We start from the raw sequence: 117547 nt of genomic DNA, 5'->3' as shown, positions 1-117547 counted from the left end.
CACCATATACTGCCCCAGCACCGGCCTCACCGCCATATACTGCCCCAGCACCGGCCACACCACCATATACTGCCCCAGCACCGGCCACACCACCATATACTGCCCCAGCACCGGCTACATTTTTTGCTTTTACGCAGGTACCTTTACGGGGTGGCTGTGATTTGGGGGGCTGCGTGCCTCCTTTTTCGGGTTTGGGTTCCTTTGGCTGCGGCTGGGTCCTGACTCCGGTCCTGTAGCCCTACCGGAGACGTTGGCGTCAGCGAGAAGCGCAGCTGGTAACGTAAAAGCACAAGGGGTTTTTGTAACGAGTCCATATGAGCACCGGCCGCCCCACTCCTCCTTCCTACCTGTGGCTTTGGGTCTGGTCTCTGTGGTTCTTTTCCACCTACGGTGACGTCTGCAGTTCTGGAAGCAGGGAAACCGGGTCAGCTTCTGGGAGGAGGCGACGCTGCCGGCCATCTCTGTGCATCGCTGCCTCCTGCTGGAATCCTGCCCAACAAGCAGTCACACCAGGAAGGGGTAAAAATGAGTGAAGCGGGGCTTTCGGGGCTTCTGACACAGAACTATACAGGAAAGGGGTGAATGTCTCTCATACAAACGGGGCTGTAAAACCAAGGGTGGCGCCATATCTGGGGCGGACAGAAATAAGAGGAACTGTGAGACAGCTGCCCCACCGGCCGTTAGCTCGGGGCGTCTGTTGGGCGGGGTAGGGTGCCATATTGGACACGTGTAGATTTCACGGGGTTGCACATGTAACGTTGTGCCCCTGGAGTGGAGTCACTTTACATGCCCCGCTCAGTGACATGACACGTATGTGTAGCCTGGAAAATGTTGGCCGATATGACTGTCCTGCCCCCGTCAGTCAGGAGGTGCCCAGCCCTGCGTGGTTTAGCCGTCACACCCATCGTGGGTAGGTAGTGATAAATTGTTGGGTATGCGGTGCTCTGACGGGTCCGTGTGCCGGGAGGGACACTGTGCAGCACCCAGGCTGTGGTGTCTTACCATTGGCCAAGGTCCTCCGCCGCGTCACAGGGCTGCGCTCGACTGTCTGCCCATCTCCTTGGTATCTGTCATTTCTTAGTGTATCTCTGGGGGGTATCTGGGTGTCGATGTCCCTTGGGGGTAGCTCTCTGTCTCCAGTGTCTTGGGTCTCTCTGGTTAAAGCTCTCAGTGACAGTATGTCTCCATTCAGTGTTGCTTGGTCACCATGGCAACACATGTCCTGTTCCTCTTCCTCCTGCTTGTGGGTGTACAAATATGGCCACTTCACTTCCCATCATCCCCTGGGTGTGTGAGACTTGAAATGCCAGAGATGCCCCACAGGGGGCGAACACATTTGAGAAAGGACAGGCTCTGGCTGGCTGGCTGCTATTGAACTACAACTCCCATCACCCTCGCGGAGTTCGTAGAGATGCTTAGTAATAACGTGATGCTGCTGTAAATGTTACCTGCGTTTGGGACACTTAACGGAAAGTGTAACTTTATTCTCAGAACACACGTTTTATGGAAGTGATTTATTATTTGTTTTATAAAGTGCCATCATATTCTGTAGCGCTGTACAATGGGCAAATAAACAGGACACAACAGGTAGTATATAACATTACAATTCAGCTTATAGAAGCAGGTGAGGAGGGTCCGGGGCACAGGAGCTTACAAGTCGGTTCGAATGACACACGGGGCAGCCTGGATGTGTGACACAGGAGAGACACTCTGTGTTACACGGGGGCCCTGGTTGTGTGACACGGCACGGGGGCCCTGGTTGTGTGACACGGCGAGGGGGGGGCACTGATTGTGTTACACGGGGGCCCTGATTGTGTGACACGTTGAGAGGGGACACTGATTGTGTTGCATTGTGAGGGGGGGACACTGATTGTGTTACACGGTGAAGGGGCACTGTGTTACATGGCGGTGCTCTTCTCTTCCGGTCGAGCTTCGCGCTGGAGTTGAATTCCCGCCACGAGCTCGGTAACGATGTCCTGCAGCACCCGGGAGCTCCTCTCACTCACTTCCAGGACGCTGCCGTGAGTGACCGCCTGCTGATCCCCGTACTCCCGGGTCACGTGGTTGGTGATCAGCGACACACCAAACACTCGCATCCCACAATGCTTTGCAACCACCACCTCTGGCGCTGTGCTCATCCCTGAGGACAGAGGGGGCAGAGATGGTGACATGTGGAATGACGTATACAAATATACATATAGAACAGAAATCCCGCCCATGACCTGTCCGTTCACAGCCCGCGTGTGTGCTGGGTGGTGGAGAGCAGTTATGCATTTCTGCCCCCTCCATCCCAGTAATACCCCGGGGAGCACCGTCATTCGGGGGACTTGTTACCTACTCACCCGCTGCGTCCGCCCCCAGGCCCTGCAGCACCTTGGCCTCCACCACTGACTCAAAGTTGGGTCCCCCCACCATGCAGTAAACCCCTTCGTGGATTAGGTCGCTGTGTCCCAGCCGGCGGGCGATATCCAGGGCTGTGGCACGCAGGGTCCAGTCATAAGTGTCCTTCAGAGACGGGAACCGGGGGCCAAACCTACCGGAGCAAACAGGGGTAAGTGCAGAGCATCGCACCCAAATCTACCTGTCACGCCACAGAGCATCGCACCCAAATCTACCTGTCACGCTGCAGAGCATCGCAACCAAATCTACCTGTCACTCCGCAGAGCATCACACCCAAATCTACCTGTCACACAGCAGAGCATCACCCCCAAATCTACCTGTCACGCTGCAGAGCATCGCACCCAATCTACCTGTCACTCCGCAGAGCATCGCACCCAAATCTACCTGTCACATGGCAGAGCATCTCACCCAAATCTACCTGTAACATGGCAGAGCATCGCACCCAAATCTACCTGTAACATGGCAGAGCATCGCACCCAAATCTACCTGTCACATGGCAGAGCATCGCACCCAAATCTACCTGTCACGCCGCAGAGCGTTGCACCCAAATCTACCTGTCACGCCGCAGAGCGTCGCACCCAAATCTATCTGTCACACTGCAGAGCATCGCACTCACCTGTCGTCGTTGGGCCCTGTCAGAGGGTTAAGGGCCGCTAGCCCTGGCATGTTGATGTGATCCCGGATTATCATGATGTCCCCTGGCTTGTGATTCTCACAGACGGAGCAGGCAGCGTTCGTCACCAGAAGGACCGTTACCCCAAGCAACTTAAAAACCCTGAAGGGGAGAGTGACCTGGGGGGAGACGGGGCAACTAGAGACTGTCACGATACAGACAGGACTATCAGAAGAGACAGGCGGAATTACACCAGGTAGGGAGAGAGATACTGGAGGGCGTAATGTATGGACAGATGGGGTATCTGGATGGGGTATTTCCTAAACTTACCTTCCAGAGCGAGTATCCTTCATAGACGTGGAACCGACCCTTCATGCACACGCATGATTTGCCCCGCAGAGTGCCAAACACGAGCTGCCCCTCGTGTCCGGACACTGTAAGGACATATGTGCATGTATAATGGATGTCACCAACCTCGTCGTCACCATGACAACCAAACTGCACCCACCCCCTAAGACTCTGTGATCTCCTTCTCACCCACCCTGGGGTAAAATAACCTGATGGGGCATAAAACTTGTGGTACCCCCTCCCAGGTACCGGCAGCCAAGGCTGTGATTTAAGGTGACCTCCTCGGCCATTCTTTTCCAGGAAATTTATAACATTGTCACATGTAGCTGACGGACATGGACAGCGCTGCCCCCTGTCACCATTATACACCCCGTGTACACGCGTATATGTCAGTGACGTGAAATATATCCGTGTCATGTATATGAGGGGTCTCAATAAACCCCTGCGTGGAGGTCTCTACGTACCGGTGCTCGTCGGGAAGTTTGGGATCTGGCTGTAGGGAAAGGTTTGTGGGTCGCTCAGTGTATCCGCCAGATGCCCCAGGCCAGAGCCGCAGATAACGGCGATCTCAGGGGGGGAGCGCACATGCTCCAGGAGCCACCGGGCCGTGTGCTCACAGCTTTCATATCTGTGGAGGCAGGAGTCATGAGAGTCGGAGCCACAGAGGAGAAAACGGGTTCAAAGACACTGAGAAGGGCAGAATGCGAGGATAAAGGGCAGCCAGCGGCAGAACCCACTAACCTGAAGTCTTCTTTGCCGTACATGTTCACCCTGCCAGTGTGCGATGGTGGTGACACGGGACCAGCAGTGAGCGTGTGACACAGGACCGGCAGTGAGCGTGTGACATGGGACCAGCAGATTAAACATGGTGAGTTGCCACAAGGTCTCCGGTTAATGATTTGCACGGGCTGGGGGAGCAGACAACCCTCGCTCACAAGGCGTGAGCCGCTGTCAGCTGGATTCATGCGCTGCCTGTTATAACAGGAGAGAGGCAACTACACGGGGCAAGACCACCTCCCAATCACTCTTAATTCACGTTATCACAGCCATGTGTCCGGAGAGGAGGCACCTCTAATTAGGGAGTGTGGTTGGGGCGGGCCCATTGGGGTAACTGGGTGGGGCATTTAGAAGAAGAATAATGGGCTTTATTTACCCTGTTTAATGTATAAAGCCGTTTCCTGCTGTTTCTATACACATTATCAGGCCTTTTAGGGCTGTAGAACCCTGGGATACCCTCATACCCAGCAAACATTCTGACCTCCTAGACAAGAGGGGCATCAGGGGGAGGAGACAGGGGCATTGAGAGAGGTCATCAGGGATTTGGGGGACAAAAAAGTACTGGACAGAACAGAACATGCCCCAAAACTTATTGGGGTGATTCAATATCTCTGTCTGTTGCCCCAGGATCAGGGCCAGTAACCCGATATCCACACAGATGCTTTTTACCCAGGCTGAGGGCATCTGACTCCCCAATGCTCAGAACACCTTTGAGAGCAGTGCATTGTGGGAGTAACTGTGCTGTCTGGCAGAAGGGATGGGATGCGGGGTCAGCAAGGGGAGGGTTATAAATAAAGCCTATGGAGAGGGAGAGCATGCATTAACCCTGTGTTACACCCCCCACACACTAATGGCTTTTTAATTCAGCCCCTGGGGTAATGCGTGAGTCATGCAGCGTCACATGACCCTAAGCTCTGCGCTGCATCCTTGGCTAGCAGCAGGGTCATGTCAGTCCACAGTGGCAGATAATGGGTTAATCTGCAGGGCTGGATAATATATATTCCCAGGGCGAGTACCGACTGCTCGCTGTCTCCCCCGCCTTCTGGAATACAAAGCCTATCGTGCACAGCCAGCTTCAGCGAGTCGCTTTGTTTTGTGCTGTCGCATCCCTCTGCATTTGGCCGGTTGATTCTCGTGTTTCCGTTTAGTTCACGCGCGCCTGTGTGCTGCTTGCACGATTTGTGCTGTGCGTGCCCCTTGGCCCAGTGCCACGTTGATGGGACCCCCTGCAGGTGTCTGTGTGCCGGTGTCGGTCACATACGGTTGCACGCTGTCACACACACTCATTGTCACACACGGTCCCGGGTTCGTGCTGTCTGAGAAGCTGCAGCTCTGCCCAGTCAGGGAGCCGGTGCAGCCTCAGACCCGCCCAGCAACCAATAGCAGCAGAGAACGCGTGTGCTGGGGGGGCTGCAAGCAGACTGTGTTTACACCGACCCCCCCAGACTGAAGTGGGGAGACAGGCAGTGAGGCAGCGTCTGGGACACAGAGAGGAGAGGCAGAGCAGACAAAGGGAGCAGAAGCGAGAGCACCGGGAGGACATTACCAGCTCCTGGGCACCGACTGGCACAGAGCCTCACACACCTGCACACGTACTCCTGACACTCATCCTGCTACCCTGTCTGTCCCTTCCCCTCCTTCATTGCCTGGGGTTTTCTACCATCCTCTTTCTACCCTGCTGCCCCCACTGTATCTTGCCCAGGCTGGTATCATTTTTCCCCTACTGGCACCTCCTGCCCATCAGAAACATACTGAAATTGTCTGTCCAGTTGCCCCATCTGTGCTCTGCTCCCTTGGTGCCCTGATTTGCCCTTTGAGCCCACCACCTACCCCCCGGTGCTCGCTAACCTGTGTCTGGAGCTGGTGAGAACAGCATGTTCCGAGTGTAGCTCGTCTTTCTCACAAGCTACACGATGGTGCAACAGAAGACGGTGGTTGGCGCTCCACAGTCATCCGATGCTGTCCCAGGGGGGCCAAGTTGGTGTAAGACCCCCAGCGGTCACATAAAACGTCCGATGAACGCCTTCATGGTGTGGTCTCAGATCGAACGGCGAAAACTGATGTCTCTGTGTCCCAACATGCACAACGCTGAGATCTCTCGCAGTCTTGGCCAACGCTGGAAGTTACTGGAGGACACCGATAAAATTCCATACGTGCGCGAGGCAGAGCGGCTTCGGCTCAAACACATGGCTGACTACCCTAACTACAAATACCGGCCCCGCAGACGCACCCGGGACCCAACGGCCAGGACCCGTGCCAGACTGCCTCGCGCCACCTCCAGATGCCAGCCTGCTACTTCGCCATGCCAGTCGGAAGTGAATTTGGGAGCCAGCATGCACTGGGGGGAGGCAAACCCCGGGTGGGGGGGGCACAGAGTTGGCCAATCAGAAGAGACGCCGAATCGGGAGTCATCAGAACGCAGCCCCGAGGTGCCCCCCTACTCCCCTGCCCAGCCTGCCCAAGCCCACTCCTTGCCATCGTCCCCAGAGCCATTGGAGGAAGAAGAAGGTGTGGAAGAGAGTCTCCCTGGACTCTGCTCTGGGTCCCTGTGCGTCCCCTTGGACAGGGAGCTGCTCCCCCGCACTGGGTCCCATTTCGAATTTCCCGATCACTGCACCCCAGAGGTGGTGGAAATGATCTCAGGGAATGGTCTTCTCGGCAGTGTGTCTGACCTTGTTTTCACCTACTGACCAAGACGAGACCCCCGCATGTCACGGAACAGCTCTGGCAGCAGGTAACACGGCGTGGAACTGTCTGCAGTCCCCTCAGACTAATAAGACGGGGTCACAGTGAAGCACTCTCTCTGCAGTCACTCCGAGGCAACTTTGCTGTTTGTTTGAGCTTCAGACTGTCTCTCAGAAGTCAGCACTCCTCAGGTGCTCCTCCACTGCTGTCTCTCCAGGCACTTTCACTGCTGTAATCTCTCAGCGCACTCTCTGGCTGTCAGTCGGAGCTCTGTTACTCTTATGCTAATGGGAGCGCTCTCTCTCTGTCTTGTGCTCTCTCTCTGTGGCAGACACATAACTACACACGCGGTGCATGTCTCTGTGTCTGTTCACCCAAACCCAGAATTTCTTGGGTCCGATTGTGATTCTTGGGTCCAGTCGGACGCAGAAACCTCCGAGCCAGGATCACATGCAGCAGGTAAGATCCGTACATACGGTCCCAATGCATGCGCATGTCTTACTGCACGGCTTGCTGTCTGCCTCTCCTACAATATACCAAACTGCACCTTATGTAACTCCGACCCCGACCCAGAAATCCTCAGGACATGCTGCAGTCTCTGTATGCATCGCACACCTCAGGACTAAACCTCAGGACACCTCCCAGCAAATATTTCAGGGGCAACAACATGTTCAATAAAACCTCAGGACTAGACACTCGCTCCCCCACTTCACTCAAACCTCAGGAGCTCTCAGGAAGTCAGTGTGACCTCAGATCCCTCCATACACCAGCGGCTGACCTCAGATCCCCCGTATACCAGCGGCTGACCTCAGATCCCCGCAACATACCAGCGGCTGACCTCAGATCCCCCCATATACCAGCGGCTGACCTCAGATCCCCCTGTATACCAGAGGCTGACCTCAGATCCCCCCGTATACTAGCGGCTGACCTCAGATCCCACCCGTATACTAGTGGCTGACCTCAGATCCCCCTGTATACCAACGGCTGACCTCCGATCCCCCTGTATACCAACGGCTGACCTCCGATCACCCCGTATACCAGCGGCTGACCTCCGATAACCCCGTATACCAGCGGCTGACCTCAGATCCCCCGTATACCAGTGGCTGAGCTCAGATCCCCCCCCCCGTATACCAACGGCTGACCTCCGATCCCCTGTATACCAGCCGCTGACCTCAGATCCCCCCAACATACCAGCAGGTGACCTCGGATACCCCCCAAATACCAGCAGTTGACCTCAGATCCTCATATACAAGGGTGAGATACCCAAGTTGGACCTCATATTTGCTGTATACTGTCGGCTGACCTCAGATCCCCCTGTATACTAGCGGCTGATCTCAGCCTCCCATATAGCACATTTCTGCTCCAGTATAGCGCAGTCTGCATGCTCAGGGCATCGTCTGCTTTGTGTCTCGTAGCCCCCCCACACGCGTCTGTCTATATGTCTGCACACATTCGCCTGTCTCTATGCCTGTGTCTGCACTCACATGCTCTACGCATGTATCAGCCGTTGCCACACGCTAAACATGTAAATGCATCTGTGTACGTGTGTCTGTACAGAGGGAGACAGGTCTGACAGACAGACAGCAGTAGAGAGCGCCCCTGTGTATTAACTGGGGTGGGATTGGGGGGTATATTCCTCAGGGTTGGCGTGTATGCCCTGGGTGGTATTTATTTCTGCTGGGTGTAAGGCATATATTGCTCCGGTTTGGGGTATATCTCTTGGGATGGGGTGCGTGGGGCTGGGGCATTTGTCTCTTTTCTCTTCTTCCAGAACATTTCCGATCTGATACGCTCAGGAACTGAAGATCACTGCAGGGATCTCATATTTGATTGTACGGACATAGAATGTGGGCAGCTGGTGGGACACTGACCAAAATTACTGAGGATACCGAACTGATGAGTTGGGTTGCCCTTGGGGCGGAAGCACTGAGTGTCTGGGTTACTGGTGGGTCAGGGATACTACTGAATCGATAAATGGAGGCACTCAATGTTTGGGGTACAACTGAGTCGGGTTGTTGACGGTTGGAAGCACTTAATGGTTGGATCACCAGTTGGGTGAAAGCACTAATTGGTAGGGTTACTAATACGGTGGAGGCACTAAGTGAGTGGGTTACTAGTAGGGTGGAGGCACTGAGTGAGTGGGCTACTAGTAGGGTGGAAGCACTGAGTGAGTGGGTTACTAGTAGGGTTGAGGCACTTACTCGGTGAGTTACTAGTAGGGTTGAGGCACTAAGTGAATAGGTTACTAGTAGGTTGGAGGCACTGAGTGAGTGGGTTACTAGTAGGGTGGAGGCACTGAGTGAGTGGGCTACTAGTAGGGTGGAGGCACTTACTGGGTGGGTTAGTAGTAGGGTGGAGGCACTGAGTGAGTGGGTTACAGGAATTGCTTCATTTGCACAGAATTTGTAGAATCTCTTTAGACTGGAGCCAAGCTCAGACTTTTTACAGATAACGGTTAAATTTACCCCAGACCTTGACCTTGGCTTCTTGCCATGTGGGATGGGGACAGTGGGAACGGGGCAGAGGGAAGGGTAAATAGGGAAGGGTAAATGGGTGAGGGGAGGGATTCTGTGGGGTGGGGTTGGAGTGCAATATAATGGTGGGGGGTCATGATTTCTGGAGAACATTAAAGTGCAGAATATGAATAATTCTAATGTTTGCGTCTGTGGTTATTGTTAGGGAACAGAGTCCCAGCACATGCTGGGGCTTCTCTAAAATGTGATTTTGGTTCAAACTTTGAATAGTTGTCTTATCTCCATAGCAACAGTTTCTGTCGGTTGGGTCGTTCCTTCTACTGCTGTGGGGATAAGACACTTTTTCAAACTTTGCACCAGAATGACTTTTTTACGCCCATTGTATCTCGGGGGATGCGGTGCCAGAGTAAGAATGTATGAGAACGCGGGGTGAGAAGAGCCCGTGGGCTGCGGTGCCCGAGTAACACTCTGCAAAGACATAGCGATAATCTGGAGCCAGGCACCTGGAGGACTGGGGATACACCCCCCCCCCCCAGGCTGCTGATCCTCTCCTCACTAACTACCCCAGACCGAGGTACATTTACCACCGGGATGGCATCACATCCCAACAATGCCGTTGGGAGGACACTTAGAGGATCGAATAATCTTTTGGGGCAAATGAGGGTGGGTAGAACCCTGCAAGATGGGACAAATAGCTAAAGAAAAAGAGGGCACAGAAAGCCACCCAGCCCTAAAACCTGTTTAGGAGAACTGGTCCATTCCCTGAACATCAGTGAGCCCCACCCAGCGCAGGGCATCAGAGCTGCGTAAACCTGCCCTGGTTCTGGGATCAGTCGTAGTAGGTAGTGTTCCGCTGCACTGAATCTACCCCAACTACCCCTTTAATTCCATCTTCACCATCCTCATTTCACAACCTGTGAGCACGGACCACTAAATATGTAAAGGAAGAGGTTCATGTGAAGGGTCACCATCCCTCTACCTTCCGCCTGATGCATTCAGGGACTTCTGCCTCTAGGCATGCAAGATAAATGCATCCAGTCGCGCATGCAGCAGAGAAAAAACAGCCAGAAAAAAGGAAACGTGTTAGAGGTTTATGTCACAGGGAGCGATATATATATCTGTACAGAGTTATATACATGTTAATAATGTGTGTGGTGTGTAGATGCACATGACCGCTGCACGGACATCCAGTCGAGGCAGTCCATCATCCCCAAGGTGCAGAAGAGGAAACGGGATCCTGTGAAAGACGCAAAAAGTGCAGCGCGCTTGTGTTACAGAGGCAGACGTGATGCTCAGGGGCGTGCGGGTGTGTGTGTGTGTGTTTATGCCCACGAAGCATCCAGAGGTCCCACATCCTACACGGGGGCTCCTAGGAGCCGGCTCTGCCGCCTGCTAACATCTGCCTTCACTGCTGGTCCTCTTATGGGAAAATTTGCAGCTCAAACTTAGGTGCCCACTCCAGGGCGCTCTTCACTACGGCCAGAGCCGCAGCCCCCAGGGCCACAGTCAGACCCATAACAGCGAGCTTCACCAGTCTGTTCGTGCGAGGCTTGGTGAGGACGGCTCCGTGGTCCGCGTGGACAGGCTGGCGGAAGCGCCGCCGCAGCACAGTGTCAGGATGCTGCTGGGTTGATGCCAACTCAAAGTCCTTGAAGGTGGAAGCTGCAGTCCTGGAAAGGCAAAGAGATGAGGTAAGCGCGGACGTCAGTGATGTCATCAAGTTACATCATTCTGCTGGCTACTGTAAGCTCACCTCTCCGCCTGCTGCTGCAGCGCCGCTTCGCGGGAAAGCTCAGACGGAGGAAACTGAACAAAAAGATCCCCGGCCCGACTGATGAGCAACTCATATGGCAGATCCTGAGGGATCCGTGACAGCAGGTGGTGTACAGACGCCATGTCACACTCACACTCCAGCACCTCCTCCTCCCGGTGCAGAACGATCTGCAGTAAGAGTGGGACGTGTGTTACGCAACATGGGCGCCACACATACAGAAAACACACAGACGTTCTCCTCCCCCTCCAATGACAATGCTGGGGCAAATAATCCCCCTCAGTCACAGTATGGGGTCCATCCCACATGCTAAATTCTCTCCCAATAGGCTCCTGGCCATCTGTGCTCCTCCAAACTCTAGGAAATTACATCATACGCTGCAGTCTGATGTCATTGCACCTGCTGGCTTAGGCAGGATTAGGAATAAGATTCTTACCACTGCTGCAAAGTAGATGGGCATCAGGGGGTGACACGCCAGGAAGAAGTCATACAACCTCACCACGTGTCTGAAGTCTGACAGGACGTGTCCGAACCACGTAATGAGCCAACTCAGTGCGAATATTGTGCCGACCTCAGCCCTGCGAGGAACACAAAACCGCCAATCACACAGAGCAGAGGCTTGGCTATTATCCTGCCCCACACCACAAACCAAGGGCAGATACCCACACAGGGAGGCAGCCAGGGTATAAAGAGGAGCGGAGCGGCTGGACGTGGGGCCACTCACCTCTGCATGAAGTTGTGGAGTGCAGGGTTCACCAACTCTATGATGGGCATCAGGTAGTTCAGAATGTGTTTGGTGTTATCCATGGTGGGGTCCATGAAATCCCTGCATAGGGGGAGAGCGACATCAGACGCATAGTACTGCGGGGCAGGGAGCGAGGGCATTACACGGTTTGGGGAGGACGCTTGGCTCCGTGCGGCACATACAGACCAGGCTAAGGCCAGGCAGTCAGTGGAATTGTGGGGTATGAAGCTGGGCACGGGGGGCTCCCTCACCTGAGGTGGTGCGTGGACAGCTTCTCTACCAGCACAGTGGCCAGCGGCCCCCCCACCACCAGCAGAAATGTGACGACGATATCGTGGTAGCCCTGGTAATAGTGCAGCTGTGGGTTTCGGACCAGAACCTGCAGAATGATGTCGATCAGCTGCTCCTGGAGATCCTCGCGCTCCTGAAGAGGCATCCCTGAGAACATAAGAGGAACGTGAGAGACCCAAACTCCTGCTGGTCTCAGACTCTCCCACAGAAGGGCATAAAGCAGGGGCACGAAGGAAACCTCACCGGGGGGGAAACGTCTCAACGAGCGCCTGACATCAAGCAGAACCTGCTGGTAATCCTTGTTATCCACGCGAAGCTCCGGCCCTGGAAAGAGAAAGATGGAGGTGAGGAGGAGAGCTGCTTGCAGCCAGAATCCTGATGCCTTGCAGAACAGATACGGGGGTTACTGGAAACATTTATGGAACCCCCCATTTCTAGAATTTCTTTCCCCCCCTTGCTTACCCCCAACAGACCACAGCCCATGTACCTGGGGGTGGGGGCAGGTTCTCAATACTGACGTTGAGAAGCCTGGGCCACACCTGGCAGCGGATTTCATCGCTCAGTAGCCCCCCCTCACTGATCGCCATCCGTCGGAGCACGGCCACATCCGGCGGGTCGGTGCTCAGCGCTTTCTGAATGTCGTTTAATTTCCGGCGCCTGCGAAACTCGCTGCCTGAAAAAGAGAATCGGGGGGTGAGGGGCAGATCAGCCAAAAACCCACCACATGGAAACCCACCTTGTATACCCCTAAAAACCCCATCACAGGGATACCCTGCCATTTGCCCCTAAAAAACCCATCACAGAGATACCCTGCAATTTACCCCTAAAACCCCCATCACAGGGATACCCTGCTATTTACCCCTAAAAACCCCATCTCATGAATATCCTTGTATTTGCCCTTTCTATACACCTAGTAGCCCATATGGACACCCGGTTACAACTTACTCCCGATACGGATATCCTGGATACCGGGACACAGACCCCCTAAACATTCCCCCGTACTAACAGCCTGATACCCCCTCCATACCGTGTCTCCCCGGCGCCGCCCTCCCGGACATGCTTCCGGAAGGGGTGGTATAACCGGCTCCGTTACCGGCTTCACTCCTCGTTTCTGCTTCCGCCCCAAGACACCATGACGTGAGCACAGCCGGATCCTGCGCGCAACTGTGACATCACATGACAGGAGGGGCGGTGGCCTGGCTCCGCCTCGTGTATGGGTGTAATCAACATAACCCCGCCCCCTCTGTCAGTATTCGTAAATGTATAAAGTGCAGGAACGTGTGTCAGTGTATCAGTGTGTGTATTAGGATGTGTGTGTATCAGAATGTGTGTGTATCGGGGTCTGCGTGTGTCAGTGTCTGTGTGTGTCAGTGTGGGTGTATCGGTGTGTGTGTGTGTGTGTGAAAAAGTGTCTGGTTGTCACTGTATCAGTGTGTGTGTGTATCATTGTGTGTGTGTGTGTCAGGGTGTGTGTGAAAAAGTGTCTGGTTGTCAGTGTATCGGTGTGTGTGTATGAGGGTGTGTGTGTGAAAAAGTGTCTGGTTGTCAGTGTATCAGTATGTGTATCAGGGTGTGTGTGTGAAAGAGTGTCTGGTTGTCAGTGTATCAGTGTGTGTGTATGAGGGTGTATGTGTGTATCAGGGTGTGTGTGTGTATCTGTGTGTCAGTGTATCAGGGGGTGTGTGTATCAGGGTATGTGTGTGTATTAGGGTGTGTGTATCAGTGTCTATGTGTGTGTACCAGGGTGTATGTGTGTATCAGTGTGTGTGTGTCAGTGTGTGCATGTGCATCAGGGTGTGTGTATCTATCAGGGTGTGTGTATCAGTATCTGTGTCTGTGTATATCAGGGTGTGTGTGTGTCAGTGAATCTGTGTGTCAGTGTGTATGTGTGTATCTATCAGGGTGGGTGTATCAGGGTGTATCTAAAGACTAAACATTTGTGCTTTTTATAAAAATAAAACAAACAAAAAAGAACCCAAATGAATTCTGCGAGTCCTGGATCAGCCAATCATAGCTTTCGGTTTAAAGGTTTTTTTTTGGAAATTGACCCATATAATATGCATTTGCCCCCCACCCAGCTCCCCCAGGAAATGCTTTAGAAAGAAGACACTTCCTGCCCCCATAATTAGGGGGTTATAGGCGGTAATAAGTGGGGTTATATGAAATATAGGAGGGTTATTCTTCAGTACAATGGGTTATATGGAGTAATAGGAGGGGTTATATGGAGGGGTATTTGGGTAATAGGAGGGGTTATAGCGAGGGTTAGTAATAGGAGGGGTTATAGCGAGGGTTAGTAATAGGAGGGGTTATAGTGAGGGGTATTTGGGTATAGCAGGGGTTATAGCAAGGGGTATTTTGGTAATAGTAAGGGTTATAGCGAGGGTTAGTAATAGGAGGGGTTATAGCAAGGGGTATTTGGGTAATAGGAGGGGTTATAGCGAGGGGTATTTGGGTAATAGGAGGGGTTACAGCGAGGGTTAGTAATAGGAAGGGTTACCCACTCGTTGCTTCCTGTAGATACTCGCTCTGTCCAGTTCCTCTTTTTCGCACGCAGAGCTGACTTCGCACCCCGGCTACTGGCGCCCGAGGTTTGTGGATCTCTCCCTCCTGGCCTCAGACCTGCGGACCTTTGGGGTTGTTTGCACAGTAAGAGTGCCCCCGCTGCCCACGGACGGTGAGTGTGACACCCTGCCAGCTCGGCAAACACAGACAGTGAGTGTATCACTTATACATGGGGGGGGGTCATTAAAGGGCCTGGGACTACTAACTGTATGTCTTTGGATCCATCTGTCCCACGTCTGTGGTCACGGCCTCCGTCTAGTTCTTTAGGGAAGCTCTGTGCCATTTCATGTAACTGGCCGAGATACCCCACACTGCTGCCGGGACCAGGTCTAACTCCACCAATGTGCCCCCAGCACAGCCTGTGTCTCCTGGCCCTGCAGGGTGGTCTCACCTGTGTTAACTGAGTGGATTTTACTTGACAGATTCCACGCATGATTCCACGGGGGACACTCCACAGACACGTGAGACGTCCACAACATCTGTCCCCGTGAGCCCCACCGTGCCAGTTCATGCCCACCCGATATTCAGCTCTTTGCTCCCTTACTATACGCCCTGCCTCTCTCTCTTTCACCCCTCCATCTCTGGCCTCCTAACTACCCCCAGGACCCCTGTGTTACACCCTATTTCGGCATGGGGTGTATAAAGTCAAAAAATTCTGTTGAGGTGCCAGGAAAGACGTGGCCCCCGATGCCCGGCCCAGACACTCACACGCTGTATGTCAGAGACCCAACGTCAACCAACCCAACGGTGAGTACAGAGAGCCAGTGAATAATCATACATGTGTAATGCGTCAGGGGGTTATATAGAGTAATAGGAGGGGTTATACTGACACCTACTCAGACACTCACAGACAGACACTCACAGACACTTACACTATTATACACCTAGACACTCATTAATACACACACCTTACTTTGGTGTTTGTTTTCAAGGCAGCTTTTCAGAACATAAAAAGGTTAACCTGTGTCTGTGTGAGCGTATCAGCGTGTGAGCGTGCGAGCGTATCAGCGTGCGAGCGTATCAGCGTGTGAGCATGAGCGTATCAATGTGTGAGCGTATCAGTGTGTCAGCGTATCAGCACGTGTGAGAATATCAGCGCAAGTGTGTAAGTGGGTGTGAGAGTGTCTGTGCTTGTATGAGTGCCTGGGTGTGTGTATGTGTGACAGTTAGTGTGTGTGTGTTGGTGTCTGAGTATGAGTATCTGTATGTAAGTGTGTCTCACTCATCTCTCCTTGCAACTTTGTCTATTCTGTCTGTCTCATTTCCTTTGTTCTTTTTGTTTATCCCACCCTCTCCTCTCACTAGTATTTCAATTCTGTAAATGGATTAATACAAGAGGTTATAATGATGGGTACAGGGAGTAATAGGAGGGGATAGGTAGGGGTATATGGAGTAATAGAAAGGGTGAAAGGTAGGGGTATATGGAGTAATAGAAAGGGTGATAGGTAGGGGTATATGGAGTAATAGAAGGGGTGATAGGGAGTACTCTTATTGCAATCATTAAGGCAGATGTCATGTTAGTGGAGCGTCTTCCGGATGTTTCCTTCATAGTCCGTATTACAGTCTGACTTCCTCTTCTTTCATAATAACTCGTTTCACTGACAGCGAATTGGCGCACCGCAGATTATCGCAACCGCATTGGGGAACTTAAAACCCCCACATTTGCAGAATGTTTTCCAAATTATTTCGAGAATTGCATTTTTGATTCCGTCTTCCTCTCGAACTTCTCGCAAACATTTATCACGTTTATCGCTCCAATTATCGGTAAGAATAAACGCCAAATCGTATTCCGCAGCGCTGTACAATAGATAGAACACGTAATAATAACATAACAATCCCACTTACAGAAAGGAGGTTAGAAGAAAACTGATCTTTTGCATTTTTTTCAGGGTAAACCCGAAGGTTTATTGAGCGGTCCCGGTAAAGAAGGTGGGTGATAGTTTAATTTTGTACTTAAAGGAGACGGATCACTGATATCTGAGGCAATTCAGCTTCGATAGGACAATCTAATGGTGCCTTTAACTAGGGATAATAAATACATTATAGAACCCGCCGGAAGATCGGCCCCATCCGGCCCGTCTAGTCTGTAACTACTCAAACCTTAATTGTCTTAGATTCAGGAGCCATATGTATATCCCATGCATGTTTAATATCCTCAATGGATCAGCCTCTAACACTTCTGCTGGGAGGCTGTTTCACTTAACTACCACCCTCTCAGTAAAAGCTCCTTAAATTATGCACAGCACTGAAGATTTTTATCTGGTCACAATTATTTGAAACTCAAGAGAAACTAAAAACCGGCAACACAACCGATGAAATAGACAGTCTGCGGAAACAGAGCGGGGAGAGTCCAGAAATCGACTCCCAGTTGGCTGCTGGGGCTGATTCCAGTGTTCACTGAGGGATCGCGGGGAATGGAAGAAGATCTGCACGAGACGGAGGATTATAACGTCTGGAAAATATAAACCCAGAACATCGAATAAAAATGAGAACGTCCGGAGATCCGATTCCCGTTGTTCTCCTTCAGAAGCAGAAATCACTAAGTTTGCGCAGAATCCAGAACTGACTCCAAAAATAAATTGTGCCGTAAGCCGCCTGCTGTGTTCCTGGAGACTCCGCTTCCTTATTCCTGAAGAGACGATCAGGTTCAGTAGAAGGTTATTTCCCCAGAAACCGGTTTCACATCACTTTTAACTGCAGACGCTGATGTCTCATGAGTCTGAGCAGGGAGCGGCTCCCCATCATCTCGCTTAAAGACTGTTCCATCATGGACTTATCCCCATCGCTTGCTCTCCTGGCCCCCCTGAGCCCTTGGTCATTTGTCGTAGCCATCCTTCCCCTCGCCTCATGTTCCACATGCCCTTTATCCCCAGGCGTCGCTTCTGCCGCAGGTCCACTTTTGGGGGTTCTGGGACTGCATTTGTGATTACTTTCACGTGTTTGTATCATGTCTCCCGTCAGCTTGTAGGCGCTGCGCAGCGACACGTACTTGTCTCAGGTGAAACGTTTACATTTTTACTGCTGTCGATCACGTCACGCGCTGCCTTGTACACGATACGTATGGGATTTGGGTCCGCTGTGAAGATGCTGCTTGCCCAACAGTGGCTGTTAATAAACGTCAAGGGGACATTAACGCGCGGGTATTGACCATGTTGTCCTTCCACAGGAGAAGATACAGTGACGCTGGTGGCCTTGTATGACTACGACGGGGTACACCCAGGGGATCTCATATTTAGCAAAGGAGATGAATTTCAGCTATTAGAAGAGTGAGTGTCCATCCTACCCCATAGTATTTGGGGTATCCCTCACTGGTATCCACACACCTTTGAGGATCTTGCCAGTCGTGTCGAGTTTACACGCCATTAAGTGCCTGAATCGGCACTGTTCTCATTGATTCTCTCTATAGGTCTGTGATAATTAGAGACAATGATCTCATATTCTGTATGTTGTAATTTCAATGAAAAGGCGCTCATTGCGTGTTCTTCGCTGCACAAGTGAAATTCTGTGGTTTCCAAATACTTATTGTCCCAAGTAAGCTTGCATCTAATTTTCTTATTTGCCTAGGTCGGGGGAGTGGTGGAGAGCACGCTTGATACGCACTGGAGAAGAAGGTTTTATTCCGAGTAATTATGTAGGACGTGTGAATTCTCTGGAGTCAGAGGAGTACGAGTCAATTCTATTAAGCCTTTTGCACTTTTCCAGCTTCCCTTTTCCACCAAATAGACAAGTTGTGGCCATCTGGTGTAGGACCCCAACCACACCTGGAAGACCACATAGTACTGGTCTGCCCCACCGTTCTGGGCTGAATAACACCTGAGATTTTTTTACTTGATTGATCATAATTCATAAAACATGTAGTCGCTTCCCATCCTAGCTAATTTGGGGGGGGGGGCTAGGATACTTAATCTCATTGCTCACTATCCCAATCCTCTTCTACAGATGGTACTTCAGAGGTGTCGGTCGGAAGGAAGCTGAGAGGCAACTTATGTCTCCTGAGAATAAGAGCGGTGCTTTCATGATTCGAGACAGCGAGACAATGAAAGGTAAACGCATCCTATGCCGAAAAATCAGGAATTCATGGAGGGAGCGAACATCTGTGAAGTGGGGCCACACAGTTTTGCTGCTTTTAACTTTACTTCCCATTAAATTAATCCTGGGCTTCATGGATGCCGCTAGCTTTCAGCTACTTGGTCCTTCCTCACAGCCGGGTATTTGGCTTTGTGTGGACTTCTCTCAGCTGTTTACGTTGCAGCAGTAAGGATACACTAAAACGATTAGGTGCATTAAAAACCTTGTAGACTCAAGGCGTTCAGCAAGTTGGTCGAAGAGACATGTTCTCCAGTCAACGGGCAGACATCTGGCCGTATCTATTGTACAGTAAAGCCTGAAGAGGGCCCTTTCATGCCTCATTGGGTTGTGCTGATCACAATGTGCCAACAAGCAGCCAGCGCCAAAAAACAGCTATGCGCCACACAATGTGATAGTTCTCAAACTCTTCTTTACGTTCAATGCCCCCTCTCCTTTAGGCTGTTATTCCCTCTCCGTTAAAGACTCTTCTCCTGCGTCGGGGAACAGTGTGAAACACTATAAGATTCGAACCCTGGATGATGGCGGCTTCTACATCAGCACGCGCATCACATTCCATTCCCTGAAGGAGCTGGTCAGCCACTATGAGAGTAAGTGCCACAATATCGTCTTGGTGGGTTTGGCGATATCCGAATCTGCATACTGACCATTCTAGCTTTCAAACCAAGAGCAGACGGATGGACTGTGCCACTGCCTGACGGTGCCCTGCCAGACCCTACGACCAGAGAAACCATGGGAGAAGGATGCCTGGGAGATCCCTCGTGTCTCGCTAACCTTGGAAAAGAAGCTCGGAGCTGGGCAGTTTGGGGACGTTTGGCTGGGTAAGTGGGCACTCACTAAACACCTTGATTTCTTGTCCCGCCCCAAGTATACTTCAGTCTAGAACTAGCTGTCTCTCTCCTCAGCCACATACAACGGTCACACAAAAGTAGCTGTGAAAACGATGAAGCCGGGCACCATGTCCCCTGCTGCCTTCCTCGAAGAGGCCAATCTGATGAAGACATTGCTGCACGAGCGTCTGGTGCGACTGCATGCCGTGGTGACGCAGGGAGAACCGATATACATCATTACCGAGTATATGCAGAAGGGCAGCTTGCTGGATTTCCTAAAGAGTCAAGAGGGCAACCAGCAGCCCCTGCCCCAGCTCATAGATTTCTCTGCGCAGGTGGGGCATTGATTATTTAGAAATCATTATGTTTTGCTTGGTCCTGTTTCTGGTCCAGATCTGGTTAAGCCGTGTGCTGTTTGTCCTTTCCGTTGTTGCGTGTATAAAGTCCGCTTTCACTGGTATCTGGCACATCGACTGCTCTGATGTCCAGACTCTGCCGGTATTCTGTTTTCACTGGTTACGAGTTGACCGTGTTGTGCTACAGCTGATTATTCTCTGTCCTCTGTAGATCGCCGAAGGAATGTGGTACATTGAGCAGAAGAATTATATTCACCGTGACCTGCGGGCGGCAAATTGTCTCGTGTCCGCATCTCTCAGCTGCAAAATCGCTGATTTCGGTTTAGCAAGGGTTATAGAAGACAGTGAATATACTGCCAGAGAGGGTAAGTATGGGGCAAACCTTCACCCCATTGAGTGACTCTGAGAACAAGGTGCAGGTTGACAGTCCATTAGGGTCAGATGAACGTTATCGGGAACCAATATCAAAGCTGCCGTATTGCGGTTGGGCTTCGTATAAGTGGGGTCCGGGTAATTGCTGAACTGGGTCCATGTTATCGCCGTTCCTGGTGAACACACATCGAAACCATTTTGAGCCCTTGCAGCCCAGAGCGAGTGCAACAGAGTGGGTTGTTAGATAAAACGTTCATAGTGGTAGAAAGACACCCATGATAGACTAGCCAGCGGGATAAATGAATGGCGGCGCGGTAATGTTCACAGCGAGGTGGGCTCAAGGGGGAGATGGTGGTAAAGCACGTAGCGCTGACCCCCGTATGTGTTTTAGGTGCCAAGTTTCCCATTAAGTGGACGGCCCCTGAGGCTGCCAGTTACGGTTCCTTCACCATAAAATCCGATGTTTGGTCGTTTGGTATACTTATGATGGAAATCATCACCTACGGGAGGACCCCATACCCAGGTGAGACGCGCAGGTTCTCAGTGAGCCGCAACGATTTGTAGAAATCGCCTACTGCCAGAATTATTCATATTCGTGCCGAACCGTTTATGTTGAATGATGCAACATGGCCTCCATTAGATCTGAAGACCGCTATGACGCGCATGTTTAACTGTACACTTGCCCTGTGGATACGTTCTCATTCTGTTTCCAGGCATGTCGAATGTGGAGGTGATCACCGCGCTGGAGCGAGGCTACCGCATGCCGTGTCCTCCGAATTGTCCGCGCGAGTTCTACAACGTCATGCAGCAGTGCTGGCAGCAGAACCCGGAGCAGAGGCCAACGTTCGAGTATCTACAGAGCGTCTTCGAGGATTTCTTCACCGCTACTGAAAGCCAGTACCAACAACAGCCTTGACCCATGGGCATTATCGGTTGCAGCTGTTGTGAGGTGCAGAGGCTCGGAGTTAACCGTGTTCTGGGCGGCTGTGAGCTCCGGTGCCGTAATTTCTTATCATAACTAGTTTCAGCCCCGCCAGTCACCGGAAGCTCTGAAGCATTGATGGCTCCGACACTCTGAAGACATCCACCACGGACAAAATGTTCTTTTCAGATGGTTTCATGGGGCCCTTAGTCTCAAAACCCCCCGTGACATGACGCTGCTGAGTATCTATTATAATGCAGGGGTCAGCAGGGCTGTGACGATGGATCCAGCGCAGTCTTACGGGAGACAAAGGCTGCCCAACTTATTCACGCGGTCAAATATAAATTCTTCAATCGGCTACAAATGGCCGTGGCTGAGATGTTTGGTGCCCCAGCAGCGGGTGTAAAAGCTCAGCCATGACGGACCCCCGAGAGTCGAGACACACAGAGCCAGGCTTGTGCCCCGGGGGTGGGGGGTGTAAAAGCCCCGTCCAGCAGAACGATGCACTTTGTAGCCTCCGACCATTTGAGCCGCCGGGCGCAGCGTGATACGTAGCTTTTTATGAGCTTTGTAATATTTCTCATTATTAGCTTTTTGTATCATTTTTTTCTGCTGCAAAAAAATAAACTATTAATGAAAATTAGTTTTTTTCATGTTCCTCACGATTCGATAACCCCCCCTTCAATCTTCTACCAGAATCTGATGGTGGTGCCAGGGTTCCACCAATGGTGCTTCTTTATTGGCTGCCCATTATAATCACATCTCCGATAAGCCAATGAGCATACCTGGGAACTCTCTGGGTTTGAGCCGGAGATTGCCGGGTGAGCGCTACTCCTCCGGGCCAAGACCCGAATCCTCTGGGTTGCGGGGTCTTGAACGCCCGGCCCATTTTCCCTTTTAATGGGGGTGTTTCCCACTGCCTTCAGCGGGAATGCCCCTGACGTCAGCAGGACCGCCCACCAACATCAGCGGGACCGCCGCCGCCGTCAGTGTGCAGTCTCGGCCGCGTCCCGCAAGGGAAGGCTCCGGGTAGCCAAAGCCCAGAAGTTCCCAGGTACGCCAATGAGATCTGTCCATTACAATGTAGCAGCCGAACTTCAGCTCTCCGATGCGGCTCCTGCTACAGGCGGCTTCAGCTCTTACTGGGACCGTAGGGTAAAATAAAAGGGTTAAAGGGCGCCACGTACCCTGCATAGCGCGCGCATGTATACAGGCCGTGCCCGTGGGCGGTTTTGGTAGGTGGGTGGGCTGCTTTAACAATAACACAAGTTACACCTTCACACGTTGATGCCCCCATTCCGGCTCCGGATCCCGACTGCTCTACGGCCGCGTAATAGGGAGACATTACTGCCCGTTACACCACAGCGCCAAACTTACCAAACAGGGGCCAACAGGCACATTAGTTTAAGAGGCGTGGCTATTTATGTAACTGGGTGGGGCATTTATTAGAAGAATAATGGGGTTTATTTACCCCGTTTAATTTATAAAGCCGCTTCCTGCTGTTTCTATACACATTATCGGGGCTTTTAGGGCCATAGAACCCTGCAATACCCTCCTAGAAAAGAGGGGCATCGGGGAGGAGAGAGGGGAATCAGGGACTTGGGGTATAAGGAGGGGCTGGCCAAAATAAACAGGGACCCTTGGAGAGAATGGAGGATCAGGTGATTTAGGGTCAACGTTTGAGGGGTCATAACATGGCAAGTTGGGGTTAATATGGTTGTTAAGTCTGCCACATGCCCTGCCAGTGGGACAGGAACCGGGCTGGGGCAGTTATATAGCGCCGAGCCCTCAGCCTCCTCTGGTTTCTATGGGAACAACCACGGTAGCCAAGGACGGGTCACTTCCGATGACGTCAGTAGGGACACGTGTATCCAAGATGGCGGCGGCTGCGGTAAGTGTCTGGTTCGGTGAACACCCAGAGCGGGAAAGCCGGGGTTCCGTGGTGGAACAGAAGGGTTAAGGGGTAGAGGAGGCACAGGAGCTGGGGACAGGAGAGGCGGCTCTTTACCGGAAGCGGAAACTGGCATCAACAGGGTGGCTTCCATCCCGGAAGTACCGGGCAGAACCCAAACAAGCTGTACCCCAAAATACTCCTGTTATGGGGGGTGGAAGGATGTCGCGGGTGTGTTCAGCGCTGCTCTGTATAGTGTAGCTGAGGCCGGGTGTAGAGCCGGGGGTATTAACACTGTAGATCACGGTGTATTGGGGCATACGGGGGGCAGTACTGTAACACTGTTGCACGTAACACTCAGGGCAACATCCACGGCCCCGAAGATCATAGTGCGCCTGAGAGGAGTGATAGTCAATACAGTTTGGCCCCCAGCCCCATGTAGTTGATCCTTGACCCTCCCAATAAATGCCTCGGACCCCTGCTGGCCAATGTGCGGCACCCCCCCCCCGTACGCCGCATTCGCTGTATATGTGCGTTACTCGTCGCAGATCGAGGACGGCTCTGCCGGTAAAAATTACCCCCCCTGTGCATGCCCACGGTGAGAGATTAATTGGCGTTACCAGAACCAGCACTGCGAGTGATCCGTTGTCAGGCCGGGTCACTGTTTTTGTTTGCCCAGAATGCCCGTTCTGTTTATACAAACCGGTCCCTGATGAACGGTCCGGATTCCGAGGCACCAACGGCTGCTGGTACTCGGTGATGACGTTTCTGTGCGCAGCCGTCGCACTCGGGATTTATCGGGATTGGCGGAATTATCTGTGAGACAGTATGAGTAACCTGCGGCAGATCGGCTCCATCCGGCCTCCATCTAGTCGCTCGTTTCTCCTACTGTAAAGACTCAAACCTTAATCAGTCGTTGGTCAGGAGCCGTATGTCTATCCCATGCATGTTTAGTCCCCTCACTGAATTACCCTCTACCACTTCTGCTGGGAGGCTGCGCCACTTATCTACCACCCTCTCAGTACAGTAAGACTTCCTTGCATTACATCATTAGACCTGTTCTCTTGCAGGGAAGGTGTGCGGAGCTGTTACTGATTCTCTCGCTGCTCCAGAGCATAAATGGCTTCTATGTGCCAGGTGTGGCCCCCATGAACTTCCGCCAGGATGCTCCTGTCGATATAAAGGTCGGTATCGGGCGCGGCAGGGATGCAGATGGATTTTGGTTCCCGCAATTCTCTTTTAATATGCTTGTTTTATTGTTTTTGTGCCCAGGCTGTAAAGCTCACCAGCTCCCGCACGCAGCTGCCCTACGAGTACTACTCCCTGCCGTTCTGCAGACCAGCAGAGGTGACCTACAAGGCGGAGAATCTGGGTACGGCACCAAAGCTCGCGATTTTATTGCAGAATTAGGACGTCTTGCAGAGAGATGCCTTTAATGGGAGAAATGTATTCTCTGTTATTAGCACAGAGTTTCCTATAGAAAATACATAGTATATACTATAAGTATACAGAGTGCCCCCCCGGTTTGGGCGCGACGGTCTGTTTGGGGATATTTAATTAATGATGTTGGATAAAAAGGTGATTTGCTGACAGTTTGACTTGTTTTGTTTAATGAAATTAATTAGAATTTATTAACCTGGTGAATTGTGACGATGCTAAACTTACCGGTTACTTGTAATGAAAGCCAAAAAAAATGAATAATGAATTCAAATGAATTTACCAAAAATGCGAGGAATACCGCTACGCTAATCCCTGCCGCTTCACCCTTATCATTTTAGGCGAGGTACTGCGAGGGGACCGGATTGTGAACACCCCCTTTAAGGTGCAGATGAACAGTAACAAACAGTGTGAGATAATGTGTGGCAGTCCCAGCAAGCCTGTGGCCCTCACCGTGGAACAGAGCAAGCTGCTGGCCGAGCGCATACGAGAGGATTATTACGTCCACCTGTGAGTTCTCTCTCTCTTCTTGCCTTACCTGTCCTTATGGCCTCCGCGAGCCGCCTCCTCGGGTGTGTCTTGGTCTCTATTAAGTGTCCCATCTCCCTGCCCTTGCAGGATAGCAGATAACCTGCCCGTGGCCACCAGGCTTGACCTGTATCTGAACCACGAGGACGACGACAAGAAGAAAGATCGTGACGTTCAGTTTGAACACGGATACCGTCTGGGATTCACCGACAACAACAAGGTGAAGAAGACCTTGAGTATGGACTCGGCCTCTGCTTACTCTGCAGAGGCGAACGCTGGAGCTCCTCGGGGGTTTTCATCGGACGTTTTAATGCTTTCCTCTTGGGAATCTGGGGTCCCAGCACGGTTTGGTGATGAGTGGTACCTGTTGGGTTATTGGTTAAAACTAGTGGAAGGTGAACTTCCACACTGTTGGCCTGCATACATAGAGGCTTTAAAGATGTGCGAATCAGGGATTCGTTAAGGAGATCCGTAAACCGCACAATCCCAGCGGGGAGGCGTGAGGGCGGAATGCCTCGTTTCTTGGGGCAGTTAGGTGAATTACGTCTGGGTAGGGTTTGGAGGGCCGTGTTCAGTGTATTTTCTCTGCTTTCTCGTAGTTCTATCTGCACAATCACCTGTCCTTCTTCTTGCATTATCATCGAGAAGAGGTGGAGGAGAATCAGGAACCCACTTTTAGGGTGGTGAGGTTCGAGGTTATTCCCCAAAGTATTAAAATGGAAGGTAAGAAGGATATTGTAAGAGTGACTCGGGCGAAGGGGTACTACTGCGGGACCACCAGCACCTGTGTGGCCGGGGCGGCTCTGCTTGCTGGTTAGCGAGACGTTCTCATCCTTTGTAGATCTAAAAGGAAAAGAGGAAGGTTCCTGCACCGTTCCCGAGAGCTCTAACTCTGCACCTCAGGAGATCGACCCATCTAAAGAGAACAAACTGCTCTTCACTTACTCTGTCCAGTGGCAGGTGAGACTTTAACACGAGACAACATCGCAGAGACGTTTGTGGTAAAGGTGTTAGACCTTTTACTGCTTCTGTCTCTCCAGGAGAGTAACATTAAATGGGCCTCACGATGGGACACCTACCTGACCATGAGTGATGTTCAGATCCACTGGTTCTCTATTATCAACTCGGTGGTTGTGGTTTTCTTCTTGTCTGGTAAGCACGGCGAGGGATTAGTTATTGCTCTCCTGGTTATTCTGCCCGGCGGTGGGTGATAACCTTTGTTTTGTGCCCCAGGTATCCTGAGCATGATCATAATCAGAACTCTGAGGAAGGACATTGCAAACTACAACAAGGAAGACGACATAGTACGTTGGCCGGCGGCGGTTCCTGTCGCGCGTCTCGTTTCCTGGCCTTCGTAGGTCTCCTCACCTTCTCTCTGCCGTTTCTTGCAGGAAGACACCATGGAAGAGTCTGGCTGGAAACTTGTCCATGGAGACGTGTTCCGGCCTCCGCAGTATCCCATGATCCTCAGCTCCCTCCTCGGATCTGGAATCCAGCTCTTCTGCATGGTCCTGATTGTGATCTGTAAGCGCTTTCTGTAAATAGTTCTGTAATAATTTAGGCTGTGTTGCCGTGGCTTTCATAGTCTATGATTTGCATTAATCTCCTCTGTTGTCGCAGTCGTCGCCATGCTGGGGATGCTGTCGCCTTCCAGCAGAGGAGCGCTGATGACCACGGCCTGCTTTCTCTTCATGTTCATGGGGTAACGAATTGTTTCTCTGGTTCTTTCCCTTTCGTTGTTCTCCTCTCTTAATGGCCATTGGTTTTTTGTTTTTTTTTCTTTTCTTTTTAGTGTCTTTGGTGGGTTCTTCGCTGGCCGCCTTTATCGCACCCTGAAAGGACACCGGTGGCGTAAAGGAGCCTTTTGTGTGAGTTCATAAATGAAACCGTAATCATGACCTCATGGGTCACACAATAAATAGGAAAGTAGACTGAACGCCTCTGTCGTGTCCGAGGTAATGCTGGTCGGGAGGAGGATGGATTTACAGGGAACGGCGAATCAGTGATATTTACGGGATCTTTTCAAACAAAGTCTCCTTTTGTTTCAGACGGCAACTCTTTATCCCGGAGTGGTGTTCGGAATCTGCTTTATACTGAACTGTTTCATCTGGGGCAAGCATTCGTCTGGAGCGGTGAGTTGGGAATACCGGGCACATGGTACGAGGGGAACATGTTATTGTTTTGTTTGCCATCATCTCCCTCCGTCACCAGGTCCCTTTCCCCACTATGTTGGCATTGCTGTGCATGTGGTTCGGGATCTCGCTGCCCTTGGTATATCTCGGCTATTACTTTGGGTTCCGCAAGAAGCCTTACGATAACCCGGTGAGGACCAACCAAATCCCAAGACAGATCCCGGAGCAGCGCTGGTACATGAAACGGTTTGTAGGGTGAGTTTCTCATTGTATTGCCGGTTGTCGGATGAGCCGCTTCTGTCTGCACTCGTGCGGCATTGTGTTGGTCTGAATGATTTAGTTGTATGCTCTAGACTGTAAGCTCGTTTGAGCAGGGCCCTCCTCACCTGTTGTCTCTGTTAGTCAATTTGTTATGTTACATACTACTTGTTGTTATGTCCTGTCTACCCATTGTACAGCGCTACGGAATTTGATGGCGCTATATAAAACATAATAAAATAATGTTGAGTTTATACTATTTTTGTGTTTCCTTGTAGTATCCTGATGGCCGGGATCCTGCCGTTCGGAGCCATGTTTATTGAACTTTTCTTCATTTTCAGTGTAAGCCACGCATCTCACGCATGCCCTCATACAGCATCCCGTGTTTTCTTCTTGCCGTCTCCCCCGTGAACCTGCCTTCTCTATTGCCGGCCTGTCTGTAGCTCCTCTCCATGGTTCCTGGCATTCCCTCTTGTGGCTGTAATGTTCCGCGCAGGTATCCCCTCGCCGGCCCATCTCTCGGTAGTTTTATGGAGGGCTGGCTCGCCGTGTAACAGTCTGGATCGGCCCTCATGCATGTTTGTGTTTTCTCTCGCAGGCTATCTGGGAGAATCAGTTCTATTACTTGTTTGGATTCCTGTTCCTGGTGTTCATCATCCTCGTGGTGTCTTGTTCCCAGATCAGTATCGTCATGGTGTACTTCCAACTGTGCGCCGAGGTGAGGTCCCCACGTGTAGACGGTTTAGGGGGAGCTTGTGCACGGCAGTGGTAACTGACATGCCGCTGGCCAGGGAGCGGGGTGGTGGGGGGGGGGGGCGGCGTGTAGGTCGGGAGGTGCGTAATGCGGTTTATGGCATTGTGTGATCTCGTTTAACTTGCAGGATTACCGCTGGTGGTGGAGAACATTCCTGGTTTCCGGGGGATCCGCTTTCTATGTTCTGATCTACGCCGTGTTCTACTTTGTGAACAAGGTAAGTCGCCTGGCGCGTCTTCTACCGCCTGGCGCGTCTTCTGGCGCTTCCTCGCCATGTATTAACACCCTCTCCGTTTTTGTTTCAAGCTGGACATAGTCGAGTTTATTCCGTCCCTCCTCTACTTCGGCTACACGGCCCTGATGGTCTTATCGTTCTGGCTTCTCACCGGCACCATCGGTTTCTACGCTGCTTACATGTTCATAAGGAAGATCTACGCCGCCGTAAAGATCGACTAAACGTGCGATTTCTCTTCAGCCGATCCAGCACAAGACGGAGCCGGGTCCCTCCGCAGAGACCCCACCAGCAGGGAAACATAACATTCTGTCACCCTCACCCCGAATGTAATGTTTGGTACCGAGTCCACGGATGGGGCGAGGAATTCCATATAACTGCATTTTAACCTCCTGGTATCCAGTTTCCCATTGCAGGTTTTTTTCTTTTTAGCTGAAATCTGTCTATCTCTCTACTATATTTTTTTTTCCTTTATTTTTAAATTATTTGGGTTTGAGATCGGAGGGGGGTGATTTTTAGGGGGTGGTTGGTGTTAGAGGAAGCACTTTGTTGACCGTTAGGTGATCGAAGAGTTGATTAGACAAAACTTTGGGTGTTTCGCCACTCGACAATCCACGGGAAGCAGATTGGGAGAAGTCTGTTCCTTGCGCATGCACAATACCCACGCGGAGTGGGCGCTTTCCTCCTCTTTGTATGACAGCCGTAGGTGGAAAAAGTGCTTCTTTTTGGGGGAGTTTCTTTAACGTGCTGGTCTGGAGCCGTCGGATCGTGCCGCCGGTCCTGCCGTCTGTCAGATGAAACTGATTGCCGAGAGCAGAGAATTTACAGAGAGAAGCTGGATCTAGGCATCGATGTCGTCCGTCTCTTACGTCGCGTGGCTTGTGTCTCATGCAGCTTTTTCAATACTACAGATTTCAGGAGCCTCAGAGGTTGTGTTGTGCCGCAGATTATGGGGGGAAAAAAAACACATTTACAATCCTTCATCATCTGTCCGAGGGGCCAGTCCGGCCTGAATTCAGCTCAACCATAACCCAAAAGAAGTTATATTCCATTTTTTAATTGAATATCTTGCAGATATTAATGAGATTTTTTTTTTTTTTAAACTGTACTCTTTTTTTTGTCTTGGTTTTGTAAATAAACACCCCTTATATTGTTTCTATTTGACCTTTTTTTATTGGAAACATGCTTTTTCTCTAAGAAATAAAATAAAGTAAATAACTGTGCCATAGCGAGGGTCCCAGTCTGGCCGCGGGGTCGGGGCTCGATGCCTCTGTAAATCTCACAGCCCGGACGTCTACGTTAAATGCGACGCCTGTCATCACGTTAACGGGAATGTTTTCTGCCGTTTAGGAGCCAACAGAGCCCGTTGTACCCCAAAGTATCACAACTAAGTGAATTGAAATGTTTTCCCCAACTCTACACACAAAAAAAACCTGTAAAAAACAGCATTAATAGGTCCAGGTGACGTACTTGCTTCATGTTTAATGCATTATTTCTGAGTGTATTTTAGGTGTGCCTGCGCCGCCACCTGCCCCCCACCCCGGTGACGTTGCCTGTCTCGCTCGTTTGTAAACTGAACCATTGTCCCTCGATGTCTGCTGTCCCCGGAGTAAAAATGTCTTTTCCTAAAAAATGAACCTTTATTTATTAAGAGACTTGATCAGCTCTGTATGGGTAACCAGTTTGAGATTAGAAAGCACACTTCCTTACTTTTGTTGCCAGCTCATCCCATAAAACATACTCTGTGATTAATCGCTTCCCATCCTCTTCGGCTTCTGGTAAATTATCGGGCTGACGTATTCCCAGCCGTCCTTTGTGGATCCCCCCGGAAGACCCAGCATGAAGTCATCAGACGGAAGTCACTTAAACGACTGACCTGGAATTGGAGTGACGCCCAACCTTTGGGGAGTCCGTTCTTTCGTACCGAAGAAGCACGCACCAGAGCCGTTACACTCTATTCATGTTTATTTATAAGCTTCTCGCCGTGAACTTAGATCTGGTCGGATACAAACATGGCGGTGAACACAGAACAAAAACCCAATCTGATACAAAGTGCTACGGGAGAACAGACCGGCGGAGGAAGACCCCCGGCTAACACCCCCCAGTGCCTCCAGTATTGCGGGATCTTAAACTGGGAGACGGCTTTAAGTGCTGCCATAGGTGGAGTTCAGACATGTAACTCATATATATGTATTGGTTTGTGTCTGATGCGAATGTTTCTGGCACAGCTAAAGCTTCATGATGTCATCAAAAGGGGTCCCTGTGTACCGTAAATGGTCACCGAACGGCCCGCTTTGGCACATGCGCTAAGTGCTACAATCCTCGTGCCTCCTAAAAACGTCCTCATCACAAGTGCGTTTAAAACCTAAACAATGTAAAAATAGAACTAGCGTAAAGGGCCAGACCCACACAGAGCTCCATGCCGGGCAAGAACGAGCGGAAGCTACACAACTCAGGGGGTTCGTTAGGAGAGGAAACTAAAGTTGGCTTCTCGAAAGTCTTAACATTCAAAATTTGTACAGCGAGGTACGCGTCATTCGCTCGAAGAGGTAAACGTCAAGCCCACTAAAAGTGTGCGCAAACCATGCGTTTGTGCGGTCGCTGAGTAGGGGTCGGGGTATAGTTTCCCATTAAGGAAAAAGGCTGCATTTTTTCAGCTGCCCGCTACTTTCTACCCCCTGCAGCATCCCTGATTTTTTATAAAACCATGCGGAGATGGTGCCCTGCCGCGCACGCTTACTATACTAGACTAGGGGGGGGGGGTTGTCAGAAGAAAATAACCGAAAGTGGGGCAAGCGATCACCGACATGTTTAGGTTATGTCAGCTGCGGAGGTGCAAGTAACCTATGATTGTAGAAAACGAGGTAGAGTTATTTAGTGGCTCTTTAGAGTTTGGAGAATGTTTTTTTGCAGCGAGAAGTGCCGGTCGGTCGCAGTAGACCAGCGTGTTACACGCTTGAGAAATGAAAGCCCTTCGTTATTTTTCATCCCCATGGGGGAAAACTGAACAGATCGAGTGAATCTGTCACTAGCAATGAAACGAGCATCTTATCCCGGAAGTCAGGGTTCCTCCGAGATGCCCAGTGAGGTAACGGGGGACGCAAAGTAGCCGCAGGACATCGGACAAAGTGAGATGGCTACAGCTGACCTTCTACGTGAAGACGGCTCCAGGACCTGCGTGTAGGAGATTCTGGAACCTTCTTGCTATAAAGTGAGATATGACACTGATACAGTGATACAGTAACAGAGGGTCTGATCAGGACGCCTCACTTCAAAACTGACCATTCTTACTGCCGCCTGAGGAACGGCAGAGACAGCTCTACGAGGTGCGTGATCCTATGGCAAAGACTCGTGTGACACGCTTGACGGTTAACATGCAAGCTCGCTACACGTCTGTCCAAAGTCTGTTTCTGTTGCCACGGATTTCACATTGTTGGGTATGTGTCGGTCCCGACACAGCATGGAAAGCTGCAGACTCGGAGATCCTGAGGTAAGGAGACCTTCCGTGTGAGCAGAAGTGTTTGCAAACAGGGCAACACGGACAGTTCTGCGATTCTTCGAGCTTTATCTTAACTACGCAAGATGGCGGTAAATGTGCTAAGGCTACTTGAGGTAAAGATACTGGGCCCACCCTGTTTATTTGAAGGCTTGGTGGAACCGAGGCAGAGTGCTAGCAGTAAATTCTGAGGTACAGGCCGGAGGTGGACATGGACCCACTGTCCCTGAGAAGCCGAGAGCCTGAGAGTGGTTGAGCGTGAGCGGCTGCAGTTCACCTTGCGGAAAGCCCATGATGGTGCCGGACGTGGGAATGTTACAAGCATTTACAGGCAGAAACCCTAGGTAATGGCTGAAGTCCATGCTGGTAGCAGACAGCGGATCACACAACGTGGAGAAAAAAGCCTCGTCCACTAAGGGCTGGCTCACCGACGGGGATAACTCCGAGGAGGAGAGGGAAAAGCACCCGGAGCCCTCCGAGAAAAAGCCATCCATCTCATTTTTGGGGAGGTATGAGGTAGTTGTGAGAGGGAACCTGCTAGTTGGTCGGGGTGAAGGAGCTGCAGGAAGAGAAGCTGTACTATTGGTCGGGTCATTTGGCCCCAGTGAATGGGAATTTGGCCCCATATAGTGGGAAATGCCGCTGTCGGGTACTGCCTGGAAAGGAGTTGAGTACATTCCTGACGGCATCAGGTCTCTGGGCTGCAGACACGCAAATGGACCGAATTCCTCCTTCACGATCGCAGAGCCGTAGCTCAAGTGGCTCGGCATGTCAGGAGGCTCCGTCTTTATGTGAGGCATCTCTTCACAGTGGCTCTTTTTCAAATGGCGGGTCAGGTGGTCCTTGCGGCCAAATCTCTGCAAGCAAAAGTGACACTGGAAGTCCTTGCGCCCCGTGTGCACCACCAGGTGCCTGCGTACGTCTTTGCGAGTATAGAAACACCGGTCGCAGTGCTCGCACGAGTACTTCTTCTCCTTGCTGCCCCCCGAGGTTCGGCGAGAGTGACTCTTGAGGTGGTCCAGCACGGCCTGGCTGTCCCTGAAAACCTGCAGGCAAAGCTTACAGCTCAGGTCCCCGCTGGCCGCCGCGTGCAGAGCCAGATGGCGGCGGTGGCCGTGCTTGGTGCTGTAGTGTTTGCTGCACTCGGGACACTGGAGAGCCTCTTTGTTAGGGTTGTGAGTCTGGAGGTGATTTTTCAGGTGGTCCTTCCGATGGAACATTTTCCCGCAATGTACACACTGATGAGACTTCTGCATGGAGTGTGTAGCCATATGCCTGGAACAATAAAATATAGAAAATGGTGGGAAACTTGTATAGTGCGAGGCCTCCTCACACGCTGACCTCTACTATCAAACTGAGAATAAAGGGCAACAAGGGGCAAGTTCTTAACACCAGCTTTAGCCAGTACCACCACTCCCATTAACAATGTTTAGTCTCGCTGACTGGTGCCAATGGGTTTAGTACAAAAAAATAAACAGGTTATTCTCTTGAAACAGAAACTGTACTATTCTACCTAATGCACCCCCACCCCGGGGCATTAGAGCTGCAATCTGTAAGCCACTAATACTCATGAGTGAAAACTCAGGTGAGTCGGGTGCACCTACCCTACACTCAGATCTTTCCCAGTTGAAGCAGCTTTGGATATCCCCGTCTTTATTTTCCCAATTTGGGGATTAAGGTCAGGTCCTTGGCTTTGGGTCACAATCACCTGTTAGTGGCGAGTTTCCCCTGAGCTGACCTACTCGAAGCAATAATCCTCTGGTTTTCAACCACAGCCTACGTTCTTTCTCTCCACTTTGGGCTTTGGCTGGATTTACCTGCAGAGTTTATATTTGGATGAAAAGGTTTTGGCGCAGAGCATCTGGGGACAGGTGAAACACTTCTGGTCCGTATGGGCCGGACCCTCTGATTTGCTCGAGCCTGGAACGGCAGGTGGTGACGTCTCATGAAAGGGTACGGCCAAAGGGTCTCCTCCGTCATGTCCGCTCGCCGGTTTCCACTCTGAGGTTTCCTGTGAAATCGCAGAGAAAAGGGTCTTCATGGCAAATGCTCTTCGCTAGGCCTGTATGCGAGTCTCTCCATTGGCACGCAGGAGCTTTCCTCCTCTGGACCTGGAACAGAAAGACAGCCAAATGATTAAATCGCTGTCATCTGTAACACAAAGAGCGCCACGAACCAGCACGGACGTCACTTACCGGCACGCCTGGTCTCCCTCGTCACCCTCCAGGGAGACGCAACAGAGGAAGAGTCACCATCTTCTACCCTGAGGAAGAGACGCAGAAGACAAACATTATTTCGGAAAGGATTTGGTAAAATGTCAGATGGAGGAATGTCTTTTTGCCAAGAATAAGATGGCAGATTTGCTCTGTAAATCAAGGCTGACGAGATAATGGCCAGTGACCCAATTGCCCCACATTGTCAGCTCTTTAGCCTGAAGCTCCTCTACCGGCCACCATCCTGGGTTAATAGGGTATTGGGGGGTCAAGTTTTGTGAGGTGCACCAGTTACTGGCGAGCACAGAAGCCCCTGGTTATCCAGGCCCCAGACTGACTGGGTGCATGAGGTCCCTGATATTTGGGGGCCGCTGATTATTGGGGATCCATGCTATTGGGGTATAGGGGTGCCTGATCTCTGGGGTCTGGTGACGGGGACTCTGCGGAACGGGTTAATGGGGCAAGAACAGACCCCACCCCCGTTTTACCGCTTCCCGCCGGTTCCGTTATCCCCCTGAGGCCGCAGGAAAGATCCTGGCTGCGCAGGGGGTTCTGGGAGTTGCGTCACCAGTGTGCGTCACGGTGGCAGGTCACGTGAGCTGTGCCCAGTTGGCAGCCTGTGGGGGTAGAGAGGAGTATACGGGGAGCATTATCTCGGTACAATGCGCGCGCACTGCCGATCCCAGGGGCATAAGCCCGTGTATGGCTTCCAAGGGACCCTTATAGAAAAATCTTTGTGCCACAACCAATATGTCGGACGCACATTTTACATCCACAAAGATGGCGGCGCCCATAGATTGATTTCCGGTTGTGTAGACATCGGGGTCTGTCCCCCGGTTTTTGGTGATGGGGTTCCTGGTGGGGCTCATTTTCCTGCTGCTCCCAGTGAGCGGAGTGGAGACGGAATGGGACCCATCCGGGTATGTGCTGTACTGCCCCTGCATGGGTGAGTGCCAGTATCCGGGGCGCTGGGGTTTTTTGCCAGGGGCATAAGCATTCTGCGCCAGGGCCATAGTCCCCTGTATCTGGGGCATTAGTGTTCTCAGTCCCCTGTATCTGAGGCATTAGGGTTCCGCGCCAGCACCGCAGTCCCCTGTATCTGGGGCATTAGGGTTCTGCGCCAGCACCGCAGTACCCTGTTTCTGGGGCATTGGGGTTCTGCGCCAGGACCGCAGTCCCCTGTATCTGGGGCATTGGGGTTCTGCGTCAGGACCGCAGTCCTCTGTATCTGGGGCATAAGCGTTCTGCGCAAGCACCGCAGTGCCCTGTATCTGGGGCATTAGGGTTCTGTGCCAGGACCACAGTACCCTGTATCTGGGGCATGAGGGTTCTGTGCCAGGGGTTTTATGGTGCCAAGGCTGCAGTCTCCTTTATCTGGGAGTATCAGGGCACTTTGCCAGCGCTGTGGCCCCCCAGTGCCAGGACATGACTGGGGAACGTTTTGCGCATGTGCCTGTAAAGAAGGAAATATCTTCAGACTTTGCATCTAACGGCACTTCTCATTTCTTTACAGGCAGGTTTGGGAATCAGGCCGATCACTTCCTAGGATCCTTGGCGTTTGCAAAGATGCTGAATCGGACTCTCGTGGTCCCTCCGTGGATCGTATATAATCATCACCGGCCCCCGTACGCCAATGCAAGTCCCGTGCGCCGCACCTTTAATAAACATGTAAATGGGAATCGGCGTAATCCGCGTGTGACGTGACACACGGCCTCCCGACACACGAGCGGGAAAACTGGTTTCATAGCAGAAGCTCAATGAGTTTCTCGATCAGCAGCGACCGCTGTCCGGGAGGGCCTCCGGTAGCCGACATGTTTTACGTAAAGAGATTTATTTTTGTTCTGTCGTCTGCAGGTGCACGTGGCTTACGAAGAGTATTTCCAGTTGCAGCCTTTAAGAAAGTTTCACAGGGTGATCAGCATGGAGGAGTTTATGGAGAAACTTGCCCCCGTCCATTGGCCCTCCAGCCAGCGTGTGGCCTACTGTTTCAGGGTAGCTGCGCAGAGAAGCCAGGACAAGAAGACGTGCCCTATGAAGGTAGTCGGATGTCTTCAGCGGATGGTGGCAGTTAATTTGCGTGATGGCGGCTTTGTTTTTTGATGGGTATATGGAGTTAAGGTAGAATATACACGATGGTGGAAGTGATCCTCCTGGATAGAGCTGCTTGGACGCCATCATTCTCTGTCCCGTATTATATGGCCAATATGCACATTCTTTATATGGGTTTACCCCCCCCCCTCTTCATGTTTCAGGACGGAAACCCATTTGGGCCATTTTGGGACCACTTCCATGTGAATTTTGTTAATTCCGAGCTGTTTGATGGTATTACCTTCAGTGCCTATTATAAAGATGCGTGGAATGGCAGGTAGGTACAGAAGTCCTATCGCCGTCGGGCGTTCCGTGTTCTCAGCCATGTGCCCATACTACATGATACACGTTAGCTTAATCGTTCCAGTGCTGGTTATGCACACGTTGGCATTGTTTATAAAGGTCCATCTGAAGACCTTTTGTAAATTGGACCATTAACCCCTTGATGACAATTGCCGGTCCGGGCACGTCACGGAAATTCATGTCGATAACGACAAATGACGTGCCAGGACCGGCACGTCATTAAACGGGTGCAGAAAGCGATCTATTTTCGCTTTCTGCACCGAAACGGCGTTGCTGTAATGCCTCGACCTCGAGGCATTCAGCAACGCCATTATCGGCACAAAGGGGCCATCTCTGGCCCCTCCCCGGGGCGTCAACATCCGCCATACTTTGTATGGCGGCGGACGCCCGTTTTAAAAGCGTTTAGGAGGCGATCAACTATCGCCTCCTAAACTTAAATGGTGTCGCTGGAATACCTCAATCAGGAGGCATCCAGCGACACCAAACACTTACCTGGGGATGGACTGTGACCGCTCCGGAGAGCGGTCACAGCCGCAGCTGCCGGTGATCTTCGCCATCTGCAAGATGGCGGCGGTCCGGGAAAATTCAATACAGAAAAACAATAAAGTCTAAAAAGTTCGCTAGACGGTCTCCAGACCCTCTAGAGAACTCTGGCTCCACTTGCAGGTTGAATATAGGTACTGCATTCAACCATGCAAGTCAATGGAGCTCAGCTTTCTAATCACAGTGTGGTTAGAAAAAATAAATTAAAAATAAAATAAAATTAATAATAGAAAAAAAATAGTAAAAAACCAGTAAAATGTAAAAATAATTTCCCACTGATGTCACTATCAGGGGAACCTTCAAGTTGAAAAAAAATGTAAAAAAAATTAAAAAAAATAAAATATATATATAAAAAATATATTTTTGTGAGCAAGTCCTAAAATTAGCATATTAGCTTAAAACAATTCTCGCATGGAAAGAGTTAAAATACTGGCATATTAAATGCCCATGGGGTGTCTACTTTTAAAAAATGTATGATTTGATGGGGTAAATTGAATTGGCCGGGTTCAACAAGGTCCCAATTAACACGGCGGGAAGGATGGCCACACATCTAATTTCCAATTAGAAAAATGCACACGTACCAAATGTGGCCTTTTAGTTCCCCCCAAAAATGACAAACCCATGCATGTGGGGTATCACTGTACTCAGGAGATGTTGCTGAACACATATTGGGGTGTCGTGTGACAGCGGCATATACCAGGAGCTGTAAATTCATACATAAAGTAGGTGTGTGTGGGAAAAATACACACACAAAAATACTACTGCAAACTTTAAAAAAATGCTGGTGGTAAAATGTGTGCATGCAAAGAGTTAAAATACCAGCATTTAAAATACCCTGGGGTGTCTAGTTTTCAAAAATATATGGTTTTGTTGGGCACACTGAAATGGCCCGGCTCAAAGATGTACCAAATAGGGCATGGGCAGTGGATCCCCAAATGCCAAAGTTCAACATTGAAAAATGTGCATGCCCCAAATGTGGCTCTTTTGCCCCAGAACAGCCAGGCAAAATCATTCATGTGGGGTATCACTGCGCTCAGGAGATGTTGCTGAACACATATTGGGGTGTTTTGTGATAGTGACATATACGAGAACTTTTTAATTCATACCTGAAGTAAAATGTGTGTGACAAAACAAATGGAAAAAAATGACTATCACAAAGTTTGACAAAGACTGGTGGTAGATATGGTGCATGGAAAGAGTTAAAATACTAGCATTTGAAATACCCTGGGGTGTCTAGTTTTCAAAAATATATAGCTTTATTGGGCACACTGAAATGGCCCGGCTCAAAGATGTACCAAATAGGGCATGGGCAGTGGATCCCCAAATGCCAAAGTTCAACATTGAAAAATGTACATGCCCCAAATGTGGCCCTTTTGCCCCCAAACAGCCAGGCAAAATCATTCATGTGAGGTATCGCTGTACTCAGGAGATGTTGCTAAACACATATTGGGGTGTTTTTTGATAGTGACATATACCAGAACCTGTTTATTTATACCTAAAGTAAAATGTGTGTGAAAAAACAAATGCAAAAAAATTACTACCATAAAGTTTGACAAAGGCTGATGGTAGAATAAGTGCTTGGAAAGGGTTAAAATACCAGCATTTGGAATACCCTGGGCTGTCTAGTTTTCAAAAATATATGACTTGATGGGGTAAATTGCATTGGCCGGCTTCAAAGATACCCGAAATGGCACATGGGGGGAAGAATTACCAGATTTGGAAAAAATGGCTTTGAAATAGCAAAACGCTACCTGTACTTATTGCTCCATAACGTGCAGAAAAAAGCAAAAAAACATAAAAACATTGGGTATTTCTAAACTCAGGACAAATAGTAGAATCTATTTAGCAGGTTTTTTTATTACCTTTTATAGATGAGTAAAAGATTTTTCAACTAAAAGTTAGAAACAGTAATTTTTTTCTAAATTTTTCACCATATTTTATACTTTTTTTAATAGTAAATAATATGATACAATCAAAACAATGTCATCTAAAGAAAGCCCTTCTTGTCCTGAAAAAAACAATATCTAATGTGTGTGGGTTCAGTAAACGGGAAAGAAGAAAATTACAGCTAAACACGAGCAGCGCAGAAATGTTAAAACGGCCATTGTCACAAAGGGTACAAAAAGTAAAATCAGCCTTTGTCACGAAGGGGTTAAAAGGTATTCCGTATTAAAAAGGAAGGAAAACTATTTTGCAGCAAAAATAAAAAACCCCTTTGAATTCTCGTTGCACTCCCAGCATGCATTTCATCTCCTCGGCTGGTTGTCCCTCTTATATCCCTAAGTCAAAGTAGCTAATAAAATAGGAAATCCCCGGAGGTCACGTGACTTTTTGCACATATTTAACAAAACAGTAATATATATATATATATATTTATAATGGTTGCCTTTTTGGCCCCCAGGTTTTCCCCGTCTCGGCATCCGGTTCTCGCTCTGCCGGGAGCCCCAGCCCAGTTTCCAGTTCTCGAGGAGCACAGAGAATTGCACAAGTACATGGTGTGGTCTGAAAAGATAGATCAGCAGGGACGGGAACACATCAGGACTTTGCTCACCAGACCCTACGTGGGGATTCACCTCCGGATCGGGTCTGACTGGGTGAGAAAGAAAGCCTTTGTACCGGCTGGGGGGGGGGACCCTACATTTTGTAAACGTAAAGCATAAAACGATTTAAACCGAGCTGATGGCCTGTGATTGGCTACATGGGACTTAACCCCAAACTATAGAGCCAACCTATGCAAGATGAGTAAAACTTAACTTTTATTTAATGATGTAAAAAGTATATGCTGTGCGATAAGTAAATATAAAGGGAAGGGTCTTTGCTTCAAACAATATAATTATTAGGGGAAGATCCGCTAAATAGACAGGGGAAGCTGAAATAGATCTACAGCCTCACCCAAAAACCCCACAGTCCTAAGAGCTGCGAGTAATGTCATTGTGAAATGCGTCGGCATCTCTTAACCGTTTTATTACCCTTCTTTAGAAAAATGCCTGTAACATGCTGAAAGATGGAACGGCGGGACCGCACTTCATGGCGTCCCCCCAATGTGTGGGGTACGATAGGCAGAAGGCGGCCCCCCTCACCATGGACATGTGCCTCCCAGACCTCAGGGAGATCCTTCGTGCCGTGACTCGCTGGGTGAAGAGGTCCCAGGCCAGGTCCGTGTACATTGCCACCGACTCCACGTCATACACTGCGGAGATCCACGCTGCTTTGGGGAAAAAGGTGAGCTTTGGGCAAATGAATTTACTTTGCACACAAGGGGTCTGCAGGTGGGGCCACATCCCGGTTCTGTGTGGCACTCTTCGTGATATTTAACTGTTTAGTGTACTGCTGATTCCTACGTTCTGCTTGCAGGTTAAAGTTGTGTGTCTGGAGCCAGAAGTCGCTCAGATAGATCTCTACATCCTCAGCCAGTCCGACCATTTCATTGGAAACTGTGTTTCCTCGTTCACGGCGTTCGTGAAGCGGGAGCGCGACGTTCACGGCCGGTCCTCATCCTTCTTTGGGATGGATTCCCCGGTAAGACGGTCGGATGAACTGTGAGCGGAGGAGCGGGACTTCTGCAGACTCCTGGCACAGAGCGGACCGAGGGGCCACAGAGTGCAAGACCCTTACATGCCGTTCAAACATTCTGAACTACCGTACACATCCGTCTGTCTCTGATCTGCACGATACCGGGTGTTACTGTTAGTGTGTAACGGATACACGGCAGTCCCGTGATGCATATTTGCCTTTTTTTTCTCACTTTATGGAATTGCTTGCACTGGGGACCTGCTCACACACAATGTCAATCGTTTTTGGGAGAAGGGAAAGAGTTAAACATTCGAAACTATTATTAAAGGAAGCTGCGATTCTAACCAACGTGACCCATCCCTGCAGATTTTAAGTATGGTGCCCCGTGTGCCGTTTAACTGCAGACGCCTCTGAGAAGAGCTCGCTGTATGGCTGAGTCACAATCTTCGCCGCCCCGAGTGTCGCAACTTTTATACCCCCCGCTACGGGAGCTCCGGTCCCCTCGGTATTTTCTGTAAGGCAGGACCCCGTCTCCGCTTCCTGTCAATCGTATTTTTAGACATTTCTGGGTTTTCTAATCCTCAGTATTAATACTATCCGGTCAGAGGGCATGTATTTGTGCGCGTGCGCGATATGCTTATTACCCCGCAAGCGCAGTTTAATTACTGAAACCACTATTGTATTTTACAACTTTGTATATATTTCAATAATAAAATATTTGATTAACTTGTATCTGACGTGTTATTGTTTGGGGGTATTTGGTATGAGCGGGTATTACTGCCAGCACCAAGTCTCACAATAAACCATATGTGGTTTTTGCCCCCAAAAAGTCATAAGCAGCCCTTCATTCTCGGCGAGTTTCCCTGCTTTGGACCTTAAAATAAATACTTTGTGCCATTTTTTCCCCACAATCACACGGTGAGGATTCATGTATGGCGGCGCCCGGCGCATGCTGCCGGCAGTCATGGTTTGCGCAGGACATTCCTGACGGGCTCGCGTACTGGTGGCTGTTCTTGTTCGAGGTGCTCGGCCAACGCAAACCTAAACCGTACTTCTGGTGTTTATTATGAAGGGTCATAGGCCGCCGTCCAGTGGGTGCGTGCGTGGACACGATGGTATCGCCGCGGTGGTCCCTGTAATACCAGATTATCAGGCCTTGGGCCGCAGCGGAGGATGCCACGTACGGTGTCTGCCCACTGGTGCTAATACTGGCATTTTCTGCCCCAGAGACAGTGTTAGCGAGTGATGCTGCTGCGCCTGGCACCTAATCATCCTACAGACAGCCGGCCAGCAGCAGGCGGAACGAAAAGGTGCTGGGGCCTCTGGGCAAGGTGTTCCTGGATCTGCCAATCCCCTCCCGGCATTGTCTGGCCCAGCATGCCGGTAGCCGCACCCCACAGGGCACGTTGATGGCGCATTCGGGGCGTGGCTTGTGCCCGGTTGCTAAGGAAATGGATACTATGGCACGCTGACCGTTGCTAAGGAAGTGAGCGCGTCGCTGCCAGTCCTGTCGCTAAGGAAGTTGAAGCCGGCGGTTGGTCTGTCGGCATCCGGCGCCTGGACAGAACGGCAGACAGACCGGACCGGCACCGCGGGGCATGACGGGTGAGCTGGGGGGCACACAGAGGCAAATCAGTGGCCTGAGCTGCGGGTGCCGGCTGGGGGCACAGTCGTGGGGTAGCGGCAGGCGGGGGCACATCCATGGCCTGAGCAGAGGGGCAGACAGGGGCAGATCCATGATCTGAGCAGAGGGGCAGACAGGGGTAGATCCATGATCTGGGCAGGGGGGAAGACAGGGACAGATCCATGATCTGGGCAGGGGGGAAGACAGGGGCAGATCCATGATCTGGGCAGGGGGGAAGACAGGGGCACATCCATGATCTGGGCAGGGGGGAAGACAGGGGCACATCCATGATCTGGGCAGGGGGGAAGACAGGGGCACATCCATGATCTGGGCAGAGGGGCAGACAGGGACACATCCATGATCTGGACAGAGGGGCAGACAGGGACACATCCATGGCCTGGGCAAGGGGGTAGACAGGGGCACTTCCAAGATCTGGGCAGGCAAGGGCAAATCCATGATCTGGGCAGGGGGGCTGCACAGAGCTCAGTGACCCCAACAATACTGGAGGTGAGGACAGGGGAATACAGGCACAATGTGCACCAACCCATCCACACCCATCATATAAGTACATCTCCCCCATATTGTAACAGCGCTATGGTATCTGCTGGTGCTTCAAAAAGTCTCCTTTAACATACACACATGAATTTATCTGTACATACTCTCCACACACATGTAACATACAGAGAGGGAGGTATTTACAGTAATATGCGTTTTTGTTTAGTTACATTCCCTTGTTAAGCATCTCATGCCCTACTCCACCAACACACACTCAAAGGGTTAATAATACCCAGTAACTAGTATGGGTCTGTGGTCACCACGGAACACCATAAACTGTACACTTTTGGTCTCTAAAACATGTTAAGCGCGTCAGATACCATTTCACCCGATCACGTGTTTATTATTTTCCGTATTTGGACATTATTCACTAAACTGCTGCAGAAATGGAGCGGTGCGTGTGCTGCATATTAAACGGGCCGGTTTTGTGTCTCGTTTGTAGGGCTGTAAGAGGTTTTCCTGCCGAGAGAGCGGTCTGAGCGCTGACGCCATACACAGCATGTCCAAGACGAAGAGCTCCGAGTCTGTGCGGGTCGTGGTGCGATGTCGCCCCATGAACACCAAGGAATTGGCCGCTGCCTACGAAAAGGTGGTTAACGTGGACGTGAAACTCGGTCAGATCGCGGTAAAAATTCACAAAGGAGCCGCTAATGACGTTCCCAAAACCTTCACGTTCGATGCCGTTTACGACTCCAACTCCAAGCAGGTGGAGCTTTATGACGAGACGTTCAGGCCCTTAGTGGACTCGGTCCTGCTTGGCTTCAACGGAACGATTTTCGCTTATGGCCAGACGGGAACTGGAAAAACGTACACGATGGAAGGAGTGCGGAATGACCCGGAAAAGAGAGGGGTCATACCGAACTCATTCGAGCATGTATTCACACACATCTCCAGGTCTCAGAACCAACAGTATCTCGTGAGGGCTTCCTACCTGGAGATCTACCAGGAAGAAATCAGAGACCTTCTTTCTAAAGATCAAAGCAAACGCTTGGAACTTAAAGAGAGACCCGACACCGGTGTGTACGTCAAAGACCTCTCGTCCTTCGTCACAAAGAGCGTGAAGGAGATCGAGCACGTTATGAACGTGGGCAATCAAAATCGTTCCGTTGGCGCCACGAACATGAATGAACATAGCTCACGCTCGCACGCCATATTCATGATCACTGTTGAGTGCAGCGAGGTGGGTTTGGATGGGGAGAACCACATCCGCGTTGGAAAACTCAACCTGGTGGACCTGGCAGGGAGCGAACGGCAAACAAAAACTGGAGCTCAAGGAGAAAGACTGAAGGAGGCTACGAAAATTAATCTCTCCCTTTCCGCCCTGGGAAATGTAATCTCTGCCCTCGTTGATGGGAGAAGCACCCACATACCGTACAGGGATTCCAAACTCACCAGGCTGCTACAAGATTCTTTGGGTGGCAACGCCAAGACTGTGATGGTGGCTAACGTAGGACCTGCTTCCTACAATGTGGAGGAGACATTGACAACTTTGAGGTATGCCAACCGTGCCAAAAACATCAAGAACAAGCCCAGAGTGAATGAGGATCCCAAAGACGCTTTACTCAGGGAGTTTCAAGAAGAAATTGCCAGGCTGAAGGCGCAGCTTGAAAAGAGAGTGATCGGCAAAAGACGAAAAAGAGGCAAAAGAAGACCCGACGGAGAGGCAGGAGGGGATGATGATGATGATGAAGGAGATTCTTACGAAGGGGAAGATGAGGTGGAGGACAAAGAAGATTATTGGAGGGAGCAGCAGGAGCGCCTAGAATCAGAGAAGAAGGCTGTTCTGGAAGATCACAGTTTGGTGGCAGAGGAGAAACTCAAGCTGTTGAAGGAGAAGGAGAGAAAAATGGATGATTTAAAAAGAGAAAAGGAAGCCATGGAGATGCTAAGCGCCAAAGTCAAAGTAAGAAATTAAATTCCACATTGCTCAAACTTTGCTCCGATATACCAGATATGACAGATCGATAATCCCCAAATCTGTGTAGCCCTTTCCAAATCTGGTCCTGGGTCTAAAGCTCCCTGTACCTTGTAGGCCATTTCCTGCAATGGCTTCCAAGTTACCCCCCCCCCAAGGCTCAGTGCGATTTCCGGTAAATTCAGGGTCTCGGCTCCATAATAGTGTCCGCCATTTGAGGTCAGTTTGTAGCGTTTTACACGTTGTAGTTGCAGGGCCTTCCGAAAGCCCACACTTATTCTAAGAGGTCATTGGGCTGTGGCCCCAAATTATCCCTCCGTTTAGTTGATATGTGTGTTCCTGTTGCCCCCGTTAATGGGTCTGTTCCTCAGGCCATGGAAAGCAAGCTTCTGGTGGGAGGAAAGAACATCGTAGATCACACCAACGAGCAGCAGAAGATTCTAGAGCAGAAACGACATGAGATTGCCGAGCAGGTAAGTCCGGTCATCAACCACCGGAGGTCGCACAGGACGGGAAGACGTATCTAACCTGATCGTTTATCGCTTTCCATTAGAAACGGCGTGAGAGAGAAATGCAACAGCAGGTGGAGAGTCGGGACGAGGAGACTCTGGAGCTTAAAGAAACTTACAGTTCTTTACAGCAAGAGGTGGATATAAAGACCAAGAAACTGAAAAAGGTAATGATCGGGAAGAGATAGAGAGGACGTTCCTTGTCATCTGTCCGCTTTGTAATCGTGACATTCTGAGCTTTAGAGGTCCCTGAAGACATGTTCAGTCTCTCGGTTACCATTTTAACCTCTATTTCCTCTCCCAGCTGTTTTCCAAGCTGCAGGCAGTGAAAGCCGAGATCCACGATCTTCAGGAGGAGCACATCAAGGAGCGCCAGGAGCTGGAACAGACGCAGAATGAACTCACCAGGGAGCTGAAGCTGAAGTAAGTGTCATGGGCTCCTCTAGGCTGGCCAGGGCAGGCCGCATGATGTCATAACTCAAGGAAACAGTGGTGAGGAGTCTAACTGAAGTTTATTGTTGCTGTGATGTCATTTTATATGAACGCGCCGTCAGAACTCCCGTTCTCCACGCCGCGCTGTCAGAACTCCCGTTCTCCACGCCGCACATCTTGTTTCTGCAGTTCGCACTTCATGTCCCCGACTGAACTGTATTTTCTTCTGACGCAGACATCTGATTATTGAGAATTTTATACCCATGGAGGAGAAAAACAAGATGATGAACAGGGGATTTTTTGATGAGGAAGAAGAACAATGGAAACTTCACCCGATCACCAGGCTGGAGTAAGTGCCTTGGTACCAATGTGTCACCTCTGTAGCTCTTACACCGCTTCAGCTAAATACATTTTCACACTTAAAGATGACTTGTGGTGTGGCTGCGGTCTCTCGGAGCGCGGTGGCTGCGGGCTGTCAGCCTAAGCATTGCAGTTTAGAAGGAAGTTTTCTGATTAATAATGCTGGTCACAGGAGTAACACCTTCGGGGGGGGGGGTAACATCTTCAGGGGGTGTTAGTTTGTGTTCTCTGCTGTTGGTTCTCCCGTGTCCGGTAACATGTGCTTCCCCCGGGTCTCCGCAGCACTCAGCAGATGATGAAGCGGCCGGTGTCTGCTGTGGGATACAAGAGGCCGTTGAGTCAGCATGCCAAGGTGTCCATGATGGTGAAGCCTTATCCCAGGTACAGGGTAAGTAATAACGCTGTGTGCTGTAAGAGTGTAATGATGCTGGCCCCAGGGCCCCACGCGCATCACGGCTTCCATCTGTCTAGGCGGAAAACATTTTACTGCTTGAGCTGGACATGCCAAGTCGCACGACGCGAGATTACGAGGGTCCCGCGGTGGCTCCCAAGGTCCAGGCAGCTTTAGAAGCAGCCCTGCAGGATGAAGACGACATCCAGGTCGACGCTTCTACGTTTGAAAGCTCAAGCAACAAAAGAACGAAAGCCAGGTATGGGGTGTCCGTGGGGGCCGAGAAGGACCCCTTACATGCTGAGGTTCTGTGTGAGCGAGATGTGTTTCTAATCAGAGTATTTTCTTGTAGACCTAAAAGTAGCCGACGCTCGGTCTCTGCTGCCGGATCTTCACTCTTTCCGCAGTCCAGGGGTCTGGTTCCCAAATAACTCCGGGACGCGTTGCACCTTTCGGACACAGATATTGTTTGTATAAATAAATAAAAAAATAGGAAACGACGTGATTAGAGCTAATAGATGAGAAGAAGAATTCATTTTATTCATAAAGACAAGGCCCAGAACTTGAGTCCTCCCGCCAGCCTTCAACATCCGCCGCAGAACAGGACTGCCTCGGTATAGAGACGGTTTGGAAAGCTCTACTAATTTAGAATCAGTAATGGAGGAAGCGGGGGTGGGGGGAATATTTAACCGAATACTGGGAAAAAGTACTAGCATGGAGCCAGCGGTTCCCGCCGGCTGTGTCTGCGCCCTCTGTTATCGCTGCACCCCTCTGCACTGACCACCGTCCGTCCGTCCGTCTTGTTGCCGTGTGTGATTTCCACATTCGGTTGATTTCTTTTCGTTGTTCTCATGTGTTCTCGTGAATGTTTTATTCTTCATATGCAGCCTCCATGTTCACAACGTGTCCTCCTCTTCCATGTGTTCAGCCTACCTCAGGCCTGCTTTTGTATCAGTGTAACCTGCTTCTGGGGTGGCTGAGAGTGCTGAGATTGGTCTGCAGCTGAATGGTGGTAGAACGTGCGTGGCTTGGGACGGAGAAGTATCTCTGATGTCCTGTAACACGCGTGTTCTCTGAGCCCCGTCCTCGTAATGTATGTACCCCGGCTGGAGGTGGGATTGCTGGGAGAAGCCATGACACTAGTGGATTTCTTTTACAATAAAGCAGTTTGCCGGCTGCTTCCTGCGGTTATTTATTTGTACTTTTGTTTACTACTGAATGTAAATCTATACAATAAAGTCTCGTCTGTGCGGCTGCGCAGGTACACCGCGTACAGCCTGTTCTCTGATCCAGCGGGGGCTAGAGGTGGCTCAGCGGCTGCTGGTACGCTGATAAGCCAGATTCGGGCTTCTAATTTATATCTGCTTCATGCGCCAAATAGGCAGGACCGCGGCTGGCATTAATGTGAGTAGTAACACAGCCTGATATGTCAAGGAAGTAGAGGATTGTTTAGTGGGTGTGGTTGGAGGCTGGGTATTTGTGTAACTGGGTGCGGCATTCAGAAGAACGGGTCTTATTTACCCCGTTTAATTTATAAAGCCGTTTCCTGCTGTTTCTATACACATCGGGGCTTTTAGGGCTGTAGAAACCTACCATACCCTCATACCCAGCAAACATTCTGACCTCCTAGAAAAGAGGGGCATCAGAGGGAGGAGAGGGCCAGCCCCTTTAGTTATTGGCGTGTTTTGTATATCACTGAGCTCTCCCAGTACCCCCAGTTAAATAACTGCCCCCAAACTTCTCAATTACATTTAAAATCTTAACTTCCCCTCCGCCTTATCTAACAATCATTTCCGATTCCGCCTCTTCCCCTTGCTGGCCCCACCTCAGTGGGCGTTTCTTGTTCTCGCGAGAGCCGTGAGACCACTCAGCCTATCGGATGCGCAGACGCAGCATCAGGTGCTTCCCGAGGCGGGGCGGAAGTTGCGTTCGCGGTGTATTGTGGGGAGTGTGGTTCCGGTGAACAGGAGCAGCCCGGGACGCAGCAGACTACAACTCCCATCATTCCCCGCAACGAGCCAAGCCCGCCTCGCACGAACACACTGAGACCGGACACGAGAGACATGAGGGACAGACAGAAGCGTCGCCGGGAGCGCACGTGGGCCGAGGCTGCCCGGATGGTGCGTGGGCCGAGCGGGATAACGGGCATTGTATGCAGCCCCGGGGCATTGGGGATACGGGTGGCTTTTGAATCTACAGTGCGGGCGGGCATTCTGGGTGGGTGTGGTGGACATACCGAAGGGGGTGATTGGGGGTATGTGATCGGTTATAATGGGAGGAGCGGGGGTTGCATGTGGGATCATTGTGAGGGGGGTTGGGATTGTTTATAATGGGTGGGCATGGGGCCTTTACAGTGGGGCATCCAGTGGTTAAGGCTGGGTGCGTACAGTGGGGATACCGGCATTGCACCAAGTCTGTTATACCGGGTGGGTACGGTAGAGATACTGGCGCTCCGTGTGTAACGCAGGGATAGTGGCATTGTGTCCGGTGGGTTATGCCGGGTGGGATACTGGCGATGCGCCCGGTGGGTAATGCAGTGATACTGGCATTGCGCCCAGTTGATTATACTGGGTGGGTATGGTTGGGGCCAGTGGCTACTGTTGGGATGCACCGGGTGGGTATGGTTGGGATACCTACGATGTACCGGTTGGGATACCCGCAATGCACCGGGTGGGTATGGCAGGGATATTGGTGGTGAAGGCAGTGGGCTATACTGGGTGTGGATTTTGTATTGGGTACATGTAATGGTTATACAGGGAGGGGTAGAGAGTTTGTGCAGTCGTGCTGTTGGTGCATGTAGTGGGTTATATCGGGTGGGTACGGTGGGCGTGCCGGGTCGGTACGGCAGGCGTACTTGAGCTGCGTGCGATGGGTTATACTGGTAGGGGGGATTCTTACTGGGAGGCGCTGCCCGTGTGGCGTAACTTTTGGGTGATTTGACTTTCAGGTTCTGGAGAATTATTCTGATGCCCCGATGACCCCAAAGCAGATTCTGAATGTGATTGAAGCAGAGGGGCTCAAAGAGACCAGGTGAGCGTTTTTACCCCCGGCGGAGGGTTCATGGAAAAAACCTTTGGATGCATCTCGTGGGGTGGGGTGGGGTGGGGTGGGGTGGGGGGGGTTTGCTTCTCTGTATAAGCAGATAATTGCACCGGAGAATGTGGTGCGGGGGTTTGGGGGCAGGTCACGTCTACTTTATTGATACATTTTTTTTTTCCTCCCCGTCTTTCTCCTTTATATTTATCGCTGATCTTCTGCTGCTCGTACAGAAGGTGAGTTCATTAGTTTTGGACGTCCTGATGGGGGCTGCTGGTGTTTGGGGGGCTTCTGGTCTGCATGAGTGGGTGTCTGGGTGGTTTTGGGTTAGGTTTATCCACCTTTCACCCTGATGTCGGTATTTGTTGCCCATGCAGTGGTTCCTCGCCCCTGGCTTGCCTCAACGCCATGTTACACTCCAACTCCAGAACGCGAGAGGCTTTGTTCTACAAGCTGCCCGGCCGCATCAGCCTTTTTACCATGAAGGTGAGAGCTTGCGGCTCCCCGCTCCCCCCCCTTCGAGGCGCTCCCCCCCCTTCGAGGCGCTCCCCCCCCTTCGAGGCGCTCCCCCCCCTTCGAGGCGCTCCCCCCCCTTCGAGGCGCTCCCCGCTCCCCCCCCTTCGAGGCGCTCCCCGCCGCCAGGTGCCCCCTTTTGAGGCGTTCCCTGTTGTTATCAGGAAATGAATGTCTTTTCCTCCGTGCAGAAGAACGCCGTGCAGTGGTCACGCGACGCACTGGAGGACGGCGACAAGGAAGTTATGGCAGACGAAAAGGGAAGTCCGAGTAACGAAGGCAGTGCTGGGCCTGCGGGTAAGGGGGTAAACTGGGGCACGTGGGGGACTTGTAGGGCTAGTTGACTTACAAATGGCTTGATGTGGAACGGTGATAACGGTGGCCGGGATTTGGACTCTGGACTGTGATGCTGAGTGCAGGCAGACTGCCGGCGATCCGTATGATGGGTCTGTTTGGAGACGTGTCTGTGGCGGGTGGCAGACGTTTTGTTTTCTGTCTCTCCAGCAGTCGAGGCGTCCTGCTCCGGAGAACTGCAAGGCCGGGAGATGAGGTCCTTGGTGCAGGTGTGTTGGGGGTCTCTTGGGGGGTGGAGGAGACGCCGCGTTGATTTCTTTACTCTCCTGAGTTTGTGTCGTTCAGGTAAATAAGCAAAAGCGGAGAAGTGGGGTTCTCTTACCCCGCGTGGTTCTGACCCCTCTGAAAGTTAACGGAGCTCATTTACCATCCACTTCAGGTGAGTTTGAGTGGTTTGGTCCCTGCTGCCTCCTCGCATTCAGTTTTCCTCCCCGTGTGCCTCCCTAACTCCACGCCTAATGGTCTGTCTCAGGAACATCGAGCAATCGTGCAGAGGCTGTGTCCACCAGTAACCGGGCACTTGGGGGCAGTTTGAATTTCCACAGACGAGCCGCTTTAAGCCGGGACAACCCACATCACCTGAGGGGCATCAGGGGGACTCCACCTGGTATGTTTTCTGCAGTATTTCCCTCCCCGGCACGTCTCACAATGTGTTTTTTTTAATGTTCACCGGTTCTGTCCACAGGGCAGGTGAAGAAGAATAAGTCAGAAGAGATAGATTTTGAGACCCCCGGTTCCATTCTGGTTAACACCAACCTTCGTGCATTGATAAACGTGCGGACCTTCAACGCCCTCCCAACCAACCTGCAGCAGCAGCTGCTGCTCCTGCTTCCCGAGGTGGACAGACAGGTAGATCCCAGGCGGGGAGGGCAGGTATAGTCTCTAAGAGCAATGAGATTTGTGGTTCTCAGTAACTTTGTGTCGGCTTCTTAATCTTCCGTCTCGCAGCCGCTTTCATAGACCTCTTGTAGTCATCGGCAAAGTATTTGCATTTACTTAGACATCTTTCTCCCGCAGGCCGCCCCAGACGGGCAGATGCGCATGAGCGGCAGTGCCCTGAACAACGAGTTCTTTGCTCATGCTTGCCAGCGGTGGCGCGAGCGGCTGGCCGAAGGTGGGTACCCTGTAACGCCGTTAATAATCTGAGGCGTCGGGAATAAGACTTCTGAGAGGGTTTTGTGTCGTCCGCAGGAGAGTTTACTCCCGAAGTCCAGCTTCGAATGAGGCAGGAGATGGGCAAAGAGAAGAAAGTGGAGGACTGGAAGGGGAAGTTCTTTGAGGAATTCTACGGGCAGAAGTAAGCAAGCGCGTCACTTCCCTGGGAAACTTCTACTTAAATGCAGTCAGTCACTCATCCCCTGTGTGTTATTGGAAATATCTGCGTTATCTGTCCGAAACTTCGGAAGCCACAAAGCCGCGCTCCTGAGAAATATATATATTTATCGTATATTTTTTTATGTATATTTTTTGCCTTTTCACAGGCTGGGACTCTCCTTGGAGCCCCTTTCGGATGATGATGATAAGAGAGTCCTTCCAGTACCTAAAAGCGTTCAGCAGATGTCGAGTAAGAATCCGGAATCCACACCGCTGGAAGAGATTGTGTCCGAGGTTCGCACCAGGGCCAAGAGGAGCGCGTTTCGAAAGGAGGCAAAAGAGGATCAGAAACCGGCTCATCTGGATGCTGCGGAGACCCAGGCGAGCGCCTCACCGCTGCCCGTTAAAGCGGAGTTCCTGGCACCGGAGGCTCAGATACTTCCCAGGGATGAAGTCCTCCTCCCGTCGACGTCCGACAGGGTTCCAGAGCTCCATCCGGAGACTTCCGAGCAGAAGCGAAAGAACCGCGAGCCTGAGACTTCCAGCCCTTCCCTCGAAAAGAAGCCGCGAATTGGCCAGCGTCAGTCCTTTCGTAACACAATTCAGAGTGTTCACACAGAAAAGCCACTGCCTACCAAAGAGGAGCCCAAAGTCCCCCCAATCCGGGTACGAGACGTTAGAGTCCCTGGGTGTCGTGTTTTTACCCAAGAGGAGTACTTGTTTGCCTTTGGCAAGATCCTTTGTGGTTTGGAGGTCTTGAAGGTGTAGCCCCCCGGTACCTTATCTGGAGCCCCCGTACATCACGTGAACCTCCTTTCATGTCTGACTTGTTAATAATAACTTTGTTTTCCTTTCTAGATCCAGCTTTCTCGGATCAAACCTCCCTGGCTGGGTGAAGGTTTGCCAGCTTACCAGATCTGTCCATGGATCGTCCCAGACGCTGATCCCGTTGGGAGCCGGACTCGTTCCTGCGCACCTGCTGACCGTCAGTCCCGCGGCTCTCAATCCCAAACCTCCATTGGTGGAGGCGGAGGTCCAGGGGGAGGTGGGACGACTCGTAAAGGAAGAACCCAGCCAAGAATCCTCAAGAGAAGATTCTCAACAAAACGCAAACGAAAGCAGAAACCAAATTGCTGCAGAACACAATTACTGTCGTCCTCCGCTTTGAGAAACAAGAGGGAAAAACTGTCATTTCCCCCAGGGCAGGGTAATTATACAGCTGGTGCGAGGGGCAGTCGTTCCAAGGACGAGGGACAAGGCGTAAGTTGGGGCGGTTCATTCATCGACACCAAAGAGCAGCGTGCCGCAGACGCTGCTGTTTCTGGGGCTTTGTTTGATACCATGCAGGGTTATGGGGGTCAGGACATTTTGAAGCCCCTTACTGTACAGACTGTGCCGGGGGAGGTTTCTGCCCTCCTGCCCATGGTGGGTACGTGCTTTGGACTTGTTGACATCGATGGGGCGTCCCCGTCGGACTGTGCGGCTGCTGAAGCGGCCCCCGAGGATCTACCCGGTGTTGACTCTGTGACCTCTGTTCTTGGCGATGTGTCAAATACCTTTCAAAGTAAACCCAAACCTATCGCTACGAAGGTGACAAGAAGGGAACCTGCGTTGGATTTTCAAGGAGAAATTGTGGCTGTTGGAGGACAGCTGCCGCGTCTTCCTTCTGAACCTCAGGGAGCAACAGATGTACCTGAACCTCCTGTACATGCTGCTCGCACCTCATTATCTGGGCGTTTAGGAGAAGCATGTGCCGGATCTTGGGGCTCGTCTGAACTCGGCATGAGCTGTGACGGTGCGCTGGCTCCTGGTTCCCTGGAGATCGGGACAGTTTCAGAGGTTCTAGATTTTCAGGAGCCATGTGTGGTCCTCGAGCAGCAAGACAGCCCAGCAGAGCCCGTATTTGAGACCTCGCGGTGTGAGCTGCCAGCCGCTACCCTGGTTGATGTGTCGGCTGGTGGGGCGACTCTTTCCTGTCCATCGGAATCTGCGAGAGACTGCGTGGACATCGAGCGGCCAGAAATGAAATCTCGCTCTCTTGCGCAGGAGACGGACCCTTTAATTGCCAACTGTGGAACAAACTGTCAACATGAACCAAATGTCCGCACGGAACCCCATGTAGTCGCGCCGCCTCTCCCTGCTCCGCAAAAAAGAGATTTTACTGAAAAATCCTGTCTGCCGGCTGTAGACGCCAGTGTTACTCTGCATGCGGTTGTTGAGAAGCCGAGGATCCGTTCAAAGCCGGCCTTGAAGAGCTGTCCAAGTGAGGCCCTTGGTAGAGATTTGTGGTCTTCGAAATTTTCTTGTGAGTCCGTTAAAGTTACCCTTACTGATCCAGAGCTGCCTAGAACCCCAGCAGGGGATCAGAGTCCGGAACCCAGGCTTTTTAACAAGGCGGACCCCGCCGCTGATATCCGCCGAGCTCTGCTGATCGATCTTCCCTTCCTTCGCTTTCAGAAAGAGATAGGGTTAAGTGTTCAGCTGCCCATAGAATTGCCCCCGCTCCCTCCTCGGCAGTGGTTGAAGTGGTCTTCGTTTGGGAAAATGTCCTGGGGGCCCAAGGACGTGGCCTCCTGTCCTACTTGGCTCACGGCTCGCGCGTCTCTCTCCTTGCGTTTGTTTGCGGACGGTGCGGCTGACGAGCAGATATCTCTGAGATGTTCTTGCAGCCTGAAGGCCATGCGAATGTGCCAGGGATGCGGGGCTTTCTGCCACCACGACTGCATGGGACCTTCCACGCTCTGTGTTTTGTGCCTTGTCATAAGATAATAAACTCCGGCTTATCAGAGCCTGAAAAATGTAAAAACATATTATTCTTTGTTTTGTTAGACATTAAACTCGTTATTCTTTCTTGTGATGTTGGATAAATCTAATCTCACGCACAGGAATATTCTAACAACGATGGGGGGTTGGGGGGGCTTTAGCCTGGTATGCCAGGGCTGTATTGTAGGGTTGGGATGCTGGGGTGGGGTATTGGGGGGGGGGGGGGGTCATTCCATCTTTAGTTGTGCATGGACAGTGTTTTTGGAGAAAGGAGGAAATGTATCGGGATTGAACGGGTAATCACTGCTTCTGTATAAATATTTGACTCCTGCAAGCACCTTCATTCCAATGTTCTCTTCCTGTATTTATGTTGTAAACTTGGCCCTCTCTATAAATGTATATTCTGTATAGATGCTGTCGGTCTGCGTGTCTCATTTACCGTAAATAACCTGGATTTGTGTTAACTGATTTTTATCAGAAAATTAACGGCGTTTAACAGCCAAAGTAACATCTTGAGCCCTACGTTATTATTCCTCCCCTTTTGATACATTCGGGCTCTGCTTAGCAGGAGCTGGTTGTTCGTCTTTTTAAGGGTGATGTTAAGAAAACTGATAAAATAGCACAACGTTCAGGTAGACTTCAGTTTGGGTGACACCTGATGAGAAACCTTCTTTACTAAATTTTTAGGCAATAAAGAGGTTAAATATTCCCCAATATTTTTCTTGCTGCCTGCAGTGGAGCCTGACCTTAAAATAACAAAAGAAATTGAAAAAAGCCCATAGAACGGGAAGAGGGGGATACGGAGCTCGTTCCTGGTAGGAAAACAGAGTATAGTAAAAAGGAGCATTTTTTAATTTATTTATTACCACTTATAGCCTTTAAACCGCTCGAACCCTCCACGTGGACCCCAAATAACTGGGGAAGTGACGGAGGAAAAGAAGTCACACAAACGTCCTGAATCGGGATATTTAATTATGCGGTGTTCTTAAATATGACATACATATTAAAAAGGGGCAGATCCACTTAGTGGCGAGTCAGTGCATTTCGCATTCAATACCGTAGGGTTACAGTGAGATAGCTCATTGGTCTCTGGGTTGCCTGCTAAACATTACATTTTATGACAAAGCATCTTACAAATTAAAATAATTAAATCACATTTACCGATAAGGAAAGCACTGGAAGTAAACAATAAATATAATATATGCATTTTGGAGAGAAAAATAACTAAAATCCTCTGTTTAAGAGGGGGGTCCGGCTCCAAATTACGCTCGAATGTCTCGGGCTGGCCCTGCCTGTCTTGGCAGCGGAAACACGGTCGCCTTCTTTCCATGGCGGTGGCTTCCAGGGTCTCCTCGTGGAAACGCAGGGGCACCTTATCCTGAGAAACCCGCGGGGTCGCCCATCCGCCCCGCGAGAAGACCCTGAAATCCTGTATTGTTGATGTGTTTGAGGAGTAAAGTTCTAGAGCTGCTCGAGAACCCGGTTAAAGATCTCATTAGCACGGTGGCGGCGCGGAGGCTCCAGGGCTGCTTGTTCCTGAGTTAGCGGTGAATGCACGGCGTTGACGGCTTTACGTAGGAGGACATCTGATGGCGCCTCACCTACTATGTCTTGAAGGAGCTTGACTTCTGTACATGTAAACAGGACACTTTCACGGAGTCCAAAAGAAAAAGGAAGAACCCATTAGGAAAGTTCCATGATGGCTGCGAGTGGAAAGCCTTCGGGGCATTTCTAGCGCAGAAGAAGAAGCCACAGGTCGGTCTCTCGAGGTTCTTAAGGTGAGAAAGTGGCGGCGGCTTTCTAAACGGCATTTAATCAGATGCACGGCGCAAACAGTTCTCGTAAACTTAGCTAAAAGTACAGCAAAGTCCACTGGCAACACTCCACCAGCATCACATGGACAGACACTTCTTGTATGCCGTTAAGAAGATCAAACCCTAATCCACATCTCTACACATCATAAGATATCCCCTCTGCCTAAGCAGCTGGCTACAGAGATGCCACGAGACGGACGCCCTCTGGCCCAAGCCTGGCACCGACAGCGTTACGCAGTTTAAAAAGCACTCACGGAGAGCGTGCCATGGGGCTGAGCGGCATTTTAAAAGGCAAAGTGTTGCTCACCTGTTGGCAGCCAAAAGTGGGGCGTACAGCCGCCTATGAACAGGACAGCGGGAAACGGAACGGACTCTAAAAAACCGTTAAAACAAAAGACATCCCAATTATCCAACAAATGAGAAAATACAAAACAAGCACAAAACATGAGCCAGGCAACGACATGAAATGAAACGGACTGACGGGGACATTGCAGGCCGCTTACTGCTTGTGCAGAACTCGTGGATTTTGGGGTTTCTTACAAATAACGCGGTCAGAAGGACGAGTCGCGGAGTCACCCTAATCACAGACCTGGAAGTGCGGAGCGGGGGGCCGGCAGCCTGAGTTTTCACGTAAAGCAAAATAGACCGTTTTCTACTTTCTGTGCAAAATCCTGGAAACGATATGAAGCAGGAGAGGTTACGCGTTGAGGGTGTCCTGGGACAGCCAAGTTTACCTGAAGAAATGTCAATAATAGCAGCAGCGAGCTAATCAGTGTGTCGACGACTCAGCCCCCCGACAGCCGGACGCTGGGGGGGGGGGCCACACAGAGGAATACGCGCTTACTGGTACTCGAGGGGAGTCTCGTGACAAGGTGAAGGTCCGAGTGTCGGAGGGAGATGACTCAAAGGCCTGAGTGCATTGGCCACTTGTTAGAATGATGTGAAGGCATGGTCAGGCAGATCAGTGGGGGTGGTAGGGTTCAGGTAGATTACTGGGAGAAGAAAGGTGACAGCATAGCGAGGATAAGATGGCAGCATGCCACCAGGGCCTGTGTTACACCTGAAGCAAGGGTGGGACGGTATGGAAGGCGAGGAAGATGCCTCCAGCCGTTGGGGGTCTCGATGGAATGTCAGTTCAATGCTACAAATCATTAAACGAATACAAACTAATCTGTACAAAAAAACAAAGCGGAGAATCTGCCCAGAAAGAAATAAATTAATCAAAGAAATTCTGTTCTCAATAAATAGGCGGCTCCTGTCCGCTGGGCCGGACACGCTTCATTCCGAAGGTAGGGTGCAAAAGGAAAGTATTAGTGCAGAGACGGAGCCTCCAGGTTTTCACGGCTGAGGACTGGGGGGGGACAGGTTCGCCGTCTGTGACTCTGTCCGGAGGGGGGAGAGACGTCTCGTCTTAGTTTTAAAACAACAGATTGAGGTTGGAGGTCGCTGAGGAGCACCAGTCAGTTTTGCTGCAATATCAAGTTTTCCAGTTCGTCGGCAGAGCGTAGGAGGAAGGCGGCTGATTCTCTGTAGCCAGCGATGAGCTGCCGGACGGCGCCGATCTCGGTGGGGCTGAGCTGGGCACACGGTATCGCCCGGCTGGTGGCATTGTTGTGGGTGCTGCCGGAGGCCAACGCTTTCATGCTGAGGTCTGTTGGGCCTGTTTAGAGAAACACCTCAGTTACTGAACAGACAAAAATGGATTCTCTGCTGCTACTCGCAGTCTTAGAAGCCACATCTGAAGAAGATACCGCCGAGGTCTCTTTTTACCCCATAAAAATGTCACTAAGGCCACCTGTACATAGGAGGTAAAGCTACGATTAGATATACCGTATTTGCTTAATTATAAGACGACCCTGATTATAAGACGACCCCCCAAAATCAAAATATTAATTTAGGAAAAAAACAAAAAGCCTGAATATAAGACTACCCTATAGGAAAAACGTTTTACTAGTAAATATTAATTAATGTAAACTATTTTTTCATATTTAATAAAAGCTATGATTGAGAAAAATATATATTTTTTATTTCCTTTTATTTGCCAACCTGCCCCCCCCCAGTTATTCACATCTGCCCCCAGGCTTGCCACTCTGCCCCCAGAAATGCCTTATACCCCCCTATTTGCCACTCTGCCCCTTGATGTGCCTTTTAACCCCCTATATGCCACTGGTATATAGGGGGTTAAAATGCATATCATGGGGGTGAGTGGCATATAGGGGGTTAAAATTCATTTCTGGAGGTATATATATATATATATAACTGCTAACAGCAATCACACTACTATCAAGCCAAGGCAGCCAGTACATGCTGGAACCTGGGGATGATAGTAGTGTGATTACAGCCTCCCTATGCCATGCTACCACCACCACCCCCCTTACACATCCATGCTATCACACACACACTCATTCACAAACATTTAAATACTCATTCATTCCATTAATCACACATACTTCACACACTAATCACAAAAACCCTCCCCCACCCCCTTAACTGAACTGCAGATCTCCCACTTGCAGACTTCTGCAGGGGCCCGGCTGTGCGAGCAACTTCTCTGGCCCCGCCCCCAGAGGAAGGAGGGGGGAGGCAGAGTTATGTGAGGACTGTGCTAGCTTCCTGTTCTCCTGCAGCTAGTAGGAGCGACGCTGCTCGCGACCAAAGCCCGGTAAGCAGCCTGGCCCCAGCAGAATGAGGTCTGATTAGAAGACGACCTCGATTATAAGACGAGGGGTATTTTTCAGAGCATTTGTTCTGGAAAAAACCTCGTCTTATAATCGAGCAAATACGGTAAACGGCAAAAGTGCTTTGTCGTAAGTCTCATTGTACAGCGCTGCAGAATATGATGACGCTATACATATCAATAAACAATAGGGTTGTAATCACAGTAACTGTGACGTCCCATCTGTCAACCGTCCCCCAATCCATGCAAGAGGTTACCGTTGCAATGGTTTCCAGCTGGCAGTGAGGTGGGAGGGGGAAGGCTCCCCCCAATGGGCCCATATCCGCGGTATGTATAATGGAGGCTTCCGTTCATGTATACAGGGTCCTGGCTGAAGGTCCCGGCTGACAGTGGAAAGGTGGACTGTCCGTGTCCCGAGGGTTTCTCCACCACAGCGTTCTCCTCCTGTGACAGACAGAAAGGGGTAACTTCACCAAAAGGGAATCAGCCGCACTCTGGGGTATAGCACGGAGGTGGAGACAGGGACAGAATATGGAGGGTCTGTGGAACTCCTCAAAACCAAGCCTGACAACATTGGAACATCATACATGATGAATTCTGGGAAGGAGCACAGACTATAGGTTTTGGAGTAAGGAGAGGACTAGTGAAGGACGAGAGCGCCTGGGCCACTCCTGGGTCAGCTGATTTAGTAAGGACTACATCCGCTGTACGGCCAAAGCCTGTCCCGGTACCGAGTTACCTGAGTGTTCTGGTAGATCTCGAGTCTCATCCTCTTGGCTGCTTTCCGTGACTCGCTCTCACAGGCTGCAGCCAGGATATTCTCAGCCATAGCCGAAGTCAGGTGGGGAGGTGTTGGCCTGGCCTGGTGAGAGAGGGGCAAGAATGAATGTTCTACACAGAGACACCATCGGCAGGATTGTCACCTAGACCAGTAAACCATCAGCAGGTATGTCACCTAGACCAGTAAACCCATCAGCAGGTATGTCTCCTAGACCAGTAAACCATCAACAGGTATGTCACCTAGACCAGTAAACCATCAACAGGTATGTCAAGCAGAAGTCTGAAGAAGGAACCTCTGAGGTGCTGAACCCGCTCTTCACCTTCATTGGTTACTAAAAGGTCACAAGTCTCTGTGGACTCATCATATCACCCGGACCAGCTATGGACCTGCAGACATTTCAAGCTTCTGTTCTCACCATCTCCAATCCGTTCTTCTTCATGCGCCGGCAGGATTTCAGGTACGTGCGAATGCGTTTTCGCGCACGCTCTTGGAATTCAGGAAACTGGCGGCTGCAGGACTCTATGATGGCTTGAATCTTCTCCTTGGGTTGTTTGGAAATGGGAACCATGCGGTCCAGGTTCTCATCCACAAACAGGCGAACAAACATCTGGGAAGAGAAGAAGGTCACAGAATGATACCAAACCTTCGTCCAGTGTTTTCCTGGATCGAGGAACGTAGAGACACTCACATTAAAAGCTTTCAGACGCTCGGGGTCCAGCCCTTCTGTGTCTGTAATGCGGTCATTATCTTCATGGTCATCATCATCGTCTTCATCCCCAGCGGGGGTTCTTCCGACTGTCAGGTCTTCAGCACAGCAGCTAACGTCTGTTTTAACAGAGTCGTAACTTCCAGAACTGTACGGAGGGGACTGAGAACAGACACTAAATGTTAAAACCCGGGCCCCAGACTCCACTCCAAATCTCGCCTTCACTGCAACTCACCTCGGAAGTGGCTTTGAGGACGTATTTCCCGCGGTTATGGACGACCTCTGCTGTGCAGCCATCTGATGGGTAAGGCTGGGCCCCTAGAGACGGGCGCATCTTATCGCTGAGATTAATGGGTTGATCGTCAGCCGAGGTGGAAAGTTCTGGGGCGGGAGCGGTGGGATTCCCGTTCATGTCAGGAAGGGATGCATCGCGACTCGTGTTGGGAGGAATGGTGGACGGATTCAGAGCAGAGAATACATTTCCGTTGCAGCTCTCAGAGGAAGAATCGTCTGAAAGAGAAAATTCTCATGTGAAAAAAGTAACCCTCGGAAACATTGACCAATCAGTGAATTCTATGACCAAGTCCAATCAGATCACAGAATGTCTTTCCCATTGCTGATAACATAAAAAGAGACCAGAAAACTGGTCACTCCTAACCCATGGCAGATCCGGCAAACTGGTCACTCCTAACCCATGACAGATCCGGCAAACTGGTCACTCCTAAGCCAATTAGTCTGGGATTGCAGCCCCCTCCTTGGTATAGTTTATTGCCGCCCCTGGCATGCCTAAGAACCGCACAAGATTTAATACTTAAACTTAAAACTGGTGCAGGACTCTTCAATAACAAATCTCCCTGTTTCAGCTCCAAAGCAAAAGAACCCAAAAGGTTAAAGACCTGCGCCCCCCCCACCAGCTTGTAAGATCCAGAAAGGATCCTTACAGGGAGCCAGATTCTGTTAATAAGGGGGCATTAGGGAAGGGAGTGGAATTAAGGACTGTCACATGTCACCATGTGGGGAGGAAGGGAGGGGGTCCCGAGACATCCACTTCCCATACTCAAGACACAAAGAAACAGCAGGAAGGACAGAGAGCGTCTGCAAGGAATGTGACATGCACAGGAACACGCAGAAGAGTGTCAGACGCACACGGCTGTGAATCAGACCGTCGCACACGTTCTAGTAGGGGGTGCAGCTGCCACACGTAGCACTGAGCCGTGTGTGACTGTTACTGTGTGAGTGAGCGTGTGCTCTCCCCTCCCCCATGTCTCTCCTTTCATACGGTCTCTCTTGATCTTCCATGGATTACACAGTATTATCTGTGCGAGAAGAGCCGGCCTTAGGCGTTGTGGCGCCCTGTGCCGACTACTCCTCTGGCGCCCCCCCCACTACCCCTTCAAGCTACCCCCCGTCTCTGCCCCTTCAAGCTACCCCCCGTCTCTGCCCCTTCAAGCTACCCCCCCTCTGCCCCTTCAAGCTACCCCCCCCTCTGCCCCTTCAAACTACACCCCCCTCTGCCCCTTCAAACTACACCCCCCCTCTGCCCCTTCAAACTACACCCCCCCGCCCCTTCAAACTACACCCCCCCTCTGCCCCTTCAAACTACACCCCCCCTCTGCCCCTTCAAACTACACCCCCCCTCTGCCCCTTCAAACTACACCCCCCCTGTCCCTTCAAACTACACCCCCCCTCTGCCCCTTCAAACTACACCCCCCCTCTGCCCCTTCAAACTACACCCCCCCTGTCCCTTCAAACTACACCCTCCCTCTGCCCCTTCAAACTACCCCCCCCATCTGCCCCTTCAAACTACACCCCCCCATCTGCCCCTTCAAACTACACCCCCCCCCACTTACCTTGTTGCCGGAGTCCTGCGGTGAGAGCGGGAGGCATCCGTCTTCTCTCTCTTCTCAACATGAGATGCCGGCACCGCGACTGAGTCACGGAGAGTAAGAGGCGCCGAGCGGTTGCTGAGAACTTCACGAGCAACCGCTCGGCGCCCCTGCCCGGGACTTAAAAAAAAAACGATGCTTTAATCTAACTTTATTTAACATGAATGATGTTAAATAAAGTTTAAAAAACAAACAAAAAAACCCCGATGTTTTAAGTTAAGTCCTGGGCAGGCGCCCTGTGCGGTCGCACACCCCTAAGGCCGGCCCTGCGTGCGAGTCACACAATACACGACTTCCTTCTGCAGACAACTTTACACCAAGCAAAGACCCCGCAAAACCCCCAACACATGCATACTAAAAGACACAGCACTGCCACGGAACCATGTAACGGAACGCCGCGCCCAGCAGAGATTATGCCGACCAGTCTTACAGAACTACACACACAGCCCCCACCACCCAGCAAAAGGGAATGACTCCACCCAGAGAGGTGTGCCACACTCTGCCCCTCCTCAGAGGAAAGCATGCACTATGCCCCTCCCCCAAACAGGGATGCCCCTTATGGACATGCCCCTCTCTAGAGAAGGTGTGCCACGCTTGGTCCCTCCCTGGAGGAAGACGTGCCTTGCTCTGCCCCACCCCAGAGGAAGATGTGCCACACTGTGTCCCTCCCCAGAGGAAGACATGCCTAACTCTGCCCCTCCCCAGAGGAAAATGTGCCACACTCTGTCCCTCCCCAGAGGAAGGCATCCTGGGACCTGTACCTCCTCTGAGGTGGGCATGCCACATTCCGTCCCTCCCCCTAGGAAGGCATTCAGCCCTTGTCATTAGCCTTAGTCCCCCCACACACCATGAACCTTATATTCACACCCCAATGTCTTTAAGCCCAAGGCCCTGCCACTGGCATACGCTACTCATACATCACTAGACACATATCTAAAACTTACCCGCTCCCACAGCCACTGCCCAAACTCCATGGAAACGATCTTTGACCTAAATCGGAGGATATCTATTTACCTTTACAACCGAGCTCTTCCAGACTATCACACCCTGGCCAGCCCTGACCTCCTCCTCCCCCTGCACATTCCTTCCACACACCTGTAACCCTTCCCTTCCCAAACCAATGGTAAACCTGCCCCTGGTAGATTGTCCCTTTTTCCACCAGACCACCCACATCACATAGCAGGCTGCCCTGGGGCAAACTGAGGCCCCCTGCTGTCGGTCAGCCAAAAAGCGGACAACTTCTTAATCCCCCCACCCCCTGGTATAACTCACCATCCTCAGGACCCGGCAGGTTGTGGGGGCTCCGCATCTTCTCGTCCTCACTGGGGCTTGTCCCAGGTTTCTCTGCCCATGTGGGGTCATTCATGTCCGGCTTTCTACTTGCTCACCGAGATCTCATCCTGGAACAGAGCCGAGAACCATGAGAGACACGAAGCCGAACGTGTCCATAACGTGTAGCCAGGATTTACACGGAGTGACAGCTCCACTCGCCCCACTGAGATATAACTCAGACTTTGTTCACTCGTCTAACGTGCAATAAAGTTACATTCTGTCTAATGTGCAATAAAGTTACATCCCGTCTAAGGTGCAATAAAGTTACATCCCATCTAAGATCAATGCAGAGACTACAATTCATGCAGTAATTACTCCAGGAGGCAATGCTTCATGCTTTCCAAGTGTCCCTTATTATGAGGCCAAGTCCCTCTTTGTGTCCCAAATCCCTGTGCTTCTCACTGCTGCCCCTCTCTCCCCCCTGATGCCCCCCTCTCCTCCCCGATGCTCCTCTCTCCTCCCCCGATACCCCTCTCTCCCCCTTGATGCCCCCTCTCTCCTCCCCGATGCCCCTCTTTTCTAGGAGGTCAGAATGCTTGCTGGGTATGAGGGTATCACAGGGTTCTACAGCCCTAAAAGCCCCGGTAATGTGTATAGAAATAGCAGGGAATGGCTTTATAAATTAAACGGGCTAAATAAACCCCATTATTCTTCTAATAAATGCTTTAATCAATTACATTATCAGTTATTAATTGGGGGCGGAGTCACTTAAGGAGCCGCATCAGACAATTCACTAACGGAGGGGCCCTCATGCGGCTAAACTCACTCGGTGGCCCAAGAGTCCCATGCTATAGGGCCCGGTCCCGTGGCAACTGATAATACTGGACTATCTTAAGCCAATTAAATCAACTGCAATATTTGAGATATAGAGTGTTAACTAATAACTAATTAACTAATAATAACTAATTATAAGTGATAAATGAATAAGTAATAAAAATAATTGCATTATTGAGATTCTAGTGAGCTGAATAATATCGCAGAAATAAAGTTAATTGGTATATAGTTAAAGGATCTGATTATTGGGATTAATTAACGAGGCAGATAGCGGGATATAAAATCTAACGATTGGTTATAAATATTGGTGGATAAAGAGCATTATTCTGCCAATTAACTCTTTCAGTGGTTAAAAAATCATAATTTACACAAATATTATCGAACAGGCACCGGTTCCTGCGATTGCTGGGTTACCGGGCAACAATACATTCACAATATACTCGTTACTGATTGGCTAGTAAGTGCGACAATTTAATGCCCTCTGCCAGGGGTAATAGTTCGGGGAGCTGATATATTGATACCTGATTACCGGTGCCAGGGGCCGTTTGGCTTTAAATGGAGAGAATGGGAAGTCTGGGCATAATTCTAAATACCCCCATCAGGCATCTACCCCCTCACCGCCAGTACCCCCCTCACCGCGAGACCCGACCAGCCCCTACCTCCAGACAGAAAGACCCCAGGTGTCTCCATCTACCCATCTACCTCATAAGGAGACACCACTGGCACTTTGAGACAACCCTTATAACCAACTAGTGTCCATCATTAAAGTGTCCCATCATTAAAGTGTCCCTTCTACATACCTGACAATGTGACCATGGAAGCCCAGGAGCCTGATGTTCCTGGACCCTAAATACCGCCAAGTGAGATGCCCCAGCCCTAGATACCCCAGAGGGATGAACCCAGCCCTAGATACCCCCAGGGGGAAGCACTCAGCCTTTGACATCCCCACTAAAATGCCCCCAGACCCAGATGCCCCACAAAGATGAACCGAGCCTTAGATACACCCCAGGAAGATGTCCCCAGCCATAGTTAACCCCCACAGAGATGCCCTCCTCCCCTGAGTGCCTCCATTGAGATGAACCCAGCCTTGGATACCCTGCTGTCAGACACCCCGGACCTTGATACCCTATTGACAAGCCGCCAGCGAGGCACTCCCAGGCGTAGTTACCCTCCCGATCCATTTACCCAACCGGTCTGAGCATCGTTATGCCTCATTGTCCCCTCCACCCCCCCGGGTCCCACCTCGGGCCGGATCCAGGCTCCGTGTGACAGCTGCAGCTGGGCAGGGGCTGCGTGACGTCACAGGCCCGGCCCTCCCGGCCTCCGTACTTGGGGGTAGGGCTACGGCGGGCACGTGCAGGGGGTGGGGAGTGAGAGGAGGCAGCAGCCTGGGGTGGGTATCAGAGGAGGCAGCAGATACACGAGCAGGGGCAGGAGATACACAGGGGGGGCAGCACATCCATGGGGTGGAGGGTATATGGAGATACAGGGTTAAGTATCTGCGTCGGGCATCGTGTGTTTGGGACCCGCTTCCTGCGCCGCTGGCGGGTAGAGTTCCCAGGATGCCCCCGGCTGCTCCCACACGCCGTCACATAAGCTTCCGGGGCCTCAAAGGTCTCTTCTTCAGATGAATAAATATTTTAAGTGGCTCTACATCGTTTTCTGTGTTGCTCCAATAAAAGATTTTGCAGGGAGCCCTAGGGACTCCGCCGTGGTGATCGGGGGGGGGGGGGGGGGGGTGCTAGCCGTCATTCAGCCGTTGGCCGCGATGGTGGGAGATTGTGGGCGCCGGGTAGGTTTGTTTTCTGGCGGCCCCCTGGTTTGCCCCCGTTTAAGAGTTATTTCACTGGTTTGCCTCCCTCCCCTGCGCAGAATCGCTGCCAGTTACTTGTCTGATCCCCAAAAACACCTCCTGAAATTGGCTCCGTTCTATGAGGTCATTTTATCGCAGGGGCCGAATCTCGCAGATTTTTTCCGTACCGTTTCCATCGCAGATTGTTTCAGAGCTCCTGCTGGGGTAGTAGTAGTTACCATGCAGTGGTTACCATGAAAGTAATGGCGTAGCCATCGCTCTCTGGGTGTATCTCCATGTCAGTTTCTTCGCTCCTCACCCCCTTACTGCCCAGAACGGGGGCCATAGAATAACATCACATGTTCCGCGGGGCCCCTATTATTCCACGACTCAACAGACTCTGTAAATACCCAATGGATCGTTAGAGGTCTTCACACTGCGTTTTAACTAAAGTTGTAGTAGATACATTGCAGAGTGAGCTGTTTGATGTCACAGGTGGTTTCCATGTAGGAATACGTCGAGGCCGTATTATAAACCAGCATCAAAGCTTCGTTATCTTCAACACGCCCCTAAGATTCAGAGGCAGAGCTGCGGCTTCCACCTGATCGCACGCAGGTGCAAGACGGGGGAACCCCTTATTATATAACCCATTACCACCTCTGCTGAATGACATTCCTTGTCCCTAAGCTTTTACAGAGAAGACCCCTCTGCCACTCAAACTTTGCTGGAGTCACAAAGATTTATGTCAGGAAACCCGGAAGGAACGTTTCAACGACACCGCTCAGGAGCAGAAGGCTCCTCAGAGGTAAGCGATCCCCTAAACGATGCGCAGCCGCAGAAAAAAAGATGGGAATCGCGACTCTAGGACTTTATTCGAGGATCTGGAAGGAACATTCTATTTTTTGTACAGTCTACGGCCTACAGGCTCCGCCGGGGCGCAGGAGCTTGTGAGGATTTGGTCCCAAAACGCTGGTTACACAGGAAGCCTTTCTACCAGCCCCCTTGGCGTCACGTGAAGCAGTCGAGTGTGCCCTTAGCGCGCTCCATCTCATGGAGAAAGCTGTAGAACTGGGGCAGGGTGAGCTCTGGGGGGAAAAGCTCCGTTAGACGCTGTCCACCAGATCCCCCCCACCAAGCGTCACAAGACCCCCGCACTCACCCACGTAAATCGGCTCCGTCCGGCTTCCTTTTTTAATGACCATCTTCAGCTGCAAGAAAACAGATGAAAGAACTAAAAGCCAGAAAACAGATGAGCGAGCGTCCGAGGACTAACGGATGTGACCCCCCTCCCTCCGCACGCCTGGCTGTAGGTGGTGAGAGTTGCAGCTTTATAACCCGCAGATGAGAAACCTGCCTGCAGGAAGATATTTCCGGCCTTCTCCAGCTCGCTGGTCGCAGCCGTGACTAAAAAACACAAAAAACGAATTATCGGGGTGGGGGGGCACAGAGGAGCATCCCTCGCGTCGGCTGGGGGGTCACCTCCGAACTTCCACTCCATGTCCACCAGCTGATTGACACTCAGGGTCCGGCCGATCGCCATCTGTGTCAGGGCCGGCTCGTCGCTGTTCCACTGCAACATAAGGGCAGCTGTTAGCGGTCGGACTCACTGCTGGGTACATGGGGGGGGGGGATAGGGTAGGTTTGGGGGTAACTAATGCAGAATGAGGGGGGGGATTACGGATCTCAGGCGGACGCTCCAGGGAGACCTTGCCATGTAAGGAGAGATTCATCTTCTTACCTCATCTGCGAAGCAGCCGGCTTTCTCTTCACTAAGTCCTGCAAGAAGTAGACAAACCGTCAACTGTCACACCCGCCACCGGGAATTGGCACGACGCCCCCCCACCGGCAGCCCCCCGCGCTTACCCAAAGCCAGAAGATCCGCTCTCAGCTGCTCACCAGTCACGTTGTGCTTCAGTGCGCCTTAAAAGAACAAAGAGGTTATACGTTAGGTTGAGGTGTCGTTACGATCGTGTCCTGCGAGGAGTCCCGGGGGGGGCGTAATTTGGGGGTCCCCCCCATGGGGTCACTCGCTGTTTGCATCACACCTCCTCCAACATTCTAAATGCACAGCGAAGGCATTCCGTGACATCATGAATAATAAACACCCCAAAAAGTTTATTCTCACCATTTAGAATGAGAAGGAGGCTCCTCGCCAGGCTCTTCAGGGGGCCGAGGCTGAGCCCGTTCTGTTTGGCGAACTCACCGAGCTGCTCTGTGAAGCTCTCCACCTGCAGAGTGAAAGGAAGCGGAACATCCGGCCCATTAGCAGATCCCACGCCAGGAAGCAGTTGGAAACCTCGCTTCAGTAGCCCCTGAGCCAACAGGGGGATCAGGAAGTGATGTCATGGGGATGTCACACACTCCAGAAAGTCATGTTATGATATAAACATGTCATCCAGGGCACCCTCTCCTAAACCATAGAGCGGACCCCCACAGGTGCGTGCTCACCCATGTACAGTAATACAGCGCTGGGGTGCAGAGGGCGGAGACTCTCTGAGTTGGTGGAGTGCGGAGCCGCGTATTACCTACGTAAATAAGACTAAGCGACATTTTATTATAAAGTTTGTTTCTCTCACCTCTTTCTGCTCTTTCAAAAAACCAAATATGACTCTGCAGAGCCGGGAGACCTGCTGCGGGGAGAAGACAAAGTCTCTGATCACGAGGAGAGCGGACGGTCACATATGATGCCCCTCCGGCTGCGCCTTCCTACCACCACTCTGACTGTCTCTCCATCCCTTCTCTGCCACAGCCCCCCCCCCGTCTCTCCATCCCTTCTCTGACACAGCCCCCCGTCTTTCCATTCCTCGTCTAGCACAATCCCCCCCGTCTCTCCATCCTTTCTCTGATACAGCCCCCGTCTCTATCACCTCCATCTCTTCACTTTCAGTCTCTATGGGTCCCCTATTGTTGCTTCCTGTCACCCCCGCCTTGTTGAGGTTATGACGGCCCCCACCTCTCCTGACAGCTGCTTCATGTTCTGCATGTCAGAAGCCACCGACTCCGGTAACGGCCCCGAGGAGCTGCGCAGCGCCATGACAGCCTCGGACAGCACTTCCGCCACGCGCCGACGTCACACCTCCGCCATGTCATGTCACCGGCGAGGTCCGCGCAGCCATGTTGTTGGTGGGCAAAGCGTTCCAAACAAATAGAGACAAAACATCCCGTTGGGTTTAACCGGGCAGCAGCTTTACGGGACGGACCGGAAACGTCCTTCCGGCAGCAGTCAGCGATTTGGGGAAACGGCTCGCGGTCAGAGCTAGTGGTCTCTCCCCCGAGGGATGGATTTAATTTCATTTCGTAAACAATACTCGAATGGCAGCTCTGCCCCCCCCCAGTAACCAGGATTTCTCCTCAGACCCAAGCGAGAATTACGCCAGTGTCCCGGTAGAGGGTGTGGCGATCATAGACCCCATTGAGTTGAACGGTAATGCTAAGACAGTCATGATGTCATCAGTGTTAGACAGCGCAGCACTCTGCAGATTTGCTGCAGGGAATCAGGGATTGTGAGCCCTGAAGTCACTTCCAAAGGTTAGGCGGGGGGGGGGGGGTTCCTGGTGGCCGTGGTCTCCATCCTGCCCCCCCCCGTGGAACCACCGGGCAGCCAGGGGTAGGGGCATAAAGCCTCCCGCACGCAGCGCCCGCCCAACACCCCGCCTGAGTCACATGGACAGCCGCACTGCAGCAACCGGAAGCGGCATATCACAAGCATCTAGGCGCGTCACGTGACTTCCAGGGCGGGGTTTCCAGGGAGACAAAGTGTCCCATAGCAACTATTGCGGTGCCTTGTTCTCTGCAGGTGACGTCAGTGCGCACGGCACGCACATTTAGCAGCGCGTGACATCAGCACGGGTGAGGCCGGCTCCAACGGGAAGGTAACGGCTGCTGCGGGGTCGCGGGCTGAGAGAGCGGGTCCCTCATATCCTTTCCGAGCAACTCCCGTCCTCCCTGGGGTAACCGAGTGGGCTGGGGGTTGAGGCTGACCCGTCTCCTCCACCGATCTACCCTCCGTTCTCCCTCACGAGCCTTTATACAGCCTCTCTGTCCTCGTTCACGCTCGTTTTCTGCCACCCCGCCGCCCTGTTCCTTCCCCGTGCTCCCGCTCCCTGTCAAATGCCCTCCTAGCCCACCCAACAAAATGCTGTTGGTATGAGCCGGATCTCTCCTCCATGTGCCCCGCGATTTATTTGCCCTTCATCGCATCCTCATTACCCCCGCCTCTGTATTACCCTCTTCTCTTCCCCCAACCGCCTCCGTATTACCCTCTTCTCTTCCCCCAACCGCCTCTGTATTACCCTCTTCTCTTCCCCCAACCGCCTCTGTATTACCCCTTCTCTTCCCCCAACTGCCTCTGTATTACCCCTTCTCTTCCCCCAACTGCCTCTGTATTACCCCCTTCTCTTCTTCCAACTGCCTCTGTATTACCCTGTCTTCTGTGCTGCTGGCCTCCTTCCCGTGCCTCTCCCCCTCCTCCCCTTGTTTGCTCTCACACTCTCTCTTTGTGTTCCAGAAGATGGCAGTTAATGTGTATTCCACGTCCGTAACCAGCGATAACCTGAGCCGCCATGAAATGCTCGCGTGGATCAACGAGTCCCTGCAGCTCAACCTCACCAAGATAGAGCAGCTGTGTTCAGGTAACGTGCCGGCGCTAAAATATCCTTAGGGCCTGGCGACCGGGAGGAGGAGGAAAGTTAGATTGGGAATAGAAGAAAATGTAGCTTCCTCCAATCCCCCTGCGCTGCGCCCCTGTTTATTGGGCACTTGTTATGTGACCCGTGTCATGTGACTAACGAGATTGTTCTTGGTCCCCAGGCAGTGTTTACTGTCAGTTTATGGACATGCTGTTTCCGGGGTCTGTCATGTTGAAGAAAGTGAAATTTCAGGCCAAACTTGAACACGAATATATCCAAAACTATAAAGTCCTCCAGGCCGGCTTCAAGAGAATGGGAGTCGATAAGGTAGGTTTGAGTGCTTTGCTGAAATTTCCTGGCGTCACCTGGGTCTCCTTCTGGTGTATTGTACATGCTGCTGAGCACGCCTGCTTCATGCGTGTGATGACGGCGCCGCGTGTGCAGGCGTCTCGCGGGATGTTACCTCTTCGTGTCGCCTGCAGATAATTCCGGTTGATAAATTGGTGAAAGGAAAGTTCCAGGATAACTTCGAGTTTATTCAGTGGTTTAAGAAATTCTTCGATGCCAATTACGACGGGAAGGACTACGACCCCGTGGCGGCTCGTCAGGGCCAGGAATCTGCCCCGGCGCCCCAGCTGTCTGCCCCGGCGCTCATCAAGCCGAAGAAACCTTTGGGCCCCGTGAACTCAGGTGACGGGAAATGCGTTCTGTGTCTTGGCTTAGGGGTAGAGGTTGGACCAGAGGGGGGGGCGACGGGTAGATGCCGATTGGTGGATGTCTGCTCCGCCTCTTCACCCACAATGCTCTGTGCCTGGTATAAGAACCGTTTTGCCGTCGGATCGTTCTGGCTGGAGGCTGTCGGTTCTGCGTCTCGTCCGTAATGCTGGAACCTGCTGTGCCTCTTCCAGGTTATGGTTGTGGGAGTGGAACTGAAGAAAAGTCTTTGAGGACAGCAGAGCCGACTCCAGACTTAAAGAAAATGGCAAAAATTGGTACCGGCTGTTGCTCTTTTGAATGTCACACGGGTGACTCTGGGTTGTGTGGAGCACGCGTGGTGGTCACGCTGGTGTAGGATCTGCTCCTCTTTGAGTCGTAGCTGTACTTATATTTTCTTTTGTACCCCCTTTAAGCTCCCCAAAGGACTGTGCCCGCTCAGAGACCCGCCGCGAATGCCAAGCCACACGCTGGGATTGCTAAAAAGCCTGTGGCCGTGGGCAACGGAGACGACGACTCTGCCGAATTTATCCAGCAGGTAAAGCGTTTACCCAGAGAACTCGCTGGGGGGTGAGGTTAAACGGTCATCTTCCAGATGTTTGCCCCAAAAAGTCCCACGCAAGAGTGGGCTGGAATTCAACCCCACGGGGGTCCTGTAGTAACAGTGCTACGCAGTCTGCTGGCGCTATACAAATGTAACATGTAGTTCACTTCTTTGCACGAGCCGCTGAGATGTCGTTTTACAGAGTTTTGTGTGTTTTCCAGATAAATGTCCTGAAAATCACCGTGGAAGATCTGGAGAAGGAGAGAGACTTTTATTTCGGGAAACTAAGAAACATCGAGCTGATCTGCCAGGAGAACGAGGGCGAGAGCGACCCGGTGCTGCAGAAGATCATCGAGATCCTGTATGCCACAGATGTAAGTGTCTCCGGCGGGGGCTTCAGGCTGGAAATGGGTCGCTTTTTAGTAGGTAGATGGTGAGCTTTTGTTTTTGTCTTTTAGGAGGGGTTCGTCATACCTGATGAAGGCGCCCCCCCTGAGGATCAGGAGGAGTATTAACGCTGTGCTCCTGCCATGCAGTCATTTGAGTTTTTGCCCGAATCATGTGCTTTCCTGTAAAATACCCCCTTTTATTCTCAGAGGGCTGTATCTCCGCAGCGACGGCTGAAAGTGCACTTTGCCAAAGTTTCACTCATTTTCGGTGGTTTTACGTCCGAAGACATTAATCTCGTTTTGTAGCACCGGCCCTTTAAATGTCCTTTCCAGATGTGTTTTGTGAAACGACCCCCACGAGGCGCTCTGATTCCAGCTTGCAAGAAAGTTCTATTCAAAACGGAGAGGAAAAAAAAAGCTTAAAAGACAGTTTGGATGTTTTTGGGGAATGTGCTCTGTTTTTGGTAATGTGAGGTCGGGGTTGTGTAGATTATGCGGATGCCTTAAGGAGTTTATTTACTTCATATCTGAGCTCATAGTGTATAAAGCAGCTTCTCGAGTGCATGTCTAGCTCGTGGGGGCTCTTTCTCAAAGGGGCCTTTAGGGGATTTAACCCTTTAAGGGCTGGCAGGGGGTGTAAGATATTCTACTTGCCTGTCTGGCACTTGAGGGGGTAATGCATGCCGGCACGGAAATTAACCCTTCTCTGCTCCCCTCTCCACAGTAATGGAGCGAAGTCTCGTTTAGTTCCTACCTCTGCTGCCTGCGGTTTCTTGCCGCCTCGGTCTGACGCAGGTCGGCCCAGCGGCTGCTGGGGGGGGGGGGGTCGTTGATTGTTTAAGAATGAAAATAGTACTACTAAAATGAGATGAAATTTCCTGAGGCTTAGTGGCAACATCTGAATGTTCAGCATTTTCCCTGCTCACGTTTTTTTTTTTTTAAAAAGTGTTATTTTTCCATTATTTAAGATAAACACCTAACCCCAGTCCCCTCCCCCCCGACGTCTCTGTATCCGCTCTGGTGTCTCCTGCTCGCCGGGTAGGTCGCTGCTGGACCCCAACGGCTGGCTTTACCATTTTAATTAATAGGCTTTGATAGCAATGTACGATAGCTGGGCCTGGTTGTGGTGGTCCAGCGGTCGCAGTCAGTGCCACGCTTACCCATTATCTTTTTCCGTGGCCTTTTCTTTCACCCTTTGACTCTGGTTTTACTTGTATTTTTTTTTTTTTTCCTCCCCACATTTTGTTTTTCTACTCTGTCATTTCTAAATAAAACTTCTGTATTTCAAGACTGTCCGTGGTTTTGTTTGCTATTAATGGGGGCTTGTGTTCGGACTTGTTTTGTTAGATGTTGTTTTTCCTCTGGGGCGGGGGCCGCACACACTGCCCCCTCTGTCTAAGATTAGAGGTTTTCATGTTCTCTGCTAGTGAATGTGGCACCTGTACACCCCCCCCCCACCTTCTGATAACCCCTCAGGACAAAAGCAATTGGGGTAAAAATTCTGCATCAGAAGGTGGCCATCGCATGTTCTCGTACTAGGCGCTCATAGAGGCTTCGTCCAAATCCAGGCATGAGGGGCCGGAGCAGAGTTCAGGTCACGTAGTAAGACCAGCACAGAGTCTTGAAGGCAGCTAAATAAACACCGAGGATGATGATTTGCCTTCGTTTTGTAGATAATTTTATCAAACGAGGACCTGTCCTGTATGTGGGGAGCTTCCTCGGCGCTCGTCTGCTTCACGCAGAAACTTTTATGGGGCGGCTCAGGTGAGGCGCGACCTGCCGGAAGCTTGTCGAGGATCAAAGAGACACAAAGGCCTTGCGCGTGTTACTTATTATATAACCTGATCCCTGTAAGGGGCCGTTCTTCTGGCTGGGATGATATTCAGCCACGAAAGGAAGAAGCTGCTGGAGGGCGACGAACACATTTTTACAATAAATAAATAGGGTGAAAAAATAAGCTTTAATACAATTCAAAAATAAGCATGTCAAGCATTCTAAAAGCCACAATCCTGAATGGTTTTTTGTCCCATGGAGTAAAGGCTTGGGGGCCCGGTGTGATGTCACTGGGTAGTGGGTTGTGGAGGGTGATATCACTGATAGACTCTCTGTGGATGAGAACGGGTGACATGGGCTGATTGCTTGGCTCGGGCAGATGTGGTTCATTAGAGAGTTCGTGATGGCTGGTTGGTGGAACGCTGTGGCTGCACCGGGTGCTTAACGTGTCACGAGGTGAGATGGACGTTTTACCAATCGCCTGGCAGCGAGTGTAACGGGCAAGTTCAGTAAATGCCGTAGACTGGGCGCCCTGTCTTCTTACCTTCAATTTCTGGCTCAAGTTTTTGAGATAAAACACTCAAGACTTTGTCAAACGTCTTATACCTTTCATTCTGGGTCACGGCGGCGCCTTTACTGCCCCAAAAGAGCCTCAACGCAAACTCTGTCTGGAACGCTTCACGGAGCTCGGCCTGCGGCTGAAATCCTGCAGAGACATCAAAAAGTGACGATTTACGGGGTCCAATTACTATTACCCCATGGGTACAACCTATGCACACTGCCCCCCCCAGCCAGAGTTACTATTACCCCACAGGTACCTCTATGCACACTGCCCCCCACCAGAGTTACTATTACCCCATGGGTACCTCTACGCACACTGCCCCCCCCCCCCTAGCCAGAGCTACTATTACCCCACGGGTACCTCTACATCCCTGGCCCCCCGTCCAAGACTCGTACATCTCATGCTGGAAAAACAGCCTCCATGATTAAAGGTGGGGAGTGTGAGGTCGTTGGGTAACCACACATGGCCCACTTGCCTCCATCGGCACATTGTACCTTTCAGCTTCGCGTCCGCGTTGTCCCTGAGCAGCTCCGCGTTGGCCGTGTAGGACCGAGCGGCATTCAGCACTCGCAGCAGCCGCCCGCAGCCTTCCTCCACTGGGCCCCCCCAGTCGGCATCGCCTTCTAGGGCCCTGAGCACCGGCAGGATGTGCGGGACCACAATGCGATCAGACGAGGGCAGGGAGTGGCCTGTTTGAGAATTAGGAACGGTCAGAAGTCACCAAGCAGAAGGCGGTGAGAAGAGCGTGAAGGAGGATGCGTCGTCAGGCTGAGGAAGAATTTACTAACCTTCGTCCAGTTCTCTCAGGGCCGGTTTCAGCTGCTTTTGGAACGCGATTGCGCTCTCCGTGTGCGTCTGCCGAAGCATTTGCCACGTCTGCTCCAGTCGTGTGACCTGCGGGGACAAACATTTCACCCGTTACCCCCAGCAGCAGAGCGCATGTACTGCGATGCGACGCACATGACGGAAACGTAAAGAAATATAACCACCAGCAAAAAATAAACATCATGCCCGGTTCAGAGAGGAGCAGCTCAAGCGGGTCGGCCCCGGCAGGTATGTCTGCACTTTAACATAATATATTAAAGGAGAGAACGGCCTCACCTGCGGGAGCATCAGGGCCTTCATAACCGCTGAAAACGCAAAGAGGTCTCCGGCGGAGTCTCGCAGCTCGGCCGCCAGTTGAATAATGCGGTGCACGGTATGCGCTCGCTCCGTTACAGCTCCAGTGCAGCCCAAGATGTCCACAGCTATGCCCAGGCAGAGCAGGTGGTGCCTGGGGGGGAGTGAGCGCGTAGTTAGGTGGCACCGAAGGTCTACGCGTGGCTTCGCTTTCCCAAAATCAACTTCCCGGCTCCAGTTACAGGCACTCTGAGTGCTGGTTCATTGGACGTATATATATGCGCATACTGACCTTTCTAGGAGGTCCCTCCGAAGCTGCTGTCCATGCGGTAACGTCAGCAGTTCCAGTCCTGACTTCACCCCCATGGCCTTCTGCTGTTCTGGAGAGACACCCCAAATGCGAATTTCCTGTGAATAAAAACAGAGTTGGACACCATGTAGCGAACTGTCACATATGAGAGCTTCACATTATTGCTGCTCATTGTATCGAGACACAGAGAGAGGTCTCCAGTCTCAAGGCCGCCCCTCTCTTGAGGAGATACCTGGCAGTCCTCTCGTAAGATGTGCAGGGCGCTCTCTCTGCAGTCTCTGTGGCTGACGATCTCTTTCAGCCTCCGCAGGGCACTGGCCTCCAGTGGTTTATTTTCGGGGGAGAGCAGAACAGACTGAAAACTGTGGGGTTGGTAAGATGAAGTGTTCTGTATCTGCGGCCGGACAAAGACATCGTCTTCGTCCTGGGTTATGTGTGATTGTCTCTGCACAGACATGGTCGCCTCGATGGGACGCGCGTCTCCAGGACTGTTGCATTCCAGAAACCCAAAAGTGGTCTCTGTTGCCCGAAGACGGTTTTTCCATCTCTCCTCCACCATCAGAGTGTCCACATGCTTCCTGATGCTCACAGGGGCTTTAGGGATAAGTTCCCAATATGTGTCCGTTCCTTCGGACGTCTCGGGGAGCAGTATGGAAGGGGCTCGTATGGGCTTTGGGGGAGCCTTAGAGTGTAGCCGGCTGTCTGATCCTCGCAAGGTGCTGCTACCCTCAAGCTCCAAGGTGGGGGCTGGGACAGCTTTTACTCGGAGGACAGGATCACTTCCAGTGCGAAAAATGGGTGAGAGAGGAACCGGCGTCTGTTCCTGGACAGCAATGGAGGCTTCTCCTGAAGCAGCTGGAGAGACAAGAAAGAAAATAAACGGGAGCGGAAAGCCCGGAGCGAAGGATTAAAAGGACGTCAGAAAAGAGATAATTAGAGGGGTAAATAGGGCAAATAAATCTGGCAGAGAAAAGGACTCATCACAGGACGGTTTTAGGATGGAAATGGTGTCTCCAGATGTGGTGAGAAGATCCGTGTGAGATGCAGTAGACCCAATAAAGCGAATATTAAGAATGAACTACAAGAGTCGGTAAGGATAACTAACCGAAGAGGGCTCGTGCGTTCTCTTCTCAGTTACCCTGTAACCCCCTTTCTCACCCCAACTCACTTGTGAGGAGGTTGCTGCAAGACTGGGCACCCTGCAGGGGTCTTTCCTTCAGGACATCTAGGTTCCCCGGTTGACTCCCAAAGCGGTCTTTAATTCTGGAAGACACAGAGTGAGGCGCGTTTTGGGGATTAGAGATGTAGAGGGGCATTAAGAGTAGCAGAAAATCCTCACCGGAGCGAACCTGACTCATTGAGAGAACGTTAAATACATCTACAAGTTTACAATTTTTCTGCTGCTATGGTAACAAAGCGTTTCGACCTATCAGGGTCCACTTCTAGACTGCACTTTAAGGTTAGGGGTAAATGGAGGTATATGGGAGTTAATTAGGTGGAAGATGTTTCAATGTTGGGGGTACCTTTAGTAGGAAATGTGGGATAATTGATGGCGTGACCTGATGGCAGGCTTGAGCAGTGGGTGCCAAGTCATTAATACATCAGGATCTGATGACATCATACCTGAGAAGATTGCCCTCAGTCCTCCTTGCCTCTCTGTTGGCTTGTTGGGCATTGTGTCTCTCGCGCAGGGCACTGAGAGGCAGATCTCTGTTGACGGGACGTACGATCACCGCCCCGGAGGACTCTGACACCATCTTCTTGTCTCCCACGTAAGATCGGACCAACGCCGGGATGTTATCGAACTGCTCTTGCTCCAGCTGGTAGAGGGTCCGTGAGCGGCCGCGCTTTGGACGCAGGGTCACAGCGATGATCTTAAAGTGCAGGGGCTGCCTGGACCAGCAGCAGCTCAGCACATAGTCTCCCAAGGATGAGAAGGAATCGCGGATAAGGAAGTCTCCGTCGTCACGCAGAATCTGCTCCGCCTCCTGAGGGGGACAGACATAATTCAGGAGAGAGGAAAGAGCCAAAGGCGAACTGGAGGGTGCGGTAAGAAGGGCATGATCTCAGTGTTAGCAGGTGCTTCTGCCCCCGAGGTGGGGGGATCTATTCGGCTTCATTGTAAGACAAAAATAGACATTTTGATGCAAATGTGGAACAACCAACAGGTATCTAATATTAGTTGCCATGGTGATTACTCCACATGTAACACTTTTGACACAGAGTATCTCTGCTTTTGCGCCGGTAAATATAGCACATTTTATCTCTCCAAGCTTTGGTCGCTCTTGCCTGCCGTGAAAGGGGTCCATGATACCACGCGTGGCTTCTCAGGTCCTCGCTGCTCAGCTTCAGCTCTTCCTCCAGCTCCTTCCTCAGGGACTCGCAGGGAAGCGGCATCTCTGCGCCTGAAATAAACGTAATTCCCAGTCAATACGGCGTTCCCGCGGAGCACAAACTGGTGCCGAGGAGCATCCGCTGGGGGGAGACAACCAACGGTCTCATGGATTTGGTTACAATGTTGCATACAGGCGGCTAACGCACAGTAACGTGTCCTAAAACGCTGCCCCCAGCCCCACATTCCCATCGAGCCGAAGCGATTTACAACCAATCAGCTCTGGCTTTATTTGTATCTTTTATTGCGCGGCGGGTTGTGTCATCGAAACGATCGATGAGAAGATAATGGTGCATAACCTGCGCATGGCCATCCCGGTAGGCGTATCGGTATGCAGCGCCTCCGGGTCTGCTCTGGGGGTTTGATGGAAGGGGCTGTAGAGCCCAGCTCTGTACTGGGGGACTGTGCATTTATAGGAGGTACAAAAACATCTACTTGGGGAAAACTACTCGCCACTTCTGTCCACCGAGAATCCCAAGAGAAGCCTCAGCATGTCTCTTACGGGGTGAAACGCAGGTCTCTGCAGTCCCTGATGTGCAGAGCCCCCCAAACGTGAAGGGCCCCGAGGCTTCTTGGTAAAAGGTGAGTGCCCCACATAATGTTATCTGCTAGTACTAAGGAGAGAGGGTCCCACCACGTTCAGTACAAGACCCCCAGAACACGCTACGTACAGTAATGATGTTTACAGGCAGGGTTTGGGTAACACATCCAGGGGCCACACATGACCCCCGCCGGGGGTAACCGGCTCAGAAACCCCTGACTGCCCAGCTTGGGGGATTTCTCATGTGATGATATTAACCCCCTCCTGCCATGTTACCTGATGCCTGGATGACTCCCGTGTTCAGGGCCGGCCCAAGGCAAAATGCCGCCTGGGGCGAATTTTAAAATGCCGCCCCCCCCATTATCTACCCTTACCCCCCCTTGTACTTACCTTTCAGCAGTCCTGCGGCGAGTCTCCCTGTTCGGTCTCGGTGCCGGCTTGTAATTCTGAGACTCAGCATTACAAGCCGGCACCGAGACCGAACAGGGAGACTCGCCGCAGAGGAGAGAGAGAGGGGCGCCGAGCGGGTACTGACAGCTTGGTAAGCGAAAACCGCTTGGCGCCCCTTTCTCTCTCTTTCGCTTTAAAAAATAAATAAATAAATAAATGGCTTGGGGCGGCAAAGTGCCGCCTGGAGAGGTTGCCCCACTCGGCTCCATTGTCGGGCCGGCCCTGCCCGTGTTGATTCAAACACATTTCATTGTTACCGGACTAATCATTAACAGGCCAGACTCATAGGGCGGAAATCACACCCCGGGCACGTCACAACTACCCCAGTGACACACGAACGGTGCAGCAAGTCCGGACACACGGCAGGGAATGTCAGAGACACATTCCAGGGGGAGGCGCGTGGTGCACACGTCGGGGCCCGTCCTCCGCACACAGCTCCGGGGACTGCTTACTGATATAGCACCGACACATTCAGCCGCGCTGCACAAGCAGACAAGCATTGGTCACATATAGGAGAGTACAGATAAACAGTACTTCTGGTCACTATGAGTGATTGTGCTGATTGCTCCACTTTTATCAATTTGTAAAAAACCTGCACTGGATCAAAACTATGGGGCGTTCGTTCCTAGGAGAACAACTCCCAGCACTGTCAGGCAGCTGGGGGCGATGGACCGGAGCCCAGTCACTAGTCACCGACAATGCCTTATTCTGCACATTCCAGGCAGATCCTGCGGTCCCCAGACCGCCCCCTGAGCTCAGACCCCTCAGCCTTCTCCCTCCAAGCCCCGGAACCCCATACTGCCCCAGAGCCACAGCCTCCCCTGTACCCTATACCCCCCCATACACAGCAAGCCCCCTGACTGTCTAACTAACCTGGGTGGGGTCACACAGGGACCCCCGATCTGCCAGTGCTCTCGGTGCTTTTCATGCTCGGGTTGTGGGTGACACACAGGCGCTCGGCCTCCTCCTCTGCTACTGCTGGCCTCTCCTCCTGAGCCTCCAGGAATGCAGCGAGAGGAGGCACGGCCAGCCCCGCAGCCCCAACCTGTAGCGGCCTGGACTCACCTGAGGACACACCTGCCACCCCTCCCTCCAGCTCTCTCCGCTGAGGCTCTCGGTACCACTATATCCCGCCTGCTTCCTGCGTGGGCAAAACTTATATTATTAACAGGATCTTTCCGGCTCCTAACGTCCCCTCCGCTCTGGACTGAAATGTTCCTGGCTGAAGGAGTCCGGCTCCAGTCTCTAGGGGCCACAGAATGATTTATACCACGTGGGGCTTATTCACTAAAACTGGAGTTTGCAGGCGTGTCCTCGTCCTGACTTCACTGTATAATGTATAGTTAAATCAGTGAGCCGGCCCCGTGTAATGTATAGTTAAATCAGCGAGCCGCCCCCCCCTGTATAATGTATAGTTGAATGAGCGAGCCGGCCCCCCTGTAAAATGTATAGTTCAATGAGTGAGCCAGCCCCCTGTATAATGTACAGTTAAATCAGGGAGCCGCCCCCCCCTGTATAATGTATAGTTGTACTTGTGATACGCGGGAGACATAGATATATTCCTAGGGTTTCCATGGTGATGTTGTACGACACGCACAGACCAGCAGAGGGCAGTGTCAGATAAGCCACGTGCAATATTATATATTATTAGATTCTTTTTATATTACCGGTATTATATTATTTGATTTTTATTAGATTATATATTATTATTAGTATATTATTTATTATTATTTGTATAGTATATATTAGATTTTTTATACTATTATATTATATATTAGATTATTATATATTATTAGATTATTTGTATAATATATATTATTAGATTATTTGAGTATCATATATTATTTATAATTATATATTATTTTATATGATATATTATTATATATTAGATTATTATAATATTATTTATTATATTTTTATATATTATTTGATTATTTTTATATTATATATCATTAGATTATTATGTTATATTACATATTAGATTATATCATATATTATTATTAGATTATATAGATTATGAGAGGGTTCAGCGCACGTCGCTGGGTTTAGCGGAGCTCAGGGGCCGGAACACAGAGGGATCATTTTGATTGTTTCGGTTTTAGAAAAAGGATGGAACTTTTCTGTAAATTGTTTCAATCATCGATAAACCCAGGAAACAGGCAATGCAGGGAAAGCCCAACAATTCCTATAGGCTCCCAGCTAGGGATTTACCTCTGGCGGCCCCTCAGACACCTGCCAGATTCCCCAAGACGATCCGTTTGGAGGTGGGGGCAAATCCTGGTCATACCGCAGAGACCCGTTCACAATGAGCAGGAAAAAAGGGGTTAATTTCTACGCCCGAAGCCTTCCGTGAGATGCGGCTCCCGTAACCTTTAATGCGACGGCGTTAATGCTGCGGAATAAGAGGCCGGGGGCAGCGCAGGCGGGAATCTCTTTATGGCGGAATTTACATTTTCCATGCAGATTTTTAACATTTACAGAAATCCTGGAGTTTGTTTATTAAACTTATGTAAATATGTAAAACCAGCCATTTCCGCCGGTCCTGTTTACCACCGCCGCGTAGTTTCAGTTCATGTTTTGAGATTACCTGGGGTGGGATGAGAGACGGCAGAGAGACGGAGGGGAGAGACAGAGGGGAGAGATGGAGGGGAGAGACGGAGGGCTTAGCTGACCCCCTCGGGCGGCCACTTCATTTGTTTGCAGAAGTCGCCTTTGAGGAATCGGGATGAGCCGTAGCGCTCCAACCGAAGCTCTGGGACGGCAGATCTCCAGCCGACGAATCCCTGAGTGGTCCGGGGGACAGCGGGGGACGGTCCGACCTGCCCCGGGGAGACACAGAATGCATCACAAACCATTAATAGATTGTAAGCTCCTGGGAGCAGGGCCCTCTGTGCCTTATTGCCCATTTTGTATTCTGTCCTATTGTAACAGCGCTACTCACCTTAATGTACGTCTCAACGGGGGTTGCTGCTCGGACCCGCAAATGTTCGGGGGTCTTCACACGGGGCATTTCCTTCATTCCTTCTATTTCATTTTTCACCAACTGCAATAAGAATATTTACCCCAACGGGTGGCAGATCTGGTTATTAACAGACAAACAGCAGGGGGAGCCTGAGAGTTTTGGGGCGCTTGAAGAACATTTGCGGGTATTGAGAACGTTATCACACTTCCATACGCTATGTGCAGCGGGGTCTGTAGTTTTACCTCCTCGGACGGGGTTGTTAGAAATCCCCACTTTTCTGGCCATATTTTTGCTGTTTCGGTCTCAGTCCTGATGTGATCCTTCCTAAAAAAAAACCAAAAAACATACGTTTGGTTACATTTCTAAAATGTTTGATGTAGATGGCTGATGATCTGATAAAGGGGCAAACAGGCGTTAATCCCTAAATCTTTAAAAAAAAACTGCCCCCCTGCAATAAAATGCCCCAAATCTGCGATGCTCGGAGGGGCAAAAACTGTATGTCTTAAAGATTCAATGTGACAAAAAACAATAAAAAATGAAATGGCATTTAGGGAAGTTTCTGAGTCCTACACCAGTTCTAAAGCACATAGGGTGCGGTGGGGTGTCGGGTATATTCTGTTACTTATCTGCCCCCAGAGATATACGGGACGCCCACACAGAAGGTAACAATGCATTACCAGATCTGGTCCTGGGCTATGAAGTTGCTCTCTTTGCCCCCGGCTGCTCGGCTGCTCTGTGCGGCTGCCATGTCTCAGCTCCTATACACTCGGCACACATTGTTTACACGTTGCCCGGCAACCAGTCACAGCCTGGGCTACGGGAGAGCCCTAAACAACAGAGACAAAACACATGTGCATTTATAGCAAGCACTAGATCAGGGGTGGGCAATTAATTTTCCCATGGGGCCACATGAGAAATTGGAATGGTTTTAGAGGGCCAGACCTCTACAAACTACAAACTCCGAAGCCTTGTCCATTTTGTTAACTTATGTGCTGTTTAATAAAGTTATTCAAGCCTACGTCATTGGTAGAGGTGCTTGAATAAGTAAGGCCTGAATAACTATTAGCACAGCACAGAAGTGAACAAAATGAACAAGGCTTCGGAGTGCATACCGTATTTTTCGCTCTATAAGACGCACCTGCTGATAAGACGCACCTAGATTTTAGAGGAGAAAAAAAAGGAAAAAATATTTTGAGCTAAAAAATGGGCTAAAATATTTATTACAATAACTGAATAAGCTATGAACACAGTAAGACACACGCAGTAAGACACACACAGACACAGTAAGACACACACAGACACAGTAAGACACACACAGACACAGTGAGACACACACAGACACAGTAAGACACACACAGACACAGTAAGACACACACAGACACAGTGAGACACACACAGACACAGTAAGATACACACAGACACAGTGAGACACACACAGACACAGTAAGACACACACAGACACAGTAAGACACACACAGACACAGTGAGACACACACAGACACAGTAAGACACACACAGACACAGTGAGACACACACAGACACAGTAAGACACACACAGACACAGTGAGACACACACAGACACAGTAAGATACACACACACACAGTAAGACACACACACACAAACACAGTAAGACACACACACACAGTAAGACCTCCCTCCCTAACCCCCCTTCTCAGTATCTCCCCTCTAACTCCCTAACCCCCCCTTCTCAGTATCTCCCCTCTAACTCCCTAACCCCCCCTTCTCAGGATCTCCCCCCCCGCCCCGGTCACTTACCTTAAACTCCTGTGTTGGAAGCGTGAGGCGTTTGTCTCGGGTGCCGGCGCTTCACTGCTGATCGCCGGCGTCTGACGTCATATGCCGGCGCCCAGCGTAAAGCGCCGGCACCCGAGACAAACGCTTCCAACACAGGAGTTTAAGGTAAGTGACCGGGGCGGGGGGGGACACCGGACTCATTGGTGAGTCACCAGGACACTCTTTGCGGGCCGGTCCGAGCTATTCAGCGGGCCGGATGTGGCCCGCGGGCCGTGCTTTGCCCAGGTCTGCACTAGATGGTCTGCGATGCATGCAGAACATATCGCATTAAATTCCTCGCATCTCACCCTCCTCTCTTTCAAATGCCACCTTTAGCTTATTTACCGGCCATGCACCCAGGTCCCTCATATCAGCCATTGTTTCCCTTATCATTTTTACCTGCGCACTCTCCAAGGATGGCTCTGCCCCCGCGCACTCTCCACGGACGGCTCTGCCCCAGCGCACTCTCCGAGGACGGCTCTGCCCCCGCGCACTCTCCACGGACGGCTTTGCCCCCACGCACTCTCCACGGGCGGCTTTGCCCCCACGCACTCTCCACGGGCGGCTCTGCCCCCGCGCACTCTCCGAGGACGGCTCTGCCCCCGCGCACTCTCCGAGGACGGTTCTGCCCTCGCACACACTCCGAGGGCGGCTTTGCCCCCCCCTGCACTCTCCGAGGACGGCTCTGCCCCTGCGCACTCTCCACTAGATCACTAAATCTTTTTTTTTTACTAAACAAAAATACGGACATTCTCGAAACAAAATTTTGACTTATCCTGAGAAGGACCTGTTTTTTTCTGTAAATCATCCTATAAACCATGAAAGTCACTTATTGGCAGAGAACGGCTCCAAAAAACAAACCAGAGGCAGGAGAGCCCAGGAAGAACAAGGGTTAAACTCGTGCGAGAGCGAGGTGAATCCATCATAGTTTGTAGTCTGATTGACATCCGCTTAGCGCCAGATAAACACGGAGTCTCCTGCATGTGCCGCTCGCACCGCAATGGGGGTAACAAAATTCTCCATTACTGGAGTCAGGGGGTGAAGCCTCCCTTCCGAAGCCACGGGCGAGACATTTATTGGCCATTGGAAGGTCTATCGGCCCGGAGCGTCAGGTTAAGCCGCTCGCTGCCATTAATTACCCCAGCGGGTCAGATTGGAGGAGTTGCATGTTGTCATTTGGCTGATTGCTCTGCACCTGGCGTCTGATAAATGACCCAGACGCGGCGTTATTGTTAACATGGCCGGTGAAACATGCGCCGCAGTCATTTAAAATGCAGTTATCTGTAAATCGCCGTTATCCGGCTCACGGAGAGTGATTTCCCACGAGACGCTGGAGTCTGTCTCGTACAGACAGGATTTTATGATCTGGTGACAGCTACGGCGGAAGGCGACGCATCTCCTGCAGTCTCTTTAGCAATCGCCAAACACAGTGCTGTATTTACCTGCGGTGCAGCTCTAGACCGCCGGCCTCCCCTTATCGCTGAGCGCCGGGATACGATATGTATGTTGTTATAATATGGACATCATGTGGATCGCTGTAAGATGAGGTCATGCACAAAATGGAGCAGCTGGGGATTCTGGGTAATAACCCCCATACCCCATAATCACCCGGCATACAGAGCGCCTGCTGCCGCCAGGGATTCTGGGTAATCAGCTGTCTGTCACTGGCCATCGGGAACTTAAGCTTTTGCTGATTTGGACCCGGCTCTGTCTCTTTGCGAGACCAGAACTGTGAGGAATGGAGGGGGAATTACTTCTATTTGGACGATTCACGCCGGCAAATCAAAGCCATTTGTAAGTTAATTAGATGCACGAGTCGGCAGAATCCAGAGGCGGCAATCACGTCTATTTATCACCTAATCAAGCAACATACAGAGCTTAACGGCAGCCAGGGCTTCTGGGTAACGGCCCGTCTTATCACCTAATCACACAACATGCGCAGCCTCCCTGCAAATTCTGGGTAATGACATGCAGACAAAGACCCAGCTTATCCTTCGCCCGACCGCTTTATCGCGTTCTACGTGTTTACGAGCCGACAATGTTCCTGTCGCTGCCCCGTGTCCCCGGCGCCGAGACTCATAGACACACGAAGAACGTGCGCGATTAACGGCGGTCGCTATAAAGCTGCGTTTACAACCCTCACAAATCTGGGAAATAGTGCGGCTTATAACTGTCCCGTTAAAATAAAGCGAGAGTATGAACGGAGGAGAATCCGGCCGCGCGGCGCATGTATAGATACAAACGTCGGCGGGTGATACGGCAGATTCAGAGCCGACACGTTTAATATTATTGGCAAATCTACCAAAAAGTACAATTACTGCAGATAATTGCTGGAAATGCACCGTGAGTTATAAACCCGACAGGGTTCTGCATCCGGTTAAACCATAGCCGCCCGCGCTGCCACAAAGACCGCCGCTCACCGCCGGCACACAGACAGAGATTTACAATTAGTGGAAACGGAAGCCGCTGGAAATAATCTGGAATGAATCCGCGTCCCCATGTGCTGCGTTTATGCGCTGAGGGGCCGGCTGGACTGGTGGCAGCGGTGGGAATTTGCAGCGTTTGACGGCGTAGAAGGGGTTGATGATGCGTACACTTATGGCTTATTTCCTAAACCCTATGGGCTGTAGAGTTGCGAGGATGCTTGCCCCGTGGCATGTAATTTGCCCCGTGCATTACCTGTCTGTAAAACTCGGTCCGCGCTGGCGGGTTTTTTCCTGCCGTTTCCCTAACCGGTGACTTAGTTACATATTTCCAGCCGTCTCTCCTTTTAGCGGATTTTCTAATAAGCGCCATGTTACAGATCTCCCCAGCATTCACTTATCTGCCGCACAATCAGGGAATCGATGTCTGGAGCCGACACAAAACACATTATGTTTTTATTAAAAAAAGCCGTCGACTCAAAGGACTTTTGTCTGCAAACAAACGCGGATCAAACAGCCGGCTGGCGGCGGAATGACACCTTCTCATTTCCAGGCGGCAGATGTGCTTCGGAGGAGGCAGAGGGGATTTCGTTTTCTCCTTTTACAAGATTCGCAGAATATCTCCTGACAGTAACGAGCCCCCCGCGGCCGCCAGCCGGCACGTGACTCACCGTGTGATGTTCAGACCGTGTCCCGACACCGCGTCACAGAGACCTGTCCTTAACCCCTCATGGTCTACAAGCGGCGGGAAATAAATATCCAAGGAAAGCGCACAATGCATACGATAACGTTATAAAAAATATATAATTTCCTCCACCGGATTCCCTTTCATTTTGTCGCTTCTCTAGCCGGCGTGGAAATGAACTTTTTGGAGTGTAACGTACGACTTCCGGGTGATTTAAAAGAGATCACATTCCCTGCCGCGAAAACATATTTTCCGGCAGATTTTGGGTTTACTCAAATTTCAGTTTTTTTGTAGCTGCAATACTAAAATTTAGTATCAATAAAAAGATATCAACCGCTCCCAAAGTCACCTAAAAAAAACCTGCTTATAAACCGACTCCACGCGTGGGGAGGCATCTACTAAGTGTGGAAGCTGCGTGACCTCCTTAAAAACATATTCCACGTTATTGCAACACAGAGGTCAATATCTCTCATTTAGTATCCGTGGTCTGGCGAGGGATCGTCTTTCCGATCGTTCCAACGCCCTCCAGTCAGCGGGAAAGAGCCGGCCCCGATCTTGAATCACAAAGAGTGAAAATAAATGAAAGTTTTGAGCCGTAATCAATGCTACGACTTTGGTTTTTTTAATCAATAATTAAGGGAATTTTTTGCAGTTCCTGGACCAGTGTCGGAGACATTTTACGCTCCACGCGGTCCTACGGAAGCCCAAAGTGTTCGACGTGGATCTCTTGGCTGTGATTGATGTAAATTTGGTGGCCCCATAGAGGACCGCATCTGAAATGGAAAGCGTTTTCGGGGATTCCTGGGTTCAGAGGGCCACGCGCTCCAAAAACACCCTGAGAAATGCTTTCGAGGTGCGTCCAAAGAGGTGAAATTATTATTTTTTTCCCCCACGACCCTTGAGGACAAATATTTTATGTAAAATATTGAAGTTGGCGACTTCTTAAAGGGATAAGGATGTGTTTACAAGCTCAGGAGTCACATTATATAAAGAGGGGGTTTAGATTTTTATTAAAGACCCAGTACAAAGCCTTTCACCTGCGCGGATCTCTTGGGTTTTGGAGCCGGCAGCCATTACGAGCCGCGGCGGTCCCCATGGCAGTCTCCTTGTCAGTCTCCGTGGCTGTCTCCTCGGCGGTATCCGCGGCGGTCTCTGTGCTCTATCCACCTGGAGGAGCCGCTCAGTAAAGATACTTTATCCTAATTCCTGGAACGTGACGGAGGAGGCTGAGCGGACCCAGCGCTCTGCGCCAGTCAGATAGAAGCGTCTCCGATTATCCGTATAATGTAAATTGTCATTTCCGACTGATACTGTCATGGGAGATTACGTGTCAGTGGCCCCCGAGACTCTGGGTGACAGCAGCATGCACTTTAATTCCAAATCATCTTACAAAATGCTTCACGCTTCTTTGGGGAAACTCCGAGCGATTCTCCGAGCTGCGAGAAGGGATTTACCCGGGGACGAGTCAGGAGTATGGACAGACGGCGCACGCGGCTCCTGGCGGATACATTCGCAAAGACTAATGCCAAGGTTAGAAGGGGCGGCTGAAGGATATATGAGACAAGTCAACTCTACTGAAAAGGTAGTAGATACCAGGGATAGATTTCCAGTGGAAGTAGTACAAAGACAAAAAGAAATTCAAGAAAGCTCGGGATGTGCAGAAAGCTCTCAGCTGAGTTTTACCGGTCTCTTGGTTATATCTGGAGATGAAAACCAGTAGCCCAATGCCATTGGTTACTGCTGCTCACCGGAATTCTCACCCCTCCACCTCCCTGGTTACAGTTGTATACAATGCAAATAAAAGGTGAGACAAAAGGATCCACCAGAGGATCTTGCCTGATCTCTGATGCTCCTGTTTGGAACCACGAGCCCCTCTTAGAGTTCCTTGGTCCCTGTTCCTAAAATAGCCCTTTGCTACATTAAGACCATCGCTTTGTATCGCTTATGAAACCCGAGATCTGATACTTTGGACCAGAGCCTGTAGCCGCATCTAGATGACTATTTCACGCTAACTGGAGACTTCTGCGCCATTCAGAGTTATGATTTCCACTTGGTTATAAAGAGCAGATCCATCACGTGGCTCTTACAGAGCATCAGCCCAGAAGGAGGAGAGGTCCTACGTACGACATCTGCCAACCTCCCCAACACCAAGATGAAGAAACTGTTTCCTGGAGTTCTGGCAGAGCAAAAAAATCTTGAACTTAAAACAAAGACAACACAAAGTGGGAACGAGCCGCCCAGATTCCGGCTGGACATGTGCCCGGCGCTGGGCTTCTGAGCTCGCTTTGTTCTCTAGCAAGTTCATGACCTCGAACTCAACCAGATATTAAAAGCATTAGCCGGATACTTACAGGCGGAATATGCACCGCTCTGGGCAGAAACTGAAACTCTGGTCTCATCTTGAACTCACTCAAAGGGCTTCTTCCTCCCCGAGAAGAATCGCTTTCTGTCTATTAAATAGTAGTTACATGCTGGTCAGCACTCTCGGGTCACCCTCTCTGCGGGGAATATTTTTCTTCTGATGATCTATTGAGAAATAAATGTCCAATTTAAAGATAAAGCAGACAGAGGATATTTAACGTGGAGGGAGCCGGTTGGGTTTTAGAGACCCGGCTCATCTCTCGCAGTTGGGTTTTAGAGACCCGGCTCATCTCTCGCAGTTGGGTCTTAGAGACCCGGCTCATCTCTCGCAGTTGGGTCTTAGAGACCCGGCTCATCTCTCGCAGTTGGGTCTTAGAGACCCGGCTCATCTCTCGCAGTTGGGTCTTAGAGACCCGGCTCATCTCTCGCAGTTGGGTTTTAGAGACCCGGCTCATCTCTCGCAGTTGGGTTTTAGAGTCCTGGCTCATCTCTCGCAGTTGGGTCTTAGAGACCCGGCTCATCAGTCAGTCAGTGTAACATGTCTGGGGTAGGTCAGCTTTCTGATGTTCATTAATCACAGAGATGTCTAGTTATCCCAGGGGTAATTTAAACTGCCCCGTTCAGAGGTAACACTGGTATCCGACGGGGATCCTCCGGCTGCTTATATTAATCTGCGTTTGATTCATCTACCAGAACGCCCCTTCCCAAGCCGCACATAAATCTGCCACCTCTAATTCCTTATCTACTTAACCGAGGTTGAAATGTGGTGGTTTTTAGTGGTATTGATTACCTCTTCCTTGTATAAAATGATCGTTCCCTTGGTGTTCCTTTAAATAGCCTATTAGCTCGTTAAAATCGGAAAGCCTTTCATGTGATATCAGCGCCTTCATCTTAAACCACTTGGACCGTCAAAGAGCATCAATTGGTGGCAATTACAGCAACGTATTTAAAAACGTCTCCTTCCACGTTCCTGTGCGCAACATTCCTTGTGTTTCTTTTTAATTGAACATTTTGCACGTTTTATTCAAATCCGTGAGACGCTAAACATGCTGCTTACACCGGAGGTGGTTAAAGCCGCGTCAATTAGGAATTAACTGTTTTCTAAGTAAACGGGGAAAAAAAAAAAACAGCCGGGTCAACCAGGAGCAGCGACGTCTCAAATTCTTTACCAGGACTGGGTTTGAGGCAGTTGCCGACAAGGAAGGAGGCCGTGCTGGATTTAGGATTTATAAATGGAGACTTGACTTCGGATGCCTCTGCAGGAGAGTCTATGATGGAGGAGGACTCTTTAGAGTCCAGGAGAAATGGAAATAGAAGGCTGCAGACTATTGCATTAAACGTATCAGGGATGTTGCGCATGTTTTGAGGAGAAGAAGATGGCTTTTAAGGACTATAAGCAGAGTGAGGAAGATGGGAGCAAATATAAAGCTGAGGGGGCAAAACACATTACTAGATGCCCCAAAACAAATATGGAGGGGAAACCTGCCAGGATAACAAAAAAGGGATACAACCTTTGGAGATACGAAAGGAGAAAATGCGAAAAATGAAATAAAGATGAATGAAGGGAGTCCCAAAAATGAGGATAAAGATCGAGCCGACTGCCTGAATAAATCCGTTTATACAGAGGAAGGTGAAGGGACACCGGGAGACGAGTAAAGCCAGAGTGTTTACAGAGAGAGACGCTCTACCTGAGCTCTCCAAAGTAAAAACACACAGATCCACGGAGCCCGACAGGAGCCACCGAAACGTATTCAAAGAGCTTCGGAGTGTCCTGGCAAAATCAGGAGAAAAGAGAGGAGGGAAGAGATACAAGAAAAGAATAAAATGAGAAGAAAGATTGTAAAAAGTAAGGCGAGATATAGAAAAAAGAGAGAGTGCATAAAGGAGAGAAATTACAGAATGGAAGATAGGAGAAAAACAAGAGAACTAATAAGTGAGAGAGAAGAACAACAGAAGAAAAGCAAGGAGAGAGAAGGGACAGAAAGGATGAAGAGAAGAGAAAGGAGAGGCGAAAGAAAAGACAGACTGAGGAGGGAGAAGAGGAGAAAAGTAAAAGACATAAAAGCATTTAACTGAGACTGATGTCATTTGGACTCTCGATGGGTTACATCAAAATGAAAAATATTCCTACTCTTTGTACCAAATCCGCACTGACTGCCTCAGGTGCAAGCCTTCAGGACACATCGTCGCCGTAGCTCAGCCTTTCTGCTGCACATCAGCGTGTCGGCTGCTTCCTCCACATGCACATTCCGTGTGCATTCCGTGTGCATTGCAGGGCCCCGCTAAGCGCAGCAATTAGCCCCTTTCACCCGTCCAAGGACTTCCCAGCCTCAGTGTTGAATGTCGATTCACATGGCTGAGGGTCCTGGGAATTACCCCTTTATTCTAAATTCTGTTTCTCTGATTTTACACAAAGTTTTTTCTTTCTATAAAGTGCTATCGTTTACGCCGTTACTCAGACGCCGCCATAAAGAACGGGTGGATCTTCAGTTCAGGACAAAAGTTTACTTGGGAGTCAGTTCGATGGAGCCAAGGCATTTGTGGCACTCGTTGGGGCAACGCTCTGGATCCTTCCAAAAATCACTATTTGTGGCTTGTGTTTATTTTTTAAATAGAATTAATGGGCTTCTGAGGACTGGCTCAGACGGTGCTGACCGGGGGCCGTATCTATACCCCTAGGTGGTTAAAACGTGCAGCCGAGGCTCGGGCGCTGCCTTGTGTATTAGATGTTTGATTCTTCCAATGGGGCTCATTATATCTTTGTAGAAAAGCTTTTCTAAAGCTGCAATTTATTTTTGGTTGAATCGCCTTCAGCCAAATATATTTATCATGCGCTTTCTCGGGGTAAACAGACGCCGTTATGTAAGAGTCCAAAACAGATCGGATTCCTCTAGAAAAATCCCAGCGCTGGGTTTATAAGCTGTACGTCTGGGGCAGGTTTACGCGCTCGTTCGAACCTTCGCAAGCGATCAGGCAAAAACCTGCAAAACCTGCAAAGAGTGACTGAGAGGGGCATTTAGAGGAAGAATAACGGCTTTTATTTACACAGTTAATTAAACTCCGTAAATAAAATCCATTCTCCTTCTTCTCAGTACCGTTTCTGCTGTTTCTATACACATTATCGGGACTTTTAGGGCTGTAGAACCCTGCAATACCCTCATACCCAGCAAACATTCTGACCTCCTAGAGAAGAGGGGCATCGGGGGGGGGGAGGGGCATCAGGGGAAAAGTGAGGTATGAGGAGAGGAGAAAGGGGCATCAGGGGAGGAGAATAGCTATTTTGGAAAGGGACTGGTCAAAATGAACAGGGGCTCTTGCAGGGTCTTCTGTTGATGATGACTTTACACCCCCCAGACTTGCGGCAGGGCCTTCAGATGGGCTGTCTGGGTATATAAAACAATAAATAATAATAATAATATTGGGAATTGTAGCGTGTTGCCATTAACCCTTTCCCCCCGGTGCAGGCAGCGGGCGTGTTACTAGAGTGTGCGTGGGACGCTTTCTGTAAGATGTGAATAATACCCCCTCCAACTCTCCACATTTACTCTGCGCGCCGCGCACCTCGTAATTATAAACACAGGGGGGGTCTCTGCCCAAAGAACTCATTTCAATGGCCGCTTTGGCTTCTAAACATTTTCTCCCGAAGGGTCAAGTCTCCCGAGACGCGCGGAGAATAGTCCTGTCATCACTAAAGATTTTATCCGTCTGAGCGAATATCCAGCCCCGAGGCTTTCAGCCGATAACGCGGAGAAATGTTTAATCAATATATTCATACTGTCTGCGATGGAGCCGCTCGCCGTCATTAGATTTAATGGCTCGGATCTTTTTCCGATGTGTGGGGCTCATTGTCCTCTCAAGTCCTCTGCTGAGACTTAACCCTTTCTGTATGGGAGGTAAGGGGGTCCGATTCCCAGCGAGGCTGTTAGCTATATATGTCTGTAAATTGGAAACACCAGCCGCTGGTGCACCCGTCACAAGGCGGTTTTTTAATAGAGAGAAAGGGGACCACGGTCTGAGCTCAGGTGCCTTAGTGCGGGTCTCTATGATGTCACAGGATGCCCTTCATTACGTCACAGCAAAGCCACCCCCCTTCGAATGGACGTCTTCATTATGTCTGTTGCTGTGACCCCTCGGACAAGCCCCGTGACATTTACTAAGCTCGCCTTCCGAGTTTAATCGCCAGCAGCTGCTCTGAGACAACCTAAAACACAACTGCCCGACCCTCTGCGGCTCCTGGGACCACTGGAGTGCAGTATAAATGCCCCCCTGGCAGAAATATAAAGAGGAAAAACCACAATTTCAAGACCAAGAAAGCCCTTTAATGTTATATTCCTGTGGCTTGGCTGCCGAATGCTGCCTGGGGGTTCTGGGAGTTACAGCCCAGTAGCAGCTATAGTGCTTTATTGGACTGTTTGCCCATCTGCTCCCCGAGACTCCTTTTAAATTGATGAGGCCGTTTGCAGCTGCGCCAAGGGACTAATTAGCCGCCCGTCACGCTGCAGCCCGGCACGTGGAGAGGCGACACGTTAATCCCCGGTATATATTCCCCTTGCCAGAGTGCGCTGTGGCTCGGCCACCAAAGGGTTACTAAAGCCTCTTTTGTCCCCCTTTTTTTTTTTGCACGTCTTTGATAAATCCCCGCAGATACCGGGAGACAATGCGGATGTCAGTTGGTTTTGGGAAACAATTCAGCAGTTGTGTCTAGACAGGGCTAAGTTTGCGAGCGCGGCCGCCCCTCCTCTCCTCGTTCCCCTCTGCATGCGCATCTCAGCGAGCCTCGAGTCTGCTAATTAAACCGGAGCTGCGAGCCGAGCACCCCAAAGAGCTTCTTCCTCCTGCAGATCTAGGTCATTTGACTGATATCCTTAACTCCTGGCAGGGAGGGATAAGGGAGACGCACTGCGGCCCTATTACTCTCAGATAAAGGCTCTTTCTGCCGGCTTTATTATATAACACGGCTCTGTAACTGCACCGCTGCGGAGGGGGAGCATCTCGCTGGGACGGAGGGGTAATAGGATCCCGACGCGTCCGCTGCTTGTGTTTAAACATCAGTATCGAGCAGCCGGGATTATTCAGTCTTTCTAGATATTGTAATCCTGCCTGGTTGCTCCAAAGGGGGGCTGCGAGCGTTAATGGGTGCGCAGCGGGCGAGACACCCGCTTATAGAGAATTAAAGAGCCTTACTCATTATATTGTGTGTCTTCCAAAAAGCAAAACAGGTCAGGCTGATACGGAGACTCTCCATCCCCTCCAATAAAACGTGACAACAACTAGACTTACCCTTAAAAACTATAGGGGTCGCAGGTACCCCAATTAACTCAAGGTGGGTGTTTTCACCCCAAGGGGCAGATGTCAGGGATCTGCAGCCCTGTTATAGTAACTTATCCCATACAGCTTGTAGCGAAGCTGAAGGTGGTAGATAAATGGAACAGCCTCCCGGCAGAAGTGGTAGAGGGTAATACAGTGAGGGTATTTAACATGCATGGGATAGACATACGGCTCCTGAATCTAAGACGAGACCAACGACTGATTAAGGTTTCAGTAGTTACAGCAGGAGAAACTGGCGGACTCATAACTTAGTAATCCATTCGGTTGCCGGCGAATGTCTGCGTTTCTTTGGTGTAAATACCAGGATTTCTGCTAATTTTTTTTTTTTTTAAATTCTGTGCTTTTTAAAATGCAGCTGAATTTACTTTTTTGTTTGACACAGACAGATCCTGGGTTACATATGGACGGGGCATCTAAGGTGAGCAGAGGATCTGTCCGTGCGACTCGCCCCGCAGGCCTGCAGGGGGCGCCAGCCGCGCACCGGAGCATCCAGAGCCGCAGAGCGCGAGGCTGACAATGGGAGCAAATGAGTTCAAATTCACACAAACCCTGCAGAAGCACAAATACAGAGACAGGTTACATTCTGCTGTCCCCGCGCAGCCATTTTATTTATTCCACATACTGCGAGAGCTTTATATCTCTATGTGCTCAGGTACGCAGCGCTCAGGTACGCAGCGCTCAGGTACACAGCACATTATTTGTTTTTTGGGATCTGTGGCTTCCTTTGGGCTCATATAGATGACATGTTCGGAAATGAAACACAACCTGCACCCTGTGGGGTAAAAGTGATCAGGGGGCTAATACACTGTATGGCCCTGGGACTTAGCCCACAGCATCCTCTAGTGTGTCAGGGCGGTACTGCAGGTCATTAGTCATGTAGTTTTCGAGGTCTCTGCCGGTGACCCCCAGCCTATTCTATATTGTGTGTGCCATGCACCCAGACCATGCTGCTGCCAGGCTTCTCTCTCCTACCCATTGCTCTACAGCTCTCCCCCCCTGTCTAACCGGACACTGGCTGCCGGTACAGGTTTATTTCAAATCCCGACTCTCACCTACCAAGCTCTTGGGGCCGTTCCTCTGTCTACTTGCCCTGATTCACTATAGTACACCGCCTTGGAATATGGCAGCGCTTTATGAATCACTATGAATTTCACCTCAATCTCCACATGTTTATGATGCGACTGCTACAGAAAAGAAAGTTATTTAGTGCGTCGGCTCAAGGCTACTCCGCTCGGAAAGGTGCTTCGGGAGGAATGTGTCTCAGACCCGCAGATGGGGACTTCAGCACAAGAGACGCATAAACAAGTCAGCCATTGAGATCATCTCTAACCTCTCTCGCTGTTCACGGATAAGGATACAGAACATTTTCAAGGTTTTGCAAATCATTGTCCATGCGCAACATTGCAAAAAAAACCTCAAATACATTGTAACACTTCATGTAACGTTGAAAAAATAGCCGCCTTTGTTCTGTGAGATTATATTGTATCCTTGGCCCCTCGTTCAGAAAAAGTTTTTATTCAGGCATAAACTCTGCCGCGGGAACTTTCTTCTTTAAAGCCCTTGATGTCCTGCAGTTAAGTGAATGCTTGCATTGCCCTTAAGTTTTGCCCCTAAATACTGGATGGGCAGGCAGAGTGACATCGGCCGGAGGTAACTGTATTGAGACATTTGAATAAATGACATTAGCAGATAGAAATGCAACAAACTGGGCAACTTATAAAAAGCAGGGTCTTCTGCCGGCAGCCGGTGAGTGAGCGCGTCTTGGACCATGGATGCCGGATGGTGGTCACTGGACCTTCGTGAGAATCCACAGATCCTAACCCCAACGAGCTAGAGAGAGAGGGAAGTACATCGACCCCCGGGGAGCTAGATTTCCTGAAATCCAACGGTTCAAACCGTGCTTCAAAAACTGGACAAGTGAACCCAAGATCAGCACCCCCAGGCGAACGAAGCACCCGACAGACCCCAACTCCATGTATCCAGGGAATCGGTAATCACAGCTCTTCCTTCTTCCCGTGGCATTGTTTGCCGCAGTTAGCGCATTCTCTGTCTACACGGCGATTGTATGGAACTCCGCTCTGTGATCTCCAGATGGTTTTTTTATGGATAGACAACTTTAACCAAATAGTGATTAAAACCTAGTCAGGGGCAGCGTGATTACCTACAACGCCGGCAAAAACTACTCCGCGTTACGTTCTGTACGTGAAATGAACAGGTGCTGCTTCATCTCGCGGTTCTCGAGCGCAGGTGTTTTTGCGTTCAGAAATGTGCGATACGATGGTAATCATGAACACATCTTATAGCCGGGACGGCGCAGCGATTGGACAGAGTGCCCAGAAAGCCCATAGTCTGTACAGCAGCAGCTCATGTCTATTGTCTCGGCAGCACAGCTTACAATCTAGTTCTCTAATAGATGTCTGCACAAAGGAGATGCGGTGACCATCTGAGCTCAATCGCACAATACACAAATGCGGATAAAAGCCCCAAACGAGGCATTTTGCAGATAAAAAAGCGTAAGGTTAGGAAGGAATGTGGAGCGTGGCGTCTTTTTGTTGCACATGGACCAGGCTGAGGGGCACATGTCCTCTCCCAAGACATCAGCCCACAAGAACAAAGTCAATAAAAATCATGCCCGGAATTTATGATTCTGCAGTAAAACCAAAGAGCCTGGAGTTATTCTGTAACCAGAACGAGATCCCGCGGCTCCCCGCTGCGTTAGGGAGCTCAGGTGTGTCTGGAGGGAGAGCCGTTTCACACATCTGCCCCCGAGCCAGTAGACTCAGGCAGACTCTGACCCTACATCTCCAAATACCCCACTATCCTTCTCTATCGCCAGAGACAAGTCTTCAAAATCCATTACTGCGTCTGGGGCCCTAAATTAAACTATTAAGATGTAAGCTCTTTGGCCAAAAATCACAAGACTTGGTCATCAAAAGGGAATTTGGGGCATTGATTTAAAAAAGAAACATAAGGCCGGTCCTGTATACATCTTGGTGCAGAGGGGTAAAGGTGGAGCAGCGCATGAGGAAGGTTGCCACCGGCGAGTCCATCGCTTTCACTTATTAGTTTATCAAACTTTAGAAAGATGCAACGTCTTCATCCACCTGCCTGACCCAGAAAAACACGAACTTCGATCAGATAACGGGAGGATTACGGGACGCTGCGAGGATGAAACACGAAGACTCGCTGCCCGTATAGTTTAGCAAATGAAATAAAGTTTGTTTTCAATGCAATCTTTTTCTTAATTAAAAAAAAAAAAAGCAATCAGAGGAAATTCTAGTCTTTAGTTTGAGTGGAAACGCGCTTCGCTCATCTAACCAGCTTTCATCGTGACTTCGAGCGAAAGGAAAAAAAATCACTCGCAGAGCAGCCCTTTCTGAAACCGCAGACAATTCCACGTTGTACAGCCGCTTCCTCCGTGTTCTCAGGCCAATGTTATCGTCTCTTTGCGTGTGGAAATTAACATTCATCTGTCTTAATGTTCTCATTACACGTATGAACCATTCACCGCGTACAGGTTAGGCAGGCGTCTGGGAACGCTCTTTACTCCACTTTTCATAAGTTTTTGATCGCATGATGTTTGTAAGAAAATGTGTTTATATATTTTTACCGGGATTTATAGCTCTGTGAGCGGCCTCCTTAATGCGCACAAATATTATCATGACACAGGGGCTACCGATATAATATTCATTTCTGTCACATTATTGGAGTTCTATTAAATGCCTTTATTGAGGATTATGTGCCTTATTCCTCTTTCTTTAGGTGAAGGTGCCACATACTGAGAGGGTGGTAAATAAGTGGAACAGCCTCCCATTAGAAGTGGTAGAGGCTAATACAGTGAGGGAATTTAAACATACATGGGGTGGGGCGAACGGAGCTGCCTGATCATTGCAAAGCTCCTGGGCTTTGGATCGGGCGGGGCAAATTGCCGGGAAGCTATTCATGGCTCCAAGGGGTTTACTGACACCTACTAGCCATCTACTTATTCCATAAAACAGAATGAAGACGGCTTCCAAAACCGACTGACCGGGTCTGCCTACCGGCTCGTGACCCGAGAACCGCGCAGGCACACAGGCCGTTCTTACAGATTAAGGAGGATTTGCTGGATCTTCCGTTATATCTGAATTTATCCTGTCTCTGATTATATTCCAGATCACAAATAATGGTTCCTGCGCCGGCAACTCGCGGTGAGAGACTCGGCAGATAACTGGCGTAATTATACATCCTGAAACGCAGACCTGATTTCTCAGGGAATGCTGATTAACCCACATTACGTGGCCGTGTTTCAGGAAATGGTGTTAAAAACATCTAAAATTAGTCTGTGGCTGAATCTTGAAGCCTGGGCCCCGTGCTGAGCGCTGCGTTTATTCGACAAGAGCTAAATATTTGCTGCTCGAGACGATCTCAGGCCTCCGTTACAAAGTTATAGCAAATTTACCCTTCTAGGTTTAAGAAAACCCTCTTCAGATCATATGGCGACCTCTGAGCTCTAACACCGATCTGAAGGGGCAGATACTTGGGGTAATTGAATGGGAAGGCTCTGAGAGTTATGGGTAAAATTCTCAGGGTAACTGGGCAGATGGTCTCGGGTCACACAGTCTGGGCAAACAACAAAATGTTTCCTCTAGAATAAATGTTGCTGTCTTGGAATGAATGCTTGTAATGGGCTGTTAGAAGATATTACCCTGTGCGGTGGCAGACGGCAGGTATGCTGTAATGGGCTCCTGGACCAATCCTGTAGGGCGCATGGACCTTCTTTCTGTTACACGGGGGCACTGACAGCCTCCTCCAAAGGAAAGTTTGTGAGACCCGCTCAGAAACGCACCAGTGACTCTTTCTCTGCACCGCTAAATGGCACTACTTGACCACGCAGATTATTTGGGGTCCGTGAGACACACGTCGGGGAAGTGCTGGGTTTCCTTACGGTTCACTTTCATCAGACAGACATTAAAGTGTCACCAGACCTGGTAGAGAGCGAAAGCCATTAGAATGGAACCATCAGCTTTTCGCTGCCCTTCAGTAGATAAACAAGTTAACTTCTGAAACCAGTTCCCAGGAGCAAAAGGCTTCTCTGTTTAATCAGACATTTTCAGGGCAAACGGATAAGTCTCCCAGGGGTGCCCTCGCAGGGTAATGCCGGGAGTGGAGAGTCCTGGCGCGGGGCCTCGCTGCTCTATCTCTGTGAATCGGATTCCGCTGCGGTCTGCCTTGGCAGAGGTACCCGGGTCACTGCGACCTTCACAAGGCTCTGAGCCGTAAACATTCCTGCCGGAGACACCTGGAGCTCGGCCAGGGCAGGCAGGCGGCCGCTTTAGCTGCATTCCTGCTAAATCCTGGACCGCGAGGCTTGCAATCTGCTGAAATACCTGTGACAGATAAGGCTAGCTGCATAGATGCTTTGGGAGCCCAATTGTGGCAGCACTGCGTCAGAATGCACCAGATATGCCGAGGGGGTATTAGTGGTTAACAATAATCAGTTACAGGGAATTTTGGCTCTTTAAATGAAGATTTAAGAACTACATATACTTTGGGGCTAAAGTACATAGAGTAAGGACCATTCTATTGGTTGTCATGGTGATTGCATCAGCCGTAACACTTTGCACCAAAATGACCCCCTTCTTTTACATAAGAAGCAGTTTCCTAAATTTCACACCCTAGTTCTGAGGACACGGAGCCGCTTCTCGCTGCCCATTTCCCCAGAATCACAGTTTCCATGAGAACCGCTTTTTACCTCCCCCGGGTTAGCCCCCCCATATTAAGAATTTTTACAAAAGATCATTGCATTTGTTAGATCAGGTTTGATCAACTGTTTTTTTCGTTATATTTAAATAGGATTGTGAATACCGCCTCCTGCGAGATAGATCTAACGAAAAAAACAGTTGATCTAACCGGATCTAACCAAAATCCATTAAAAAAAAAATCCAAATTTCAGTTGAGGGGGGGCCAACTCGTATGCATACCCATCCCCCTCACACAAAATAGGATTGTGAATACCGCCTCCTGCGTGATAGATCTAACGAAAAAAACTGTTGATCTAACTGGATCTAACGAATATCTACCAAAATCAATAAATTTTTTTCCAAATTTCAGTTGAGGGGGGCCAGCTAACATGTCCTCTAACATACATGGGACCCCTGTGTTATCGGCACATTGGGAGTATAACCGCGCCGGTCCATCAGAATATAAAGTTCAGCCGCTTGGCCGGCCTCTTCCCGCAGCGACCCCCAACGCGTCCTCCTAAACCGAAGCGTTTTAGTAACAGTTTGCGAGATCTCCTGCTGACTGCTCGGCTCCCCGGCAGTTTACGGGTTAATTAAAGTCATCTTCTATGTTGCAGTTCCAGCGTTAGAGGGCTCAACGTGCAGCTCTTGAATGATAAGAGCTATGTATTTCAGTAATATGATTGAAGAGGTTTTATGAAAATTCCCCTTATTCTTAATTCACTAAAAGGGGGTCAGACAGGGGTCAGACGGAGGTCACTCGCTCCCAGATTCGCCACCTTCTAGATATTGACCAATAACATGGGATATTTGACAATTTAGCACTGATTTTTTCATGAAATGCCTCCAAAGCTTAGAGAATCCAGTTTCCTCTTCTTTTGAAGGCGGCAGCTGACGGAGATGTTGCCTACAGTTATTGGGTTAACCGCTATTTCTTAAGGTGTTTTTGGTGTAAAATGTACCATTTGATAAACACTCTACACAAACTAAAAGCAGCTGGGATAATGGGCATCCTCGCCTCGTTCTAAAGGGGTGGGGTCAGCAGTTTTTGAATCATTTGGGGCATAAAAAATGGGATTTAGCCAAATAAAAAAAGAAACGAGCATCTTCCGCTGACCAGTACCAGTTTCCCGACGTTGTAGATTAGGTAACGGTATAAAGACCCGAGGCTGTTCTCAGGGGGTATTTGTGTGACTTGAGCTGTCGGATGTTTGGCCTCGAGGTCTTTGGGCGCCGACGTGGCTCCTGATAACGTCTTGTGAGTAACGTCTTGTGAGTAACGTAACGTCTTGTGAGTAACGTAACGTCTTGTGAGTAACGTCTTGTGAGTAACGTCTTAAGTTATTTCTCTGATCCTTGAAAGTTTTAAGAGTTTCTATTGTCTGCTGGAACCTTCAGTTTATTTAAAGGATATAAACCTCCCGTCTCCAGCGTTTCTTTACTTGCCCCGGATTGTCACAAACTGCCGCTTTTCTGACAAAAAAAGCAACATTTCTTCCCATTTCAATTACTGACTAAGGAACGGTTATATGAAAAGATTTACATTGATTAACCGCTACAAAGCTGTCCCCGCCTGCTGCTTTCTCAGCCCTAATGCAGGTTTTTGCGAGGAAGCAGAGCTTTGACGTCGCGCATGAACCAGATTCAAGATTTATTCACTGATTCATCCTTTTTTTTTGTAAAAAAACAAAAAAAAAACAAATCAATTTGTATCATCGTTATTAGCAGACGGGAGTCTCACAAGTCAAGAGACTCTGAACGTAGATGCATTTTTATGGGGGGGGCAGGTTTTATGGACAGAAACATCCATGATCTCGTATTCCTGCAACGTGACACGCATGACGCCTGCTTTAAAGAGCTTTATGCGAGGCCTCCAGCTCTACTTTGAGTAAAAATAAGTTGTTTTTTGCTCCGGGTGCACTGAAAACATTCAAGAAACGCATGTAAATGCTGTAATTCTCACACTTTGGGTGACATATTGTTGAAGGTACGTCGATGATCGGTCAAATCTATGAAATTAATGAAATTGCCCCAGAAGGCTGGCCCCCACTGTCCATATTCCAGGGCAATTAATAAATATCCATTGTTTAAACCTCATTCGCTGGTTTATGTGCCTGGCAGGTAAACATTTCTTCCCGAGCAGCTGGGGTGTCATACCTGTGTTTGCCAGCTTCGGTTGAACCCCGACCTGACCTCAAACGACCCTTCCTATCTAAGGGCTTCCGGTTCTCGGGGAGCGCCAGCTCTGTGACTTTACATGCCGTTCGTATCAAAGAAACGAAAAATTATTTCCTCTGATTGACGGGACTCAGCTGACAGCTCGAAATCCAATTTCACGCAGAAAGCGGCTATTGCCTTAAAAAAAACAGGCGTTTATTCAACAAAAGCTTTGCTACACAATGATATACACGGCACATGGATACACACGGCACACTTGTTACGGGAGCGGCCATTTTAACTTCCTGTTCTCAGGATCTGCAAGATTATTCCTCCCCATCTCTCCTCTGTTGTTAAGTTGCTGATTGGTTCCGGCATTCTTTGTAAGTGTTGGCGGGGGACGACTTCGGGAGAGGAAATTGATCAGATAAAGCTGAATATGCCACAGGCTGCCGCCGATCTCAGCTTCCCTGAAGTTCACTTTAAAGAGAAGTATCTGCTTTAGACAGAAAGCACAAGCCGGCAGCGGATTCCCGATAACTTCTGCGATGGCTTCCCTTTACGCCTCCGTGGGGTTTGGGGGGTTAGACAAAACCAAGGCTGCTAAACGCTCGCCCCTGAAAAGGTTAATTAACCAGATTAACCCTTTACATTCTCATCCAGCTCGATGAATTGAAACATCACTTGGTGTGTTTTTTATCTCATGGTTTGTAGGTTTCACCTGGGCTTACATGGCTGCAGCGCAGAAATGTTTGGAGTTAAAGAGGTTAAAATCCCCTTCGTGGAGGAAAATTATATCTCCGAGTATCCTCCTCTCTAAACTCGTTGCATCCCGAGCAGTTTTAGTGACAGACTGTATCTTCTCCGTATTTAGAGGCGGCTGTCGGGCGGCGGATGATTGGCAGCGTCGGGGAGTACTTAAAGTTCAGGTGACAAAAATCTTTTTGTGAGAGTTACGCTGGGAATGAATAGAACCTGGGAATGACAATCACAGATTCCAACATAATTGAGTCACTTAGGAGGCAGCACGAGGCCTGAGCCGCTCTATTGTGCAGCCATCTGCGCTGATTACCCACAATCCTCCGGTGGATGCGACGTGCCAGGCTGCTTGCATTCTTACCTGCAGAATTTCACTTAAAGGAGACTCGGCGCCCCCCAAACCCCCTTTCGCTTTGGTAACCGCATGCAGGCCTTTTACCTACCTCCCCCCTGCTCAGATGCCGCCATCAGGGTCATTTTGGGCCCTCAGCTCACCCTCTGTTTTTTTTTTACAGAGGTTTAAAAACAGGCAGCCAATCAGGAGGAGCCAATTGTTTTAGATTAAAAAAAATTGGGAAAAAAACATCGTCCTGTACAATTAACCTTTCAGGTGTTGTTGTATGGTGCCCCCTTCTGCCAGCGGGGGCAACATTAATCCAGCCCCAAAATTACGCCAGAAATGTTGGACCGTGAGGATTGCCTAAATTATCTCTTCTTTAACTCTTTACTCGTTGCATCAATAACTCTTTTCCCTGTAACACATTTATAAAGCTGCTGAAGGGTTAATCCCTATTAATTCGTAATTTATCCCAAAAGTCAAGCAGAAAATGTTCTTTTCGAAACAAGTTCTCTTTTGTATAATAAAGTGGCCTAATGTCATTTATTATTGTTTGACTCACTCTGGGTCGGCCGTAGAGCGAACTGAATGACGCTCTTTATGGCCGGGTTAAAGCCTGAGCAGCTGCGTTCCACTTTAACACTGGGAGGAAAAAGAAAAAACAACCACAGATAGGAAAAAGCAATCATATTTGTCAAACAGAATTGTTTGTGTCCCCGTCTGACATCTCAGAGAAGACGACGCAAAGGATTACAGTTTTGTTTTAAATCCACTTTCTTCTGTGAAGGTTTGGACAGTATGAGAATCTTTCTTTTTCCCCGCTGACTTCTCAGATTGCTTTTATTTGCCGCTCTCTGTTTCAGTTTTGATTTGAAAGCAGAACGGGGGTCGCCCTCAACCTCCAGGGGAGAGCAGAATAGAAAGCGGTGGAGTAATGTGAAACGCGTCGGATGGTAATTGTCCTATGAGCCTTTTGTGACTTGTGCAGTCCTTTCTCTATAATCTGGAGACTCTCCATAGAAGCCCCGGTACGGGTAATGTCCTCTCCAAGCTCTCCGCTACTGCCTGACCATGTGCGCAAAACGCATTGCCGCTTCTAAATAAACAGCGGTTTCAATTGGCAGCAAGTTGGTAATTTTTGGTCAGAAATGGCACCCGCGGTGCAGAAACGTAAGTATATTTTACCTGTCCAATGCTTTTGGCTAGAGAAAGATCACCGAGGAATATTTTAGGTGCCATAGAATAAAGCATCATGTCAGAATTACCCCCACGCAGTTCAACTATATAAAAGAAACAGCTTCTCGATAATCTTTCCTCACCGTAAGGACGTAAAAAAAAAAATTTGTGATTTTTTATTTATTTTTTACATTTTTCATCCCACTGAATAACCGCAGCCAGTAATGACAATATTAAGAATAATAATTAAAAAAGTGTGGATAATGGTGAATAAACCAAAATAAGCCAGGGATGGTCGCGCTGCCCACTCACCACCCGTGTGATTACGCTTCGTGCGACACGACATCGTAAGAACGTTTTAATCTTTGTCACCGGCGGTAGGTGGGAAGGTCAGAAGTCTGAATGTTTTAAAGGGAAATGTAATTAGTATGCAAATGCGACTTTCTACATTAAAATGTCATTTACTAAGTAAATGTTGTTGCTGAGAGTTTCCATATTTTATCACGTTCTGACAAATTGATTTTAGAGATTTCCTGGGTAATAATAACATTTCAAAACTAACATGAAGTCCTCGATAAGTGGGGTCTATGCTGCTCAGACGGTGGGAATGAGTGGAACGTCTGAAACTGGGTTTGAGCCGCGGAACCCTGACGCGTTTTGTGGTCCAGCTGCCTATTCTACTCGGGGAGAGGGCAATCATCGATAAAAAACATAAGGATCGGAGCCAAGAAGACGTGCCGGTGTTATTATTATTATTTATTGTTTTATATAGCGCCATCAAATTCTGTAGTGCTGTACAATTGTGTACAGCGCTGAGTAATAGGATGGTGATATTAAATCAATAATAGTCAGGAGAAAGAGGACTCGTCGGATGGCTGTCAGCTGAAAAGGGGACACACGGTCGCCCTACATTTTATGCCGTCAGTACAGAAACGCAGCAAGTGATCCGGGACATGGAGGGGCAGGAGATGCTCATTACAGAGTGCGGGTCGGGATTTATGGGAGGACACGGTGAATATCAGGGTCAGCGTGAGGCCCACGCAGAGCGCCCGCCATCACTCCCTACAAAACCAGCGATTATAACTCCCGTTCTGTTCTCTCTTTTCTAACCAAAAAATGACAAAGAAATGCACTTATTGCCATGACTACAAACAGCGGCAGCCGGGAGAAGCTTAGCGATCGTACAACAAAAAACAGCAAGGGAGAAAAAAACGATTCATCGCGAAGCAGCCGTGTTCTTCGGAAATGCCCCACACCTGATCCTGGCTGTTTTCTACTGCCCCTGGGGCGACACACGCAGGATGTATTTCTAGTTTTGTATTATTACCCCAAACCAGATTATATTTGGTCGCTATTATCCAACTCTCTCCAGGGGCAGCAGGGACACTTCCAGGAGATTACTACACCTGGATGGTGGCCATCGGGTACCACGCTGATCATCGTGTTTCACATGGAGCTTCTGGGGTGTCTTTTCTCTGCCCCTAAATGGGGCAGACCACTTGGTCCACTACTAGCTGCTGCCCTCCATGTTAAATATATATTCCCCCCATCCATCCATCTCTGGAAAGTAATGGAATCGACTCTCTTTGGCGGAGGTTTTGCTGGCACATTGGAAAGAACGATGACCCAGTAGACGAGACATCCGAGGACCTGGTAGGGACGGCGAGATCCCAAACGGATCCCTGTTTAGTTTATATCGGATTGGAACTGATTCCCGAAGCTACTTCCGGGGTAACAGTTTCCATCCCACATCCAAAAGCTTGGAAATTTGCCACATTTTAACAGAAAACGCATTATTTCCATGAACGGCTTCCTGTTTAAGGTTCTGAGCTGTAATAATATCACTCCTCTTAGCGCCTCTCCCCAGCCGCCAGCCCCAGGTGTACAAACCATTCACACAATCACCCGAAGATCTTTTTGGAGGTGAGACAATTCCAGCAGAGAACCTCTACGTATCTATCTGTAGAACCGACAGAAAGGCGTATCTGCCACCCCGCGCAACCCCATCAAATACGGCCGCTGCTTTCCTGCAACTTTTATTAAAGACCAAACTGTTTTGTTTATTCCTCGGGAAAGAACAGAAGAGAGAAGGGGGGGGGGACGATTTCCAAACACGCCGAGGCTTTCTCTCAGCTTCCAAGGTCTGCCGGGTGTCAACGAAAGTAACAGAGAGATGTTCCATCTGTCACGTGAGCCGTTGGTATTTTGTTATCTCTGGAAAGAGAAGTGGAAGCTGAGCGGGGCAGACAATGCCCCATTGTGTGCTGCCTGGGCGCTGTCGGCGGGTGACACTTCACTCCCTCTCACGCATGCACAAGGTTAGTTAATGCACTGAAACTAACAGAGACGCGTATGTAGAGCAGGTGAGTCGATACGATTCACGACGGTCGATACATCAAACAACCACCTTTCCCAGGAAGAGTCGCCGTGGAGGTTATATCCGTGACGTGCATTCTGACGATCCATTGCGTTGGCTGAAAATAGGACGCCTCCCGGACTTCCGAATGGGTACCCCAAGTAACTTCACATGAAATGCCCCTCTGTGGTAACAATGACCTAACGCAACAGGATATGACATCGCATCCCAGCATGTCTGACCGGCGATGGGATTATGGAGGGATCTTAAATGTTTTGAGCACATACCACGTAAAAAAAAAATAATTATTATATCTGTTGAGTTACCGACCATGATCTATATTAGGGGACGAGGGGGATTTGGGGGATCATTTAATGCCCAATTGATTTGCCCCACCCAGCACTGGCTGGCGCAGTAAATGCGACCCCCTCATCTGGTATACGAGTAACCGCGCGGCCCATACTCAGAGGGATCCATCTACTCGCTCAGTTCATGTTTTTCTAATCTTCATTTCCAGGCCTTTGATACGTCTCTTTTTTCTTCTTTTCATCGTTAATTTTCTCCGTGGAGATTAAGGATCAAAGGCTCGCAGTGACTCAGAGCTGCAGTTTTGTGTGTTTTTCATCCCAAGCACAATGGAGATTTCTGAAACATCGCGAGGTCGGTCTCTGAGCGGCATCCGGCCTGCGGGACGTTATCTCTCGTGGCGGATTAACCAATCTCTGGTCCTCACAAAAAGAAGCGCCGGTCCGGAGAAGCCACGGAGTCGCATGAACACAATCCAAAGTGTCTTGCACCCTCCAGGAGCTGCAGGAGAGGCGCACGGGGCCGCGTTTGAAATAAAAGGGCCACGAGTGGCGGCGGTGACCCCCACAGCTCATCCACCCAGGACTTCCGAAAAGGTCACGAGCAAGACGCGGCCATTATCCTATTTGCTGCGTCACCGGCACCAGGATGGATGGCTTCTTCAAATTTATGCAATATCTTCTTCTAGGAAACTGCAGTATTTTCATAAACACAGTTTTTAAATGACAGAAGCATTAAGGCGAAAAAACGAAATGGTGGACAAGTTTCTTTAGCTCCCCTTTCGTGACACAGAACTTCTTTGTGGATATTTTAAGAGCCCCCTTGGTGGGACAGCACCTTTAAATGCACGTCTACTCTCACTCACTTTACTTTGTGACATTTTGTGTGAAGCCCCTCGATTTTCTCACTTACATCTATTGCTGCTGCTACTGCTGCTCAAGTCACTGCCAGGACTCAAAATGGAACGGCCACCTGTTCCTCACATCCATCCAGCAAGCAGGAGATGTGATCTGCTGCACCAATTAGGAGACAGACTTTCCCTGGGATTATGTGAGAGGATGAGAGGAGTTGGAGGGCAGAACATGAGAGGGAAGCTTGAAGGGAGGGGTTTCAGAATGACAGTTCAGGACTAGGCCCAAAGCCTGATTATAGTAGAGTGTTGCCCCTGTCAGAGAGACTCTCATAGGGAAGTTTGAGTGTCCTCCTCAGTAGAGAGGTGCAGTGACATTGCTGCAGCTTCACAGGCCTATACATCCCCTCAGTACCCAGTGGCTGCAGAGCGAGCGCAGTGTCCTGCACATGCTGGTGGCTGCTGAGGGGCAGATAAACCCTGATGTCTGACAGAGAAGAGCCCCTGTGACAGAGTGGAGGACACAGACCTGGTAGGCAGCCATTTCACTCATACACCCCCACTATTGCAGACAGTACATGAGCACCAACATATACCTGTGTGTAGCTATACTTTCACCTAAATCCATTTTAATGGCCCCCACCACATGCACCAATGTTCTAGAATTGCTGGGTGATGGATGTTTGGGTCTGGGTGTGTATTAGGGACAGGGTAATAAGACACTGTATAGTTCTGTATTGTGTATATTATATCAAGCTATAGCCCCTCTAATACTGGTTATAGCCCCTGCTACTGTGATTATTATTTATTGTTTTATATAGCACCATCATATTCCGCAGCGCTGTACAGTTGACATTAATACAGAAGGATAACTAATCCTTTCCCTTTCATCTGACTCATTGGAGTTATAAAGGCTCCTGTTTGGGGATGTAATTTATATCCCGGTTACTAGCCAGGTACAGGCGCTGCCAGCTCGTTCTCTCCACTTTACGCAGCGTCCCCCTGAGAACACCAAGATGGAAACCGTGGAGGAGGCCGGTAAGTTTGGCATGAAAATGGCAAAAGCAGGAGAAGCTGTCGACGTGATCGGAGCAAACAGATGATGCACAAACCTTTAAAAGCAAACTGGGGACCAGTTCTGCTAAATGGTGCACCGACCCTGCGCGAGTTTCCCAGTCCATGTTTGGCACGCTTTCTCCTTGATACCTGACACCAGGCGTGGTCCTCATCAGATAATTAAAGCTCAATTAGTGTTTTAATCGTTGCTACCTGAGGATAACAGCACAGCACGTAATTAGGATGTTTGACATCTGTTTAATGGTGCTAATTGGAAAGCATGCGCCGCCTGTGCTGCCGCACACAGGATAACCGGGGATAATAAACATAACATATTATTTACAGACACATTAACAGGGACGTTATTGGCTTTATTTTCCAGGAAAAAATGTTTTGAGATAAAACTAAAGCTTTTTGATAAATCTTTCTTTTTCCCTCCCGCACTGATATGTGTGGCCCGCACGTTCTGCTTCACTGCCACGGGGTAAGATTCTGTTTCCGTGTCTGAGATGCAACAAATCTCTTTGATTTACCTGAATTTGGCCCGTTTTAGGCCGAGTTCTATAAATTGAACCAAAAGCCATGAATCTACCGACCGTTCCTATACCGACGTTCTCCCTGATTGGTAAATTAATTTGGGTTAAAAGTCTGCGGATACCGGTCGCTGCGCAGATCCAGCGCATGCACAGAGATGGAAAGTGCAAGCGTTGAAATGTGTTACGGTCTCTTAAAATGTTTAGTAGTTGGACCAATGGAATGGAATCCGACTCCCTCCTGTATCCTGATTCTTGCACCAGTTACAAAACCAGCCAGGAACAAAATAAGCAGAGAGGTTAAGGCTCTGAACGCGGAATGGTATTTAATTTGCCTGTTTCAGTTTGTATCCTTACCCCAGCAGGGGTAATTCACTCTCTGGCAGGTGATCCCGGGACGTGATCATGATCCATCGGAAAAGGAATTTTATTTTTCATTGTGCCCCAGATGATTGGGGAAATGGGTAAAAGATTATTACTGAGATGTGGGGCACGGGATAAATGCCCCTCCGCTGAGCAAAGCGTAGAGTGGGTGACGTACAGCAGGTTTATGAGGCACTTTCCATTTTTTTTTATTATATAATGCATTCAGCTTGTTTATTGGCATCGGGAACCTGATGGGCTCTCTGAACACGTTAGCATTCAGCCTGTAACGCTCAATCATATCACATGCTGGGACGCATGCATTATACATGGATCAGCACGCCATAATATTTTAAAAGGAAGGAGAAAAGTTTCTTTTTTTGTAAATTGTTTCACTTTGAAACGGCTTTCGCTCTTTGTTTGAAGAAATGCAAGCTTCATCATTTTATGCCAGAAACGTAGCTTGGCCGGTTTTGCTCAGGAGGAGCCTCGAATGTTTTCCCCGGGTTTGCCGTATTTTGTCCTTGTCTATAAAAAGTAAAGAAAGGTGCATTGTCTCGATCGCAGAAGCGTTTACTGGTGACGTTATGCTGCATGGGTCTTTTCTTTAAAAAAGTTGCTTTTGTTACCTTTTTCACAGCTTTCAGGGTTTGGAGATGTTGAAGACTCATCATTATTCATAGGTTTAGAAACAAACATTTCCATTTAGCGATTCTGATAACAGGGTTCGTGTCGACACACAGTAACTGTAAGTATGGAAACGCCATCGTTATCAATCCTTGGTAAGATGCTCTTGTTTACAGGGTATAAAGCTGCTTCTGGAATGTATTGGGTTAAAACTGGGGGAAACCCAATCAACAAATCAAAGGAATTTATCATTTGTAGGGACAGACTTTCCAAATTATGGAATAGTGGAGTCTGTGAGCAGATAGGATTCCATGTCTAGGAAACCCAAATGATCTTGAGATATAATCTGAAACGTCCTTATCTGGCCGAGGATGTAAGAAGTTAGCGGGTTCCAAAGCCTCTTGGTCTAACCTGCCATTATCTCGTCGGGACTCCTTGTCCGTGGTGGTTGCACTCACTGTCTCTGCGTTTTTCTTTCCAAAAGTAACATTAAATGCTTTGGACAGAATCGTTTTATTTCCTTTACTACAAACGATTCTGCCAACTGTCTGATTAAAATACCCTGTGAAGCCATCCCAACCCATACAAATTAATAATTAGATCCTGCGGCTGAAGTTTTCCACCGCAGACGCCGAGGGATTCTTAAATGACCAATTATTCCAACACAGCAGATTTCAGAAACTGCATTTCCTCCTCCTCCAAAAAAAAAAAAATCTTCTGGAAAACAGAGCCCTATTAACTGCGACCGGAGCTGTTTTTGTCATTTTGCCTGGAAGTTATATAACCCACATTTTTTAAGTTACTACACCCCGGAGAGACTGGTTTCACATCTTCTGATTGAGGAAGAAGCATTAATATTTAACTCCTGGTGATGGCGGTGGGTTCTTTAATATTGCACAATAATTCACAGCACTGTCGGAAAGTCACAAATGTTACCGACAGAGATTTCAGGAAAGAACCGACCAGAGCGCAGCTTCCTACGACATTCACTGCGGACCCACCGGCTGTCGGAGAGAGGGTTGAAAAATATTTCTTCTCTAATCTTTAATAGTAAAGTGTTCTGCCATTTTTTGGCTCATACTAGTAATTTACTGACTTGTTTCTTTGGCTGGTTCCTAACCCCTGTTGCTTCATAAATAAATGGTCTGTGATTTGCATAATTAGGTGTTTTGTATTAAGTACATGCTGTTACAGGTGCCCTATAGCCCACTTGGTGCACTCAGACCTTTTTGGGAGAACCCTATGTGTTTGTAAAGACCGTGGATCTTGCCAGCATGGAAAAATCAAAGAAAATAATGAAATTGCCAGCGATTCCCGTCTTCACTGGATCTGCCCCGAGGCAGCGCTCGCACTGAGCTGCCTGAACCCCGGTATCACTTTATGTACACAAACAAAGTCACTTGTTGCTGGATTACTTGTCCTATTTATGAACATTGATCCATCTTTCTCCTGAGTTCTGGGTTACAGAAAGACTAAGGACACAACGTCCGGGACACAACGGAGATGCACAGGGAAGGAATAGTTGCCTGTAATTCAATATGAAATAAAAATACATTACATGTCACGGTCTCTTTAACTTTGGGGCAGTTCATGAGATCTCTGCTGAAATAATCAGATCTCCATAAGACTAAACTAGATCTAGTTCCGCTCCCCTGGTGACGGTTCTTATGATTCACAGCTGTGAATGTCCTGGTGGCTCTGCGCCAGCCCTCTGCTTGTTTATATAGCAATAAATATACAGAAGCATTACATTTAATTTCCATATCCAAAGTTTTTTGTTTATTTCACACCAATTGCTGCAAGAAGATGCTTTAATTCAGGCAGCAGGATTATTATTTTGCAGCCAATAAGGAAGCCAAGAGTCTCTCTAAATAAGTCTTTGGCTGGTCTGAGAGTCAGGGTAGGGTGGCTTTAGGAGGCTCCTGGAAGAGCTTTTACTCCAGACGGACGCCTATTTAGAAAATATTGAAGTAGGCGCCCAAATCGAAAGAGGCAAATTTCACGGATCATGTTTTCTTCCACAGGGTGTCTGCCCAATTCCTCCTCCTTAGAGCAGGGATACTGGTGACACCGCTTTGAAGGTAGCCTAGGGTGAATGTTCGTATGGCTCATTGGATAACAGAAGCTGGTCAAGGAATATCTCCAGAAGGACTTGAAGAACAGAGGGTTACCAACAGAGAAAACTCAATGCCTCTAGAGCTCCAACTGGCCCCATTTTGTTTCAAGCTCCATGTATTTCAAACAGAATTTCAGCACCTATAGTATGGTGAAGCCTTAAGGGACATTATACGATGATACAACGTTATGAAAATATACCCAGCGATGATCACTTACACAAGTCACAGAGTAACCCCAAACATTTTCCTTACACAAATACCTGTAACCCTCTCCTGAACTTTCTGACACCACTCGAGTTCTTGTGAATTGGTTTTAAAGTAAAGTATTTTTCGATTATTTCGTGCAACGAAACATACAAAATAAAAAAAAAAATGGATTTTTAGTAGAATGAATTGTCAGAGGCTTTGTGTGATAAAGTATTACCAGTGGTGGTGGAGCGTGCGCATCGATTTGCTCTGGTCAAAATCAAAACAACCGTCCACTGTATAAATGACCCTCTTATCCCTTGCAGACGTATCCAAGCACCTGCCTCCAATTAGACATCCCTGGAGCTGAGCTTGGAACAGCAGGGTGGATGTCTACCTTGTAATTGTCATGAATGCAGTGTTCGCACGCTTTCTGCTCAGCAGTCTCACGGACCTAAATGAACTTCAGTCGTCATGGAAATGAATTGTGTGAGTTTTAAGATTACTTTCCTAAATTGTTACCAAACTACAAAGGAAACTTTAAACAAAAATTAACGCTGGGCTTTTACTGTGATGGAGCAAGGTAAGACTTCATCGAAAATGTGGAGTGAAATGTTATTTCCCTGCGATAATCTCACATGGACCCTCAAACCCTCATTGCGGGCACCAAAAGGTGACCAAGAACTCAGTGAGATGGAGCCAGAGCTTTAAGGCTGAGAGATAGAGAGATATAAAATTGACTTGTAGTCCAAAAGTCAACAGAATGGAGGGGTCAACTTCGGGTGTCATGAACAGAAAGAAGAATACAAATAGAATGACCAAGAATATCAGACACAAACCGCCGTTGCCAGCACAATGTTCATGCGTTCTGCAGCTGGATGAAGGAAGAGACCTCTTGAGGTCTCCAAAGTTTATGTGATTTCTGCCCCTGGCCAATATAAGGTATCAGCTGAAGACTCCATCTGGCTGTAATACCTGAGTATTCCGAACCTACACTGAAAGCACAAAAACACACATTCTAAAGCAAGAAAACAGAATGTTTTGTTTCCTGTCTGGTACTCAAAATGACAGAAATCATGATTTAAAGACAGATGGTACAAGAAAGAAGCTTCAAGAACCATCTAATTCGTAAGAACATCATGTAGCATTGGATATAAAACCCATAAGCTCCAAATTAAATGAATACAGAACCTAGAATTTCTTTATCCAGCCTGAAACTAAATGGTTATAGCAGAGATTCCAATTGTAACGTTGCTTAAAAACAAGTTGAATTTTGGGCACAAAGGACACATCTTGCTCTGAATCGCATTTGTGTTAGAGCATCTTTTCTTAGATGTCTGGAATATTTCTTATTATTTTGTTTATCACCGATAAATGCCACTATTCCCTCAGATGCCGCATTCTTTGGTCTGGACGGATGCCTTCTATCCGGGAGGTTCTGGAAACTACATTAATATTTCTGAGGTGATGCTGATCGAGCGCTACACCCCAGGGGATGGCGCTACCGAGTGCCTGCTTGTAATCTATTTTACCACCTGCCGTGGCAACTATTTATATGTATGAAGTCAATAAAGCAGGGATACTGGGAATGACTCTCTGCACCCTCTCTGTTATGCTCTGGAAGTATATGGAGTTTGGAAGTATATGGAGTTGGTGTATGATTCCCAATACCCAGCTGGCCTACATCGGCTTGATATGCGCAGGCTGCCGACCTATACATAGACCTACTTCATCCAAAAGGAGGTGCATCAAACCAGCTTCACAGGTCAACAAGCTAAGGCAAAAAACAAGTGTAGACAATGTTTTGAAGGTATAGAACATGTAATAAAGTCTTCATTGTGATGGCCGATGACGGCAAATAAGAGCAGCATTCTGCCAAATACACTGGACTTCAATATTTCTTATGGAACTGTAATTTGCGTTTAAATTACAATGGAACTTATATCAAAATTAACAAGAATTTGAGAGATCACGTCCTGTAGTTGGCCAAAATATCTTGGACACCAAAGGGTAAAATATTATCTGCAGGACTTTGTATCCAAGACACGGTCCTGAGACTCTGTTGTCTGTCATTAGAGGAGTTTGTTCCACGGGACTGTTCCTCAAAGCGACTTTAGCGATCGGCGAGTGGAGGCAGCTCGTGTCTGTCTAATCCGCGGCCCCTCGGCTGCTCCTGTCAGTTGGAGGGCTGATAAGAGACCTTTCCTATAACGGCATTTAAAACGGGGCCAGCTCGCTCGCCGGTAATTGATTTCAGACAAGCAACTCATTTCGTGTGTCTAGCAGTCGCTGATGGGAAGGGACGATGTGTCTGATCCTCACTGCCCTTTGAATTAAAACAGCTCTGAAAATGTACACCCCGTCTAATGGCCAGCATTATAAAACATGGACGGGGAGGGGAGCGTGTAACCCTTTCTCTGCCTGTGAATCGTACATGAGGACGTCACAGGTATAATGAATCATGAGGTCATCACCCAGCATGACATCTCAGAGACAGGAACACGGCACTGATCTTCAGTAAAATTAAGCTGTAACATTGTGCTAATTTCTATTAATTATAAAAATTATATAACATAATATCAAACATAACACGCATAACAATAAACATTAATAAACTAGTGTAAATGTCTACTTGCATGGATTATATATGATATTCATAAACTTTTTTGCTGTAATGCTTTTTCAAACATCCTAAATTACTGGAGAATGTATAATTCATACCCGTTTTTAATATATAAATATAGATGTTTGACGTAAAGCCATCTTATATTTAAGGAACTGTCCTGTTTGCCCATTATTCCTAATAGTACATTTTCATTTAACAAACCTGATTCAGCGTAAAATAAAGGATAAACCTCAGCGCCGGAGGAATCGAGAGGGTTGTCCAGGGTGATTGGGAGGCTGTCCCGGGGGCCATCTGTCAGTCTCACTTTACAGCCTGTTGAAAACACAAGATCAGAAATCACCTCCAGGATTGAAAAGCTTACGTCCAAGGTTAGACGCAGCATTTGATGGAAAACAAAATCCTTTAAAATGTTATTTATGTTATTTATGTCAGAGGAATACCGGAAGCTTCCTTCTCATCACAAAACAATAAAATGCAAAAACATGACGTTACATTTTTTGTTGGCCCAAGCAGACCCCTTTAGAGGGATCATGGCCCTTCCCGGGGCATTTTCCATTCCTCCTGGAGCACGTTATTTGGGAATGGTACACTTCAGAGACACGATTGGTGGGATAACCAATTTAAATATTGTTGTGAAAACTTCATAATTAGATCTATTTTTAGAAGCGCAGCTGGAAGGACAAAATGGGATTGTATACAGAGTATGATGGTTCCACATTATAAATGGGGAAAAAATATAAAACAAATATTTAGCTTTGGCTAATGGTGAATGCTTCTAATGAGTTTCACGGGAAGCTCTTGTTCTCTGTAAATTATAATGTTAACAGGAAAGGTCAGACTGCAGCTTTTATCGTTATTTTGTTCCGCAATTGGACAGATTTCTTTGTTTTAACATTTAACTATTTAATCGCTGTGCGTGACATGGATTAGTAAATCTGGGTTTGAATCTCGGATCGGTAAACCAGAAAGTATCGTTAGCAGAGACTAATTATATAACTATCGGGATGTGAAAGAAAAAGAAGAAATATTTTAGAATGATATCTTATTTGGCAGATATTACACCAAACAGATGGCTTCAGAATCAAGCCAGATTTTGGACAGATCCATGGATGGTTTCAAAACTACTTTACGCACAGTATATACATTAACTTATTTATGGAGCAGAATTTGGATTTCTATTGGCTCCATGATGCCCCATCAGCAACCAGAAGAGTCTAATCGCAACGGTCCTCAAATGGGGCTTCTGCACTTTAC

At 49.7% G+C, this 117547-nt stretch overlaps 13 protein-coding genes and 1 pseudogene across 13 annotated transcripts; 7 read left to right on the top strand and 7 right to left on the bottom strand.

Annotated features, from left to right (window-relative positions):
- Window positions 1–1898: 1898 nt before the first annotated feature.
- LOC149282055 (purine nucleoside phosphorylase-like) lies at window positions 1899–4326 on the bottom strand. The gene is made up of 6 exons (XM_089498710.1): window positions 4103–4326; window positions 3826–3989; window positions 3344–3447; window positions 3017–3192; window positions 2343–2533; window positions 1899–2140 (listed from the first exon to the last, which is right to left on the bottom strand). Exons 1-6 carry the CDS (start codon window positions 4324–4326, stop codon window positions 1899–1901), a joined length of 1101 nt encoding a protein of 366 aa, XP_089354836.1.
- Window positions 4327–6051: 1725 nt separating this feature from the next.
- LOC149282054 (transcription factor Sox-12-like) lies at window positions 6052–6828 on the top strand. The gene has a single exon (XM_089498709.1). The coding sequence runs from the start codon at window positions 6052–6054 to the stop codon at window positions 6826–6828; it is 777 nt and encodes a 258-aa protein (XP_089354835.1).
- A 3889-nt stretch (window positions 6829–10717) lies between these two features.
- Window positions 10718–13162, bottom strand: LOC149282053 (TBC1 domain family member 20-like). Its single transcript, XM_089498708.1, has 8 exons — window positions 13132–13162; window positions 12592–12777; window positions 12348–12428; window positions 12065–12251; window positions 11793–11894; window positions 11505–11646; window positions 11051–11238; window positions 10718–10967 (listed from the first exon to the last, which is right to left on the bottom strand). The coding sequence occupies exons 1-8, from the start codon at window positions 13160–13162 to the stop codon at window positions 10718–10720; spliced, it is 1167 nt and encodes a 388-aa protein (XP_089354834.1).
- A 2134-nt stretch (window positions 13163–15296) lies between these two features.
- LOC149282052 (tyrosine-protein kinase HCK-like) lies at window positions 15297–21226 on the top strand. Its single transcript, XM_089498707.1, has 11 exons — window positions 15297–15413; window positions 17628–17724; window positions 17833–17932; window positions 18231–18329; window positions 18606–18709; window positions 19193–19342; window positions 19421–19573; window positions 19658–19917; window positions 20150–20303; window positions 20702–20833; window positions 21024–21226. Exons 1-11 carry the CDS (start codon window positions 15297–15299, stop codon window positions 21224–21226), a joined length of 1569 nt encoding a protein of 522 aa, XP_089354833.1.
- A 1882-nt stretch (window positions 21227–23108) lies between these two features.
- Window positions 23109–28688, top strand: LOC149282051 (transmembrane 9 superfamily member 4-like). The gene is made up of 18 exons (XM_089498706.1): window positions 23109–23123; window positions 24194–24307; window positions 24396–24495; window positions 24902–25070; window positions 25179–25308; window positions 25688–25811; window positions 25930–26048; window positions 26129–26240; window positions 26322–26392; window positions 26480–26612; window positions 26709–26790; window positions 26881–26956; window positions 27137–27220; window positions 27300–27475; window positions 27757–27820; window positions 28077–28196; window positions 28360–28449; window positions 28539–28688. The coding sequence occupies exons 1-18, from the start codon at window positions 23109–23111 to the stop codon at window positions 28686–28688; spliced, it is 1929 nt and encodes a 642-aa protein (XP_089354832.1).
- Window positions 28689–32100: 3412 nt separating this feature from the next.
- LOC149282050 (zinc finger protein PLAGL2-like) lies at window positions 32101–32760 on the bottom strand. Its single transcript, XM_089498705.1, has one exon. It carries the CDS (start codon window positions 32758–32760, stop codon window positions 32101–32103), a length of 660 nt encoding a protein of 219 aa, XP_089354831.1.
- A 24-nt stretch (window positions 32761–32784) lies between these two features.
- LOC149282049 (GDP-fucose protein O-fucosyltransferase 1-like) lies at window positions 32785–40650 on the top strand. The gene is made up of 8 exons (XM_089498704.1): window positions 32785–32950; window positions 35060–35119; window positions 35687–35808; window positions 36028–36210; window positions 36426–36538; window positions 39509–39701; window positions 40087–40329; window positions 40462–40650. Exons 1-8 carry the CDS (start codon window positions 32785–32787, stop codon window positions 40648–40650), a joined length of 1269 nt encoding a protein of 422 aa, XP_089354830.1.
- A 2648-nt stretch (window positions 40651–43298) lies between these two features.
- LOC149282048 (kinesin-like protein KIF3B) lies at window positions 43299–46837 on the top strand. Its single transcript, XM_089498649.1, has 8 exons — window positions 43299–44702; window positions 45086–45187; window positions 45268–45390; window positions 45528–45646; window positions 45891–46004; window positions 46298–46403; window positions 46487–46665; window positions 46759–46837. The coding sequence occupies exons 1-8, from the start codon at window positions 43299–43301 to the stop codon at window positions 46835–46837; spliced, it is 2226 nt and encodes a 741-aa protein (XP_089354775.1).
- A 1632-nt stretch (window positions 46838–48469) lies between these two features.
- Window positions 48470–54392, top strand: LOC149282047 (uncharacterized; annotated as a pseudogene).
- A 3268-nt stretch (window positions 54393–57660) lies between these two features.
- LOC149282046 (nucleolar protein 4-like) lies at window positions 57661–63616 on the bottom strand. Its single transcript, XM_089498702.1, has 7 exons — window positions 63523–63616; window positions 60600–60874; window positions 60347–60526; window positions 60074–60265; window positions 59617–59739; window positions 59135–59321; window positions 57661–57860 (listed from the first exon to the last, which is right to left on the bottom strand). The coding sequence occupies exons 1-7, from the start codon at window positions 63614–63616 to the stop codon at window positions 57661–57663; spliced, it is 1251 nt and encodes a 416-aa protein (XP_089354828.1).
- Window positions 63617–67156: 3540 nt separating this feature from the next.
- On the bottom strand, window positions 67157–69182 carry LOC149282045 (COMM domain-containing protein 7-like). The gene is made up of 9 exons (XM_089498737.1): window positions 69102–69182; window positions 68725–68778; window positions 68274–68376; window positions 68012–68068; window positions 67887–67924; window positions 67628–67718; window positions 67503–67552; window positions 67308–67356; window positions 67157–67233 (listed from the first exon to the last, which is right to left on the bottom strand). The coding sequence occupies exons 1-9, from the start codon at window positions 69180–69182 to the stop codon at window positions 67157–67159; spliced, it is 600 nt and encodes a 199-aa protein (XP_089354863.1).
- Window positions 69183–70658: 1476 nt separating this feature from the next.
- Window positions 70659–72549, top strand: LOC149282044 (microtubule-associated protein RP/EB family member 1). The gene is made up of 6 exons (XM_089498655.1): window positions 70659–70779; window positions 70958–71103; window positions 71259–71466; window positions 71907–72028; window positions 72256–72408; window positions 72493–72549. Exons 1-6 carry the CDS (start codon window positions 70659–70661, stop codon window positions 72547–72549), a joined length of 807 nt encoding a protein of 268 aa, XP_089354781.1.
- A 2153-nt stretch (window positions 72550–74702) lies between these two features.
- LOC149282043 (breast cancer anti-estrogen resistance protein 3 homolog) lies at window positions 74703–78584 on the bottom strand. The gene is made up of 9 exons (XM_089498701.1): window positions 78477–78584; window positions 77811–78175; window positions 77356–77450; window positions 76420–77042; window positions 76170–76285; window positions 75860–76031; window positions 75547–75652; window positions 75253–75447; window positions 74703–74902 (listed from the first exon to the last, which is right to left on the bottom strand). The coding sequence occupies exons 1-9, from the start codon at window positions 78582–78584 to the stop codon at window positions 74703–74705; spliced, it is 1980 nt and encodes a 659-aa protein (XP_089354827.1).
- Window positions 78585–82233: 3649 nt separating this feature from the next.
- Window positions 82234–83280, bottom strand: LOC149282042 (ciliary microtubule inner protein 1-like). The gene is made up of 4 exons (XM_089498700.1): window positions 83210–83280; window positions 82775–82856; window positions 82512–82613; window positions 82234–82389 (listed from the first exon to the last, which is right to left on the bottom strand). Exons 1-4 carry the CDS (start codon window positions 83278–83280, stop codon window positions 82234–82236), a joined length of 411 nt encoding a protein of 136 aa, XP_089354826.1.
- Window positions 83281–117547: the final 34267 nt, after the last annotated feature.

This window comes from Sceloporus occidentalis, unplaced genomic scaffold (assembly GCF_023333645.1).
Source record: "Sceloporus occidentalis isolate IW3139 unplaced genomic scaffold, rSceOcc1.0.p SCAF_124, whole genome shotgun sequence".
Lineage (NCBI taxonomy): Eukaryota > Metazoa > Chordata > Lepidosauria > Squamata > Phrynosomatidae > Sceloporus > Sceloporus occidentalis.
The sequence above is the reverse complement of the archived record's forward strand: the minus strand, read 5'-3'. Positions and strand labels throughout refer to the sequence as shown.

Excerpts from the sequence above, each read along its gene's own strand:
- LOC149282050 (XM_089498705.1), bottom strand. The coding sequence starts at position 32,760 with ATGCCTCACATAAAGACGGAGCCTCCTGACATGCCGAGCCACTTGAGC.
- LOC149282048 (XM_089498649.1), top strand. The coding sequence starts at position 43,299 with ATGTCCAAGACGAAGAGCTCCGAGTCTGTGCGGGTCGTGGTGCGATGT. Across the intron at positions 45,188-45,267 it reads GACATGAGATTGCCGAGCAG|AAACGGCGTGAGAGAGAAAT; the intron begins GTAAGTCCGGTC and ends GCTTTCCATTAG. Across the intron at positions 45,647-45,890 it reads ACCAGGGAGCTGAAGCTGAA|ACATCTGATTATTGAGAATT; the intron begins GTAAGTGTCATG and ends CTTCTGACGCAG.
- LOC149282054 (XM_089498709.1), top strand. The coding sequence starts at position 6,052 with ATGGTGCAACAGAAGACGGTGGTTGGCGCTCCACAGTCATCCGATGCT.
- LOC149282055 (XM_089498710.1), bottom strand. The coding sequence starts at position 4,326 with ATGAATCCAGCTGACAGCGGCTCACGCCTTGTGAGCGAGGGTTGTCTG. Across the intron at positions 3,448-3,825 it reads AAACTTCCCGACGAGCACCG|TGTCCGGACACGAGGGGCAG; the intron begins GTACGTAGAGAC and ends ATGTCCTTACAG. Across the intron at positions 3,193-3,343 it reads AAGGATACTCGCTCTGGAAG|GTCACTCTCCCCTTCAGGGT; the intron begins GTAAGTTTAGGA and ends GTCTCCCCCCAG.
- LOC149282046 (XM_089498702.1), bottom strand. The coding sequence starts at position 63,616 with ATGAATGACCCCACATGGGCAGAGAAACCTGGGACAAGCCCCAGTGAG. Across the intron at positions 60,266-60,346 it reads AGCGTCTGAAAGCTTTTAAT|ATGTTTGTTCGCCTGTTTGT; the intron begins GTGAGTGTCTCT and ends TTCTCTTCCCAG. Across the intron at positions 57,861-59,134 it reads AGCTGGAAACCATTGCAACG|GCCCAACAGACCTCAGCATG; the intron begins GTAACCTCTTGC and ends TTCTCTAAACAG.
- LOC149282053 (XM_089498708.1), bottom strand. The coding sequence starts at position 13,162 with ATGTCCGGGAGGGCGGCGCCGGGGAGACACG. Across the intron at positions 12,252-12,347 it reads GTTGAGACGTTTCCCCCCCG|GGATGCCTCTTCAGGAGCGC; the intron begins GTGAGGTTTCCT and ends TTATGTTCTCAG. Across the intron at positions 11,647-11,792 it reads CTCCACAACTTCATGCAGAG|GGCTGAGGTCGGCACAATAT; the intron begins GTGAGTGGCCCC and ends TGTTCCTCGCAG.
- LOC149282051 (XM_089498706.1), top strand. Across the intron at positions 25,812-25,929 it reads CCAAAGTATTAAAATGGAAG|ATCTAAAAGGAAAAGAGGAA; the intron begins GTAAGAAGGATA and ends CATCCTTTGTAG. Across the intron at positions 27,821-28,076 it reads AACTTTTCTTCATTTTCAGT|GCTATCTGGGAGAATCAGTT; the intron begins GTAAGCCACGCA and ends TTTCTCTCGCAG.
- LOC149282049 (XM_089498704.1), top strand. The coding sequence starts at position 32,785 with ATGGCGGGTCAGGTGGTCCTTGCGGCCAAATCTCTGCAAGCAAAAGTG. Across the intron at positions 36,539-39,508 it reads AAAGATGCGTGGAATGGCAG|GTTTTCCCCGTCTCGGCATC; the intron begins GTAGGTACAGAA and ends TTTGGCCCCCAG. Across the intron at positions 40,330-40,461 it reads ACGCTGCTTTGGGGAAAAAG|GTTAAAGTTGTGTGTCTGGA; the intron begins GTGAGCTTTGGG and ends TTCTGCTTGCAG.
- LOC149282042 (XM_089498700.1), bottom strand. The coding sequence starts at position 83,280 with ATGGCAGCCGCACAGAGCAGCCGAGCAGCCGGGGGCAAAGAGAGCAAC. Across the intron at positions 82,857-83,209 it reads ATAGCCCAGGACCAGATCTG|GAAGGATCACATCAGGACTG; the intron begins GTAATGCATTGT and ends GTTTTTTTTTAG. Across the intron at positions 82,390-82,511 it reads CCGTTGAGACGTACATTAAG|GTCGGACCGTCCCCCGCTGT; the intron begins GTGAGTAGCGCT and ends TCCCCGGGGCAG.
- LOC149282043 (XM_089498701.1), bottom strand. The coding sequence starts at position 78,584 with ATGCCGCTTCCCTGCGAGTCCCTGAGGAAGGAGCTGGAGGAAGAGCTG. Across the intron at positions 78,176-78,476 it reads ATGGACCCCTTTCACGGCAG|GAGGCGGAGCAGATTCTGCG; the intron begins GCAAGAGCGACC and ends TGTCCCCCTCAG. Across the intron at positions 76,286-76,419 it reads TCTTACGAGAGGACTGCCAG|GAAATTCGCATTTGGGGTGT; the intron begins GTATCTCCTCAA and ends TTTTATTCACAG.
- LOC149282045 (XM_089498737.1), bottom strand. The coding sequence starts at position 69,182 with ATGGCGCTGCGCAGCTCCTCGGGGCCGTTACCGGAGTCGGTGGCTTCT. Across the intron at positions 67,719-67,886 it reads CCGGCTGCTTCGCAGATGAG|TGGAACAGCGACGAGCCGGC; the intron begins GTAAGAAGATGA and ends CTTATGTTGCAG. Across the intron at positions 67,234-67,307 it reads GACGGAGCCGATTTACGTGG|AGCTCACCCTGCCCCAGTTC; the intron begins GTGAGTGCGGGG and ends TTTTCCCCCCAG.
- LOC149282044 (XM_089498655.1), top strand. The coding sequence starts at position 70,659 with ATGGCAGTTAATGTGTATTCCACGTCCGTAACCAGCGATAACCTGAGC. Across the intron at positions 70,780-70,957 it reads GATAGAGCAGCTGTGTTCAG|GCAGTGTTTACTGTCAGTTT; the intron begins GTAACGTGCCGG and ends CTTGGTCCCCAG. Across the intron at positions 72,409-72,492 it reads AGATCCTGTATGCCACAGAT|GAGGGGTTCGTCATACCTGA; the intron begins GTAAGTGTCTCC and ends TTTGTCTTTTAG.
- LOC149282052 (XM_089498707.1), top strand. The coding sequence starts at position 15,297 with ATGGGGTGTATAAAGTCAAAAAATTCTGTTGAGGTGCCAGGAAAGACG. Across the intron at positions 18,330-18,605 it reads AATTCTCTGGAGTCAGAGGA|ATGGTACTTCAGAGGTGTCG; the intron begins GTACGAGTCAAT and ends CCTCTTCTACAG. Across the intron at positions 19,574-19,657 it reads GTTTGGGGACGTTTGGCTGG|CCACATACAACGGTCACACA; the intron begins GTAAGTGGGCAC and ends CTCTCTCCTCAG.